The sequence below is a fragment of the Setaria viridis genome, chromosome 8 (genome assembly GCF_005286985.2).
Source record: "Setaria viridis chromosome 8, Setaria_viridis_v4.0, whole genome shotgun sequence".
Classification (NCBI taxonomy): domain Eukaryota; kingdom Viridiplantae; phylum Streptophyta; class Magnoliopsida; order Poales; family Poaceae; genus Setaria; species Setaria viridis.
Window position 1 is genome coordinate 38440028 of NC_048270.2, and position 138073 is coordinate 38578100.

General features: G+C 47.3%; 13 protein-coding genes, 1 long non-coding RNA gene, 1 other non-coding gene and 1 pseudogene across 27 annotated transcripts in view; 6 read left to right on the forward strand and 10 right to left on the reverse strand.

Moving 5' to 3' along the window:
* Positions 1 to 17186: 17186 nt before the first annotated feature.
* LOC140220312 (receptor-like serine/threonine-protein kinase SD1-6) lies at positions 17187 to 18436 on the reverse strand. The gene is made up of 3 exons (XM_072290334.1): positions 18402 to 18436; positions 18086 to 18230; positions 17187 to 17683 (listed from the first exon to the last, which is right to left on the reverse strand). The coding sequence occupies exons 1-3, from the start codon at positions 18434 to 18436 to the stop codon at positions 17468 to 17470; spliced, it is 396 nt and encodes a 131-aa protein (XP_072146435.1). The 3' UTR covers positions 17187 to 17467.
* A 1332-nt stretch (positions 18437 to 19768) lies between these two features.
* LOC117867094 (cysteine-rich receptor-like protein kinase 44) lies at positions 19769 to 26233 on the reverse strand. 4 transcript variants are annotated; one of them, XM_072295601.1, is made up of 9 exons: positions 24891 to 26000; positions 24323 to 24794; positions 23911 to 23963; positions 23435 to 23502; positions 21950 to 22053; positions 21134 to 21365; positions 20812 to 21025; positions 20557 to 20701; positions 19769 to 20162 (listed from the first exon to the last, which is right to left on the reverse strand). In XM_072295601.1, exons 2-9 carry the CDS (start codon positions 24752 to 24754, stop codon positions 19947 to 19949), a joined length of 1464 nt encoding a protein of 487 aa, XP_072151702.1. In that variant the 5' UTR covers positions 24755 to 24794; positions 24891 to 26000; the 3' UTR covers positions 19769 to 19946. The 4 variants fall into 4 exon arrangements, with proteins under 4 accessions (XP_072151702.1, XP_034607324.1, XP_072151701.1 ...); XM_034751433.2 differs by having other exon boundaries at positions 24323 to 24789; positions 24891 to 25995; XM_072295600.1 differs by having other exon boundaries at positions 24323 to 24760; positions 24891 to 25993.
* Positions 26234 to 27727: 1494 nt separating this feature from the next.
* On the reverse strand, positions 27728 to 30229 carry LOC117867095 (formate dehydrogenase 2, mitochondrial). 2 transcript variants are annotated; one of them, XM_034751435.2, is made up of 6 exons: positions 29487 to 30229; positions 29216 to 29393; positions 28583 to 29123; positions 28372 to 28496; positions 28150 to 28262; positions 27728 to 28082 (listed from the first exon to the last, which is right to left on the reverse strand). In XM_034751435.2, the coding sequence occupies exons 1-6, from the start codon at positions 29580 to 29582 to the stop codon at positions 27969 to 27971; spliced, it is 1167 nt and encodes a 388-aa protein (XP_034607326.1). In that variant the 5' UTR covers positions 29583 to 30229; the 3' UTR covers positions 27728 to 27968. The 2 variants fall into 2 exon arrangements, with proteins under 2 accessions (XP_034607326.1, XP_034607327.1); XM_034751436.2 differs by having other exon boundaries at positions 29216 to 29390; positions 29487 to 29741.
* A 2196-nt stretch (positions 30230 to 32425) lies between these two features.
* LOC117834639 (protein MIZU-KUSSEI 1-like) lies at positions 32426 to 33659 on the forward strand (annotated as a pseudogene).
* Positions 33660 to 34102: 443 nt separating this feature from the next.
* Positions 34103 to 39025, reverse strand: LOC117867092 (cysteine-rich receptor-like protein kinase 44). 3 transcript variants are annotated; one of them, XM_034751426.2, is made up of 9 exons: positions 38807 to 39025; positions 38238 to 38697; positions 37357 to 37409; positions 36257 to 36339; positions 36024 to 36121; positions 35183 to 35456; positions 34800 to 35061; positions 34549 to 34684; positions 34103 to 34465 (listed from the first exon to the last, which is right to left on the reverse strand). In XM_034751426.2, exons 2-9 carry the CDS (start codon positions 38661 to 38663, stop codon positions 34184 to 34186), a joined length of 1614 nt encoding a protein of 537 aa, XP_034607317.1. In that variant the 5' UTR covers positions 38664 to 38697; positions 38807 to 39025; the 3' UTR covers positions 34103 to 34183. The 3 variants fall into 3 exon arrangements, with proteins under 3 accessions (XP_034607317.1, XP_034607316.1, XP_034607319.1); XM_034751425.2 differs by having other exon boundaries at positions 38238 to 38706; positions 38807 to 39024; XM_034751428.2 differs by having other exon boundaries at positions 37378 to 37409; positions 38238 to 38706; positions 38807 to 39022.
* A 2951-nt stretch (positions 39026 to 41976) lies between these two features.
* On the reverse strand, positions 41977 to 48858 carry LOC117834640 (kinesin-like protein KIN-14P). Its single transcript, XM_072295581.1, has 18 exons — positions 48653 to 48858; positions 47420 to 47586; positions 47193 to 47336; positions 46752 to 47003; positions 46599 to 46670; positions 46449 to 46517; positions 45907 to 46047; positions 45744 to 45825; positions 45557 to 45652; positions 45278 to 45454; positions 45083 to 45189; positions 44823 to 44998; positions 44517 to 44678; positions 44175 to 44428; positions 43924 to 44087; positions 43679 to 43825; positions 42928 to 43337; positions 41977 to 42845 (listed from the first exon to the last, which is right to left on the reverse strand). Exons 1-18 carry the CDS (start codon positions 48819 to 48821, stop codon positions 42716 to 42718), a joined length of 2919 nt encoding a protein of 972 aa, XP_072151682.1. The 5' UTR covers positions 48822 to 48858; the 3' UTR covers positions 41977 to 42715.
* Positions 48859 to 54901: 6043 nt separating this feature from the next.
* On the forward strand, positions 54902 to 56869 carry LOC117833888 (uncharacterized). Its single transcript, XR_004635584.2, has 2 exons — positions 54902 to 55049; positions 55135 to 56869. It is a non-coding gene; the product is annotated as an uncharacterized lncRNA (long non-coding RNA).
* Positions 56870 to 62838: 5969 nt separating this feature from the next.
* Positions 62839 to 63618, reverse strand: LOC117866602 (dirigent protein 21). Its single transcript, XM_034750849.2, has one exon. The coding sequence runs from the start codon at positions 63540 to 63542 to the stop codon at positions 63057 to 63059; it is 486 nt and encodes a 161-aa protein (XP_034606740.1). The 5' UTR covers positions 63543 to 63618; the 3' UTR covers positions 62839 to 63056.
* Positions 63619 to 71665: 8047 nt separating this feature from the next.
* LOC140220060 (protein NUCLEAR FUSION DEFECTIVE 4-like) lies at positions 71666 to 73827 on the forward strand. Its single transcript, XM_072295725.1, has one exon. The coding sequence runs from the start codon at positions 71824 to 71826 to the stop codon at positions 73663 to 73665; it is 1842 nt and encodes a 613-aa protein (XP_072151826.1). The 5' UTR covers positions 71666 to 71823; the 3' UTR covers positions 73666 to 73827.
* A 131-nt stretch (positions 73828 to 73958) lies between these two features.
* LOC140220092 (uncharacterized) lies at positions 73959 to 77867 on the forward strand. The gene has a single exon (XM_072295724.1). It carries the CDS (start codon positions 75540 to 75542, stop codon positions 77688 to 77690), a length of 2151 nt encoding a protein of 716 aa, XP_072151825.1. The 5' UTR covers positions 73959 to 75539; the 3' UTR covers positions 77691 to 77867.
* Positions 77868 to 78021: 154 nt separating this feature from the next.
* LOC117866281 (uncharacterized) lies at positions 78022 to 79690 on the forward strand. Its single transcript, XR_011899030.1, has 4 exons — positions 78022 to 78251; positions 78339 to 78556; positions 78647 to 79239; positions 79320 to 79690. It is a non-coding gene; the product is annotated as an uncharacterized protein (transcript).
* Positions 79691 to 79933: 243 nt separating this feature from the next.
* LOC117866280 (stachyose synthase) lies at positions 79934 to 83340 on the reverse strand. Of its 2 annotated transcripts, XM_034750449.2 has the most exons (3): positions 83019 to 83340; positions 80832 to 82947; positions 79934 to 80674 (listed from the first exon to the last, which is right to left on the reverse strand). In XM_034750449.2, the coding sequence occupies exons 1-3, from the start codon at positions 83195 to 83197 to the stop codon at positions 80102 to 80104; spliced, it is 2868 nt and encodes a 955-aa protein (XP_034606340.1). In that variant the 5' UTR covers positions 83198 to 83340; the 3' UTR covers positions 79934 to 80101. The 2 variants fall into 2 exon arrangements, with proteins under 2 accessions (XP_034606340.1, XP_034606341.1); XM_034750450.2 differs by having other exon boundaries at positions 80832 to 83340.
* A 5074-nt stretch (positions 83341 to 88414) lies between these two features.
* On the forward strand, positions 88415 to 93553 carry LOC117833528 (cysteine-rich receptor-like protein kinase 10). 4 transcript variants are annotated; one of them, XM_034713073.2, is made up of 10 exons: positions 88415 to 88925; positions 89214 to 89380; positions 89732 to 90337; positions 90961 to 91013; positions 91476 to 91528; positions 91677 to 91774; positions 92402 to 92465; positions 92556 to 92796; positions 92901 to 93060; positions 93167 to 93553. In XM_034713073.2, exons 3-10 carry the CDS (start codon positions 89921 to 89923, stop codon positions 93404 to 93406), a joined length of 1326 nt encoding a protein of 441 aa, XP_034568964.1. In that variant the 5' UTR covers positions 88415 to 88925; positions 89214 to 89380; positions 89732 to 89920; the 3' UTR covers positions 93407 to 93553. The 4 variants fall into 4 exon arrangements, with proteins under 4 accessions (XP_034568964.1, XP_034568961.1, XP_034568959.1 ...); XM_034713070.2 differs by having other exon boundaries at positions 88417 to 88925; positions 89202 to 89380; positions 92237 to 92465; XM_034713068.2 differs by having other exon boundaries at positions 88417 to 88925; positions 92237 to 92465.
* A 2871-nt stretch (positions 93554 to 96424) lies between these two features.
* Positions 96425 to 119414, reverse strand: LOC117833607 (disease resistance protein RPP13). 2 transcript variants are annotated; one of them, XM_034713171.2, is made up of 4 exons: positions 118383 to 119391; positions 99957 to 102059; positions 98349 to 98440; positions 96425 to 97098 (listed from the first exon to the last, which is right to left on the reverse strand). In XM_034713171.2, exons 1-4 carry the CDS (start codon positions 119207 to 119209, stop codon positions 97079 to 97081), a joined length of 3042 nt encoding a protein of 1013 aa, XP_034569062.1. In that variant the 5' UTR covers positions 119210 to 119391; the 3' UTR covers positions 96425 to 97078. The 2 variants fall into 2 exon arrangements, with proteins under 2 accessions (XP_034569062.1, XP_034569063.1); XM_034713172.2 differs by lacking the exons at positions 96425 to 97098; positions 98349 to 98440; positions 99957 to 102059 and adding an exon at positions 107710 to 109209 and having other exon boundaries at positions 118383 to 119414.
* Positions 119415 to 126250: 6836 nt separating this feature from the next.
* On the reverse strand, positions 126251 to 132246 carry LOC117833608 (disease resistance protein RPP13). Of its 2 annotated transcripts, XM_034713174.2 has the most exons (4): positions 131219 to 132246; positions 128219 to 129046; positions 126962 to 128131; positions 126251 to 126872 (listed from the first exon to the last, which is right to left on the reverse strand). In XM_034713174.2, the coding sequence occupies exons 1-4, from the start codon at positions 132040 to 132042 to the stop codon at positions 126845 to 126847; spliced, it is 2850 nt and encodes a 949-aa protein (XP_034569065.1). In that variant the 5' UTR covers positions 132043 to 132246; the 3' UTR covers positions 126251 to 126844. The 2 variants fall into 2 exon arrangements, with proteins under 2 accessions (XP_034569065.1, XP_034569064.1); XM_034713173.2 differs by having other exon boundaries at positions 126962 to 129046; positions 131219 to 132245.
* Positions 132247 to 138018: 5772 nt separating this feature from the next.
* Positions 138019 to 138073, reverse strand: part of LOC117866853 (transcription factor MYB93) — a 1367-nt gene continuing 1312 nt past the window's right edge. The window contains exon 3 of the mRNA XM_034751142.2: positions 138019 to 138073. This exon is cut by the window's right edge and continues 369 nt beyond it. The gene's annotated coding sequence lies outside the window, so the exon portion shown is untranslated.

Sequence of the window (138073 nt, forward strand, 5' to 3'; positions counted from 1 at the left end):
CGCGATCTCGACCACTTCCGCAAACCGTTCATGACCCATCGACCTGCGGCACGCGGCAACGAGGGCATTGGTGCCGTGTACGTCCATACCCGAACTGCAGGCATGGGGAATGGCGCCGGAGCCACCAGCGGCGGCTTCGACGGCGGAGCAGAGCGGAGATGGGGAACCGGCAGCCGAGGAACGAACTGACGATTTCATTTGACTAAAGAAAAGACCCACGACCTCTAAAATATTTAATTAATTAAATTAGATTGCGATTTTTATTTGAAGAACCGCTCGGTTGGGTCTTGACCAGCGTGGTGGGCTGGCGACTGGGTTCTAACGAAGCGGAAGCCGGGTACGGAATAAAGTTATTCCGTACCCAGGGTATTATATAGCATTGCTACATATAGTATGTATATATATATATATATATAGGGATATGTTTATCTATAGCTAGCTACAGAATAACTAATTCTATAGCCGGACCATCCGACCCAGCACCCACCGCTTCGGAGCTCCGGTTCCCGCACGGCTCGCCTTCCCGCGTTCGTCTTGATGCGAGGATTTCGGATCTACAAACCTTTTCACGAGTTGCCTCTCCTAACTCCGTAGATCTGAAGTAAAAGATCGGTCTTCGTTAAACTCCGGCGAGCTTTTCTAGTGAAACTGTGGACTTCCGGCAAAAACCGACACCGCCATGGAGTTCCTCTCTTCGAGCTCTACGCCGTGCTGCGGTGGATTGCGTGAATCCGATGTCGGCTCCGTCGTCTTCCCCAACTCCGGCGAGCTTTTCCAACACCATTGTTCATCTCTGGCCGAAGGTGAGCACACCATCTTGTTCGTCTCGTCGATATCGTTCCATTTTGCCGTTCATGCGCAAGATCGGACCGGCTTTCCCATCTTCCTCTCTCTTTCTCCTGTTTCTGTGCAACAGTAACCGTGGCCATGGCTTCTGTTCGCTTGCACGCCGCCTGTGCGCCCTCACCGGCCGTGCCCTTCGCCCCTAGCCCGGCCACCGCCGCCTGCACCACCCACCCGAGCCCCCGCTGCACCGGAGCCCCGGCAGGCCGCCGGCCAGAAGCTGTGCCATGCCCTTGGCGTCGACCATCAGTTTTGCGTCAAGGCCCCCAAAGATCCTTTAATTAGTTCGCTTCTTCCTTTGTGTCTTGGAAACTCTTCAAATAACCCCTGAACTTTTCAGTTCCTTGCAATCTGATCCAAGCCATCCTCTTTTGCAGATCTAACCCCAAAGATCCATCTATTTGCAGTGACTATTCTCTGAGTCTTGGTAATCTTCTCAGCTAACCCTCCAAGTCTATAGATATTTACATCTAGGTCCTTTTAATCTTGTTCACCTTGTAGAACCCACGTTTTAGCTCCGTTTAACCTCGTTCAAGTTGCGTTAGGTTCATGACCACATAAGTTACACGTTAGTGGTTGTTGGCGCTAGAAATCGGTCAACCGAATCCCAGCGACCGACACACGACCCGGGAGAATCTGCTTAGCTCCTGTTCGGGTGAATGCCCTGGTGCGGTTCGCGCGGCGTGCCAGCCAATCTGACCTGTTGATTGGCAAGGAAGAACACGTGTCAAATTCAATAACTACGATCGGCTAAGTTTCCGATCGAGAGAGCTTATCGGCAAATCGGCCGATTTACTGTGATGATGAAATCGGTTATAAGACAACACGATCCCTGTAGCTTTGTAGACAGAAAAATACTAAAGTAATCGGTACAAAGCGCGTAATAACAGTACTAGGAAAAGATCTAATCGGCAACGAATGGATCTAACAACAGAAAGTAATGAAAGCCGATACTACCGATTCCTAGCGAGATAACTGGTGATAAAAACTAGGAAAAACAGGTAAAAACCTATGAATCTAGTTGATATCGATAACTGATGAATAAGTCTAAACGAAACAACAGCGATGCGCCGGAAGTTAAAGCTTAGATATTACTCGATAAACGGAACTTACAGAATCGGCCGGAGATCAAGATGATGCAGCCCTGCCAACCCGCACGAACTCGTGAGAAGGAAAAGTGACGGCGAAGTCGCCTGCTCGAAAGTAAGTACGAAGAATAAAGTAACTTGTTGTATTGATTGATTGTTGTATTTACAGATTTACAAAGGTAGCTATTTATAGCCCCGTACAGATAACTTCCTAACCGACTAGAATTCTATCTCTTATTCAAACAGAAAACAAATATCTACAAGCACAGTTCGTATTAGGTTAGATACCCCACGCTTCGTGGGCTGACCTCCACCTTATCCTTCCATCCTTTTCCAAGCCCATACAGGCCCAATTAGTCCATCCTCCTGATCGGCCGATTTCTCATCGGCAAAGGATTACCGATTGGGAATCTGGCGTATTCTCCCTGAAGCGAAGCAAAAGCTGCCAGCCGATTCCTCACTATAGCACCATTTGACCGATTCCTAACTGCACTTCCTCGATTTCCTTTCCCCTTGGCGCCGATTCTACTGATGACGAAATCCGGCGTCAACACATGCCCCCCAGTTTCGGAGTAAAACACAGTCTTTTACTTCGAAATTCTTTATAACCTCCCCTCCGAAACGGCCGCAGTGAAAATATCCTTCCGTTTCGCAGTCTCCCGGCTGATCATTGCAATTTTTGAAACGGGCGCCCACGACAGCCACTACCCCGAAAAACTTGACGCGACGGCGCGGTGAAAATTCCATTTTTACCCTTTCTTCAGGCATCCTATAAATAACATTTTACCGCAGCTCATCTTCAAGCTCACGTCTCTTTTTCCAACGCGCGCACCTCCTTCTTTCTTCAATCTTGCCATCGAAGTCTTCCAGTTCCAGCTCTTGTCACTTCTTCCCCTTCCCTTCAATGGCGACTCCTTCCGGCAGCTCTCCTGCACGCGATACCCCAGAGGTAGCACCTCCGGTAACGGTGGCGACAACCGTCACTCCATCCACAGATGAAGGAGCTTCATCAGAGATCCCAATGGCGATCCCCATTGCGACTCCATCATCCGCATCTGTATTGGCGACCACACCGATTACTCAGAATTTTATACCGGAGGTAAATACCGAATCTTTCCTCTATCGGTAACGTATTTATCTTAGATCTACTCCTTATATTCTTATGCCCCCTTTCCTTTTTTAGGCGGTTAGACATAGAATTACTATTCATCTCACGGGTAGTCCTGGCCTTGTTTGCCTTGGTCCCATGGGAGACCCAGATCCAGCAGACCTCATAAACTTGGAAACTGACCGGATACCTTTCAAACGATCTGATATGAACTTAGATCAATGGGCCAGCACTTTTAGATCTTGGCCGAATGAAACCCCAGGTTGGAGGGAATGGTACCAACGGGTGGCCGCGTCAAGGAGCGTCTCGTGGGATGAGCTCAAAATCGGCCAATGTATCAACCTTTCCCTGTCGCAAATGGAGAAAAACGAACCGCTAGTGATGGCGGCTTCCTATTTTTGGTCTGACGCACTTAATGCGTTCCTATTTGGACACGGTCCTATGACCCCCACTCTGGCCGATGTGGTCCTCTTGACCGGCCTGGACATATCCTCCCCTGACACACCTTTCCAACTTCTGACCGTACCGTCGCATCGGCTAGACACAAGAGGAATCGGCGGCTGGAAGGGCTTTATCAATAGTAACAAGAAGACCGGTACTGTTGATAACAGGGAACACACCGCTTTCCTGATGATGTGGCTAGAAAAACACCTTTTCTGTGGAAGAGCCGCCGGCCCAACAACCAACACCCAATCTTTAGCTGAAGCACTGTCTAAGGGAAACCATATTCCTCTTGGAAAACATCTTCTGGGAGCCGTGTACCATATGCTCCATCAAATCGGCACAAAACTTTCCAAGGGAGAACCAATCGGCAACCCAGGTGGACCTTGGTGGTTCGTCAATCTATGGTTGAACCTTTATATGAACAGAATCACCCGGCAACCAGTGGACCATATGACGTTTCCCAATATCGAATCGGCGGAGGACCCTACCGAGCGTCGCCGATGCATGTCTTATGGTGAAGCAGCATCAGCTTTTCCAGGTTGTGCGTATTCCACTACAAAGGTAGCCGAGTACTTTCGGTGCTTTTACAATGGATTTAATGAGGACGCAACTATCTGGTTTCCATACCAGCGAGACATTCCAGTCTTCGAGCTCCCCTCCTGCTTCGATTCAACTTCTGGCCGGTTTGATGAAGATCTCTACGAAGGGTTGATCAAACCAGGGCTCCTACCGGCCAATTTCTTCTCAGGGAAGGATGCCCCTACATACGAATTCTACAACCCTTCCGCTGCAGCACGACAATTCGGCATGGGTCAGTTGCCGATTCAGGTGTACTTTGCTGGCAAAATCAAGTTTAGAGATGAGCTCACATCTGGCCTGGATTACGGTCGGTTGCGAGACCGAATTCCAGACTCCAGTACAATTAACTTGAACGACTGGCTGGTAGCTCCATTTGCTGTCCAGCCGTTCAAACTCTGGTGGGCCGATTGGAAGCAATTCCTCTTCTGCAACTCAGCATCGGCATACTGCAATCTTCTGGACCCGACCAACATTGACCCAAACACCGAGGTACTTTACATAGCCGATTTTTATTCCCTTTTATTCCTCTTAACATGATCGAGTACTAACGATTTTATTATTTTAGGCCGAGAATCGGACCCCTCCAACACACAGCCGCAGCGGACGACTAATAGAGAGTCATCCATACACTACTTATCCCCTTATCGGCTATAACGCCCCGTCTGTTGACGTGATTACTGGCCGATCGAAACAAGTTCATAAAAGGACCACTAAGAAGACCAGTCGCCGAGTCCGGGCTCGTACGGGATCGGCGGATCCTCCTGTGCGCGTATCGGCAGAAACTTCGGCCGCACCACCTTCTCAGGTCACTCAAGGTGCCGATACTCAAACCATGACGCAAGCTGGGGCGGCCGCCGCATCGTTGTTGTTGGAGGCCATACAGGTAAAACTGAGTTGCGCTGCCTCCGATTATTATTTTGATATTAACTTTTCTTTAACCTTAAACTGCACAGAGCATCCCTACAGAAGTGCCACAATCGGCAGCAGCCCCTCCAGCTATTGACGCGCCCCCATTTCCTTCCGTTAAGGTATAGAACTTTTCGTACCGATTTCCTTTGGGCATTCACGTAACGTATTTATTCAAACTTTTGATACAGGCCATCGGCACATCAATCGCTCCTCGATCGCCGATTTCTTTTCAGGGGGCTGGTCCAAACACTGCGCCGATTATCGTGGAGTCCTCTTCATCTGATGAACCCATGGCGCAGGCCCCCGAGCAAGGCATGGCGGCTTCTCAAGTGCAACATGAGGAGATTCGCTTCAAAATGGTAATTTTCTGTTTCGGCTTCTATCTTAGCCGATTTGCTCTTACTTACAGCTGGTTTATTTCTTTTCTTTATTATCTTCAGGAACAGGATACCCCCGACAACAGCCTCTTTTCTTTTGCGGTCGCCCTCTCTGACGACGAAGAAGTTGCTTCTCGCCAAGTCGCCTTGAGTTCCGTTCCTGACGACGTCCGAGCCAAACTTTCCAGCATCCGATCCCTCCTTCAAGGGGACATCGGCCGATTAGTAGAAGACGCTTCACCGATTCGGCAGCTCTTCAATGACGTCAGCGGACGAGTACCAGAAGAGGCGGAGGAGGCCCTGGCGCCGGCGGCCTTCATCGAGTCTATGAGGATCCCGGTCTTCAGAGCCCTTCGTCACATGGCCGATCGCGCCAAGCTGACCAAGGCTCGCGAAGAGGAAGACGCTTTCAAGCGTCAGGCTCAAGAGGCGAATCGGCGTATCCATGTTCTAGAAGATTCCCGCCCGGCGATCATAGGTGAGATAGACCGTCTCAAGCGTCGGAGGGCGGAGCTTGCCAAGGAAATGGAGCAAGTGACCAAGGCAATCAGTGCCGAAGAAAACAAACTCCAAGAGCTACCCTCTGTTATTGCCGATTTAACACGGGAGAGGCAACGCTTTGCTCACGAGGCACTGAGACTCCATCGCAGCGCATCGGAGGTTCCTGGATCGGCGGAAGAAGACCAACGGGTTCTTGACTCTGCCGATCAGATCCGGCGTCGGGCCATCACGGCTATCGATACCCTTCTGGGTAATCTGTAAAACACTGACCGTTTTGTACGAATCATTTACTATCTTCTTTGACCGCCCCTCGCGACGCCCTTTCTATTTATTGCCTTCTTATTACCGATGGGACGTAGCTTTACCAGATTTCCACGCATTCTTTTATAAATACCAACCTCGACGCTTACTCCTGGTAGCACCAATCTTGGCTCTCGGTTTAACTTCTCTGCCCCTTCTCATCGGCGCAATTTCTTTGCCATGGCCTCGTCGTCTTCTTCTTCCTCTGTTAACCAGGTGAAGTCTTTGACCTCTACCTTCCTTTCTTTTTTAGACCCTAAGGAAGAGAATATCCCCCCTCATTCCTTCTTTGTTTCAGCCTCAATGTCTTAGTCCCGAGCTCGTGCGCGCCATTGAGTGCATTCATTCCGAAGATCCATTAACGTCGGAGGACAAGATGCTGATCGTGGCTCACCGAGAGGAGCTCCAGGACCACATTACCACGGAGGCTCGCGTAGTCTTGGATTCCGTGGTGAGTGAAAGTAACCGTCAATCTCCACCCGTCAGGAGCCATCGTCGTGGCGATCTTGAAGACGACATCGCCACGGCGGCCCGAACGATCCTGGACTTCGTGGAGAGGAACGGCAGCCGGCGACCTCCCATCGACAGGAGTCATCCATTCCCTCGGCAAGTCGTTCTTGAAGACGCGGGAGCGGGGACTTCGCGCCCTCCCGTAGATCTCCCCCGTCAAGTCGAAGCGGAGATTTCAATGAAGGCCATAGAAGAAGAATACCTCCGACTCATGATAGAGTTAGGTTGGGCTGAGAGGGAGCGTAAGAAAAAGAATAATTAGTTGCTGTATTTTTGTTCTAAGGGCGACTAAACATTTTGTCGGCCATGTGACCCATCGCCCGTACCGAATGAATGTAATCGGCCGTTCCGGTCGACTTTATGTGCGTCTCAAAACCGAATCGTATCGGTCATGTATGATCGTGTTGATTCCTTAGGCACCGACCCATATACTTGGGTAATATCTTTTTAAGTACCTCCCATTCAGAGCTCTAGTGAATTCTTCTCCTTCTATTGTTTCCAAGATATAGGCATTCCCTGGAGCGCATTTGCCGACTTTATACGGCCCTTCCCAGGTAGGAGACCATTTGCCGAATTTAGGATCTTTCGACCCGATCGGTAGTACCAACTTCCATACCAAATCTCCGGGGGAGAACTGCTTGACTTTGACCTTTTTATCGTACCACCTGGCCACTTTCTTTTTATTCTCTTCGATACTTATCAGAGCCCTTAGTCGTTGGCCGGCCAAATCATCAAGTTCTTCCTTCATCAGAGATGAGTAGTCATTGGCTGACAACTGGTCCTGAAGTAAAATGCGCCTTGATCCTGCCCTTGACTCCCATGGAAGTACTGCATCGTGACCGTATACCAACTGATAGGGAGATAACTTAGTAGCTCCATGACAGGCCATTCTGTACGCCCACAGGGCTTCGGTCAAACATAGGTGCCACTTCTTCGGGTATTCTTCAATCTTCCTTTTGATCAACTTGATTATTCCTTTGTTGGAAGATTCTGCTTGACCATTGGCTTGAGCGTAATACGGAGAAGAGTTTAACAATTTGATGCCCATATCGGTCGTAAATTCCTCAAATTCCCCCGACGTGAACATTGTTCCTTGATCGGTTGTTATAGTTTGAGGGATACCGAATCGGTAGACGATATGATTCCTTACGAAATCGGCCATGATAGCCGAAGTCACAGTCCTTAGTGGGATTGCCTCCACCCATTTGGTGAAGTAATCAGTAGCAACCAAAATAAACTTGTGCCCTTTGCTCGATGGTGGATAAATTTGGCCGATAAGGTCTATTCCCCATCCTCTGAACGGCCATGGTTTGATGATGGGATTCATGGCCGACGCGGGTGCACGCTGGACATTTCCAAACTTTTGACACTCCTGACAACCCTTATAATATTTGAAACAATCTTCGAGGATCGTAGGCCAATAGTACCCGTTGTTTCGGATCATCCATTTCATCTTATGTGCTGATTGGTGAGCTCCGCATACCCCTTCATGGATTTCTCCCATTAGAGTCTTGGCTTCTTCTGTCCCAAGGCATTTAAGAAGAACACCGTCGATCGTTCGGTAGAATAGATCATCTTCGAGCAATACGTACTTGGTAGCGTGAAAGCGCACTCGTCGCTCCACCTTTTTAGATGGATCCTTCAGGTAATCGGCAATTTCTTTACGCCAATCGTCAGCTGCAAGCTCTAAGGCCATGGCGCCCGGAATCGGCCGATACCCAGATGCGTGTTGAGCGAGTCTGTTTGCTTCCTCGTTGCGGTCTCTTGGGACGTGCTCGATTGTTGCCGATCTGAATTCTTTCAAAAGCTGTAAGCAATCTTCGTGATGAATTCGTAATATGTCATCTTTGCACTCAGCCCTTCCGGTTAGTTGATCCACAATTAGCATCGAATCTCCGAAGACCTCAACAGAATCGGCCTTGACTTCCCTCAATAATCGTAAGCCTTTTAATACGGCTCTGTACTCCGCTTGATTGTTTGTGGCGGCGGTTTCTATCGGCAGAGAAAAATCATATCTTGCCCCCCGAGGCGATATGAGAACGATGCCGATTCCTGATCCGACTTCGCATGATGACCCATCAAAAAATAACTGCCAAGGCGCTAGTTCCACGAAGGCGATCTCCGGTCCACAGTGCTGGGCGACGAAATCGGCCATGACTTGACCCTTGACGGCTTTTGCCGATTCATACCGTAGGTCAAACTCTGATAAAGCTAAGATCCATTTACCGATTTGTCCTTTCAATATCGGCAGCGACAGCATGTACTTCACTACATCATCTTTGCATACAACTATACATTCTGCCGACAGTAGATAGTGCCTGAGTTTGGTGCATGAGAAGTAAAGACACAAACACAAACGCTCCACTGGAGGATATCTTATTTCGGCATCCAGGAGTCTTCTACTAACGTAATAAATTACCCGCTCTTTGCCTTCAAACTCTTGGACTAGAGCCGACCCAATAGCTTTTTCATCGGCTGATAAATATAGTTTAAACGGCTTACCCGTTTGAGGGGGAACCAGGACTGGGGGTGAGACCAAGTATCGCTTGATGTCTTCTAACGCCTTGCGCTGTTCTTCTCCCCATATAAATTCCTGGTCTGGCTTCAACTTCAGAAGTGGTGTGAACGCCTGAATCCGTCCAGATAGATTAGATATAAACCTTCTGATGAAGTTTACCTTGCCGATTAGAGACTGTAGCTCAGTTTTGTTCTGTGGAGCGACGACTTTGTTGATGGCCGCTATGGTCTTCTGATTGACCTCTATACCCCGTTCATGCACCATGAATCCTAAGAACTGTCCGGCGGAGACGCCGAAAGCGCATTTGTTGGGATTCATCTTAAGACCATGCTTTTTGGTACACTCTAGCACCCTTCGCAAATCGGCTAGGTGTTCCTCGTGGCTTTTGGACTTGACCACAACGTCATCGATGTAGATCTCCACCAGGAGGCCAATGAGTTTGTGAAAAATGTAATTCATGGCTCTCTGATATGTAGCACCAGCATTCTTCAAGCCGAAAGTCATCACCACCCACTCGAATAGACCAAGATGGCCTGGACATCTGAAAGCCGTTTTGGGTATGTCCTCTTCGGCCATAAGTATTTGATTGTATCCGGCATTTCCATCCATGAAGCTAATAATTTTGTGTCCCGCGGCAGCGTCGATCAATACATCGGCCGTAGGCATGGGGTAACCATCCATCGGTGTGGCCTGATTAAGATTCCTGAAATCGACGCAAACGCGTAGCTTCCCATTTTTCTTGTACACCGGCACGATATTAGAAATCCACTCGGCATAACGACATTGCCGAATAAATTTTGCCTCAATTAGCCGAGTTATTTCAGCTTTTATGTCTGGTAAAATTTTAGGATTGCACCGCCGTGCGGGTTGTTGGTACGGCCGATACCCTGGCTTTATGGGTAGCCGATGTTCAACAATAGATCGATCTAATCCGGGCATCTCGTGATACTCCCAAGCAAAACAATCCTTGAATTCTCTTAATAAATTTGTCAATTTACACTTATACTCTGGATCTAAATTTGCACTAATAAAAGTCGGCCTTGGTTTGGTCCCGTCACCTAAGTCTATCATCTCTAATGAATCGGCCGACGTGAATCCGTGTCCCAGCTTCCCGTCCTCTCGGGCGAACTGATCCATCTATTGCGCTTCTTCGGAGCCGACTGCTCGGATCGGCTGTAGGCCAAAATCGGTGACCTTCAGGAAATCGGTTTCCCACACCCTACCTGATATGCATCTGACGGTTTCGCAGCTCCATTGCTGTGCGTCGGCTGCTGCGATGCTGTACGCGGAGTCGACTTTGACCACCTCGATGTTATCGCCGACCCATTGTACAAGGCATTGATGCATAGTTGACGGGATGCAGCAGTTTGCGTGTATCCAGTCTCGGCCAAGAAGCATATTATAGGACCCTTTGCCATTAATGATGAAAAACGTGGTAGGAAGGGTCTTACTGCCGATGGTGAGGTCGACGCAGAGGGCACCGCGAGCGTTTGACACCTTGCCTTCGAAGTCCTTGAGCATCATGTCCGTCCTGGTTAGGTCGTCGTCGCTCTTTCCCAACTTTCGGAGTACGGCATACGGCATGATGTTGACGGCAGCTCCCCCGTCGACCATCAATCTAGTGAGGGGGCGACCGTCAGCATGCCCTTTAAGGAACAACGCCTTCATATGTTGTCGTTCGTCATCTTCGGGCTTTTCGAACGTGGCCATCATTGGTTCTAAAGCCAACCGTGTTGTTTGTTCCTCTATCGCCGACACGTCCTGTTGATCGGCAGGGGTCATAAACTCCATCGGCAATATGAAAACCATACCGATTTCGGCTGCCGATTCATCACCCGCCGATTCATTGTTGCCCTTGTCGTTTCTTTTGGGGCGCCACACCTGAGGCCTCCCTTCCTTCTTGTCCATCGCGCTCTCTTCTTCTTGTTGTTCCCATTGGCGGAGGCGTTGGATTCTCCGTTTTTGTGATTTGGTTAAACCGTCGGGGCACCATCTGGGGTTTATTGGCCTCCCTTCTTTCCCAGCGCGTTCCCATTCTGGCTCTCGTCCTAATGGGTTCTCATCCGTTACCCGAGCATCGGCCATGTCTTCGAGCCGGCTGTGAATGCTGGCTTTGCTATTTGACTGATCATGACGATCGGCCCTGCCCCCCTGCCTATTATGGCTTCTTCCTTTTGACCGATCATATTGGTCACTTCTGCCCCCCAGCCGATCACGCATGGGAGGGCGCTGCTCATCTGGGTTGCGCCAATTCCTGCTGATCGGTTCTGGCCTTCTGTCTCTAGAGCGAGACCTGGTGAACGGCCGATTGCCTCGATAGGGACCGTTGCACTCCGGGCAAGTATCGGCCGATGGTAGCCTGAGGTTATTTTCCCAACAATGTACGAAGAATGGGCATCTCCAGTGCTCCTCGTGCCGACGCATCGCTTCCTCTCGGGACCTTGAATGCTCATGTTGGCGTTGGTACTTTTGGAGCAGGAACTGGGAAGTAATGCGTGGCCCTTCTGACTCACCATCATCGTCCTCCATTCGTCGCTTTCCCTTGATGTCTTCAGACGTGATTTGATTTCTGGGATCGACAGCGCCACTCTTTTTGGCCGACTCGGACGTCAGCACTTTTGTTTGGAGAGAATTCTTTCCCGTGTCAGCCATGTTGGTAGGAAAAGGGTGCTGGTCGATTTTCATTGGTTTGGCCGGTTTTGCCGGCACTTCAAATTTGAGTCTGCCCTGCTCAATGGCCGACTGTATTTGTTGTCTGAAGATTTTGCACTCGTTGGTATCATGTGATGTGGCATTGTGCCACTTGCAATACTTCATCTTCTTCAATTGTTCGGCAGAGGGTATTGTATGGTAAGGCGAAAGTTTAATCTGCCCTTCCTGGAGTAGAAGATCGAAGATTTTGTCAGCTTTAGTTGTATCGAAACCAAATGTTTCCGGCTCCTTCTTGCCGAACGGGCATGATATCGGCTTCTTTCCCTTAATCCACTCTGCAAGTCCGATTTTGGCATCTTCCTCACCTTCTAATTCTTCCAGGAATGCCACTTTCTTCTGGAAATTCCTTCTTGGATCGAATGGACGCACCTCCTGCCCGGACAATCGGTGGACAATCTGGCTCAGGCTCTCGAACTCTTGTGAAGCATATTTTTCTTTAATGTGTGGCAGCAGGCCTTGGAAAGCTATATCGGCCAACTGGGCATCGGTTAGAGCCAGGGAGTAGCATTTGTTCCTGATTTCCCGAAACCTCTGTATATACGAGGGTATCGGTTCATCACTTCTCTGCCGGAGACTAGTCAAATCAGACAGCTTCATTTCGTGGACCCCAGCATAGAAGTACTTGTGGAACTGCCTTTCTAGATCGGCCCATGTGATAATTGAGTTTGGTGGCAAAGTTGTGAACCATTGGAAGGCCGATCCAGACAAGGATGACGAGAACAATCGTACCCGCAGGGCATCTTGCGTAGCTGCCTCCCCGTATTGGATGATGAATCTATTCACATGTTCTACGGTAGAGGTGTCATCCATCCCCGAAAATTTGGTAAAATCAGGAACTTTGTACCGATGGGGAAACGGCAACAAGTCATATGTAGATGGGTATGGTGTTCTGTAGGTATAAGTTTGCACCTTCGGCTTCAGGCCGAATTGTTCTTGCATTACCTCCGCGATTTGCGCCGACCAATCTGGTTGTTGCTGGGGAATAGTTGGCGGCGGGATCGGCACATGCTGATAAATCGGAGGTTGAATAAAAGGAGGTTGATGAAAAGGCGGTATCTGAGTATAAGCCGGTGGTGTAGTAAAGGACGGCTGCTTGTATGAACCACTTGTTTCATCATATAGCATGAGCTCTGACGTTTTGTTGACCTCCGGAGCGATAGGCTGGTATGGTGGTATGATCGGCCGAGTGGCCGTTTGGGAGGGTGTCTGGAACGGAGGATTTCCTTGACTGACCGATTGATTCAAACCGGCCGTGTTTAAAGGCGCCCCCCAGGGTAAAGGGATGACTGGAGGGAGTGGTGCAGATGACGGTTGGATAGAGCCATATCCCAAAGGAGTTGATGACGTAGAAGCACTGGATCCTCCGACAGAGGATTGGATCGGCTGTGAAGCCTGATAAGCCTGATTTGGTGGAATCGGCTGAAAATACGTCGGTCCCCTGTACCCTTGTGGTATACCTCCGGCGAAGGAGTTGACAACAGCATTGTGCACCATGTTTGAAAGTACCGGGGATTGGTTGATGAAGGCGTGATGAAGAGATTGTTGAATCATATCGGACATTTTATCCGAATCTTCAGAAATTGTGATCTGGCGGGGAGTAGGGAAAGGAGACTTTTTAACAGTTTCCCCGCTCCTGGAACGACTGAAGGATTTCAAGCAAGTTTTACGGACTTGCTCCAAATACTGATTCAGATCTTCTTTTTGGTCGTCCTTTAGATCTGCTTCCGTCACTTCGATGACGTTATCTTCGGAGACTTCAGCAGCTTTCGACATGACAGCGGTTGTATTGGTCCCACCGGGCGTGCCAAAAGTGTGTTGGCGCTAGAAATCGGTCAACCGAATCCCAGTGACCGACACACGACCCGGGAGAATCTGCTTAGCTCCTGTTCGGGTGAATGCCCTGGTGCGGTTCGCGCGGCGTGCCAGCCAATCTGACCTGTTGATTGGCAAGGAAGAACACGTGTCAAATTCAATAACTACGATCGGCTAAGTTTCCGATCGAGAGAGCTTATCGGCAAATCGGCCGATTTACTGTGATGATGAAATCGGTTATAAGACAACACGATCCCTGTAGCTTTGTAGACAGAAAAATACTAAAGTAATCGGTACAAAGCGCGTAATAACAGTACTAGGAAAAGATCTAATCGGCAACGAATGGATCTAACAACAGAAAGTAATGAAAGCCGATACTACCGATTCCTAGCGAGATAACTGGTGATAAAAACTAGGAAAAACAGGTAAAAACCTATGAATCTAGTTGATATCGATAACTGATGAATAAGTCTAAACGAAACAACAGCGATGCGCCGGAAGTTAAAGCTTAGATATTACTCGATAAACGGAACTTACAGAATCGGCCGGAGATCAAGATGATGCAGCCCTGCCAACCCGCACGAACTCGTGAGAAGGAAAAGTGACGGCGAAGTCGCCTGCTCGAAAGTAAGTACGAAGAATAAAGTAACTTGTTGTATTGATTGATTGTTGTATTTACAGATTTACAAAGGTAGCTATTTATAGTCCCGTACAGATAACTTCCTAACCGACTAGAATTCTATCTCTTATTCAAACAGAAAACAAATATCTACAAGCACAGTTCGTATTAGGTTAGATACCCCACGCTTCGTGGGCTGACCTCCACCTTATCCTTCCATCCTTTTCCAAGCCCATACAGGCCCAATTAGTCCATCCTCCTGATCGGCCGATTTCTCATCGGCAAAGGATTACCGATTGGGAATCTGGCGTATTCTCCCTGAAGCGAAGCAAAAGCTGCCAGCCGATTCCTCACTATAGCACCATTTGACCGATTCCTAACTGCACTTCCTCGATTTCCTTTCCCCTTGGCGCCGATTCTACTGATGACGAAATCCGGCGTCAACAGTGGTATGTTTTCCTTCACACATGTTCTTTTTGAAAATAAATTTAATATTAAATTGATTAATGTATGATAACCGAGTTCTTTTCTATATAAAATATGTTTAGTGTTATACACTGTTTTTCATGATAAGTGCTAATTTGATTAATGCCTACTTCATACCCTCTTCTAAATAAAAGCTAATTAAGTTATATATTGGTTTTTCATAAACTAAAGTTAATTTGGTTAATGCCTATCTAAATAATTCTTCCAATTAAAAGCCACTAAGAGTTATACCTCGGTTTTTCATAAATTAAATTCAATTTGATTAATGTTTATTCAATTTGTTTTCTAAATAAAATCTATACATGTTATATCTCGAGTTTTCATAATTAAATCTTAATTTGGCCAATATGAATATAAATGTGTTTTTAAATTATAATTTGGTTAGTTCAACCCGAATCATAAAGCTATGCGCTTACCTTATTTTTAAATTAAATGTTTAAATTGCATAAATTATACTTAAATATTTTAATAAAATTGGACTAAGCTTTACACCGTCTTTCTTATGAAAATATGAGTGTGACTTGATTAATTCCAACTAAAGGCATTTCTCTGAAATATATTTACAATACTTTTCTCAACTAAAATAAATAAAGCTTGTAGCTCTCATCTTTCTTTTATAATTTAAAATTATCGATAGCTTTATCTTTTCAACCATAGTTCCATTTTAAGCGTTCCTTACGTTCGTGTGACCTTAGATCGAGCCTTGTTGTTTAGTACGCTCTTTTCAAGCTTTCCTTTTGTTTTGGTGTATTGTTCTTAGTTATACTTGTTTGTTGCTTGCATGTTTGGGCCAATGTTTGCTCCGAGTAGAAGGATCGTTGATCGGAAGTTTGAAGAGTAAGAGCTTCAAGAGAGCAAGAGTCGAAAAGCAGTAAGAGTAACTTTCTGTTGGAGAAAGGCAAGTGTCCCTAACCATCCTTCTACCTATGCTTTGTTAATAATATCATGATTATGTTATCGGAACATGGAGAACCACGTAGGAAAATAGTGCTACCACAAGACTAAATGGCTCTGATCTTGGCTGAATAATTAGAAACTCTAGTATGGGGTAATCTTACCGAAAGGGCAAGAGGGGATGCGTTGATAGGGTATAGCACTCGCTCTCTTGGGAAGTGGGCTTTGCTAAGACATTGTACCCACTAGGGGACTGTTATGCTCTGCTTCGACCTGAAACATTAGCGGGTTACCACTTACTAGCGAATCTTTGTAAAGGCCTCGTAGCGTCCCTATGCAATCACACCTCGGAAGTGTGGTATGGTGCCTAGCTAGCACCGCATGGTTGGGTCCAAAGTTCTTTGAACTTTTACGCGACTTGTGGGTAAAGATGTGCAACCTCTGCAGATTGTAAAACTGATCGATCAGTCGTGCTCACGGTCAAGAGCGGCCTGGACCCTCACATGATTAATTAAACTTAAAGATGGACTTAAATCATAAATTTTGGTTATTTCTTGTGGCCTTACTGAGTACCTACCATAAGTGTACTCACCCTTGCTTAATGCTGCTCAGAAGAAGGTGTGTGAAGTATTCTGAAGATGATGCTAAGTTCTAGGCGTACGCAACCCCCAGTCGATTGCCTGTGAAGTTTGGAGCCTCCGTTTCCAGTATTTAAGCTGTGTATCTCTGATGGTTTCGTAAGTTTTTATTTGTATCTTTTTACGTGATACTGTTGCTGTTATTCACTTATGATGTCACTATATGTATGAAACTTGATCCTGGCATACATATAGGTAGCACTTGGTTTTGTCCTTAAAACCGGGTGTGACAACGTCCCTAGCTTCTATCTCCACAGAGCCTCGCCCTCTGGCCCAGCGACACGCTCGTGCGGCTGGTTTGCTGTGAGAGCTGGACGCCGGTGCTGGGCGCGGCGCGGCGCCATGTCTGCCATATTGGCGTGGCGCGGCGCGCGCACAAGTTTGTGCAATTTTTAATTTTCAGAGAAACAGTATGTGTGGATGTGAGCAAATATCCTTGGAAACTTGCCGCAGTCTGATTCAAATTCGTGGAAGAAAGAAATGACAAAGGTATGTTCTGTTTCAAGTTTCAGAGAAGTAGCATATGTTCTTATGAACAGACATCCTGGATTCCAAGATTACGATTCAGCGTACATTATACAGCGATGGCCATAAATACAACAAAGAACTGTACACGCTTGGAGAAAACGTATATGTGAAATCAATCGTTGCAGTAGCCTCCGCTACAACAAATTTTGTCTGAACCACGTTTCCTCTACCTTTTTCAACATCTCATGGTTCAGTTCTTGATCTCTGTTAATTCAACTGAAGGCCAGGCGCTCTTAAGACCCAAGAAGCAAAGAACTAGAAAGGCTAACAGGAACAGTAGACTGTCAAAGGAATGCAAAATAATTGACTGAATAATCCTGTGTGTGCAATTGTATATATGTTCAGAGAAGCAGCATGTGTCTTTGTGAACAAAAGAAAGCAATCAGGATACACTCAATCAGTACATTATACTGCACACAACGAAAATGCAACAGGACAAAAGAAGATTCAAAATTGTATCCATCCTAGTTACAAGCAGATTGATAGGATCGATAGCAGATCGAGTTCAGAAGTAATCTCTCAGCCGTATTCTCACCAACACACCGAATGATTGGATAGAGTTATAGACAAATGATGAACGGTGGATGCAGAGCCATACAAGCTAGGCAGTCCATTTGATGTACGCTGGTTTCTTTGGTGTCGGCAGTTCTTTCTCGCCATTGAGCATCAGAAGAACATCTGCCATGGTGGGCCGGTCTGCCGACTCATGCTGAGCGCACAGCAGGCCTATCTGTATGCACCTTTTTATCTCCACTAGCTGAGGCTCGGCAAACAGTGCCGGATCAAACTTCCGTCGACCTTCGAGAGCCTTCCAAGCCTGACAGTATTCCACATCAGGAAAAAAACAAGCATAATATAAGCACGGTTTCTCTCGATCGAGGGACAACATATCCGTGTTAATAATCCATAGATGTACCTCTAAAGTGTACACAAAATTCCACTAAAAATCATGGATAGATGGTGCATGCTAACATCTAAAGTTACGCAAAAATTGAACTTTAATTGGAAAGAATATACAAGAAGAAATAACTTTCTAGTGGAATTCTGCACAAGTTTTATTCCAACCTTTAATCTTGCATGACAGTAGATGATCTATATTAGCTATTTTTAGTGGAATTTTGCATGCACTCCCCATCGATCATGTTTGTGGAATTTTTTTTACACAGGCTCACCGAGGAACAATAACAGATCCATGTTCGTGGTGCGTGTCAGCACGTACCCATCGGTGTAGATGGAATTCTCTTGGTTGGTTATGTCGTCTTCGGATTCCACTTACAGTCTCAAGGAGGGTGACGCCAAAACCGTACACATCGTTCATCATTGACACAACACCGTCTGTCAGATATTCTGGAGCTATATATTGACTGAACAGTTAAAAATCAAAATTTACATCAGCAAAAGATAATAAATGAGGAAAAGAAGGAATTAACTAAACCTCCATGCAATGGAGATACCTAAGGGCTCCTTTGGGAACTCAGAATCCCGAGGGGATCCCGCTATTTTCCCTGGGTCGGAAGCCCACGTGGGCAACTCACCACCGGCCGAATCGCCTCCTCATTTGGGAGCCCATCGGACGGGGAGGCCAGACCACATCCGCGACTTTTCCCCGGGGCGAGCCGTCCTCACCTGTAGATTCCTCCTAGCATTTGCGCATTGTGCACATCTAGCAGCGTGGCCACACCATTTACTCGTTTTCGAAAAGACTAAATCATGAGTACTACAAGAAGCCCAGTGCAGTGGACGAAAGACGTGTTTTGATGCCTGATAGGGATGGTCAATATTATCATGCTTACTTGGGTCAAGTCTTCTCCAAGGCCTTTAATTGTTTGTGGGGACGGAGATGTGGCAAGTGGAGCTACAACTAGTAGCCGCCATCATCAATGGCATTGCGATCTTTTTAGCCCATTTTGATGTAATATTTCAGTAATAATATCTTCCGAACATATTTTTCAAGATATATACTCCTGTCAGCTATGGCATGAGCCTTGGTGTCCCTAATGGGGTATAGAAATTTAGTAAGAGAAAGGTTTTGTTAAAATATTATATTAAATGGGATATAATAGAATAGAATCAACTTCCTTCCACATCCATGGCGTCATGTGCTCTGTGAGTCTGTGTTACCTTGGTACAGCTCGCGAGCCAAAACGAGCTGGCTCGAGCTTTTAACGAGTCGAGCCGGCTCGTTATCTAAGCGAGCTGGAGCGAGCCGCATCCACCTCGTGTGGCTAGAAGAGTCCAGCACGAATGTATACAAACATAGCATGGGTACCTTGCGAAAAATCGAACAAAAAGTCCTGGAACTTTTGTAAAATGTATTCCATTTTACTAGTTAGCTGGAAGATCAGTGACAAATCCTCGATTAGACCCATCTGTGCCATCCAGGCTCGATCTGACAGCCCAGGGGTCCTCCTGCCGCGGCTTATGGGCGTGATCCTATGTGTGCAATTGTATATATGTTCAGAGAAGCAGCATGTGTCTTTGTGAACAAAAGAAAGCAACCAGGATACACTCAATCAGTACATTATGAGCATGATTGGTTGCAGTTCAAGGAGAGGTCCAGAATGGTGACGAGATTCAGACTCATCATGTCCAGCACAGAAACGTACATGCAGACTTGATTGGGTTGCGTATAGCCTGAGCCAGGATGGAGAGAGTTGTTGATTGGTTGGCTTCATGAAAGGCTGCTTTGTGTGGCTGCAAGTGGAGCCTATTGTCCTGCTTGTATCATCTCATCCTGGCTGGTGAGGGAAGGCCAAATTTTGCGTACAATGCTGGCCGGAATGGAAGGGGGAATCCAAACGAGGCCATGCAGCAAAAATATGCAGCTCTAGCAACCAATCAAAGCTAACCTGCACCGTGCGGACCGGGATGGTGCGAGCTGGGCTACCAATCACCCCCTATATGCACAAAACGAAAGCAAGAAGATTCAAAATTGTATCCATCCTAGTTACAAGCAGACTGATTGGATCGATAGCAGATCGAGTTCAGAAGTAATCTCTCAGCCGTATTCTCACCAACGCATCGAATGATTGGATAGAGTTATAGATGAATGATGCACGGTGGATGCAGAGCCATACAAGCTAGGCAGTCCATTTGATGTACGCTGGTTTCTCTGGTGTCGGCAGTTCTTTCTCGCCATTGAGCATCAGAAGAACATCTTCCATGGTGGGGCGGTCTGCCGACTCATGCTGAGCGCACAGCAGGCCTATCTGTATGCACCTTTTTATCTCCACTAGCTGAGGCTCGGCAAACAGTGCCGGATCAAACTTCCGTCGACCTTCGTGAGCCTTCCAAGCCTGACAGTATTCCACATCAGGAAAAAAAAGCATAATATAAGCACGATTTCTCTCGAGGGACAACATATCCGTGTTAATAATCCATAAATGTAAGTGCACACAAAATTCCACTAAAAATCATGGATAGATGGTGCATGCTAACATCTAATTTTACGCAAAAATTGAACTTGAATTGGAAACAATATAATATACAAGAAGAAATAACTTTCTAGTGGAATTCTGCACAAGTTTTCTTCCAACCTTAAATCTTGCATGACAGTAGATGATCTATATTAGCTATTTTTAGTGGAATTTAACATGCACTCCCCATCGATCATGTTTGTGGAATTTTTTTTACACAGGCTCACCGAGGAACAATAACAGATCCATGTTCATGGTGCGTGTCAGCACGTACCCATCGGTGTAGATGGAATTCTCTTGGTTGGTTATGTCGTCTTCGGATTCCACTTACAGTCTCGAGGAGGGTGACGCCAAACCCGTACACATCGTTCATCATTGACACAACACCGTCCGTAAGATATTCTGGAGCTATATATTGACTGAACAGTTAAAAATCAAAATTTACATCAGCAAAAGATAATAAATGAGAAAAAGAAGGAATTAACTAAACCTCCATGCAATGGAGATACCTAAAGGAATGAGATCTTACAATGTGCCTGCTGTGATGATCTCGCCCTTCAATTGATTACCATTCAATACTTTCGCTACTTCAAAATCAGTAATCTTAGGATTCATATGGGAATCCAAGACGATGTTTGTTGGTTTCAGGTCCAAATGGACAACACATTGCTCATGTAGGTACCTTACGCCCTGAGCTATGCCCTCAATTATCCGGATGAGGGAGGACCAATCAAGTCGGGGCTCTGCATAGTGTCACAATGAAGCAACAACTATGTATCAATCAGTTAGTTGAACCACACAAATAGTTAATTAAGAGATTAAAAGCTGTCGATATTTCAATGGAAACATGCCTTTGCAATGAATAATCTCGTGCAAGGTTCCCATTGGAACATATTCCTCGACCCAGATATATTCTCTGTCCTTAACAGCTCCATTCTCGTGGGAGTATCCCAGAACTTGCACTACATTCTTGTGCTGAAGCTTTGAAGCAAGAAGAAGTTGCTCGTAGGTGTGCGCCCAACCCAAGCGAGGTGCCCAACGGAATTTCTTGATGGCAATCACACTCTGGTCATCTAATACACCCTGGTACATGATGGATTCATGTTACTATAGCTAGTCTTTACTAAAATATGCAGGAATGGCACATCTTTATACAAAGAAGAAATTAAAATTTCTAATAATAATGACCTATACAATGTAACATGAATCTTTCATGACGCCTGAAACCAAGAAGATTAAACGAATCTACTTATACAGCCCTGCCGATTTGGCGCTTGACCAATCCAACCCTTGTCTAAAATGCTGAATTCATCTTTCTGGAATTCAAATTTGCTAGTGTGGAAGTCAGAGTATAATCAAAAAGCAGTTTGTTGTCCATAGGATAGATGTATCGCTGACGGTTTTTGTTAAAAAAATCACTTTTGATAATGGAGTTACCATAAAAAAACAATTTGTGATAAGTGGAGTTATCATATTAAAACGACGTATTACTAAGATGGTCCTAGTAGCCATTGGACATGCATTAGCACTTACATTAATTTGTACCCTGCCTACCGTACCAAGGATCAAATTCTAGGTTTGGCGTTACGTGTGTCTCATCCCTTTCTAGGAGATTCCAATATTGCAATACAAACTGAATAATCCAAAACAAAAGGCATATGAAGTACCTTGTAGACAGTAGCTATGCCACCTCGGCCGATGATATTGCTGTCTGAAAATCCATTGGTAGCGGCCTTCAACTCAGACAACCCAAACTCTCTTAAGGTTATTGCTGTGGAAACAACACATATATACCAAGTTTAGAATTTAGATTATGCAAACCTGAATGAACAGTGTATGCAGTCACAATATTTATCTTTTAGGAAAAATGGAAAATTCATATATAATATCTATTTTTTGATCGGGTGTTCTGCAGTTGGGTCTGCATAGTCAATAGCCAAACTACTACACCATGGCATGCGTTCCGAGTTGTTTGTGCCTATCAACCCAGTCGTCATAACAATAATGCTGGGAGCATCACTTGATGTAGATAGGTTATGTTACTTTGGTCGTACTACAAAAAAGGCTTTGGATTTAATTAGTAGCATGATCTAGTGGATGCACATAAATGAGGGGGAGACGTAATGCATCAACTGAAGCCTAAGGAATCCAGGTCTTAAAAAGTTTTTGAACTTTGAACTGGACGATTGCTCCACAGGACAAATTACAAAAATGGTGCATGACTTCATTTTTCAGAGCACCAGGAAGTCTAGTGGGTTCGGCAGAATATTTGGTAGGCATCCAATGATGTCTTCTGAGGGGAGCGACAGCATTGAACCATATAAAATGTGACTGTGCGATGGGCGCTGCTGGACCATACAATGCTGCACGTGGACTGTCTAGTGGTGTCTTTTTCTTCTTGCTCCATCTCGCTCTGCTTCTGAGCTTCTCCATTCCAACTCTGTGGCAATCAACAACCAAGATAGGCTTCCAGCATTCTCCCACCTTGCAATATAATGAAGGTCATGGTGGAAGCGTGGAGAGCCCATATCTTGGAACTTAGTGGTGGTGGCCAAGGAGTTCGGATTCGGTTGCAACGCGTACGGTGTCCATGGAGCTCAGCTTGATGTTGGCCTGAGAACTGGGGCGATGGCATCCATGGAGCCCACAACGATGGATTTTGAAAACTGCAGGGATGTCTTGTCTAGGCTCCTGGAGATCAATGTTGTGCTCCTGGAGATCACGTAAGTGGCTTAAATCTTGTCTAGGCTAGAGAAATCTTTTGGTCATGGTTGTAGCTGTCTGGTGTGAACGGAATAACGGATACGTTGTTTTTATGGTTGATCGATGCAGTCCAAGGGAAGAATTATTATTGTCATGATCTAATGATAAGATTATGTCATGGGACAAGGGAGGTAGGATTGGTAGCTACTTGAGAATTGAGACGGTGTCAAGTTCGGATGAACAATTGGAAGCTTTTGTGGGAAAAAATACTCCAACCATTTCGAATTATAGGTCGTTTTGACTTTTCTAGATTCATAGGTGTTTGTATGTATCTAGACATACACTATATTTAGATGCATACAAACACCTATAAACCTGCTAGAAAAGCCAAAACAACATATAATTTGGGACGGAGGGAGTAATTAACAAAATAAAGAATCCAATCTTACCTGCTAAGGGAGGAAGCAGGGCCTCAGATCCTCCTGGTACGCTATTTTCCTCACCGTTCTGTTCAGATCTGCCATTGCCGGCGTTATTCAACAAAAGCAACTTCCTCTTATGTTGGAGAAAAAACATAAAAAACCAGAGAGATATCTGAAATAATGCTCATTAACTTTGACATCATTTGAAAAAGCACTAGTAAGATGAAGTGCACAGCCCCTATCTTTTTAATTATATTTCATCAAGTTGCTAATGTATGTGGATATTTACATACAAGGTTTTAAACAGCTTAAATGAATTCGATGATGCAACTGCTATGTGCAGCGACATAATTTGTTAGTTTATTGAATTGTACAGTTAATTTTCAATTTACTCTGGATGGTAGTCGCAAATTTGATAAGACGTCCAATATACTTTATTTGCCTATCTTAGATCACACAGTGCCACGGCAAAGAGGGATACATTTGCATAATGGATATCTGACCTAATATCCTCAGATGAATGATTGTCATGGGATATCTCCATCAGACCACTTTCCTGAAAAAGCATGACGATTCACATCTTTATTTTAAATAATAAAACTGTGTGTATCCCTCGATGAATATATCCAACACAAATTATCCTATTAGGCAGTACTCCTATATATGTGCATTGGTGCAAATACTCTTCGTATGGCAGAATTATTCTAGGCCTTTTTTGTTATTCTCTGAACTAACCAAGAGGCAATTAAACTAGAAACTAATTTAGAAACATATGGGAGTAGGTTAGCATACTGTTCACAGCTCCATAAAATTTGAACCTGCAGGGTTAAAAACCTTGCTGATTCTTCGAAACTTGCTGAACGATGTTTCAGAAACTACTGATAGACCCTCTCTCCAAGCAATAATGCACCGTACCTCTGGTTGCCGTAGCGGATCAGGACGAATACCAGCATGAATGGTGAACAACATAATGGTGGTATTGGTGTTGATGGCGAAGGACGCCAGCATCACTTTGTTCAGGATGTCATCCTTCACTTCGCGCAGCTGCTTGGACAGGTCCCCGGCCGTGATGAAGCGGCGGATGGTGCTTCGTCTCTCCTGGCAGGACGTGACGAGCTCGAGGCCGCGTTCGAGCGTCTCCTCAAGATCCTCCAGGGGGCCACTCATGGCCGGGTTGTTGTTTAGCATCCCCGTCTGCTGCAACTGCGACAGGATGTCGCTGAACCTGAGCACCCGCTTCCTGATCTCTAGGCAAACCTCCTTGTTCTTGCGAACCGTGTCCACTGCCTGCTTGATCTTGAGCCCGATCTTGACGATCTTCTCAACGCTGGCCACCGGATCAGCCATCGATCTCTGCAATTACGTGGAATACACACGCGAGACTGAACTGAACTCAAGATCACATTATGGTCGATCGGTAAAGCTCTCTCAACCTGTCCGTGCAAGCAGCAGTCAAATGAATTGATCGATTCTTCGTTCTCACCTCTGCTAGCTTCCTGCACCCAGCAATCGAGATAGCTGTCGGTCTTGTGTTAGCCGGCTGCGGCAACTCCGCTCTACTCTGCTCCGAGCATGAGTTACACTCACTACCAATCACTACTCATTTCCCCCAGAAACTACTGTCCAATTGCAACACAAAGACAGAATACTCGTGCTCTGGCCACTATACTCTGGGTTTGCCATGTTGCTTCCTGGGCCTGGTGAGGTGATAGGCACGGCGATGGCGATGGCGATGGCGATGGCGATGCAGGGAAAAGGAATGCAAGTTCTACTCGTCAACAGGGAAGGAAAACCGTGTCGACTACTCGGGGTCAAGTCAACAGGGCCCAATTTTTTTCCGTTTTGCTGGTTAGCAGTGTCTACAGTCTAGTATCCTGTATGCCTCGACTATGGGGGTTTTGGCAGGGCTCCTGGCTCTCACAGCGACTTCTAGCGGAGTCTTACCTAAGCCTTCTTTGGTACGGCTTATTTTGGATTTGGCTTCATCTATTTCATGCAAATCGAGATACTGTAGCGTGAAGCTGTTTTGTAAGCCGGGACTAAAATGAACTAGAAGCCTTTTTGACTTCACTAGCTTTGGCTTCACCAGTGAAACTGTTTTGGGATGAGCCGTGTGCTAAAGAGGCTAATGCCCCACCGAGAAAACGGCTTCAGTGCCGAAGCCATCCCGGAACCGGTCTCAAGAATGAACTAGCGACACGGAGGAAAAAAAAAAGTAGCTCCCTCCGGCTCCTTCCTCTCCCCACAGGCACAAGAACGAAATTGCCCCGGCAATTCAGTAACTATTACAGATAAAATGTCACCGGCCTCCTCTCTCTCACCGTCGGCGTGGCTGCAAGCAGCCGGACGACCACCGGCGGCTGACCTGTAGGCGTTCCCCCGCCCCATTCCAGCCCCTATCGGCGTCAGCGGCAGCCGCGCATCCCGGCGGCCTGGCCTCGCCTTGCTGTAGCGGGTTCCTCGCGGCTCGCGCGGCTTGGGCAGCGGTGGCAGGGCAGCAGCGCCGAGGCGGGGTTGCAGCAGCACATGGTGAGGGAGGGGCACGGCTGGGGACAGAGCATGGCATGGAAAGATAAGAAGCAAGGACGGCGTGGAAAGTGAACAGACGGCGTGGAAAGTGAAGGAAGGGAAGGGAAAAATAAAAAATAAAGAAAAAATAAAGGACGGCTGGACTCTCTGGGCTGGGCTTGTGCTCGCCAACAGTCCAGGTGGCGCGCGGCAGCGTTGGTGAAGCGGGCTTTGCTGCAGAAGCTCGCAACATGTCAGGCAGGGATCGCACCACCGCCGGCGACGCCGAAGTGAGCAAGGCGCCGGTCGAGAGCCACCGCGCCGCGGCCACCGGCCAGCTGCCGCGCGCGCCTGGCGAGGCAGAGGCTGCTGGGATGCTCCGGATCTGTGCCGCCCAGGCTCGAGCGGACGGCTGGTGGGCGCCCAGGGGGTGGACGGTAAATTAAATACCGTCCACCCATTGGGTCCCGCCGGCGCGGCGCTGTCCCGATCTCCCGGCCCTTTCATCGAGAGCACCTCGGAGTCTCGCCTTCTTGCACCTGCTCCTCCTCGTGTGGTGCGATAGCCGGAGGCGAAGAGGCCGACGACCGCGACGGGGTGCTGGGCGTGGCGGGACGGCAACGGCATGCTCGCCGCCGACCTTTGCGCATGCGCGTGGAGACGCAATCGCAGAGCGAAGATTCACCGAGCGAAGAAGAATCGCAGAGCTCACCGGTGCCAGACTGTCATCAGGTTGAATCTGAATCTGAACACCTTGCATGGCATCTTAGTAGCCATATTGTTCTGAAAGTTGTATATATGCCATGTCATGTCCAATTATAGACATCCAAATCTTCACCATGAACTTGTCTGCACTGCTGTTGGAGCCCAGGCAGCCACAGTGAGGAGACCTCTTGCATACTCTCGTGCAGACCCAGCTGCTCCAAACTGTCCAACTTCTCAATACACAGCATGGAGAGCCCACCACACGCAGCTCTCTTGCTTGCGGTAGATTCGACACCCTCTCCAGGCTTTCACAAAACGCAAGTTGAAGATCAGCTGTACGAGTTTGATGCTTCAGTCAATGGTGCACTTGTTATCAAGGGTGTGTATGTCTTGAATTTTGCTTATATCTCAATACACTGAAAGGGTATATTCGCGTCTCGGTTGGGAAACCCGAGCACACTGATGCACAAATGAAGGGCCTGAATGCACGTACTTCAATTGTGAGCTTTTGCACACCATCACATTAATGTAAACAATGGAGTACTTAACGGATATATATCCGTCAGGTTGGATGCAGTCTATAAGAGGAGATTGCTGTCAAGCCCAAACAGACAAGGGTCAAGTGGGGTTCACTATCTTTTTGTTTGTTTGAGAAGTTGAAGTCTGGGTTTTTTTATTCAGCGACGGAACAACTATTCACAAGATCATTGCGTTCAGAACAAGTGTTGCAGTTTTTTTGAAGAAACAGGAGGGGGTCCCCTACTGAATTTATTAAAGAGTTAAACAACAAAAGGGTTCAAATACAAAACAAGGCCGAAAGATCAAAAAAATAGAAAAAACAGGAACCAAAACCAAAAGAAAAAAAAGAAAGGACTGGGAACAAGGTTTACAGGGAATCTACCCAATCTAACATAAGAGACTGGGTTTGGGTCTTGGCCCTATGGAGAGCTACCAGGCGAAATTCCGACAAGTGTTGCAGTTACAGGGAATACAACAAGTGTTGCAGTTGAATTCCTGGTGGGTGGTTTGTGATGTTGAGTTGCTTGTTTGGTTGTTGATGAGAGAACTGAAAATTCTGTAGCCTGTAGGTAAATAAAGGCCAACATATATAGCAATGCTGTTGTCTTAGTACTTTGTATCAAAGGTCATTGGACATTGCAAGCTTCAACCAAATAAAGGAAGGAAAGTTGGAAAATGGAACGAGTTTTCATCCATAACCGCCATGACGGCAATGTCATTTTACGTGACTTTTATTTGTGGTGATCGATCGACATATGTATAGTCTCGCAGAGGAGGCTGCGGCAGCAGCTGGCTTCGCACAATGCAGCTGCATCATCTTCATGTATGCTCACTGGTACTGGCCCGCGAGCTTGCCTTCCTTGACGATGTAATTCTGCACCGGGAAATCCTGGCCCTTGAAGTACCTCTCTAGCATGTCCTTCACCCCCGCCGCATACCTCAGCTGCACCAAATCATGGCATAAACATCTTCGTCGTCCTAGTCCTATGTAGTAGCTAGTGTTTACTGACCTGGCCATCAATGGTGGTGCCGGAGATGTGAGGGGTCATGGCGTTGTTCGGCATGTAGCGCCACGGGTGGTCCTTGGGCGCAGGCTGAGGGTGCCACACATCGCCGCCGTATCCTGATCATCAGACATACAAGAGTTTGAGACGTACGGATCAGTCTGGTGAGGATGCCACGGTGCTAATCAGCTGAAAATGAGCAGTAAATAAACAACAGCTAGTACATACCAGCGATGTGCCCGGTGGCGCAAGCGTCCGCCACGGCCTGCGTGTCCATGATCGCGCCTCGGGCGTTGTTCACGATGATCACGCCTTTCTTCATCCTCGCGATCCTCTCCTTGTCGAACATGCCTCTGGCCAAAGGAAGCAACAAGCGGTTAATGCATGAGAACCAAGCAGATGGCAGCAGTGCTCATATAATGAGAACCAAGCAGATGACCTTGTTTTCTCGGTGAGCGGCATGTTGAGCACGACGACGTCGCACTTGGGCAGCATGGCGTCGAGCTCCGCCTCGAACTGGGCGCCGGTCTCCGCCTCCAGCGCCGGGTCGATCCGGAGCCTGTCGTGGTAGAGCAGCCTGCAGTTGAACGGCCTGAGGCGCTGCAGCAGCAGGCGCCCGATCCGGCCGGCGCCGACGGTGCCCACCGTCTTCCCCTCCAGGTCGTGCGCGCGGTGCGCGACGCCGGCCACGTCCCACTCCCCGCTGATGGCCTGGTGGTGGCCCGGCAGGAAGTTGCGCACGAGGACGAGGACGCGCATGAGCTGGTCCTCGGCCACCGACACCGTGTTGCTGCCGGTGACCTCGGCGACGGTGAGCCCCGCGGCGGCGGCCGCCGGCAGGTCGACGTGGTCGGAGCCGATCCCCGCCGTGAGGAGCAGCTCCAGGTTCTTGGTGCGCGCGATGCGGTCCGCGGTCACGTACGCCGGGTGGAACGGCGTGGTGATGAGCACGTGCGCGTCCGCGATGTGCTTCTCCAGCTCTGCAGGCGCGACAGCGAGTTAGCACTGCTAGCACTACTGCTACTCAGTAGTGACGTGTGTGCACGAGCACAACACTGCACGCTTATATTACCGCAGTTGGGGCCGTCCTTGTCGTCGGTGACGATGTACTGGTGGCCCTGCGACTCTAGCCAGCCGCGGATGCCGAGGGCGTGCTCGGCGCAGCCGACGAAGTTGGGGTTCCGGTCGGCGTACTCGCCGCCCTTGTAGAACACGCCCACGATCTTCTTGCTGCTGCCGGCTGACGCCTGCTAGCGGTACGGGAAACAGAACGACGACACACAGGTAAGCGGTACGGGAAATAGATCATGGTAAAATGGAGTAACAAATTAAACGTGGCGCACATGAAGGCTCCTCGCAGCGGGCGCATTGCGCGGGACGTGCGGTCGTCCCATGGCGAACCGTGTCGCCTGCTGCGCCGCCCTCCTGATCATGGACATGGAGGTGCTGAAACGACTAGAGCTCGAGCTCAACTGGTGTACTCTGGATCGGTGGTGTTGCACTGAGATACTGCAGCGAGCGAGTGCGTGTGCGTGGAACAAAGCTTTGAACCGGCTGGCATTTTATAGCGCAGGAGACGTGCAGTGGCGAACCTTCTTAACCACGCAGCCGGGCAGGTGCATCTGGGCGGGAACAGTCAAGTCGATGAGGCTGCGCAAAGAGCACTCGGGTGGGAGCGGGGAAGGTGAACCTTGCGTTGTCCAACCTAGATTGGGTGGGTGCACGGGAGGTCGTTCTCACCTCTCGTGCCGGTGTCGCGTCTCTGTGCTATGGACCGAGCCGCTTGCTCGATGGCTTGTCCGAGCTCGACGGCGCAGCCGGCGCTTACTATTTCGTTTCCCACCTTTATCTCACTTCAGTATTTTTGAAAAGCTCACGATTCCTGGAAAACGCTCCAAAGGTTCGTGGAAATTTGCCTCTAGGGATAACTCACTGTAGGATACAGTATCTTTGCCGAGTGCCAGAGGTACTCGGCAAAAAAAACACTCGGCAAAGGTTTTGCCGAGTGTAACACTCGGCAAACAGCACACGGCGTATATTTTAATGGCAAACAGCTGTTTGTCGAGTGTCAATCATTGGGCACTCGGTAAAGTCTTTTGCCAAGCGTCAGTAAACACTCGGCAACAATAAACTCTCGGCAAAAAAAAGTTAACAGGATGGCACGGTGACGGTGCTTTTACCGAGTGCACGACGGAAAAACACTCGGCAAAGTTTAGAAACTTTGCCGAGTGTCAAGGCGAAAACACTCGGCAAAGGAGCGCGCAACAGCCAGATTTTAATGGTTACTTTGCCGAGTGTGAGTGAAAATACACTCGGCAAAAAAGGTTCGCAGAGTAACAGAAACTGGCCTCTTTGCCGAGTGTTCCGTTTTGACACTAGGCAAAGCCTAAAGTGACCAATATAGTCTTTTTTTTATGGTTCAAGGATGTATAACGGACCCCCACTCAAACAAAACATCACAGGCATAATCACGATAAGTATCACAGGCATGATTGACAATAAGCCACAAGTAAGTCACAAATCACACGTCACAAGCCACAAGTAAGTCACAAATCACACATCACAAGCCACAAGTAAGGCACAAATGCAAATGCAAGTCATAAGTAAGGCACAAATGCAAATGTATGTCAAAAGACACAACTAAGTCACAAGTAATCACTGCGGAGGCCCTCCCAACCACTGCGACAAATCCGGGTCTTGAGGCTGAGTATTTGATGACGCCGATTGATTCTGCACAAAGCAAAAGAGATTGCATGTGTGAGACAAGATTGATATTTCTATGTGATGCACTTAATATCTAAGGTTCCTAAATAAAAACTAATGTGGCCAAAAACTATTTTGAGCAAACATATCACCTTAAGCTAACATTTTAAGCTAACATATCATTTTGAGCTAACATATCATTTTGGCTAACATTTTGAGCTAACATATCATTTGAGCTTGAGCTAACATATCATTTTGTGCTAACATCTAAAATTCTCTGAGTCAAAGTATTCAATTTGCAGTATAAGGTGTCAAGTGACTCACAGGAGTAGTTGTGGATGGTTGAGGTGGAGGGAATAGCATCGGTGACGGTGGCAAAGGTTGACCCATACTCGATGCAAAACCCTGCATGTATTGGAACATCTAGTCCATCCTCATCCGATTTTCTTCCTCCATCACATCCTCGCCTCCATCTCCTCCCGTTACTTCGTTTTTGCTTCCACCCAGGCCTACAATATTTCATCCCCATATTACAACATTAGGAGGATCTTCTGTAAGTACTCGTAGTTTAGTCACTACAGTACATGTGAATGTTATAATGAGAATTGATCTGCATAGGGATCGATATCTCGCTTGAACGGATCCGAAAAGATTTCCCCTACTGGCCGATCCATTCTCTCCTCGATCGGATTCCCTGCCTCCCAGTGGCCGCCGGGGCGTGGCAGACGTCTGTGGGCGGCTGGTCGGCCCGGGTCCAGCCTGCAGGTCTTTTCATCGTCTAATCATCTCAGCACGTTCAACGCAGGCAACACACGGTTTCCTGCGATCACAGTTCACCTCTCGCGGTGCGCCGTAGCCGCTGTACCAATCCCGATCGAGCATGGTGCTGCTACGGGTAGTGTTCTTGAGTGATTCATGGAAAAAACTGAAACCTGATAAACATATAACATCACGACAAGCCGGCATTATTGGAATAGGAGTGGCAGACACAGGCTGCGACGCCCCGTGAGTTGACGCGGATAATGAGCTGGCGACACGGCGCTGACCCCAATGGAGCGGCAAGTGGCGGAGCAGAGCGCAGGAGCAGACGCGCAGTAGCAGTCCGTGAGCAGAGCACCTGCTTGAGGGCATGAAATTAAACCCTGATCTGGCAGGCGTTCGCACGCCATAAACCCGGCGCCGCTAAAGCGGCTCCCTCCCCGGCATGATGGCCAATGGCCAATGCCGATCGATCACGCATTTCCATCCGGCTTCGGGCGGCCGGGCCGATCTGGTGCTGCCTCCCTCGTCTGGCGAGGTGATCACAGCTTTGATGGTACATTAAACTTTGAGCTTGCTCCTTGGAATTAACCTTGGAATGATCGAATAACATAGTATCTCATTCTGATTTGTTCGCGCGTTAGCTTTAGGGTCTGTTTGGATGCGCCGTCATAAACTTGAGGACATGTCACATCGGATGTTTAGATACTAATTATAAGTATTAAATATAATCTAATTATAAAAGTAATTACACAGATGGAGTCTAATTTGCGAGACAAATCTATTAAGCCTAATTAGTCCATGATTTAACAATGTGGTGCTACAGTAACCATTTGCTAATGATGGATTAATTAGGCTTAATAGATTTGTCTCGCGAATTAGTATAGGGGTTCTGCAGTTAGTTTTATAATTAGCTCATATTTAATCCTTCTAATTAGCGTCCGAACATCTGATATGATCTCTCCTAAAGTTTAATACCTTTCTCAAACACCCCCCAGCTCTCAGGCTGTGTCAGGCACTACCAACCAACCAACAGTAGCGCTGAGTTCGATGCCACCACTGCCACTCCAGTAGTCCAGTGGAGTGGTACAAACGTCAACCATGACCCAGACACAGCGACACGCCCGGCCCGTGCGCGCAGCGGCCGTGCCCCATGCCCTCTCCCACCTGCCGCCGCCGCACGTATACCCGCTTCACTCTTCACATTCACCCAGCCACACACGCCCGTGCACGCGTACGCCGCACAGCATCCGCCCGGTCGGTGCGCCGTGCGCCCCTGCCCTCGCGCATCCGCCCGCGCACGTCCCTCTCGATCGTCGTCGTCGAGGAAGCGCGCTGGCGCGGCTGCGGGCGGCGTTCCTGGCGGTGATCACGCACAGGCGCCGCCGCCGGCAGCTGGGGTCGTGCGTGACAGGCACCATCTTCGGTCGGCGGCGCAGGCGCACGTCGCGCTGCAGACGGACCCGCGCTCCGCGCCCGTGCTGCTGGTGGACTCCACCGGCGCGCTCGTCATCAGGCTGGGAGATGTCCTCGGGCCTCGTGCACCTCACGCTCGAGTGCGAGAAGACGCAGCTCGCCGCCGGTACGTACACTGTGTCACACCGTACCGACTAACGTGGCACATAAACACAAAACATGCACGGCGCCAAATGATTTGACTCCACTTCTGCTTCTGCACCGGGAAGGGTTTATCAATGACACGCCCAAAAAATGCATGCAGGGGAGAAGCAGCGAGGCCAAGTGCGGGTTCGCGGTGCGCCGGGAGTGCGGCGCGGACGAGTGGAGGGTGCTCGGCGCGGTCGATCCGGTGTCCGTGGGCGCCGGCGTGCTCCCTAGCCGGCGCCGCGGTGGGCGACCTGATGTACATGCGGGGAAGGTTCGAGCGCGTGGTTGGGCTCCAGGAACTCGGAGGCGTTCTACATGATGAACCCTGACGGCAGCGGCGGCCCTGATATCGGTCGGCTGTGCTTCGAATAAGCCGCAGCCGGCTTTTTTTACTGTTTGAACAGTAGAGAAGTAAAAAAAAAGAACCGGCTGCGGTTTATTTCTGCAAAGTTCTAAGGGGGCTTCTGCAAATAACAAGTTTGTGCAATTTGTATTTTTAGTGATGCAGTATGTGTGGATGCGAACAGAATACCCTGAAAAATTGCCACGTTCTGATTCAAATTCGTGGGAGAGAGACTTGACAGCAGTATATGTGTATATATGTAGTTGATAACCAATGACCTTAATATGGGCAGTATATATGTAGTTTACAATGGGACGCCCAGGTATGTGATTGGGAATTGACTTAGAAATCTAGCATGGTAAAACTGCTTGGATTTCACGCAGAGTTGCATCAGCACCGAAGATTGGCACTTGGACAGGTTTGTCCACAGCCCAGAGGACTTGATCGTCGGGTGGTTGTAGGGGACCTTGCTCACTCGCCTTCCCGAACAACCTCTTGAGTACATCCATTACTAGGATGAACAACATTGGCGACAGAGGGTCGCCTTGGTAGAAAGGATCAGGGCAATTCAGCCTCATTAATTTTTATATGTCTACCAGATGCTATACAAGCTAGGTTTTAAGTTAATGCTCATCTGGGGCTCAACGATACATCTGACAAGGCAGACGGTGAATAAGGGATCCAATCAGACCATTCTGTCTCCATGTAGTCTGGTTTCTTTGGTGTCGGTAACTCTTTCAGACCACATAGCATCTGAACAACATCTTCCATGTTGGGGCGGTTTGCTGGATCTTCCTGAGCGCACAGCAGCCCTACCTCCACGCACCTCTTGATCTCCATTAGCTGAGACTCATCAAACAGCGCCGGATCAAATAACTCCTCAATCCCTCCACTTTCCCAAGCCCTCCAAGCCTGACAAATAAGATAAAAGCATTATCTATGCACATGAAAGGATCATCAATTGTATTCTGGGAGTTAAATCTGAAAGTACTTACCCATTCATCGAAAGGCTCAGGTGGTTTAAACCTGCGGATGCTACCAACAATCTGAACGAGGGTGATGCCAAAAGCGTAAACATCGTTCTTCTTTGACACAATACCTTCTGCAAGATATTCTGGAGCTACATATCCCCTGAATAGTTAAGTAAAAATGAAATGACTGATCAGGAGAGACGAAGAATGAAGAAAAACATGTGTGCTAGTCATGTAGGCATGTCAGTGAAATTAATTATGGAATAAAGTCTTACATGGTCCCTCTAAAATTCGTATAGGTGTCATCACTCCAACCATTGCGTAAAATAATATCCGACACATTTTCACGGGTGATCTGATTGTCATTCAACACTTCAGATATTCCAAAATCAATAATCTTAGGATTCATGTCAGAATCCAAGAGGACATTGCTTGGTTTCATGTCCATGTGGATAATGCCTTGTTCATGTAGGCAATGCATGCCCTGGGCTATACCTTCAATTATCCGGAAAAGAGAGGACCAATGAAATTGAGGCTCTGCAAAATATAAATCATGTCACATAGAAACTATTGCTTAATTATATACAGCAAATTAAGTTAATTCAGATGAAACTTTGCCAAGAGTTAAACAATGATAAATATTTCAGTGGAAACATGCCATCGATAATCTCGTCCAAGCTTCCATTCGGCATGTATTCTTCCACCCAAAAATATTCATTTTTTATGACTCTATGTTCTTTCCGTTTAAAAAACCACACCCCCGATGAAAAAGTTTGGACTTCTTCATGGGCGACGTATCCCAAAATTTTCACTATATTTTTGTTCTGAAGCTTTGAAACAAGCAGATGAATATCATAAGAGCGCGCCCAGCTCAAGTCAGGTGACTCCAAAAATGTCTTGATGGACACCTCATTTCCATCATTTAAGACACCCTGAAAATCATAAAACATAAAGTTAGATAATGAGTTCATGTTTCTAAAATAAAACAAGAACTATAGTCGTCCTGTCTGAGAATATATATATATATATATATATATGTATGTATATATATATGTATATATATATATATATATATAGACACAGAGGTCTGTGGTGCTATCCAACGATGACCAAGAGTGCTACGCAAATTCAACATGATCTCTACAGGTTGACAATGTACTGGACTAGCCACACAAGATATACATGACAAACAGCTATATCGCACCAACATGATGTATCATGTCAACAATAAGGGGTGGGCAATTAGTTCATACAGTTATTAACTTATTAAGGTTCATTTTTTTAAAAAAAAGTGGTATTTAGTGGAAGTATTATAGTTTGGTTTTTTTGTTATTCTTTTTAACCGAAATTATACATCTCAATAAAACCTGCTTTTTGAGAAAATTCATTGATATAAATGGGATTTTGTCATGTCATTTTATTTTATGGCTGTATTAAAAAATATTATAGTTTGGTTATATCAATGATCATATGAATAATCCAAAATAAAATAAGCACACCTTGTAGACAGTAGAATGACCACCGCGTCCAATGATGTTGTCGTAAGCAAAGTTGTTTGTAGCGGCCCTCAACTCAGATAACTCGTACTCTCTGAAGGCTGATAGTAGGCAAATAAATGTATTCAAATGTGAACTGTAGCCATAATATTCAATTGTCTGATGGAGAAAAGTGGTAAATACTGATAGATTTGAACAGAAGATGTGATGGACACTGATAATGACATGAAACTTACGTGGTAATAAGGGCACTCTGCTTCCTGCTAGTACGTTGTTCCTCCCACCATTCAATTCAGATGTGCCATGTCCATCAAAAACTCTAAAAGTAGAGGGATATTGTAAGGCTTCCATGTAAGTAATCAATCGAAATGAATAAAAGCTAGTAGAGCTGCAATTCAGAAATCTCTAGCCATTTAATTGCCTAGAGTTGTGGTTTAGTACTCAAAGCTCAATGACGTAAAAGCTCAGTTGAAGAACAAAAACTGATTCCCGTTACATAGAGTTGGATTCTTTCCAACCACCAACATGGACAAATAAGCACTAGTAGAGAATTGGACTTTAGTAAAAAAAAAATAAATCCCGAGCTCCCACGAGACCGCAAGTCACAAGTCACAAGTCACGCGATTTTTCGCGCGCGTGGTTCATTGGATTCGAACCCACAACCTCCAGCCTCGCGCGTAGCTTCCTTGCCATCCCACCTACACACCACATCTGAGTATGTAGGGGATGCTATCCTTTTGTATTAACTCGTGGGGGACCCTTTTATCCCGGTTGGAAACACCAACCGGGATAAAAGACCCCCTTTTATCCCGGTTGGTATTACAAACCGGGATAAAAGGGTTCGAGGATTTAATCCTCTTCCAGTCACCTCGTTGGGGACCCTTTTATCCCGGTTTGAAACACTAATCAGGATAAATGACCCCCTTTTATCCCGGTTGGTATTACAAACCGGGATAAAAGGGGGGTCTTTTATCTCGGTTGGTGTTTCAAACCGGGATAAAAGGCCTCTCAGAGTCTTTTTTTCCCACTAGCCTTTGCAACCGGGATAAAAGGTCCCGGTTGGTGAGCCCCCCACCAGTGATCGAGTTTTAGTCCCGGTTGGTGAACCTTTTGTCCCGGGCCAACTTTAAACCGGGACAAAAGGGGGCGCATGGAAAGCCAATTCTCTACTAGTGAAGCTACAGGTGACAATTTCTTAGTCGATGAATTGTAAAATAAAATTTTCAACTGGCACTGGACAATACTTACAATTTTAAAAGTTCCGGTATAATTCTGTATCTCATCAGATTATAGTGCCATAAACAAGATGGACAGAATGGCACCGTATATATCTGACCTGGCATAGTTAGTTGAATACCTGTTATGTGATGCCTCCGTCACTCCTGTAACCTGAAATAGGAAAAGATTCACTTTTTTATCCTAGTGAAGCTTGTATAAAAAAATATTTACTTTTTCTACATGGCACAATGTTCATGCTGGGGAAAGGTGCAACAACCACAAGACAATATGGGTTCATGCATGTCGACTCTCGTCATGGGAATGTAGCAAACAGTATCGGAGAACAAAGAATGAAAAAGGTGATTTGGATATGCTAAGAACTAACAAGATGTTTCTAATCGAATTCAAACTTAAATTATAATTATTACTTTTGGTAGTATATATTGAACCATCCACCTAGATATTTTACTAAAATATAAGGATAATTCATCATTGTAGAAAAAACTCACAAACAAAATGTACATTGCTAATAAAAAATAATAAATATATTCCTACTAAAAATGTATAAACCTTTATATTGGTTTAGTTTTTACCCCAAAATATTTTTTATGTGTAAGGTATTCCCTTTTCTCGTGAATTCACGTTTTAAAAAGATACGCCACAAAACATTATGATATCTTAATTTACAATGACATGACTAAACACGACTATTTGCATCCATTTATTTTAAAATAAAAATACCTAAAAAAGTTATAAAAAGCTAGCTACCCGTGCTATTTGCGCAAGTCATCTTGCTACTTCTATTCTTAAGAATAGAAAGGAGTCAAAGAAAACTCCTACAACCTTTATTCGGGCAAAAAATAGTTATAAAGAGGTTCGCCCAGGACTTGCGACCAAAATTAAAATTGAATCAGGGTCATATGCAATTACACCTGCTTGCATGGTAAGAGGGAGAAATGCATCGGATCGGACTATCTATACTAATGATGTAATTATTACCTCTTGCTGCCGGAGCAGAGGATGGCCACCAGCCTGGATAGTGAGCAACAAAATGGTGGTGTGGGCATTGATAGCGAAGGACGCCAGCATCACTTTGTTCAGGATGTCATCCTTCACCCGGCGCAGCTGCTTGGACAGCTCCCCTGCTGAGATGAGGCGGCGGACGGTGCTCCTCTCCTGGCAGGCCATGACGAGCTCGAGGGCGTGCTGGAGGCTCTCCTCCAGATCCTCCAGCGCGCCGCTCAGCGCCGGGCTATCATTCATCAAACCTGTTTGCTGCAGCTGCGACAGGATGGCGCTGAATCTGAGCACCCGCTTCCTGATCTCGCGGCACTCCTCCTCGTTGTGACGAACCGTGTCCACCGCCTCCTTGATCGCCAGCCCAAGCTTGATGATCTTCTCCACGCCGGCCACCGGATCAGCCATCTAAGCCCCTCCTGTCAGGACAAGGGGTACAAATCTGCAAGAACTTTGAATACACACAACTGAACTCAAGATCAAACTGAGATGAAGAAACTTTCTTGTCAAGTACAGCAATAGAGTCAGTGAAATCGATTGATTCTTCTCACCAATAGATTCCCCCCGTCTGGCATGTACCAGGCTATCGATCGCCGAGCATGACTACTCAATCACTCCCCAATTCCGAGTTGGTCGGATTGTTAGCTGGGTGAGAAGAAAGACCTGCAGACTCATGGCGAGGTCTTCGCAAGGAAACCAAACGCAAATGGATGGGCCCGTTTTCGATCATGTCCACAGGGAAGGAAGACGCGTTGGGGTGTCAATTCAAACCGTGTGGAAATGTCGGGCCCGATTCTTGTTTTTGGTCCATTTTATATTATCATGTGGCTAGCAGAGTCTAAGGGGGCGTTTGGATCGTGACTAAAATTTATGTCACATCGAATATTCGGAGGTTAATTATGAGAACTAAATATGAGCTAATTATAAAAGTAATTACACAGATGAGACTAATTCACGAGACGAATCTATTAAGTCTAATTAATTCATCATTAGCACATGTTTACTGTAGCATCACATTGTCAAATTATGGACTAATTAGACTTAATAGATTCGTCTCGCAAATTAGTCTCCATCTGTGCAATTAGTTTTGTAGTTAGTCTATGTTTAATACTCCTAATTAGTATCTAAACATTCGATGTAACAGGAATTTTAGGAGGTGCTAAAGAAACAAATACCCCCTAACACGAATGCATATACAAACACAGCATGGAAAGCAACTTGACAAGACCTTGTGAGGAATGAAATGATATGTTGTGGAACTTCTACAAAAAAATATCTTCCATTTTGGTTGTATATTTATATAAAGAAACCATGGGCTCAACTCTTTTTCCACAAATATGATCCTTCTGCACGGTGGCATCATCACTAATGCCCATCTAATATTTTCATGATTCATAAAGTCAATGTTTTTAGAGATCGACAGCTCAACGTTGTTAATAGTATATTAATTATGGATAAAAAACTTCATAATGTTAATATATAACCCTTTCCATTTTATGTACTATGTTTTGATAAATATTGCAAGTGAAATTATGATATCGGAGACCATATCGATTTCTTAATGTATATATATTATTTCCTATCAGATGATGCAGAAGGGAGGTTTTAATTGCATCTAGATAGGACAACAATAGAGGGTGTGTTTGGTTGCATGCACCACATGATACATACATGGATGATCCTGGATGGGATGATTCAACCAATTTATTTGTATCATATGGTTCACACTAATTAGTAAAAATGTACTAAGTGGGATGGTCTCATCCTGTATGAGTTGGTACAATTCACCAACCAAACATCATTTCATACATGAATCAAATGATACAACCAACCACACCCAGAGTGTGTGTTTGTCTCCAGGATACTATTAATTATTTTGCATTGGCTGCAGGACACCATGAATTTGTGGTTTTATTACCTACAGGACACTAGGAGGGGAAAATGGCCATGGCCAATTGGCCTTGATGCCAGCTAGTTCACAGCTCAAGAAACATGTTATAACTCTGCCCTGAAATTCTTTAGAATGACGCAATGCTATATCTCCCAAGTATGTCATTTTACACTTTTTACAGTGTTGGAGCTCGACAGGTTTGGGTAGATCTGATCAGACCTGTCTCCCAACCGGTGCAAATTTAGGATCAACACACAGAAATTTGTAACTGAAGAAAAATAGGACATAATGGTCTTTTGGCCCTCCTAGTGTCCTACACACAGAACAATGATTTCATAGTGATAAGCAGGATCAGGTGTCTCCTGTTGCCAAAATCCTTGCTCTCCAAGATCCAACAGCTGAACCATGGAATCGAGCCAAAATGATAGGTGAAAATACATTTTTTTAAGGACCAATGGGGCGGAGCACGCCCACCTCAACATTCATTCAAAGGCACAGGCAGAGTCAGAAAGGAGGGGGGAAGGAGAGCGATAGCGCACGCTGTAGTACACAAAGTTCAGAGCACCATGACTCGAGCGGAGAAGTGTCGAGGCGGCCTGGGCGATGCTGATAGGTGAAAGTACATGGTTGCCACCTAAATCACCACAGCACAGGTGTTTAAAGTCAGAACAGAATCCTGCAATCTTCAGGTGTTTTGGCCGGGCTCTGCTCCGCCCCGCGCCTCCTCCGGTGGAAACACTGCGGACACCGATCCCCTGCCTCTTCCCTCGCAGCGACAGGCAGCCATGGCGGCTTGATGTTGTTGGTCCGTACTCCGTAGTAAGCACGGCAGCGGACGACCAGCGGCCGATTTGCCCGAACAGGCATGAGAAGGAGCGAGACATGAGACAGAGAGCCGAGTAAAAGATGAGATGCCCAGTTGAAACATGTCAGGCAGGGATCGCACCACCGCCGGCCGCCGGCGACGCCGAAGTGAGCAAGGCGCCGGTCGAGAGCCACCGCGGCCACCAGCCAGCTGCCGCGCGCGCCTGGCGAGGCAGAGGCTGCTCGGATGCTCCCGATCTGTGCCGCCCAGGCTCGATCGGACGGCTGGTGGGCGCCCAGGGGGTGGACGGTAAATGAAATACCGTCCGCCCTCTGGGTCCCGCCGGCGCGGCGCTGTCCCTCGGAGCACCTCATCGAGAGCACCTCCCGGCCCCTTCATCGAGAGCACCTCGGAGCCTCGCCTTCTTGCACCTGCTCCTCCTGGTGTGGCACGATGCACCTCCTCTTTCTTCCTTTGACCGCCATTGCTGCAGAATGCTGAGTGCCGAGTAAAAGATGAGATGCACAGTTGAAAAGATGTAGGATTTCATTCATTTCAACACAGATGATCAATAATCACCATGTTATTTTCACCCTCAGCAACACCTGCTTCAGGTATCAATCCCAATCGCATAGGCGTACAAGCCAAAAATACGGTACTCAAGTCATGTCGGGCTTTGCTCTGCTTTGTCTGTTCAGTTGCTAAAAAGGGCTGATGTGCCATCATCCATCAGCTTCATATACACATCAGTCAGCTCTGCATTTGCCAGGTTACCAAAGTAGAAGATGGGAAATTGATGCTGCACCTGTCCATATTTTTTCATGTCTCTGTTGATTGGCTGAAAGAAACGTGAGACAGAATTATAACTTGCAGGCTCTGACAGATCCTGAATTGAACCCAGCATATTTCGGCCGGAGGATCTCTTGATCTCAGTATATTGACAGATCACGAGCAGCGCTCAATTTACTCGGCCATGGCGACGATTCACCGAGCGAAGAAGAATCGCAGACCTCACTGGTGCCAGACTGTAGTCAGGTTGAATCTGAATCTGAACACCTTGCATCTTAGTAGCCATATTCTTGTGAAAGTTGTATGCCATCTCATGTCCAATTATAGACATCCAAATCTTCACCATGAACTTGTCTGCACTGCTGTTGGAGCCCAGGCAACCACAGTGAGGAGACCTCTTCCATACTCTCGTCCAGACCCAGCAGCTGCAGGTTGTCCAACTTCTCAATACACGTCAAGCATGGAGAACCCCCCACAAGCAGCTCTCTTGCTTGCGGTAGATTCGACACCCTCTCCACGCTTCCACAATCCACAATTAAAAGTAAATCAGAGAGGAACATAAGGTCCTCCACAATCTAGCCATATTGTTTGTGGTTGTATAAATAAAAACTAAAAGAAATAAAGCAGGTAAACAACAGAACTACAAACACCTGATCACAGGGCATGTCATAACTCATGAGTACATCATAACAAAATTTAATGAACTTTGATAGGTATACGCATTGGAAAAAGAACATTTCCTTTTGCTGATCACCTCTTCCATTCCTCAAGGCTTTTCTGGCCTCTGTCTGTACTACAACAAAATGAATGAATGATTTACAGTGCACTACTACATAGCTGAAGATCCAGCAACCTTTCAAGAGGGCTGAAATATTCATCTGACCAATATCAATCCATCATTAAGTAGGACCAATTTGTTTATCTATCCCTGACGGTCAAGTTGGTCACAACAAAATCAGTTTTCACCTGGATTGATTACTTCTTGGCGCTCACTTTACCATTGGAAGTTCTCCTTCCTTCGACTCCACTCTTCTTGATTAGCATTGGAGAGGCTCCGTTCAACTTTTTCTGTAGTGGTGATGTCTTTTTTGCAGGATTTACACCTCTGAAGTAATTAAGAAGAACGCAAATCAGAAATGTTAGTTAATTTATAGGACAGTCCAACGATATTAATTAACTGAGCTTACCTAATGTCTGAACTTTTCGCACCCTTCGGTTGGGCCTTCCTTGCAGCTGAGATGCCACCATTGGCGAAACCTGAACCTTTTGGGGCGCTAGATGGTCGCAGGCAGTCTTGTTCTGATGAGCAAGTAGTTGCAACCTCAAAATCATCGGAATCCTCGGTTGCGACAGACCCAGACCAACTCCATTGTTGTTCAGGGCTGCTTCTTTGGTAGAAGGATAGATCTTGTGAACCATCAGGTCCCAACTCTGGCAGGGAATTGCTGCTCCCAAACTGTGAGTGGTCAGCCCAATCTCCCGATGCCGATTCCTTCTGTACACCATTGCAAGTATCAAGCCATGAAGATGGATTGTCCTCTAGGATGATGTTTGATAGTTCAAAAAATTGCCCTTTTCTGCCTTTGAAGTACCATTTCTTTGGGGTTTTTTTTCGAATTACAAGTGGAGTAAATTAGATTGATTCAACTGTATAATTTCTTTGGTGTCGTTTACATTACTTAGCTCATGCACCAAAACATATCTCGAAACTTACCTTTCTACATTTCAGTGCACTTTTCATGTATATATCTAACTTTACATGCTAACAGGGTGTGTGAATAGACAAAGATATTTACGAATGAATACACCAAACTTCATAAGAGAAATTCCGTTAATTGAATGGAAACCAATGATGCAGAATTATGTATATGGTTTATATTAAAAATTCTGGCAAAGAAAAAAATTATGATGAATTTTGGCTCAGATAAAAATGAATACCTCTGGAGTTCCATCTTCTGTTGGGTGCCTTGATGCAGGTGATGCATTACCCATTCTCATTCTATATATGTCTGGACTCGATTGAGTGCTTCTTATGCTCTCGTGGTCTCCATCTTTCCGAGCCAATGCTGCCTTGAGGCAAGCAATCTGCAAAGTGAAGAAATGAGAGCCACAATTGCACAGAAGATATCGATTGCTAGCCTAGCGAACTCAAGAAAGCCATAAAGTGGAGTTCATACACAAACCTGCTCTTTGAGCTCTCTGACTTCTCCTCCTTCCTTGTTTGACTTGGCTGCACCAAGCTCAACAGTAGCAACTCGCTCAGCAAACTTCAAAGTACTTATGGACTCGCTAACAGCATCTGGTTCTGGAGCTATGTGAATAAACATCAGCGTTTTCGCTTGTCCTCCTGAACATGGAAACAAAATACTTACTGCGCATACTTTCGAGCAGACAATGCAAGTTGCAAACCAAGGATATGGAGCTTTAGAGTTACCAAGAGAGTCTTGTAAAAGTTGAGTAAGTTTGCTATTTCGGTAAGGAACATGTGTATTTTTCTGGGCTAGGGACGCAATCACATCGCCCAGTGCAGCCAGTGACTTATTTATGTGTTGTGCCTCCTTGAGTCTATCTCCAACGACTTCAGATTTATCAACTCTTTCGCTGCCAGCTAAATCCACAAGATGCATGCAACCTCTTAGGACTGTTCCAGACGTTAAATCTCGTCCTTGAACATGAACAGTCAGACAACTGCAGTTGGTTTACTCAACCATGAGCAAAAAACACTAGTTCAACATCATGCTTGGAATAGAAGGTACTATTGAAAAAGAAAACTTACCTATGGGAGCGACTACTTCGGTCATTCATGGCAGTTGAGCAAACTGCACGATTCTTTTGGCCAAGATTCATTAAATCTATTACATCAGCGGTTGATGTAACTGGAACTACATTTGCATCTGGAACTGCAAGTCCTTTTTGAGAACTATTTCGAATTTCCAATGTTTCTTAGTGTTAAGGAGGTGCAATATATCATCGAATAGATATTCAATATATACAGAATAATAATTAAGATATTCAACATATACCGAATAGTAATTAAGATAGGTAAGAACAAGATTAATATAAGCTCAGTAGAAAAGGATATTTTTTGTTTCCACCATTCTGAAGGAGATCTCTCACTTGCTCATTGTAGATCTCAATCATCTGTACAGCAATTTCATAACAAATTGTATCCTTCCTCTGCTCCTGGATACTGAAGAGATCATTTAGTGCTCTGTAGTTGACACCGAGCCCTTCTTCCGTCAAAACTTTGGGACCACTCTACACCATCCACAAAACAATGTTTTCATATTGAAAAAAAATATCAGTACTCATGTAAAAAGTAACAATTGACAGGTCAAGTACCATTGTAAAGGTCTTCCCTGACCCAGTTTGACCATATGCAAAGATACAAACATTGAAGCCATCAAGAACAGAACGGACCAAAGGTTGCATGTCTGTAAAGACCTCCTCTGCACTAGTTGAAAGACTATGTGTCACTTAAGTACAAAAGGTCCGATTTCAAACAAATAATTCAGTGGACCAAGTTGTGACTTTAACCTTGTGTGGCCAAGGGCCCAAAGACCCTGTTGAAAGTAAAAGACTTCCGTGCATCTTTTCCATATTTTGATGGTACCATAACTGTGATGGTTCTATCTTCTATTCCAGCAACACTGCTTGAGGCACTTACTTTTCCAGGATGGAAAGGTCTCACTCGGCAATAAACTCTGATATTTCCTGGTGACAGAAAAAATAGTTTTTTTGCATGCTATATTTAATCATGAATGAGTATATAGTCCTCATGTTTTCAGTTCATAATACTATGAAGAGAAATTATACCTCTAAGGTCCTGTATTTGGTTGTACAGCTTACGGTTCTCCTCAAGAACCTTATGGTACCCAGAAGCCGCATGAGAAACAATACGTAAATGATCACCTAATACAACAAAAAATGATGATAAACACCAAAAGTTTGGAAGAAGAAAAGTTCAAGATTGCAGATGTCCAAAGTTTAGCACTCAATATACCAAGCTTCGTAAGGTCTTCAGTGTACAGCAATTTGAACTGCTCTATCCCAGACTTAATAGTGGAAATGTTACTTTTCAAATCCTACAGTAAGTCTCAGTCATAGAACGATTGTGGAAATGCATGCGAGAAAAATCACTGAAGAACACTAAGCAATAAAATTACCTGGATCTGCTTCTGTTCTTGCTCAAAATTTCTTACTGGCCTTGGAATAAATTTACCTACATTATCATCACTTAGAGGTGGAGGTACTACTGTGTTGACATCTTCCTTCACGGTCAAAGAATCCCAGTCATCTTCATCCATCTCGGTATTGTCAGTGGCCTAATGATAAATATTAGTGCATTGACCCATTTTAGGCAGATTGAACAAATTTAATAACTTTGACATGTCTAGATGAACAGCTAGACATTTCACTGCAGCAAATTAAGAACATACAATTATTGCTGTATTTACAGAAGGTGGATACCTTCTCCAGATCATTGGTGGAAGTAGACTCCATTTGTGGACAGTCCGTTCTTGATAACGACTTACTGCTATTGGTGGCCAATGGAGAATCTGTTCTCGATAATGACTTACTGTCATTGGTGTCTGTAGTGTCTTTCACCTGTTCAGAGTCGCTATTAGTTCAACCATGTATACTGTTGGTTTAGTTGTAGCTAATAGCATATCAGAAATTGTGAAGCTGGTAGCAAAAGTGAATATACCAATTCATTCTGGCTTGCAATACGACGCTCAAATTCATTAATAACTCTGCTCAAGAGTGATTCTACAACCTGCGAATTACCAGATTCGGTATTAACATTTATTCTCCCAACCACATCGCATAAATAGATAGCTACGCACAGTAGGCTCACCGATGGAATTTCTTCTGGTTTCTTATCTGAGAGAACCGTTTGAACAAGAATCCGGATGGAATCTGGAGTAGTCTACATCAAAGAAGATGAGTATCACCACAAATTAAAGAGAGTTAGCTAATGTGAAAGAAGAACTAGATGATGTATTCTTACTGTTTCAGTTGGTTCTAGAGAAAAATCAAGGCCTATTTGCTCCAGTGATATGCCATCCCGGAGTAATTCAGCTGAGTGACTCCTCATCATCGTCTTCATAAAAGGTTCATTATTCTTCCGAATGGCGTACTTTGCAGACAAAGGCTTTACAATGCCACCATATTTGAATGGAGATTGTTTTCCCACTTGCTTAGCATCACAAAATGACTTCAGAGCAAGAACACAGTCTACAACCCGAACACCTTGTCCACCCTGAGGTTGATGGCAGATGAAAAAATCAATTCAATGTATGTAGCTAGCATAAAGAACATTTAGCTACTTGATTTAAGCAGCAGCATTCCTTACAAATCAGGAGATAATCCACGAAATAGTACCAAAATTGTGATGTTACAAGAACTGGTCTGTCGTTGTAAAAACAAGTAAATCAAACAATATTGTCACCTTTTCCAGGTCTGATGCTTCAAATGTTGGAAGACCTAAATCTTGTAGGCCAATGACAAAATTTCTCACATTCTCAAAGTATTGATATGCACAGAGAGCTGCACCATCTGCAGGGACTGTAGAATCCGATGGTACCTCCACAACCTAAAAAATTCCATACTTAGCATACAAAATAACAAAGTAGAAAATGCAGCATTATACAGATCTGGAGGAGACAAAAATGCTACCTTGGGCACTGCACCAGGTTGAATCTTATTGAGTGCGTTGCAGAGAATAATGCCATTTCTCAGGCCAAGCCGGAATTCCTCCTCAGAAGGCTCTTCTGCTAGGTCCTTTGCACACACTACCCCAACTATCCTTCGCAACCAGTTGGCTGCTTCATACCTTCTTATTGCTGCATTTCTCGAATAAAAAGAAGCGCCAATTCAGATGATCTGATTATGCTAAGTTTCTAACAACCAAATTATAAGTGTTTACATCACAAGACAGTTATATGCTAGACAAAAATAGACCAAAACATATGATATCTTTGTTGAAAGAAGTACTATATCAATAAAGTGTAAACCTTTGATATAAGCCCAATGACAGTATGTAAAGAACTCAGTTTTAGATTGACATTGTTTAGAACCTAAGTGGATCAAATAGTGGACAAGCAGTAACCATACTTTTAAATAAACAGATGCAGATATTCAACGTACACAGGTTCATAAGACCATTTATTTTTCATGACAACCACGATCGAAGAACATAAAAAATAGCCACCTATAAAACTACAATTAGGTCCTGTTTGCCATTGCCCTTTTTTATATATTCAGGAGTGCCAAAGAATAAAGACACCTAGCCAAGAACTGGGAATCATTGCAGCTAACTCTAGACTGATGAATGCCTAAGAGGGAGCAATCGTAGAGCAAACAGCTAGTTATAAAAATGATTTCAGCATTTCTGTTAGAAAATGTATTGCAGGAAGTGTCTGGCAGGTGCACGGTTTCAAATAGTATACTGAGAACCTAATACTGATCAAACCAAAACGTAATTCCTCTCTATATTTCGTCATGTTTATTGTGCCAAGTCAGATTAGATTAAGAAGCATGCAGCTAAAAGAGCTAAATGTGTGATAAAGTTCAAACGGATGAAGAATTCAATCTAGCATCAATGAGACTAAAGAAAAATTTAAGCAATCTAAGTGCTGGATTGCAGCATTCATAACTGATAAATTAGAAATTTTCTAATTTTTTCAGTGTTCAATCAGAAATCATAATAATTTCCAATTAATCTGCCATTCGAGAGCAAAGGGGATAATTCCTTGGAAAATATTAACTTTTTTCGATAAAGCGGCAAATATTGAAGACACAACAAAATCGAGCAAATTCCATCCTAACATGTACACATCGCCTCGCTCAAAATGAACACTTGCCATTAAAAATGCATTTTTTTTCGACCAAGAAACTAAACCAACTCACCGGCTTCCTCCGCCTTGCGCCAGGCAATGTCGATGTTCCTCCAGGACCCCACCGTTTCCCCTCCTCCTACTCCACCTGCGCCGCCGCCGCATCCTCCACCGTGAAGCCGCATCACGTCCTCCACGACGGCCGCGGCCACCGCCTCCTCCTGCTCCTGCGCCGTCGCCATTGGAGCCCCGGACCCGGCGACCCGACCGCCGCTGGGACGCCCGGGAGGAGGCGCGATCGCCGGGAGGCCGGACGGGGAAGCCGGTGGAGAGGAGGAGCTCTTCCTGGAGCTCGCTTCCTTATTCTTGCGGACGGAACAATGGTGGTGGTGGCGCTCGCGGCGCGGAGAGAGGGCGGGTTGGCGTTTTTGAGGTGGGGGGTGGGGAAGGGAGTGGAAATGGGAGGACGTTAAGGGGGTGGAGTGCATATATTCCTTGGAGAAATTAGGGAGACTAAAAATGGGAAAAAAAATTTGGGCTATTTTTGCCTAGATTCTTGGGAGAACCGTGGTTGTGTTGTCACGCGTTATTTTGATTTTTGACAACTTGTTTTCCTTGCTTTTGAATAGGAAAATGAAGCGTGATTCATATCCGTTACCCTTTTGAGGTGTTATGTGTTCTGGCTCTTGCATGGTGACTTCAAAGTGCAAATCTACAAGCATAACAGGTTATATGGTGCTTTTTTTTTTCTTGATGACATGAGCTTCTGTACCTTATTTTTATTTTTATTTTTGCCAAGTGCATTTTTCTCAAACTATGAAAAATCATAACGGTAATATACACCATGTTTAGTTGCCAAATCATTTCCAGTAGTGTACAGCTAGTTTTTGACAGATTTTCAAGGAGGGCCACTTTTGGTGTATAGGGGTGCTAGGAGTTTAGCTCACTTGAAGGTAATTGCCAGTAGGATGCTCACTGATGGTTTGGTCGTGTTTGTTGTCCAGGAACGATGGTAAAACTCTAGCTGAGCGGACCATGTGTGTGTTTGCATGCTTTGGGTGTCGATTGTTTGGGTTTTCCTTCTTAACACAATGGTAAGCAACTCTCCTATGTATCCAAGTAAAAAAAAGCATTTGCAGTATCAACAGAATGTGTGAATACAAAAGATTAGTTGAAAAAGTGCATTGAAACGTACTCGAAAAAGTGAAAAAGGTTTTATATATATCTCGAAAACTACCTTTCGCTAGGAAATCTGCAGATATTATTGATTGCGTGTTTGTAGAGTTGGAGGAAGGGTGTGGGGGGTTTTCATTTGCCTTCAAGGTGTTGCAGCAAGTTGTGACCAAACAAATTATTTCAATAGTAATGTAATTAGTGTGATACATTTATAGCTCGACTAGTAATTAGATACAACTGTAGTGTCACTGGAATTGGATGTAGGAGTACGTAGAGATATAGAGTGTAATGACAATGAAATTTCTGCAAATGTAAAAAATGGATGTCCAATAAAAGTGGTATCAAAACGGTCAGATTTGACCAATTTGACAAAACTGAAGCCATCCAGTGCTGAAATAAGTGTGAAGGTGTATTTTCTAACGGTTGGTCCAATCATAACACTAAAATTGGTCCCTTGTGCTTTCTAAGTACTTAAGCAATGGTTGGGACGGTACCCATATATATGATCGTACACCACACGTCTCACTAATGTAGTTATTTCAATTAGTGGTAAGCAATGCGTTCATCGACGACGAACAACACACATGTCTAGCTCCCCATGGATATTACCCCATGTCTCGCTAACTTAGAGTCTTAGAGGGACGAAAGAAAAATGAAAATGAATATAATAGGAATAACAAACAATCAATGAAATGGAAAAGAAAAGACAATAAAAAAGAAAAAAATGGAATCAAGAAAAGAAATGTAAAAAGTGAAAGGAAAAGAAGAATGAAAATAAGAAAAAAGAGAAAGGATGGAAACAGTATAATAAAACGTAAGAAAAAAGAAAAATCAAATTAATGACGAGTAAAACTTAGTTTCTGACGAGTAAAATTAATGCAAATGCCATTGGTGCGCTACTGCCTAGGCCTATGCGCCTCAAAATATTTGGATGCCATGGAGATCGTAAATATTTCGTTTCTGACGTCGCTTTTGCACAAGGAAAAACTTAGTTCCGGAGGTGCTATTGCATTGCTTTCTCCGAATATTTTTTGTACCTTCTTACATGATGACGACATCCTCAACTTGTAAACACGTACGTACGTCATCTCTCTCCCTTTCGACGCTATATATGTTGCCAAACTTCTCCTCACTAGTAGTAACCACGTTCTTACTTAGCTTCTTACAACGTACCAATGGAGCCCAATTCACCAAGGAAGAATCTCTCTGCAGCCGCCGCCGCCGTCCTCTTACTCGTCATCCTGACCGCCGGTACGGCACACGCACAAGCTCGATTACTCTTTTCGCTGGTTAACCGGCGAGACGCTCTTGCATATGCATATAAGTTCATGTCTGGATCCATGCAGAGTCATCGGAAGGTTTCTGGGATGGTTGCAACGAGCACCTGAGCGGCGATTATAAAGGGGCGTGCTGGCCATTCATTAAGGATGACGAATGCGGCAGAATATGCATGAACGAAAACAGCGACAACATTGCCGGCACCTGTCATACCTTTCAGTGCTTTTGCTGGACCAAATGCGACTCTAAGGTTGTTGCTCCTGCTAGCACTCCAATCCGGCCATGATACAATGATCCCTGCCTGACGTTCCTTAAAATTAAAGAACAATAATGATCTGATCCTTCCCTGCCCTCATATAAGGCTAATCCCAATGAAGAGTTTCATTTTGATGTTTTCAAGATAGCCACATAAGCAACATGAAAATGAAATTGTGTTTGAAACTACCTCTACAATGCAAAATTTCATGATGTAGTTTCATATTCACTACATGCAAGACACAAACTGTGTTGGTAACTGTACATACATGGTTTCATCTAGATGAAACCCCTCTTACCTCTCTCCTCATTAACTCACTACCACATCTAATTAATGTGCATGAAACATCTATGAAACCTGCACTGGGATTAGTCTAATAGTATATAATATTGTAGGCATGTATGGTGTTATCTACCGGTAGCGTACTTGTGTTGTGACAAATAAAATTGTTGTTGTGGACTTAAGGATCGAAATAAATTTGTATTTTCTCGAGCACATATATGTACCAGCAAAAGTAAAAATCTACTCTTGCATCCGTAAATGCATGATGTGGATTTGGACGATGAAAACTTAAAAGGCCAAATATAACGTTTAAAACCATGAATAAATAAAACCATGGGACAGCAGTACAGCATCTATATGGCTTGAGCCATTGACGTGACACAAAATAACCATAAAACGGCGTCAACAGCAATGTATTAAAGTAACTATCACTAGCGGGAGAAACCACCTTTAATTTCGTGGATGGCGTTAAAACCAGCCGAACTTTGGGCTGGTACTACTTTAGTACAGGGTCTCTAGCACAGTGCCCCTCATATAGATGGCCATAGCCCGTGGCACGTGAGTTGGCCCACGGCACGGGATTTTAGCCCGGTCCAGGGCACGCCCCGATACGATCTTTGATGGGCCGGGCTGCTAGGCTTGGGCCGCTATGTCAGCTCGTGGGCTGACCTAGTCTGGCACGATTAACGGCCGGCCCGCCAAAGCACGATGGAAGCACGTTTAGTTGTAATTTGTATATGTGATTATATGTGTATTACCTCTGAATATATATGTATAAATATTTGTATGTACAATACCTCTAAATTTTTGCCTTCGAAAATTTAATTAGACGAATGATTTTTTTTAGCTAAGCCGGGCTAGAATGGCCACGATGGGCCTTCATGGGCCCGACGGGCCACTAGGCTGGCTCGACACGGCTAATAGCCCTTAGTGCCGGGCTTGGGCCGCTGCTTCGACCCGAGGGCTGGCCCGGCAAAGCACGGTTATTATGTAGGCCGAACCGTGCTGGGCTGGACCGCTTGTTTGGCCATTTATACCCGCGCAAGCCATTTAGTACTGGGTGAAATCCCACCCAGTACTAAATGGCATCACCAGGACTGGGGCCAATGGCTAGATTCCTTGGATGCACGTTAGTATCGGCTGGTGGTTACAACCGGTACTAAATAGATTTAGTTAGTAACGGTTGAAGGGACCAGCCTGTACTAATTGTGTTCAGACCATGTAGTATAGTTGGTGGCTACAACCGGTACTAAATGGTGGCATTTAGTACCGGGATCGTGCCAGGAACTGGTACTAATGTTCATCCTATATATCAGGCTTCTTCTTCCTCCCCGAGCCCGAGCCAGCACATTTGATGAAGAGCTCGGAGCTTCTTTCTTCCATGGTGACCTAGGCAAGGTGCTACCCATTTTTTCCATGATTTGTGCGAATTTCACTTCATCCTCTCTTCTTTCATGGTTTTTTTGCTAGTTTTTGTGCTCTAGAATTAGATGAATTTGTAAAAGTTTGTAAGGAGGGAGAATGAAGAGACATTTTATTTATAAATCCATTTGAGATATATAGAATCGATGAGTTGAATTTGAGATAAACTTTATTGGACAGCTTGTATGTGGAAAATAGAGTAAATTTTTTCAATTATTTCCAAGTGCCATGTCTATCATTATTGTAACATCCCTGCTTTTTTTAGAGCATTTAAAAATATGAACCTTTTAAATTTTTTCTTCAAATTAAATACAATCTCCTTTTTCCCAAATATTCAAAACACTTTTTACAAATAAATTCTGCATAAAATACTAGCATATGTGATGCATTTGATTGCCTTAGAAATCTACTCTAAATCCTTTCTTTCAACCCTAGAAATATTCCTTCAATGATACTTCTTTTTCCAAAACAATAGGAATCAAATATTAATCCCAATCAAACCCTATGTCAAACTCCCTTTGAATGTTATTCAAATATAATATTCAAATCCTTGATTCTATCACCTAACCCCTGAAGATCCTAGGAATAGTATTTCCATAAAATTCCTTTCCCAAAACTTCTGGACTTAATATTCAAACTCTAGTTAAATCTCTAGGAAATTACTATTCATTAGGTATATTCAAACACTTTCAAACCTAAAACCCTTCCAAAAGTTCCCTTTTATGGCCAACCCAAACCCGCACCTTGAACTTTATTCAAATTTGAAATATATTTCAAATCCATCTTTAAACTAATGAAAAATCAAACTAAAATCTCAACGGGCCGCCAACCTTCCGTTCCACGCATTCCTTCTTTCAGCCCGGCCCACCTTCCGCTCCTCGCGCGCGCCCACGCAATACGGGCCACATGCTGGCCCAGGTCGCGTCGGCCCTCCTCCCCGATCGGATGGATGGATGCGTGCAGCTGGCAGTGTAGTATCGGCCAGTACCATGTCTGATAACGTGTGAGTTTACACGCTGCAGGAGGAGATTAACAGAAGGGGCGGTTGCTATTTTAGCCTTGTTTAGTTAGCAAATTTGGGAGGTGCCAAATTACTGTTACAGCACTGTAGCACACTGTAGCGTTTCGTTTGTATTTGTGAATTATTATCCAAATATTGACTAATTAGGCTTAAAAGATTCGTCTCGCAAGGTACAACAAAACTGTGCAATTATTTTTTAATTTCGTCTACATTTAGTACTCCATGCATGTACCGCAAATTTGATGTGATGGGAATCTTCTTTTTGCATAGTGTCAAAGTTGGGAGTTGGGAGTGAAGTAAACAAGGGGTTAGCAAGTTAGGGATGTGAAAGGAGGATTCTCTAGTTTAGGCTCCGACAGGAACGATACTAATTAAAAGTATTAAATATAGGTTAATTACAAAAGCAATTGCATAAATGAAGGTTAATTCGTGAAATGAATCTATTAAGCCTAATTAGATCATGATTTGATCATGTGATGCTACAGTAAATATGTGCTAATCATGGAGTAATTAGGCTTAATAAATTCGTCTCGTAAATTAGGTTCAGCTTATGCAATTAGTTTTATAATTAATCCTTCTAATTCATATCAAACATCTGATGTGATTCAAACGACTAAAAAAATTAGTTCATGAATCAAACACGGTTAGTTTCTTGGGAAATCCCTCTCCAAATAGATTTTCCGTTAAACCAAAGGCAGCACTCCATGTCAAAAGAAAACGTTGAAACTTCTAGTGCCAAAACAACCACACGGAACGCTCCCTCTGCGGCCACTTGTCCTTATCTCCCTAGTCCCTATCGCGAGGCTCCTCCTTGCTACACATGTAAAGCTTTACATGTATATACAATTATACATGCACATCAAAGGCGTACTTGTGGCATCGGCAAGGACAGGTGAGGAGGTATTGCACTAGAACTTACTGTCATGACCGCCTATAGGTGAGGGAGAAAAACCGGAAGACTAGGGTTCTGCTGGAAGCAGATCAGGATCAGAGAGGCATCGGCGAGACGAGCACCATGAGGTTCTGCCGTGAATGGTAAGCCGATAATGATTCCATAATCACTTTGCGCAACAGGATGGTGATTCGATAGCAAAGCTCTGATCAGATTTTGGATGGGCAGCAACAACATCCTGTATCCGAAGGAAGACAGGCGGAACAGGGTCCTTTACTGTGCTTGCAGGAGCTGTGACGACCATCAGATACCTTCTTCATATGCACTTTTCCTTCATCGATCATATTACCCAAAAGATTTGAAATTTATTTCCGCAAACAATTCTGGTGTAGCTACAGAGCAACCGAATTGAAAGGCATGCAGTCGCCTGTTCTTAATTGTTCTTTTAGCTACAGAGCTAAAACAAAAGATTTCCCCCCCTTTTAGCTTTCTTATTATTACTCAGATGCGCGTGCTGGTGCCTGAAACTGCACTCTGCAGGAGGTGGCGGACAGCAGCTGCGTGTACCGGAACGTGGTGGACCACGCCGCCGGCGAGTTCACGCAGGTGCTCTTCGAGGACGTCGCCTCCGACCCCACCCTGCCGCGCACCAGGTCCGTCCTGCTAATGGAGCGGGTGGAAACGGGGATTTCAGGGAGGGGTCTGGGATGGGGCTTACTGGGATGGGTATGAATGGGTTGTAGTTGCTTGCGGGGCTGGGCTGGACGGGGCGGGTTTACTGCAAAGGTGGGTTAGGCACGGGTTAGATTAGTTTTTTTTCGGAGGAAAGCCGCATCTCTTTGCTCACGCAGCAAGACGGCCTGCCGCCGCCGCTGGCACCAGGCACTACCGCCGCCGCCGAACCCAGCCACTACCGTTGCCACCTCTCCCGCAAAAAAGGTTAGCCCCTCCACCGTCTCCTTCTCCGCATCATCCTCATGATGGGAGTGAACAAACACACCTGGGTTTGGTGGCTGAAGATGACATCGGCGATGGCCTGCCCGCCGGCCTAGTCAGGGTACCCCACCCAGAGGATGGCGGCGATCCTGGGGTCGTTCTGCGTGAAGGCGATGTTGATGGGGCCTCCTGACATGAGCACGAGGACGACGGGGCTCTTGGATGCCTTGGCCACGGTGGAGATGAGCTCCGCCTGCCGGCCGGGGAGGAGTAGGGTCGACCAGTCCAGCCCCTCGGCCTCCACCTTCCGGTCGCGCCCGGCGACAACGATGGTCGCGTCGGCGCGTCGCGTGGTGTCGACGGTGGTGGCGATGGGCTGCCGGCTCCCCGCGCACGCTACGTCGGTGCACCCGGCCGCGTGCACCGCCTGCCGCACGTACCCCGCCACGCCCTCCAGCGGCGTGGTGTACTGCACGGCTTGCCGGCGTAGTTCCCGATCATCGCCACCGTGGCCTCAGCGTGTGGTCCCACGACGGTGACGACCCGGTGCGCGGCGGCAAGACGCCGTCCCTGTGCTTGCTCCCCCACCGGTCGTTCCTGAGGAGCACGACGCCCTGGCGCACCGGCTCGAGCGCGAGGTCCTGGTGCGCCGGCGTGCACACGTCCTTGGGCCCGAGGTGCCCGAACGGGCCCGCGCTGGGGTCACCGTCGAACAGCCCAACCTCATCTGCACGACGACGATGTTGGCCTGCAGCCTGCTAAATGGGGCGGGGTGGGTTTGTAATTGACTCCCATAAATTTCGGGGTGGGGTGGATAAGGGGCGGGTAGCAGGCCCATTAGCATGCCTTCTTCCAGGTCAGGGCCACGGCCACCGTCACAGTTCACAACCCAAGATATCTCTTCACTTTTCACACTATCATAGATTAGACTTGACGATAACCGCCGCCTTCATCCGGGCTGCCGGCCTGATTTTTTTTATTTTCTAATACCTTTTAGTACATGATAAAAACCATGTCAGGCAGAGTATCTCATGTTCATGACCGATGCAGTACGCACAACACATGCGGCATTTTCTCTTTTTTTTTTTGTTTTTGCTGATGCACAACATAGGCAGTTGCACAACCGGTTGTGACGAGGGTCTCATCGTAGTCAGTTCACAAACCGACGGTGATGAGGAGGATCAACACCACCGCTGAATTACTGCCGTCCCCGAAAACCGTCTGTGTTGACCCCGTTAGAACCAGCTGTGACGAGGGTTTGTGTAGTAGTGTAGCCTCCATGAGATTTTTGACAATACTACTACAGTCACCCACCAACCTAAATTTCTAAATGAGTAGGTCGCTTGCAAGTGCTGATCCTTCCCTACACGCTAGTGCTTCCGCTGTATCGGCATCCGTTACCCCCTTCAAGACTACTGCTGACGCTCTAGGAAAAATTCCACCAGCATCCATGGCTACCCCAGCCATCGCTGCAGTGTTCGAGTTCTTTGACATGGTCGGATCAACATTAATTTTCACAAAACTAGATGGAGCAGGATCCACTTCAGAATCTGAACCTGACCCGGTTGTTATTCCATCTTTGGGATAGGCTTTAACATCTCCAAATCTGTAACCGTTCAATGAAATAGTGTGTTGATAACGGGATTTGGAATAGATTTTCATGAATTTCCTTCCAATGCGCATGCCAAATTGCCCATAGCCTCACGACCACCTAGGTTAGCTCATCATGGGACAAAATCCATGACCTCCTCCTCCAGCGTCTTGCTGCCTTCTTTGGCCGGATCCAAGCTGCAATCCCCCAACCTGCCCTGATTTCAAACATTGCCTCTCTTCCTCAGGGCAGCATCAATGTGACCAAAAAGGTAGCATTAGGCAATCAATGCTGCTACAGTTATTGACCCTCACCATTGTGGGAGCACACCACAAGTGCCATCCGGGAAAAACAAATGTTAAGCTTAAGGGCGCGTTTGGTAGGGCTCCAGCTCCGGCTCCGGTCACGGCTTCTGCTGGAGCCCTACCAAAGGGCAACGCACGAAATGGCTCTGCGAGTGAAGCACCCACGGAGCCGGAGTCCTTTTTGTACTGCCAGGGAGGAGCCAAAAATAGTGGCTCCTCCGGCTCCTCCTTGTTGTTGCCCACCGTTGCCCTCAGGGGAGGGTCCACAGGCAGACGGAGGCACCTCCGGGCAGGTGGGCGGCGGCCGACGGGAGAGCTCCGGCGGGCGGCGGCCGACGGCGACGGCAGGGGTGGAGACGGCGACGACGACTTTTGGGGCGGAGACGACCGGGAGGAGGCGGGGACGGAGACGGCGACGGCCGGGAGGAGGTGGGAGGCGGGGGAGGAGGTGGCCGGGGGATGGCCAACGGCGAGAGAGCTCCAGCGGGGGAGAGTGGATCGGCGGGGGAGAGCTCTGGCCGGTGTGGGAGGATAGGGAAGAGAAAGAAGAATGGGAGGCTGGCGTGGGAGGATAGGAAGGAGAGAAAGGAAATAGAAAAAGGAATGGGAGGAGAGAAAAGAAATAGGAAAAGGAAATAGGAAGAGAAAAGAAAGAAAATAAATAGGAAGAAAAGAAAAAAAAGAAAAGAAAAAATGAAAGGGTGTTATGGGTATTTCATCTTATCTAACCATTTTAAACTACACGGAAGAGCCGTTTTGCCAAACAATTTTCCAAAAGGAGGAGCCAGAGCCGAAGAAGCCACTCCACCAGCCAGAGCCGGAGCTGTTTTCGGAGGAACCGGAGCCATGCCAAACTGGCCCTAAGATGCGGCAACAAGATAATAAAATACAATACTACTGCTGTTTACACGAATAAAATATACATTTCAGTTTAACCGTTGCCCTCAAGTCGTTGCTCCCGCAATCAAGCCGTTGCTCTGCTCTGCTTACTGTTCCTCTGCCCAGGTAGCCGTTGGCTTCAGCTGCTTCACCTACAAAATAGAAGCAAGGTCAGTGAACAACACAACTCACAGTTCATTTGACCAAAAATGGACCACTTCAATAGAAATTTCGCCAACATGCCAAATCAAAGTTCCTCGAGCCAAGGAGCAGAGAGTGATAGCCCCCAAATCTCCCCTCGTTCAATTTCCCACAAATTTCTCCCAATACTTACACCAAATTATCTACAGAACTTCCATCCATTTGGTCCTCCGAGCAACTACCAGCCATATGGCCACCCACCTCCAACCTGTTGGAATTATGTGCCTAATGTACTGTTCTAATTTTATTTGGAGGAAAAACACATACATAAAAAATAATGCAAGCATATAACATACGTAAACATCCAACATACTGACTGGAACAAGATTGCGCAAGGAAATTACTCAATGATCCCGCGCAGAACGTAGTCGAACGTATTGAAGCAAATGTTGCAGAATCACCAAGCGGTCACGTGAGGACGCTGCCCAAAAACCTGATTGCCACCCCGTGTCGGAGATCCCGCTTTCCTTCAAGTCCGGTGCCCGTCGAATTCAAAGGGCGACAAGGCGTAGCAGCAAGATGTGCAGCGTAGTGAGTGGGGAGGCGAGCGTGTGACAATGTACCTATCAGCCAGGATGTCTCTTGGTGTTACAGGCCTTCATAGTGCATCAATACCCCTCATCAAGCAAACTCATCAGGAGTAGAAACTACCCATTTGAATGACAGAAACTGCTGCCATCAAATAGTAGAAACTGATGCACCTTATTGCTGTTTAAAACAGCAGTTTCAATCTCATTGTAGTGCCATTAGGCTCAGCATAAAAAAATAGAAACTGCACAAGTAATAGCTTGTTGTACACACAAGTCACAAGTCACGCGATTTTTCACGTGAAAATGCACGTGAGCTGTACGTGCGTGTAGCAACAGTCTCCTCTTTCATTTGCACCTATTTTGCATAGCGAGGAGACTCACATATTTAAGCAAGGCAATCTCTCTATGGAACTAAAAGTTGTGCATGCTTTGGAATTTTTAGATTGGACCACACATGAACCTAAATCCAACACAATATTTCAAGGTGCACACAACCATGGAAATTGGATGCAACCTATTCCAGGTTGCTGTCGTTCGCCGCAAATCCAACAACCGGAGGAGATGGGGGACTATGCGAGGAGGATGCTGCAGAGGCCTTGTTGCCCCGGGGCTGCATGGTAGAGGATCGCTGGGTCGGAGGGCGGGGCGATGCTGCAAGGACAGGGAGAGACCAGTTTGGTTGCCGTCGCCGCATCGGGTGCGGGATCGGGGTGGACTAGGTGACGTGACGGTGGCAGCAGTAGGTGCGGATGGGAATATCCCCCATCGTGGTTTGCAAGGAAATAACAACCGAGATATGATTTGGCCAAAACATTCTAACTATAACAGATATTGTCGCATTTTGTTACTACAAAATATACCTAAACAATCCTAGCCATAACAAGAACGTCTCGATTGTCAATTACATCGTCAAACACTGACCTCATCATTCTTTGCTTTCTTCTCCAAGCACTTGCATCAAACATGAATTTTCGTATCTCATGCGGAAAACATACCCCCTTATAACTTGGCCACAAGATAATGATTATATTTAACGGCTTAGATTTTTTTACTGTACATGATAACTTGTACTCCAAAGTATCCTTTTAGCCTTCAAATTTGATCACAAAAAGTGGTCTTTTAGCTTGTAGTGAACCTCATGTGATTAAAGCAACACTACGTTTACCGAGTGCCCAATAGAATACACTCGGCAATTGAAAAAATACTCAGCATATCTACCGTTTCTGGTAGTACAACACTCACAACAATTAAAATAAGCATGGAGAAGCGCGTCGAGCCAATCAAATAATTAGTTGATGCTATTTTTCTGGTGCATTTATTCAGGATCCAGAATACCAAATAAAGAGCAGAGGAGGTGGCTCTTTTGATGTTTGCTCTACTGCTATATACACTTCCCCCAATCACAAATAACTGACGGTTTAAGGTTTGGAGTCTAATATTTCAACTTCCCCTTCTTCTTGCCGCGGTGGCCGTCCTTGCCCCACTGTTGATGGGGCTCAGCTCACGCCCGCGCCACAGCACTAACAGCAGCCATCCGGCGCTCCTCCTCTACTTCCTCTTGGGGGTATCCGCGGTGTACATCGCACTTATGCCCTACGTCCTGTCCTTCTTGACCTCCTACCTGTCTTCCTTGAAAAACGAACATGACTGGACCTACTTCGTGCTTATAATGTTTTCTATAGTCCTCATCCAGTTCCTCAGGGCCAAGGCTGATGTGTGGCAGCTCTGGCCGTGGCTGCCATCACCTCGCCTGTGGCGGACGACGACATCGACGGCCTAAAGATCCGGCCATCCATGGTGAGCCTCGCCTACCCCTTCTGGGTGGCGGCGCTTGTCATCTACAGCATATATACTTCTCTACGTGAAAACGGCCACCAGCCGCGTCTACGTCATCGAGCAGTACGCCATTGTAATTGCGCCCCTCTGGTTCCTTGACGCCTGCAGGATGGTGCTCAGGTTCGTCGTATTCCAGAGCGCGGCCGGTTCCTTTGCTCTCGGCCGCAATGTGCAGCTCGTCAGCGGCCACATGGCGGATCTCCAGCAAACTGGCTGCTTCGGAGCTGAGTGGCAGCTCCCAGCGGCAGTGCCCTGTCTCATAGTCACGGGAGAAAGGAACCGGGACGTGGAAGAAAGCCCAACGGGATAGCGTGTCAAGCCTTCCGCTCTGGAAGATGAACGCAAGACGCTGATCACACTGGACCGAGTCTGGTCTGAGAGTGGCCATCTGCTGACCCCGGAGCTCAAGGATCTCTGCCTCTCCTTTGCCCTCTTCAAGTGCCTGCGTAGGAGGTTTGCGAGGCACCAGCTCGCCGAGGGGGGCTCTAGCTGGCGTTCCGTTTCGTCGTTGGCGACTGGATGCTCGGCCAGGAAGGCGACCACGAGAGAATCTTCCGGGTGATCGCCGACGAGCTTTCATTCGCAAGCGATTTCTACTACTCCTCGCTCCGATCCCCGTGGCTTCTCTGGGCACCCTGCCCGCGGCTCTCCATTTCTTCTTGTCCTTGCTGATCTCAAGCCTGATTATACGCCTAACACAGGTACCGTTTCCTAGGAAAGACCAAAAGAGAAGCAGAGACCGAAAGGCCAAGAGAAGCAGAGACCGGGCCGGCCGGCGGTGGCGAAGACGCTGTGTGGGAGCTAGCTCCTTGCGGAGTTCTGTGTAGGACTTTAAAATTTGTCTGCTTCGTTTGTTTCACCGCTGCTACTGTGGGCACTATCTAAAGTATTAATCCATCCTGCTCCTGCTAATTACAATTACCATCTACAGCAGACAATTTAAAGTGGTTATGAAATTTCTTCAAACTAACTTCTGAAGTAATACAAATAATTTCACACGATGTGCATGAAAACAAAATTAATTTTACCACACCATTTACATGAAAAGAAAAGGAAGCACACAGTTGCAAAGCGTTATCACTTTCATGAGAGCAATTCCCCCTATAATAAAGCAGGACCGTAGCCCGTAGGGTCTTTTGTCTAAAACTTGATAAAAAAAATGAAGAATGACGGAGCAGCTATAATAAGTTCAGCTCGAGGCCGATATTGGAACGACAAACATTACTCATAACTCATAAGAGTTTAGGAGAGTATTATTTTTCATATTCGGGAAAACAAATGTAATTATTCAGTAATTACACGCACCAACAAGTTAACCACAAGTAATTAAAGAATGATAGCCAGCAATTCAATTATGCTTCAGGTAAAACATAGGCACCAACAAGTTCAGCGCAAGTAAAGAAATGATAGCCAGCGATTCACTTATCCTTCAATAAAACCATAGGATATCAAAGTTGTTCAGACTACTGTACCAAACGAACGGCGGCCAAATTAAATGAATAATGATTCAATGCCAAAGGAAACAACTACGCATTAACAATCTATTTACCTAGAGTGTGTTTGGTTGCATGCACCAAATTGTTTGTACCATATAATCTAATTAGTAGAATAATATAGTAAGTGGGATGATCTCATCCTGAATGAGTTGGTACAATTCACCCAACCAAACAAAATGATCATTATTATTTTGAATCATTTCATACATAAATCAATTTAAATGATACAACCAACCACCTTATTATTTTGAATCATTTCATACATAAATCAATCCAAATGGTACAACCAACCAAATACACCTTACACCTGACACGCCTAGGCAATTTCACCATCGTCCAAGCAGGATCACAGCATTGCTTTGCCTAGCAGTCTTGATCAAGGATTGACGAAGATCTCGAGGTCCAGAATCTCAGGGGTGATCGTCTTCCACAGCACGTAGCCACGCGCCATCCTGAACTGCCCCGTGCCGCCGACCACCGAGAGCTCCCGCAGCGGCGTGCCGATGTCGTCGCGCCCCAGGACCGTAAGCGAGCTGCCGGCGTATGGCCCCGACGTGAGCACCACATTCATGTTCACCAAGAGCTCCAGGTTGGCCACCGACGCCACCATGTAATAGCCCTGCGCGCGGCCCACGGTGGCCGACGATTGCGATGTGCCCTCGGTCAGCTTGTCGTCGATGACCACCGTGTTGCCGAAGTAGCCACGCGGGCCGTTGACCACCCGCACAGCCGTCGGTGACGGCCCGCCCGTCACGTCGTGCATGTAAAAGTGCAGGTGTGCCGACGTCGCAGCCGCCACCGCCGGGCCGGCGGCGAGGACTGCGGCCAGCAACATGATGGAGAAGAGCTTGCAGCAAGCCATGAGGGGAGGCTGGGACAGAGTTGCGGTGCGCTAGCCAGGCAGTGTGTACGCATATAAAGATAGCAGAAGCAACAGCAGCGGGTCGGAGAGAATGAGTGGATGAAAAAAAAAAGGAACAAAATGGCACATCTGTGCCAGTGTGACTATAGTTGGCCATTTAGCCCGCGGCCCGTGGGTCGGCCTACACCACGGGTGAGGCCTGGGCTGCTGCCTCAGCTCGTGGGTCGGCCCAGGCACGGCACAACTAGCAGCCAGCCCACCAAGGCACGATGGAGGCATGTTTAGACACGCTTAGGCACGATTAAGCACATCTAATTGTAATTTGTATATGTATTGTACGTGCGTTACCTCAGAATATATGTGTTTATATGTACAATAGGCACGATGGGCCACCGGGTCAGCTCGGCACGGCTACCAGCCTTTAGTGCCGGGCCTTAGCCGCTACGTTGGCCCGTCGGCCAGTCCAGCCCGGCACGATAAACATACGGGCCTAACCAGGCTGGGTCTAAACAGGCCGGGCCAAACCGGGCCCGGGTCAGCCCGTTTGGCCATATATGAGTGTGACAGTGTATGTCCACCGACCGACCGTGGAAGCAGGTGGATGTGGATCCAGCCATACATGTTTTTCCATTGAATATTTGAACGACTTGCAGCGATAAAACCGGATCTATCCAGCTTGCAATTGTAAAGCTACCTAGACAAGCAAATAAAACAGCAGATTTGGACGTATATGCATGGATGCTGCGTGGTCCCGATCTTCATCCAGATCGTCGGTGCATATACAGCTAGATTTGGAGGGTTGAGCAGTGACAGATTTGTAGTGACGCACGACATCCTGGCAAGATCGACGACTGGTTGATAGATCTAGGTAGTACCAAAGCAGACAATACAAGGGTGACGTGCTACGTGCCTGAACTTGTAACTTCTTCAAACTAGCAGGAGCCGTTGGATATCAATCTAACGGTAAGACCTAATAAATAGCATATCCTGCGCTTTTGACATCTCTTCCCTCACTACGGGGAACAGTAAGTTTGCCGAGTGCCCCACTCGGCGAAGCCCAAAAACGGCACACAACACTCGACATGGGTTTTAACAGCACAAAGCTGTTTGCCGCGTGTCAATTATACGGCACTCAGCAAAGCCTTTTGCCGAGTGTCAATAAGCACTCAGCAAACTTAAACCCTCAGCAAAAAAAGGTTAACGGCCTGGCACGGAGATGGCGCTTTTGCCGAGTGTCAGACAGTTAAACACTCGACAAAGTTTAATAACTTTGCCGAGTGTCAAGAAGAAAACACTTGGCAAAGTTATTAAACTTTGCCGAGTGTCAAACCCAAGACACTCGGCAAAGAAGCACCAACGTCTAGATTTTTATGGCCACTTTGCCAAGTGTTAATGCCAATACACTCGGCAAAGTTAAAACACTCGGCAAACAAGGTCTAGAACAACATAATTTGGCCTCTTTGCCGAGCGTTAATGCTAAAACACTCGGCAAAGCCCCCCTTTGCCGAGTGTTATACTCGGCCAAGTGACCAAACCCACCCTATTTTAATTGTTTTGTTATGTATAAAGGACCCCTCTCAAACAAACATCACAACATACAAATAAGCATCACAGGTATATATTAAGCATCACAGGCACACAAATAACATTCACAACACACAAATAAGCATCACCATCACAAGATCCGTTCACAACCACAAGTAGATGCTTAAGACAAGTAATCCACAAGTATATATTCTAGTTTAACCACAAGACACAAGCCGTTGAAACAAGTCACTGAGGAGGCCGCGATGGCCACTGCGTCCAACCTGGGTCCGATGGTTGATTCGATCCCACCGATTGATTCTACACAAAGTTAAAGAGATTACATAAGTTACTTTTCTATTGTGTGTTCTGCAAGATATATACCATGATGTATCTAGTTTTTAGTTTGTTTCTAGTTTCAAGTTTCTAGTGTCTAGTTTAATTCTAGTTTCTAGTGTCCGGAATATTTCTAGTTTCTAGTTTAATTCTACATTGAATGTGCAAAAACTATAAACGGTGATTATAAGGTTGACAATTAGGTGACTCACAGGAGTAGTTGTAGAAGGTGGGGGTAAAGAGAATAGGTTCGGTAACATAGGTGGCGGAGCTTGACCCATCCTCTCAAAAACACTCTGCATATACAAAAACATCTGCTCCGTCCTCTATCATGCTGCCTGCTGATCTGCCTCCCATTCTGCCACGATCCTCACCTCTAGGTCCTCCTGTTGCTTCCTTTCTTGTTCTACCTGGGCCTACAATTTTTCATCCCTATGTTACAATGCAAAGCAAAACGTATGTACAAATCAACGAATGATGAATAAAATAGAAATAACCTGTAGAGCCTCCAACTGAAACTGTGCTGAGGTCGGCCGTGGGCGTATCGCCGAGCTTGAGCTCGTGCTCCTTGCTCGGATCTGGAAGAGAGTGGGAGTAGAGGCCGTGTCGATTATGCTATCACCAATCCAATACCGGCCATGCTTCTTGACTTCTCCCACCTCATCACGATTTCTCCATCAAGATCCTGGGAGCTCGGATCGAACTCTGACCCATTAATCTCCCTTGTCATCGATGTGTACTCGGTGATGCGGCTGTGGATGTTGGGATCGCTGTATGCCTCGGCGGATCCTCCATGTTGAAATCGATGTTGGCCGTCGCCTTACCTTTTTGGATAGAGCCCATGTCTTGAAATTGGTGCAAGGCTGGCCATCATGTGACGACGACTACGACAAAAATGCAAAATGATTAGAACTTGTGCAGAATTGAGCGTTAGAATAAAGAAATGAATTCGCGTACCCAATTTTCCCTGTGTTCGTCGAGGCTCAGGCTGCCTTGATGGTGTGATGCTGTGGCATCAGCAAACACCACTCCCAGCAAGCAAGGTGGTGCTCCAACCACTTGGACTGCAACCACACGTCCACCATTTTTTCCCAACACTGGGTCTGCTAGGCGCACCACCACGGAGGTACCTACGTCATCAAGTATATGACATATAAAAAAAATGAAATTAAGCGTAATTAATCTCAAAAAAATAAGTATCAACATTTTATATTTACCTTCAAGAATTCTTCTCGGGTCAGGTTCATTGTTCTTGCCTCTTCTTTTGTAACCTTCACCATCTATATTGAGCATAGTAGTCGATGATGGCCTGGACACGCGCCTTGTAGTGCATGTCCTTCACGAGCTTATTGGCAGCTTCTTCAGAGACGGAGGCCGCCTTGGCCTTGAATCCCTCCTGGCATCTGTAGAAGTCCTGCATATAGAATCGATGTATATAGCTATTATTTAAAATGATATGTGTAGTGAAGGTGATGTATTGAGTAATGTAGTGCGAGGAATACTTACCCACATCTCGGCCTTCACACGGAATGCCTTATTTTCGAATCTCCTGTTGTCACAATCAGCGACGTTGGGGGCGGGGACGTAGTGGTCCCACGTGTACGCTGGCTCCTGCTGTCCGGTGAACTCCACCAAGCTAGGGAAGTGTAGTCTGCACAAAAGGCTAAGGATACCGTTGACCTTGCGGTTGTGATCACCCCCACTAAGCTTAATCCAACCCCTGCACAAGTGATTATTATAAATTATTAGTTTCCATTGTAATTTTCAACATATCAAACGAAAAATTATTGAGAACATCTAAAGTTACTTACCATCTCCCAGTGGCTTGAATCAGTGAGCATCTATGAACAGGTATCGTTCACCTCGGGAGGGATGAAGGACCTCGCAACCAGATCTTGGACTGGGAACCCCCAGCCTCCTCCCCCTCCTGCTCCTACTCCTCCTGTACCTCCTCCTCGTCACCACAAGCATGCGCGGAAGGTAACTCTTCCTTAGATGACGAGGAAGCTACAGGCGACGGGGGCCTCGCCCCTTTACCCTTCCCTCGACCACTACGTCCACCCTAAACCTCTGCCACCTCCGTTCCCTCAACCCCTGCCTCGAACCCAGCTTCGATCCCTGCCCTACCCCTGCATCCACCTCTCCCTTGACCTCTCCCTGAAGATGAGCCTAAAGCTACAACTTTGATTTTTTTGTAAAACATCGAGACCTTCCTTGTACTGCCCACCATTATTCAATCACCTGCAATTAAAAAGAGTAAACCAATCAACATAGATGAACAAAAAATACTTAGAAAGATATGCAAAACAATGTAAACATTCTTCAAACATAACATGGTATGACAAATAATAATTAAATTAGTACAGATCATACATGTATTAGAAATAATCATCATGATCGGGATTAGCTGGATCATAAGTCTCATCATCACTATCACGCGTGTCGATATAATCATGTCTGTGCTCCGAAGGAGGAATGGCATCATCATTGTCATTGCCTAATTGTAATTACTGGAGTAATTCTAAGTCCTTCACATTTTGAACCTCGTCTCCAGCGTCCTCGTCAGCAACCCTTTCATTGTCTACTTCCATTCCGATCGCTTCGGTTAAGTCTACCTCAAAACTCCCTTCGGGACCATCCTCTTGGAAGAACTCTCCGTCATATGTGTTGGGATCTATGTTGTAATCTTCATTGTTTGGTACATGTAGTTTACCATGTGGCGATACTTTGTACACAACATCCCAACCATTAAGATGGTCATCGGTTTGGCACGGATATAACAGATAATAAACTTGTGTGGCCTGTTGAGCTACAATATAGACATCATCTCCTGTTAAGATGGATGATTGTCGAATTTCGACTAGCTCAAGATTAGGGACCTATCTCACGACTGATGGATCAAACCAATTGCATTTGAATATGACTGATGGAATACACTCAGCAAACAAAAAACACTCGACATATCTACAGTTTCCGATAGTGACTACGCCAAAAAAACAATTTTTACTGGTGGGCCAAATGGTTATGTGCTGGCGAGTATTGCACCTGGCAGCAACTTTGAGCCAGCACAAATGGCTCTCTGTGCTGGCGGGTGGTTATGTCACCCGGCATCACATTTGATTTTGCGAAAATAAAAAAAAGAGGCTCCCGCCGCCCGCCGGCCTCCTGCTGCACCAGCCGACATCGCTCGTCTTGCCCTCGCCGGCGTCGCTCCTCGCGCCGTGCCCATCTTCCACGCGGGGAGCACGGCGGCTCAGCTACGCTCCGCTCAGCTACAGCGACGCGGCCACTGCCGGTCGCCGGGGACTCCTGTCGCGGCCGCCAGCAGCACCGGGATGAGCGGCATGTCGTCGGTGCTCATGGCCTCCTCCACGCTAACCGGCTGCCCACCTGCACGCCGCTGGGCGGCTGCCACCGGGACTCTGGGAACGCGGCCTCCTGTAGTGCACCACCGCGGCCGTAGTGCAGCGGGTCCGTGTACACCACCGGGTCAGCCGTATTCGAAGTCCTCCTCGCGGCCGTAGTTGGCGTACACGGCCTCCGCGGAGATGAACCCGGACGCCGCGTACGCGTAGAACATCCGCGGTGAGCCTAAGCGAGAGCAAATTCATGCTGCAGCGCCCCTACGACATGCCGAGCGCACCCGCGCACCCGTCGCCGGCCACCCGCGCTGCCCTCGCACGCCCGCCCGCGCCCGGGAGAGTTAGCACCAGGAGGGAGGGAAAGTTGAGAAAGATCGGAGAGAGAGAGGAAGAGTTAGCACAGGGAGGAGGGAAGGAGATAAAGGTGGGAGCGAGAGAGGAGCTAGAGTGGATCCGGGGAGAGAAATTCGGCCAATGGGAGAGCTCCATTTTGGAAATACTGATTGATCGTGGTGGAACGTATGTGGGCATGCATGCACAGTGGGACATGCATGCACACAGTGCATGTGCATGGTGCTGCGCTCGCTTTTGTGCAGGAGCTGGGCACTGTGTTGGTGGGTCACATAAGCGCCCACCAGCACAAATTCATCCACATGTACCGGCGGATGCTTGTGTCACCCGCCAGCACAGGCAGGCGTTACCCCGCCAGCAGAAGAACCATCCGCTAGCATGGTAATTTCTCTGTGTCAGCAAAAATTATTTTTGGCATAGTGCTTCAACACTGATTGCGGCCTATGAATCTATGGATGTTGCAGCCTCACTTCCGAGTATACCCGCTGCCCACGTTGTAAGAAATGCAGCCTTGATCGAGATTTCTCATCCTTCTAATGAAATAAATCATAATAATAATAAATAAATGGAGGATAAAGTAGTTAAGCTTTACAATACTTTTGATAAGTGATATCTTCACAAAATTAAGGAAAAAAATACGTGCATTACCTCCCTAAGCTTCCTTTGTCACCATGGAAAAGGAGACCGAGCTCTCTATCAATGAGTGGCTCGGACGATCAGAGACACCATCCTTGTCCTGTTTCCATGAGACCGAGCTCTCGATCTACCAGTGTCTCTTCTCCCAGTAACGGAAGGCCAGATCAGAGACACCATCCTTGTCCTATTTCCATGCCACACTACTGGAAACAGGGAGTGCCCATGACACTTGGCGAAATCCCAAAAATATTTGGCAAAGGCTTTGCCGAGTGTAACACTCGGCAAACATCACACGGCATCATTTTGTCGGCAAACGTTTCTTTGCCGAGTATTTTTTGTCAGGCACTCGACAAAGACTTTGCCGAGTGCTAAACTGGCTCTCGGCAAAAAAAAAGGTACGGGACATGGAGAAGACGATGACGACGGCTATGCTGAGTGCCTAATGGCAAAAACACTCGGCAAAGCATGCCTCTTTGCCAAGTGCCAGAGGGGAAAAACAATCGGAAAAGCGTGCCTCTTTGCCGAGTACCAAGTAATTCAGCAAAATCGACTCTGACTCCAACCTATCACATAGGGGGCGGTGGTGCCGGGAGGCCATGCGCCGAAGGCGGGGCACCAGGCGCCGGGGGTCGTGCGCTAGGGGCCAGGAGGCCGGCCTTCGGGGGTGGGAGGACAAGTGCTTGGGGTTGGGAGGCCAGCTGCCGGGGGTGGGAGGGTGGGCGCCGAGGGGCAAATGCCGGCAGCAGCGAGGGAGGCCGGCGGCGTGGCGTGTGTGTGAGAGAGAGTTTGGGTGCGTGCGTGTGTGGAAGTGAGGGAGTGGTTTTACTGGTGATGACGTATGTTTGCCGAGTATTCTAGATCTGGTGCTCGGTAAAGCCGGGTATGCCGAGTGTCGGATCGTAACACTCGGCAAACCTCGTTTCTTTTTCATTTTCCTTCCTTCTTTTCCTTCTTTTCCGTAACATGTTTTTCTAAATTTGATTCGATGTACTTTAAAAATACCTTGTCAAATCAACAATATATGTTTGATTTTTCTACTAATATTATTCTATTATTTTATGCAGTTATAGCTCAAATTCTATTTATATCAATTAAAATTCTGTAATTGCACTTAATAAATTAAAATTGTCAAACGGTTTAAAAAATTACCAAAATTTCACATGAAATAATCTATGTTCTCTATTACCTATACAAAATGTTTTGAAGTCAAACTCCAATTCGACCATCACTTTGACTCCAAATCTTACCGAATCCTTCTCAATGCTATGATTCTTCTTCGTAGATGCTTCGATTTGTAAACTTCGTACGTGATAAATTATGCGAAACCTTCTCAATTTTTCACCACAGCCTCCACGTATGATATCATCACATCATGACAAATCTCATGATTTTCAGACTTCGTTTGCTTATTTTAGAATTTAAAAACCATTCGGCTATAAGTTCGTGATTTCTGAACAAGATGTTCGAAATTTCTTTTCATTTCCTGAGTAAGTTCAAATTTGACTTATACCAAAAAAATTCCTTGAAATGCAATAAATTAATTAAATATAGCAAACAGATACATAAATATACCAAATTTGTACATGGAGTACTACATGCTGTATGTGAAGAGTAGAAAAAGTTTCAAGATCAAAATTGTTTATTTGCCGAGTGTCGAGGGAAAACACTCGACAAACTTATCACTTCGTCGAGTGATGAGAGTATGATATACTCGTGAAAGGAGTAAAAAAGAACATATATTGTTAATACACTCGCCGGCTGCAGGAGCCGGCGAATCCTACGTTACGATGACCCAATATTTTCTTAATTCTCTGTCTTTGTTTACTCGTGTCAGGAAGTGGCTGCAGGCCCATGGATATAAACTAGAGGCACCTTGGAAGGAGATGGACGTGACAGCTTCCTAACCACATTTTTAACATTATTTCAACACTTCATGATCGCAGACTAACTCAAATGTTTGCTTGGAATGAAGCAGCCATGTCTGTTCCTCAAGGCTACTGCAAGTGATCACTGAGTGAGTAGTGACAGTCTGCAAAATCTGCATTGCACGCATACACTGAGCAAATAGCGCCATGGTGTTCGCGTTCGCCGCCGGTAATGGCGTGGCGGCGGAGGTGCTGACGGCGCGGTTTGCCCGGCAGGTCCTGTGGGGGCGTTGGTTCACGCTGTTTGCGTGCCTGCTGATCCTGTCGGCGTCGGGCGCGACGTACGCCTTCGGCATCTACTCCCGTGCGATCCGGATGTCGCTGGGCTACGACCAGCGCGCCGTCGCCACGCTCGCCTTCTTCAAGGACCTCGGCAGCAACGTCGGCGTCCCCGCGGGGCTCCTCAACGAGGTGGCCCAACCGTGGGCCGTGCTCGCCGTCGGCGCCGCCATGAACCTGGCGGGCTACCTCATGGTCTACCTCTCCCTCGCCGGCCGCGTCGCGCGGCCCCCCGTCTGGCTTATGTGCGCCTACGTCTGCGCCGGCGCTAACTCGCAGGCGTTCGCCGGCACGGGGGCGCTCGTTACCTGCGTCCGGAACTTCCCGGAGACACGCGGCGCCGTGCTCGGCCTGCTCAAGGGCTACGTGGGGCTCAGCAGCGCCATCCTCGCGCAGGTCTACCTCGCCCTATACGGCGGCGGCGACGCCAGGTCGCTCGTCCTGCTCATCGCCTGGCTCCCCGCTGCCGTCTCCGTCGTGTTCCTCGGCACCGTCCGCGTCCTGCCTCCGCGCCGGCCGAGGCAGAAGGGCGGTGGCGGAGGAGGCGACGGCGTGTTCCTCTGCTTGCTCTACATCTCCATCGCGCTCGCGGCGTACATCCTCATCATGATCGTCGTGCAGAGGCAGGCCACTTTCTCGCGCGACGCCTACGCCGCGTCGGCCGCCGGGCTCCTCCTCCTCCTCTTCCTCCCCTTCGCCGTCGTCGTCAGGCAGGAGTACCGTATCAAGAAGGAGCTCGAGGAGTCCCTACGAGCGGCGCCCACGACGGTGGTGACCGTCATTGATAAACCAGCCGCCTTGCCAGTGCCAGAGATGCCGGCGAGCACAACCGACACACCGCCATCGTCTTCCTGCCGCCGCTCCTTCCTGAGGCACACGTTCACCCCGCCGGCGCACGGCGAGGACTACTCCATCCTGAAGGCGCTGGTGAGCGTGGACATGCTGATCTTATTCGTGGCCATCGCCTGCGGCGCCGGCGGCACACTGACAGCGATCGACAACATGGGTCAGATCGGGCAGTCGCTGGGGTACCCTCCCAAGAGCGTCGACGCCTTCGTCTCCCTCATCAGCGTCTGGAACTACGCCGGCCGCGTCGCCGCCGGGTACGCCTCCGAGGCGCTCCTCTCCCGGTACCGGTTCCCGCGGCCGCTCGCGCTCACGGCGGTGCTCGTCGCCTCCTGCGCCGGCCACCTCCTCATCGCCGCCGGCGCGCCACGGGGCACGCTCTACGTGGCGTCGGTGCTCATCGGCTTCTGCTTCGGCGCGCAGTGGCCACTGCTTTACGCCGTCATCTCCGAGCTGTTCGGGCTCAAGCGCTACCCGACGCTCTACAACCTCGGCGCCGTCGCGAGCCCTGTCGGCGCCTACGTGCTTAACGTGCGCGTCGCCGGGAGGCTATACGACGCCGAGGCGGCGAGGCAGCACGGCGGGGCGCTGCCCGGCGGCGGTGGGGACAAGACGTGCGTCGGCGTGGAGTGCTTCAGGAGGTCGTTCCTGATCATCACGGCCGCCACGGCAGCCGGCGCCATCGTGTCGCTGGTGCTTGTGTGGAGGACGAGGGAGTTTTACAGGGGCGACATTTATGCCAAGTTCAGGGATAATGCGGCTGTAGGCGAGGAGTCACTGGGTGGTGGTGGCGTGGCGGCGGAGCAGCGTCCTGGTCGAGGAGGTGCTGGAGGTAGTGTCAACGGAGAGCAACGAGATGGCTAGCTAGGTGCCTGAGTTGATTTGGTCAAAATTCAGTACCATGCTCCGCCAAATCCAGTTGACTTGGGCAAGGAGGTAAGTTTGGTTTTATCGAGGTTGGCACACAGCTCATTTTTATAATGAACTTGTACGAGTTTTAAAGCAATAAAATAGGGTAAAAATAAACTGGCTAATTAGACCCATAATATTTTCGACGCAACCACACTTGCACCACAGCTTCCTTCTCTATCACACACACTTCTTCTATCACACCTATCTTCTCTCTCAAACACACGCTCATGGTCAGCACTTGCGTGCTCCTCCACCTCCCATCGCCGACATATTTTCTCGCCAGAACATTTCATGCACTCCAACACCTTGAGGTGCTCTAATACTCCACTATGAAAAAACACAACAAATAGTGTGTGAAAAATTCAGCAAAAATATGGATGAATAGAGGATGCAACGATCTATGTACATGCAAAGTTTGAGGATAAACAAAACTTTGTGCAAGGAGAAACAAAAAGGAGAAAATTCGTATGTAATCTGGTTGGGTGCACTGTTCATCTTGATCCGCAACCTGCATCTATTCATACACCGATTTCTCATTTTTATTTCTCTGTGCACAAAATTTTGTTCATCCTCAAACTTTACATGAACATAGATTGTCACATCCACTATTCATCCATATTTTTCGCTGAGTTTTTTCGCACTATTTGTTGTGTTTTTTATGGAGTACGGGAGCACCTCAAAAAATACTGATTATGAGTCCATGTCTCTACCTTCAATACTGATCCTTTATTCTCTCTCTCCCTTTATTCTTTCCTTGAGCTGTGCCTTGTCTCGCTGTTAGCAGTTGCTAATAGTGCACTGCTTTTAGTAAAGGGGAAAAAAAATACTGATTATGAGTCTATGTCTCTACCTTCAATACTAATCCTTTATTCTCTCTCTCCCTTTGTTCTTTCCTTGAGCTGTGCCTTGTCTCGCTGTTAGCAGTTGTCTCTACCTTCAAAAACTAATAGTGCACTGCTTTTAGTAAAGGGGAAAAATACTGATTCTGAGTCATGTCTCTACCTTCAATACTAATCCTTTATTCTCTCTCCCCCTTTTTTTTTCTTTCCTTGAGCTGTGCCTTGTCTCGCTGCGGACCACTGTTTTGGTTTCGAATTTTTCTTGGAGGGCACTGCAATTCGATTATGTTTATTAAAGCAATCCATGCAGCGTTTGAGGTTTTGGACAAAAGATTCTAATTATTGAGTTCAAATTTACACAAAATTTAAGTGGACATATTTAGAACTAATCCCTATTTGGATAAATCCAATATTAATTTGGAGCCAATTTTTCGTTTTAGGAATGGAAATCAAGCAATTCAAAACTAGGACCAAAATCTATTTGGTTGGTTTGTTTGACCACCTATGAGCACTACCCAAAGTGTTAGTCTATCCTACTCCTGCTAACTAGAAAAGCCACATAGAGTACACAACTGCGACCCGTAGCAGAAAAGGCCATTACACAATTTCTTCAAATTAAATTACTAAAATTTATTTCATCTGAAATAGTAAGAACTTCACACGATACAAAAACAAAACTAATTTTTTCCACACCATTTATATCAAAAGGGACTGTCTATATGTCACACGGGTGAAACAGAGGCTTCCCTAACTCAAAAGTATAATGTCCTCCATGCCGTAAAGAAGAAATGGTATATGTCCTCCATGTAAAAGGAAAGGTATACTATTCCTTCCTTCCTTGAGAATAATGTGGTTCTTCAGCGAATGGAACCTCTTTGCGTCCTTTGTTCTTTCCTTGTGGTATGCATCCTATAAGAACCGTTGCTGCACACGACGAGTTGCTAGTTCCTACCCGAGTAGCCTCACCATCATCGTCATCATCTTGTAATGGATTCTTCACTAATGAAGGCCTTCCTTCTTCTCGCCGCGGTCACCGTCCACGCCCCGCTGTTGATGGGGCTCAGCTCGCGGCGGCGCGGCAGCGGCCATCCGGTGCTCCGCTTCTTCCTCTGGGGTGTGTCCGCCGCGCACACCCCACTGATGTCCTATGTCCTCTGGTTCTTGACCTCGTCCCTTTCCTCCATGAAAGAAAGTGACGACCAAGACGAGGGGGGGCTGGGGACCGAGATCTTCATCATGTATATAATGCTTTCGGTTGTCCTCATCCAGTTCCTCAAGGCCAAGACTGACATGGCAGCTCTGGCCGTGGCCGCGGTCACCTCGCCCGTGGCCGGCGACGACATCGATAGCCTAAAGATCCGGCCATCCATGGAGGGCGTCATCAACGGGGTCTGGGTGGCAGGGCTCGTCATCTACAGCATCTTCCTCCACGCAAAGGGAGCCATCATCGGCACAGACTATGGATACATGATCATGCTAATTGTGCCACTATGGGCTCTTGGTGGTTGCAGGATGTTGCTCAGGTTCGCCGCCTACCGCACGGCGACGAGCTCCTTCGCTCTTGGACGCAGTGTGCAGCTCATCAGTGGCTACATGGCGTACCTCCAGCAAACCGGCTGCTTCGAAGCTGAAGGGCAGGTCCCCCGTCTGATCGTGACGGGAGAAAGGAACCGGGACGTGGAAGAAAGCCCAACAGGGCACCGTGTCAAGCTTTCTGTTCTGGATGATAAGCGTAGTAGGCTGGTCACACTGGACCGAGTGTGGTTAGAGAGAGACCTGAGGCCGGAGCTCAAGGACCTCTGCCTCTCCTTCGCTCTCTTCAAGTGCCTGCGCCGGCGGTTCGCCGGGCACCGCCTCGCCGAGGCCGGCTCTACCTGGGCGTACCATTTCTTCAGCGGCGGGCTGCTGGGCCGGCAGGACGACCACGAAAGGATTTTCCGGGTCATCGCCGGCGAGCTCTCATTCGCAAGGGATTTCTACTACTCCCCTCTCCCCATGGCCTCTTTGGGCACTGTCTTCGCGGCTCTCCACTTCTTTCTGTCCTTGCTGGTCTCCGCTTACCTTGTCTTCCTGCCTCTCCTGCTGATACTCTTGGGTTTGTTCCCAATCTTTGGACTGCTTGCCCTTGTTGTTGCTGCGGCCATAGTGGTCACCGAGATCTCAGAGATGGCCGCCGGCGTGCGCTCTAAGTGGACCAAGATAAGCATCATCAGCCACTACATGAGCTGCCGGAACCGTTGCGTCCGGAGAATCTTCTCCTGTCTGCTAAGACGCAATAAGTCCCCAAAGTATTGGAAGGATGAGATTGGGCAGGCCGAACTGCTAAAGCCAAGCCATTTCTGCGACCAGCCATGGGCTCGCCTCTTCAAAAACCTCTTCATCCGAAGGAAAACCCGTCACAAGCCCGTGATCAAGGTTCCTCCAGAGGTGAAGGCCGCCGTCCTCGCCTCCTTCAGGAGCTGCGGTGGCCGGCTGAGCGGCGGCACCGCCACGCTGCGGCGCCGGTGCATTGACGTTACCTGGGCGAGCCAAGGCGATGAGATCACAACGACCACCGACGTTCTCCTAGTGTGGCACATCGCCACGAGCTTCTTTGAGATCAGGTGGTCTGCTTCTTCTTCCTCCACACGCACAGCCAGCATGGTGGTCGCCCAAAGCTTGTCGCGCTACTGTGCATACCTGGTCGCAGAAGCTCCAGACCTGCTGCCAGACGACTCCGCTTGGACAAAGCGCCGCTACGAGGCGGTGAAGAAGGGCATAGAGGAGGCGTCCAAGTCTAGCAATGCTGTGCCAGAGTCAGGTGTGTATGGACACCTGATAGTTTCCTTCAGTGCTGAGAGTTGCCACGATGTCCTGAACAAAGGCTCGAGGCTGGGAAAGCAGCTGGTGGAGGAGGCCGAAAGGCAGAGATCAGGAGAAGGAGATGCAGAAGATGGAGCTGGTCATGAAGAAGACACGGTGTGGGAGCTCCTTGCAGAGTTCTGGTCGGAGATGGTGCTCTACCTTGCACCGTCCGACAACGTCAAGGTTCACATCGAGGCCTTGCAGCGCGGCGGCGAGCTCATGACGCTACTGTGGGCGCTGCTGGTGCACGCTGGCATCACCGGTAGGCCAGCTCGCTGCGTCCCTGAGCCTTGATAAACACGTGTATAGTATGTGCACTGCTATAATCTAGTCACCATTAAATATAGGCCTTGTTTAGTTGGCCAAATTGGGAGGTGCCAAATTACTGTGCTGGCACTGTAGCACACTGTAGCGTTTCGTTTGTATTTGTGAAATATTGTCCAAACATTGACTAATTAGGCTCAAAAGATTCATCTCGCAAAGTACAACAAAACTGTGCAATTAGTTTTTAATTTCATCTACATTTAGTACTCCATGCATGTACTGCAAGTTTGATGTGATGGGAAATCTTCTTTTTGCATAGTGCCAAAGTTGGGAGTTGGGGGTGAAGTAAACAAGGGCATAGTGTGTTGGTTTTCCTCCTTAATTAGCTAAGTTTTTTGTTTTATGCTTCAGCTCCACACTATTTTAATTTTTAAATTAGTTTGAATGCAAACTAATAATTGACTATCTATCTTAGCAATTGTCTGCGCTTGATTTTAAAAATATAGTGAGAAGCTTTTTCCTCCTGAGAGACGCCCCGAGGCGACCGATACCTCCTTCGATACGCCCGCTGATTCGACCCAATGGGTCCAAGTAAGTAACTTTAGATGTTATCACTAATTTTTCATTTGATATGTTCAAAATTACAACAGAAACTAATAATTTATCTTAATCACTTAGGCAGGGGTTGGAGGAAGGTTGGTGGGGGTGATCACGCACGCCATGTGAACGGCATCCTTGTTCTTTTGATTAGGCAAATGTTCCCTGGCCTGGTGCAGTTCGGCGGCACTATCGAGCCGGCCTACACGTGGGCCCACTACACCGCCATCCCCAGCGCCCTTGATCGAGATGGTAGGGTATTCGCCAACATGACGCAGCGTGTCAAGGCCGAGCTTTGGGTAAGTCTTTTCTCGCACTACATTGCTCAATACATCACATTGATTGGACATTCGTGAAATAATGACCGGATACATCGCATCTATATGCAGGACTTCTTTAGATGCGAGGAGGGATACGAGGCTAAAGCGGATGATGTGGCTGACAAAGCCGCCAAGAAACTCGTCAACAACATGCGGTACGAGGCGCGCGTCCAAGCCGTTGTCCAATACCACGCAGATATCCTTAGAGTGAGGGTCCCTAAAAGTGAGGCAAGAACCATGAAGCTAACCCTGGAACAATACATGCGGGTAAAAGTGAGGCACATGGTGGCGAGCCTTGCTCCCAGTTCAAGGCATATGCTTTGGCCCACAAGGGCAAGGCAACGACCGACATCGCCTACAACCCGAAGGACCCGCCCTCGGCGTACAGCAACGCGACTGTCCACAGCCGCCTCGATGGATACACATCGATGGCAAGGAAGGTCCATGGCCCAAAGTACCATCCGAGTGCCCATGACCTTGATGGAGAAGTGGTCATGAGGGCGGGAGGAGGCAAGAAGCATGGCCGGTTCTAGATTGGTGACGACACAATCGATACGGCCAGTACTCCCACTCTCTCCCAGCTTTGAGCATGGAGCATGAGTTCCAGCCCAGCGATATGCCCATGGCTGAACTCTACACGGTTCCAGATGGAGGCACTCTAGGTTATTTCCATTTTATTCATCGTTCATTGATTTTTACATACTTTTGTATTGCATTGTAACATTGGGATGAAATATTGTAGGCCTAGCTGGAAGAGGAAAGGAGGCTACGGGAGGAGCTAGCGGCAACGATGGAGGCAGAGCGGTAGAGGATGGATGCTGAGCGTCTCCAGATGTTTGAAATGGTGCGGGAGTGTTTACACTGCAATTGGTCAAACTCCGCCACCGATGCCAGTCCCTCCTCCTCAACCTGCTCCAAATACTGTTTCTGGCACTGTGAGTCACTTCACAACCTTATAATCACTAGCTAGTACTCTATTAGTAGTCTTGATAAAATGGGTTCTAGTTGTATTTGAGTTGAGTGATGACTAAGGTCCACACTACACTTGCTTCTGGCTTGATAAACAGAAACTAAATATGATTTTTATAAAGATGAAATAATATTTTCCAAATATATTTTGTAGTGGTTTTCCTGTTAAACAATTTTCAATATTCCTAGACCATTTCTTTCTTTCATAGTTTGTAACAAATTTAAATTTTGTAAGGGTATTTTTTATATGAATCTGGAACAACATTTTTAGTAATGGTTTGTCATGGACTTCTTACTGTCGCATGGACCCATGAGCCTAAAAGAGGTGACACAAACTATAAAATCCTGGTGGAGCATATAGTTGCAACTCATGGTAGAACCAAGCCATTACAAAATTTCAACTTAAAAATCATTTCATATGAAACAATACAAATTTCACACAATACAAAAAACACAAATTAATTTGGTCATACAAAGTATATATGAAAAAGGCAAAGAACTACAGAATTACAGGCAGTGTTGGTTGCAGGCGTGGAACAGCACAACGTTCTCGTCCTAGTAGCAGAAGATCACATCAGAGACACCATCTTTCTCCTGCTTCCACGTCACATCAACCATCAGCATCCCGCCATTTCCCCATTCAAATTCAGCCTCACAGCCATCCACCAAGCTCCTCCTTGGCTTCACATCAGAATGTACCAGCAGCCTCCCCGCCCCCTTCACCTTCATTCTCACCTCACCACCACTGCCATACTCCACATCGACGATGGCGCCGCCACAGTTCAGTAAGTTAACCAGCCCAATGGGCGCAAACCGCACTTTGGTGGCACCGCCGATGGTCGTGACCGGAGCAAATGTGAAGAGCTCAAAGGATGATGGCTGGAGGGTGAACTGGATGGGCTCTGAATGTGGCGTCATCAGTAGAAGTTCTTCGGTTTGGCATCGGTAGACTGCATACGATGAGGCGTTGGCCATGGAAGATGTGTCTTCCCTCTGGGTCCACTCAACGTCCGCAGGCCGGACTTCGCCGGAGACTGGCTTGTAGCAGTGCGAGTAGCCTCGGACACGGTGCTCCGCCGGATCCCAACCTGCGCCCTGGCAATTGAAGGCCCCAATGACCCCTCCAAACTGCAAAATTGGACAGGTTCAGGTTCAGACTTAAGATAGAACTACTTGTCAGGAACATTAATTCAAGAACTTAAGTTCCAAATCTGCAAATATCTTGAACTAATATGTTGCCAATGCAAAAGAGCAAAAACAAACTGCAAGAAACTGAGCCGCTGACCTTGTTCAGGTTCCAAATCTTGAGGACAGTTTGTTGATCGAAGAGTGGATTCTTGAAAAGGCAGTCTCTTGTCGGGAGAGCATAGTGCAGGCACCTGGGCACGGTGCCATCAGGGAAGACGAGCCTCCTTAGCAGCTCGAAGTCATGGCCGCCGAGGGAGTCGCTGACGTACACAGGGCCACCGCAGATGGCCCGTGACGCGGCGTGGAAGGCGGCGCAGGCGTGATCGGACTGGAACATGTCCCAGTCCGGGCGGATGAACTGGCCCATCCACAAGCTGTTGTAGGCGCAGTTCACCATGTGAGCTCCCTGCAGCCAGTAGACGCCCATGGGATCGCCATTGGGGTCCTCGAACCAGAAGTCGTCGCCGGCGCGGCCCATGGGAACCTGCCGCGTCCCGAGGAAGAAGAAGTCGTTGCACTGCTGCATGCTGGCGATGATGCCCGTGCCATTGAAGTTCTTGGCGATGGACTTGGAGAGGCCGTCGTAGTAGGCCTTGGCGAGCTCGACGCGCCCGCCGTGGTCCTCGCAGACGTACTCGAGGGTGTGCACGACGTCGACCTTGACGCCGGTGACGCCGGCGCCTGCGAGGTAGGAGTGCATGGACTCGTAGAGGTCACCAGCATGGTCGGGGCGCACGAGCCCGATCCCGCCCTCGACGATGCGGTCCACGGCGAGGTCGTCCATGGTGCCCGCCAGCCCCGGCGACGGCCGTGCCTTGACGACGCGCGCGTCCAGCGCCGTCGCGCCGGGTCGCACCCCGCCCCACCCGCCGCACAGCGCCTGCCACACGTACACATCGTCCAGCGCCGGGAACCGCCGCCGCATGTCCTTGAGGAACGCCTTTAGCCCCACCTCGCCGCCGTCGCCGGCGCCGGCAGCGCCGTCGTCGTCGCAGAGCTTCGAGAGAACGGCGTCCCGCTTCGCTAGCAGCTGGTCGAGCTCGCACCGGAGCTCCGCGATCTTGGAGTCGAAGCTCGACAAGTCGGCGGCGGCGCCACCGGCCTGCGCCGCCTTCTTCTTCGCCTTCCCGGCGTTCTCGATCTCAGCGGCCTTGCGCACGACGGCCTTGGGCATGCTCCTGTCGTAGAAGAGCTCCGGCGGGCGGCGTATCAGGGCGCCCTCCCTGTACGCGCGGAAGCGCGCGCACTCGTCGAAGCGGTAGAGGCGCGCGGTCATTTGGTCGCCGCCAAGCACGAGCCCCGGCGCGTCCTTGTGCGGCGGGTCCTCGTCGCGGTTTACGCTCTGCCATCCGTCGTCGATGATGAGGAAACGCGGCGGTAGGCCTGCGCCGGCGAGCTCCGACACGCCCTGCCACACGCCCGCCGGGTCGACGGTGAGGTAGAAGGCGTCCCACGTGCACCACCCGAACCGGTCCGCCATCGCCGGCAACGCCTTCTCCTGTATCAACCTGAACGTGCCGAGGTGCACCCTGGCGGCAAGGTAGGCTTCCTGCATGAGCTTGTAAGGGTCGTCGCCGGCGTGCACGTAGGCGATGCGGCGGAAGTCGGTGCCAGTCACGGCGGTAGACCCACTCTCGGCGCAGATGACGACGCCGTCGTCGTCGTCGTCGTCACCGGGGAAGATGGCGGACCGGAAGCTGCCCTGCACGAGCGGGAGCACGAGGACGTACCCGGCGCCGGCGTCGGCGAGCTCGGGCACCTCGAGGAGCACCCACTGCGTCTCCATCTGCAGGTCCCGGCCGCGGCGCCCCGCCCACGCCGTACTCCACCACGTCTTGAACCGGAACACGCTCAGGAACCTCCTCGGGCCCGGCAGACACCCCACGCGGCACGGCGCGCGGTCGGTGGCCGCCGGTGCCGTGAAGCCCAGGAACGCGCCGCGGCGGGCGTTCGCCGCGGCCTGCCTGACCAGCTCCGGCGGCGCGTCCGACGAATTGGGGTCGAAGGCCTCGGCGAACGGGGTGAGCGTGACGTTCCCCGGCACGCCCGTGAGGAGCGCGGCCTCCTGCTTGCCGCCACCGACTGTGAGCTCGCCGTCCTTCAGCGAGAAGAGGCACGGCGCGGACGACGCCGGGCCGGGCTTGGCCGCCACGGCGGCGACCTTGGGCGTGGGCTTCGGCTCGTTATTAGGCGGCGCCATTGGCAATAGAAGACTGTAATGTGTTCAGAGAAGAAGATTCAGGCTATGCCAAGAAGAAGGTAGTAGGCTGATGTGCTAGCTGACCAAGCTCCTGGAGGTGTCCGAGCCGATGAGGACAAGGTGAGCAAGCGTGCTCCATGGCGATATATAGGCACGGGACGCCGGAGGAAGAAGACGCCAGCAGCCTCCCTTTTAGGAAGGATCTGGAGCGTGATGACGTCGCGACAGGTGACAGGAGCTTCTGTTGTAGAGCACTTTTGCATTGCTTTTGCGTCTCTGGAAGAGAAGACGGCTCGCAACGGAATGGAATGTGACTGTACTATTTGATTGCACGAACGATTCAGCAGAAAAGTTTTTCAGATCAGGGAGAGGTTGAGACGGGCAAATGAGAGCTCGATGTGTGTTCGTCACCGTGTCGAGCTCATCAGGATGGACGGAGCAGCGTGGTCGGCGGCGGCGTCGGCGTGGACGGAAAGCGGCATGTCCTGTCAGCTGCTTCTCCCGTGTCCCTGCAGCATTGGTTGCAGATCTGTCTCGTTGCGAAGATGGCGACGAAGAGAAATGCTGTGTACGTGTGGACAAATCTGATGATGGAAACCTAGTAATTCTCGTCGTCCACAAGATTTCTGAATCCTCATCTTCGGACATCGGGTAAAATTTGAATTTCGCTGTGCTTTTGGTTCGCCGGATTCGTAGGCAACTCTGTTCTGAATTGACACCGGGATTTCGTTCTGATGCATGATGATGCATCTAGAGCCATCCTCTAGGGCGAAATATTCGAGCTGAAATAATGCATTTCATTTGCTGATGCTTGACCTGTCACAGGCATCTAGAACCTACAGTCCTGCACAGCATGGGCCCTCTACTCACAATGCGAGTGTGCACTGGCGTGTCATCCCTGGAACACATTTCGTGGACCCCCATTTCCATCTATCTTTCAACATTTTCTTGCCAACTTTTTGTCTCTGAACATTGACCTTGAGCAGTATTTGTTGCCGAATCACAGTGGAACCATGCACCATCTTGCTGCTGCGGATTCAGTGAGGGCCCAGGAATGCTGATCCAATAGTCGTGTGCGTCATTTTTATTTTTTAAGTGATCATGCTCATTTTCATTGTAACAAAGTTCTTTTCTACAAACGGACAAGTAGGAGATCGATCTACTACTACCTATTATATTGAAAAGGGCATTGTAACAAAGTATATTTTTGAACAAGTAGGAGATATATGATTCATGTATCTATTATGTTTAGGAAGAGTAGTTAAGCCTAGATGGCCATTGTAACGGTACTAATCTCTGCGTTACAAAAATGTAAGACGTTTTAACTTTTTTCCTAAGTGAAATTTAGAACTCTAATTTTAACGAAGTTTATATAAAGAGCATATTAACAACTACAAAGCTATGACTAGCATCGTTCCATTCCTGGTAAGGGGATGAAAACTCGAGAACCAACTAGATATCTTTTTCATAAAGAGCAAATCCAAGCTACCACTGCACTACTCGAGTTCTCATTTCGCAATGAAAAAGCCCTTTTAGAAGAAATTTAGAAAAAAAAAGTTCACCAGGGTATTTAATTAAGTGAACTTTGTAGTTGTGGTATGAAACAGCATAAACCAATAAAAACTTTCACCCAGTGCATCTACATCCATCTTACAGAGCTGAAGAATAATGGCTCTGAACCTCCACCATGAAATATTTAAATCCCAAATAATTTGGGATTTGCAGCTGCTCCTTTAGTAGTGAGTTGATCCTGTCATCATCAGGAGGAGGATCTAGAACGTACATGCACGCAGCATCAGCATGGGGCCTCTAAACTCTGCAATGTGCACTGCCGTCTCCTGCCTGCATACACACACCATCATGGACCCCAACTCACCTACAATTGCAACTTTTTTAGCCAACCTTTGCTGCTGAATTTCGTGATCCGTTTTCTGAAGGTAGGCCAGGCCATGGGTAGCAACTAACATTTGGGCTGCCTGAATTTTAAAAAAATTGATCGGTTGGTTGGTTGGTTACTGAACCACAGGGGAACCGCGCAGCATTTTAATGGTAGGATAATGCAGGAGGTCGAAGGAGCTGGAGCTGACAGTGACCACCCATTTGGCTCCCAGCTTCAGAAAATGCCAGTCCCTGAGACAAGCGGTTGCTCTGATTGGTGCAGAGATTTCACAAGTAACAAACAACTCTATGATTTGCATTCCCACAAAAGAGTGTAGTCTCAACAACATAATTACTCTATGAAAAGGTGAGATTAAGGGTGCAGTTTCTTAGTGCAGCTCGATCATATTCCTGAAGGCTCCAGACTTGTCTGCAAACTGCAAACCATGTTGCAGATAGTCTTGGCCATTATGTTCTACGTCAAACATCAAGCGAAAGACATTGAAGAAAAAGTGTGTTCTCGAAAGAACGTACATGGCGTGATTTGAAGTTAAATTTCTTTTAAGTGGGGCCATGCATCCACTGAGTACGAACTTAGGAGAAGGCTTAATGAACGCACTACCTGGATAGTAGCTTTGCTAATAAAGAAAGGCACTAAGTACTAACTGATCCCAGTTCTTGCGAGCTCGTTGGTATCCTCTTTTTGCAACTTTAATTTACTTTAGTGATGATCACTTTTATTTACAATTTTACAGTGGGAGGCAGACTCCAGATCCGACATACAATAGACTCTTCTAAAGTTCGAAAGCTTTATTCCATGCTTTCGAACCGGGTTTTTTCAGAAGAACCCCGTCGAAAACCCGCAAAAATTGTAAGTTTGTTTAGTAAGAGCTAAATCTTTTGTAATTCATGTTAGGTGCATCTTATCATATACTATTACTAATTTGAGTGGTGGCATATAAGGGACTTTCTTTGGTTTTATTTGTAGTCATGTGATAAAATTATTTGCACTCGATGGTATATGAGTGCGTATGCACGTTCTCCACTTGTACTAATAATTGAAGTAAAACGCATACTTGAGATTGAGAATGGAGACATCAAATCGTAAATACTTATGCAAAAGAAAAAAATAAAAATAAAAATTATACCTGAACTCATGGGCCGCGCCGACTGGACGCTGGTCTGTATCTCGGCTGACCATCAAGTGTCTTGCTGGGCTGGCAGGTCTGTTCTTCTTCCCGCCTACTCTCTTAAATTCGTTATAGGCCTGCTGGGCTGACAAGATCAATGGGCACGGATCAATGTGCCCGGCCCATTAGGTTTTTCTGAAACTCAAGTGCTAAATAAAAGCCCTATAGGTGCTACTGTGCTACCACTCATAATATGCACCTCTAAAAATGTACTTAAATTTCCAACAAAAATACGAATGGATTGAACTCGCAATCATCTAAATTTGAGCTTGCACGAAAATTTCTATGAGGGAAAAAAACAAATCAGCATATGAATAGTTGTGTGTTCTGTTTTTCATATTCCCACTTGCATTTTTATTTAGCCCTAATCCACAGGTTTTGATGGATTTACCGGGATTTCAAGATTTCGTAATGAAAGGAAGCACTACTCAAATTTAGATGATTTTTTGTTCATCCAACAAGCTTTTGCTTCCCAGACCGGAGAATATGATAGCACAAAAAATGAACTGGCCATCATCTTTTCAGGATGACAAAAACACATAACTTAAGTTCAATTTTACTTCTTTCTATCTTCTTGCAGGTTGTTGTTTGAGTTAGTCGCTTTGTAGGATGCTTGACGAGAGCATACGTACTCTGATCGTCTAATCGTAATAACAAAAAAGAAATATTCGTGACTATTTCACAATATTCTTTTTTTTCTGTACGAACAGGCACGAGAATGTGCCTTTTCACAATATTCTAAATCTTTAGAACATTGAGCCACTGTATATATGTATAGGCAAATCTACCATGGTGGTGACTTTTTGGAATATGCGCAGAAACAATCTACATAGCTTGAATAACAGCGGCAGTAATACATACTGCACATTGCGGTGCCGATGTTCACAAATGAGAGGCCGTGCCGATGTTCACAAATGAGAGGTTGTACAGCGCGTTACTTCAAGTATCCAAGCACTTCGTTGAAAAAGAAAGAGCAAAGTCATGAAACATTCTATACGCTGTCTTCATTTCCTTAAGGTAGGCTTTCTCTGTTGGCTGGCTTCTTATCATTCTTGCACACACGAACGTCTTTATTATACTATATAGTGTGTATATATATCCTCTTCGTTTTCTGAATCTTAGTGGTGCCTGTGGTGATGAAAACATTCACCGTAGGTTTCGCATCGCCATCACGTATTGTCTCCTTTGGCTTTCCCTTCACGTTGTGGTGGATCTCCTTCACCTTCTTATCATTCGCTGCACCACTACCATTTCTGTGCTTGTTGTCATACTTCAGATGCTTGTTGTCATACTTGGTATCACTCTTGTGCTCCTTCGTCAGATGCTTGCTGCCATACTTGGTATCACTCTTGTGGTCCTTCGTCAGATGCTTGTCACTGCTGGTACCGACCTGCTTGTTCGGCCTAGCGGCGGACCTTGCAGGACAAAGTTGGGGTTAGGTTGGAGCAGAAAACCTAGCTGGTAACGAAGCAAGCGACATAACAAAAAGCATAAACCATGCACCAACCAAAATTTAGAAAAGAGTAAATTTTATAAAACTATATATGATATGGCTCTAGGAGCTGTGTATTCACTGGTCGTACATCAGGATATCGATAAGCAAGGTCTATAAGGTGAAACTCTGACCAGCAATTTCTATGAAAAATATGATATTTTAACTGAAAGCAATAAAAGTAATAAAATGTTATGAAAAGATAGTCTTTCACCATGAATAGTGTAACAACAACAACCTTGTATTTTCAGTCCACGTGATTTTCATCAGTAGATGCCTGCTATTCGGCATCCTGAGCTAGCCATGATCAGTGGATAGCAAGCGGAGGAAGAGGAGGATGAGAAATGAAGCAAAGTATGTACCTGCCGCCGGTGTCTTTGTAACCGCCGGCACAGTCTGATTTCGAATATTGCAGCTATTAATATGCACTATCCGTCCTGCAGTCACGGACAGATTTCCAATATTGCAGCTATTAAGCGCTATCGTTAAGCTCTATTAGCCCCGTCAAGTTCATACTTTCGGTACCTTCGGCTCGCATCCCTGTAGTGTACCATGGCGTGATGACAATTGGACGAGTTTATCCATGGCAGTGGTGGAGGGAGGTGCCAGAGCTAGGGGAGGCGGTGGCAGCGGGGGAGTTGGCCGGAGTTGGAGACTCGGGCAGGGGCTGGGCGGAGGCGCTGGGACTAGCGCCGGAGCCGGGGGAGACTGGAGACATCAAATCGTAAATACGTGTGCAAAAAAAAAAGACAGGAAGAAAATTCGGTGAATCTTCATGGGCCGCGCCCGCCGACTGGAATGTGGGCTGACCAAGTGTCTGTCTGGGCTGGCAGGCCTCTTTTCCTTCCCCGCCCTCTCTCTTAAATTCGCTATAGGCCTGCTGGGCTGACCGGGTCAATGGGCACGGATCAATCTGCCGTCTTGCCGCCCGCCGACGCCCTCGCTCGCCGCACTGGAGCCACACATTCCACGAACCACGGAAAGGCGGCGGCGGAGCGGAGGTGCCGGCCAGTGGGGCTCTCCTCGGAATCGCCCGTCCTCTCGTCCGCGGAGCGAAGGCGCCGGCGTCGGCACGGCGCCGGCAGGATAGAGTGGGACTTGCTTGTCGCAATGCCTCGCCCAGTCAGGCGTTGACCTCTCACGCGGTGGTCCTCGTCGGAAACGGACAAGAGGGGCGAGCTTTTGTCGGGAGCTTCTGAACAATCTGGGATGGCGTTCGCCCGTTTCTGCGACGGGTGCAATACAAGGTCTTATCCAAATGTTTTTGTACTGCGTATATGCAGGCAAGGGCAAGGTGTTCGTGGAAATGTCACGCAGCACTGGTTCAGAAAGCCAATGTCACGAAGCAAGGACCATGGGCTAAAAGCTTCCGGTTCATGCAGAATCAGCTAGAGCTCCATCCAATATTCATGCGGAATCTCTCTCGTTAAGGTAAGAATCACGAATATGATGCAGTATCCCACTCTGATTCTGATCCCTTTTTCTTAGACCACTCTGATTCTGATCCCTTGTTTGTCATCGTTTAGTTTCTAATAACTACCAAAATGTCACCATCATAGTTGCAACTTGCAACAGTCTTAACCGCAGCGACTTCCAAGAGTGTATTATTAGCTGCTATCCCTTCCTTGTGTCTATGACAGGTGTATGTACACTTTCAGCCTTCATGGTTTGTTCCAGATGCAAACCAAATTCTCTCTCATCCTGCAGTTTTTTTGGTAGGTTCCGGTGGTTCGTGGCGGCGGTGGTGTTCATTTGCATGCGTGCAAGCAAGCGAATGTGTTCATGGAAATGACCCGATCCCTTGGTTTAGAATGGAAATATCGCGCAGCAAGGATCACGCTACAAAGGCTTCCTGTGCATGCAATCGGTGAGGCTCCATCCAACATGTAAGAGGCTCAAAGACACAGCCTTTCAACTGTCAAACATCTGCATTGCATTTCCCCCTTGCTTGTAAGAAAATCAGGTACACCATCACTTTTGATTAGTCAAAAAATAAAAGCGTACACTATCACTTTCAAGTGCAGTATCAGTCTCACTCCCACAATTAATATATATGTATATATATATATATATCCATGGTTTATATTAGTTCCAAAAAGGTCAACATCATAGACTTGGAAGTCTTCCGTATCTATGTAACTGTATTACTCCTTGTGAACAACTGCTACGCGTGTATGAGCGCTCCCCCTTGGCCATGACTAGTTTGTCTGTCAACATTGCTTCTCCGTCTTTTACAGGACTAGTCTGCCATCAGATGATGGGTGTTACAATCTACCTTGCTCTCTATGAGCTTGTTTCATCCGCTTAGCATGCTGAAGATAGCTTGTTTCACAAAGAGTGCTCTTGTTCTACTTGGGTGAAGGATCTGTAACAAAGCAGTCTGGTGTGGCCATAGTCCTGGAAGCAAGCAGCCCAGCAGACAGAAGATGGACATCACGAAGCTTGCAGGGGTTGATGCAATCAAGCTTGTCGTCATGATTGTGCAGGCATCTCAGACTGTTCGCCATAACAAGAAGACCTGCCAGCAGCTTGTTCAGCATGTGCAAATAATTGGTGACCTGCTGAAAAAGTTGCAGGCTTCAGAGATGATGCAACAACCAGAGATCAGGAACGGATTGAGTGAGCTCAAGCAGATCCTACGTGAAGCGTACATGCTTGTCACGTCCTGCCAAAACAACAACTATGTGTACCACCTTTTCATGGCTGCGAAGCAGGCAGATCAGTTCCGAGTTCTGCAGAATAGATTGAACTCTTGTCTCCAAGTTTTCCCACTCATCAGCCACATCGACACCACAGATCGCCTGGACCAAATTCTTGAAATCATACGGCCTCAGCATTCGCAGGTATGGTAATTGGTAGGCTATGAAGTATTTTTTTTTATAATTGGATCAATCATCATTAGTGACTGAAATAGACTGATTAGTTTGTTCCATGAAGGTTTTGTGTGTTGTGTCCACAACAAGGATGAAGCATCTTAAATTGCCATGAGTTAATAAAAAAGAAGCATCGTATACATGCCATGCGCTAGCATGGAGACAATAAAAGCTTCTTTAGGCCGTTCTTCGCCCAAACTATGCTTGAGAAATAATTGAAACTTGAATACCATGTATCTGATTGGCTCCATCCTTACTCTTCATCCCTAAAGAAAAAAACCTGATAGTCTTTATCATTCCTCTTCATCTCCTTTCATGCATACACACTTCTAGGAAACCAATGCACAACTCTGAGATATAAGAAAAGAGAGAATATGCGAAACAAAGTGCATGTGGGAGAATACAAATTTGTATAAAATGGCGTGAAATCACATTATTTACATGGTAATTAATTCTTTCTCATATATGTAAGCTTCCAATGATGCATCGTGCAATACTCTACAAGAACTTGACTTATCCATGTCAAAACTATTTACTTTGAGAAACATCTTTCCAGTTTATTAGTAACCAGACATCTATTTTTGTTATTTCAGGCTGTAAAAGAGGTGCCAAGACTGTTTACAGGTTGCTCATCCTGTGACACCAGGTTAGATAAGTGCAACACATTTAACTCTTACATATATCATACATCGATCGTATGAATGGAAAGTGCATTAATATAAATACATCAGTAAGCAGAGGCAGTGCAAAGGTACATAAACTACAAAAAATGAGTCAAAGTGGATTGTCCCGCACTAGCACTTCCACGTGATAATTCCACTAAAGGAGATCCAATTACCGGAATTGCTTCAGGTACACCTGTCACAATTTTGAATGCCCATTAACCAATTTGATCCCAAGGCAAAGAATGACCTTCCTTTTTCTGCATATTTCTATAAAAATGATGGAAGACTGGCTCACAACAAGATTTCTTGAATTCAGTTTCGAATTTTATTAATCAGCTTTCTACTTCAAGGAGATATTTTGGTGAATAGACCATGCAAACAATATAAAATTCCCAACTTTTTCCTAAATCAAAAGATTATTTTTTTCCTTACTTCAATGACAGGACTGAAGTATATGGTGAAGTTAAAAAGCGCCCTCTCCAATTGAATTGTGCTGGTATGTCCTGTTAAATAGTAATACAATTGTCAGCAACCAGAGCAGTATTTTGAAGGAAACAATAGTAGGGTTTAGGAGTGCCAAATATATTGATCTCGTTGGTCTCCAAAAAAAGGATTGACCTCGATATCTTTTCATTTCATAACAGAGCCACTCAAGTTCAGTTTAACCCAGTTGGTTGATGCTACAAACAAATTCTCCGATCAGAATCAAATTGGACAAGGTAGCTTTGGTTGTGTTTACAAGGTATTTCATCCCCCTCACCACCCCCAAGAAGATGACGCCATATATTGACCAAAGGTTGTCTAGAATATGTAATCTAAATTTATATAAATAGCATTAGTGTTTTTAAGAAGATTTTCTTTCATCTGCATGTTTTACAAGAGTGGTATATAAAAATCTAACAACACGGACTTTGAAAAGTAAAAAAAAAACCTTTAATCAATGGATATGCTTCCTCGCAAAGTTTGGCTTGACTTTGATACACCTTTCCCTCTGCTTTTCATGTGCTTTATGTAATCTTATATTCCATTTTATGCCGTGCCAATTAACAAGAAGATTGAGAAGTCTAGCTATCAAATAGCACTGTAATACTGGAAGATTAAAAACTCCATTGTCATGTTACTCATATAATCGAACTCTTTATTAGTACCCAAATTAGTTTGTTCAAATAAATTGATCTTCATTTGAATATTTGTTTGCATTCAGGGTCAACTGCATGATGGACTTGTGGTTGCTGTCAAAAGATGTTTTCATTTACCTTCTTCACCTAATCAACTGGATGTCCAAGATTTGGAGTTTCAAAATGAGATTTACTTTCTTACGAAGCTTCAGCATATCAATATAGTTAAGCTTCTTGGCAACTGTATGCAGGAAAGTCAGAGGATCTTGGTCTATGAGTATATGGCGAATGGAAGCCTCGATAACTTTATATCTGGCACGTGCTCACTATTTATTACTTCACCTCAGGTTTAGACAATATTTATGTTCTTATTTAGTTAGCCTATTAATTTTAGCATTCCTGCAGGTACTGGAACAGGAAGGTTGTTTCTGGACTGGCCTGCACGCTCTCGGATAATGAAAGGGGTAGCTGAGGGATTGCTTTACCTTCATAAGCATTGTGGACTGCATGTTATACATGGAGATTTAAAGCCAAGCAACATTCTCTTGGACTTGAACTTGCATCCCAAGATTTCTGATTTTGGCTTGGCGAGAACATATAGTCCAGGTGTAGAGGAAGAGTTTGCCGACCGCATAGTAGGATCAATGTAAGATAAGATCCTATCAGATTGATATCATGGTTGTGACACCACAGCAGGCTCTTTCTTCTTTCTAATTGCTTGAGCGCTTACATTTTGTTTGCATGTTTTAGTGGTTTCACCGCTCCAGAATGTAGGGAAAGACGTATTTTCTCAATCAAATCAGATGTGTATGGCTTCGGAGCATTGCTTCTCGAGATAGTAAGTGGACGCAGATGCTTTTCACTTGCAAGTGGAGAATCTGGAGATGATCATGGATTTCTGAATAGGAAGGTGAGTAGCACTTTCAAAACTGTCTCCATCTTTCGTAATAGACATCCAGTATGGACCTTTTAGTTAAACAATCTATGATGTTTTTTTCTTTGTTTTCTTCCCTCAGGCCTGGCGTTTATGGAGAGCAGGAAGATTGATCAAGCTTTTCCATTCACCCCTAGGCAATGAATCTGAGAGGACAGAGATACTAAGATGCATCCAGATAGCACTGCTGTGCGTCGAAGAGGACCCTGCAAACCGGCCTACCATGCAGGAGGTTGCTCTGATGCTCAGCTGCCACGATGTTGCACTGCCTATGCCTCAGCGACCAGCTTACCTAACGGTTGGAAAGGCGCGCGCCCACTAATAGGCAGACATCTGATGGGATAAATTCGCAAGTTTTTCAGTTTACCGAAGTGTATGCATAGCTTTGTTTCATGCTTATGAACATTTTGAAGACCCATGGAAATCCTCAAATTCTTTGTTCAATGAGAGATAAAGATTCAATCGATTACTTTAAGGTATCTTATTTAGGTGCAACCTTCGATCTGGAACAGACATCTCATATGGGATAATTTTGCAAGTTTTTCACGCGTTTGCCAAATAGATTATGGAAATGCTTAAATGTTTTATCTCAGCGCATACTAAAAGAGATAATTAGTGTACAAATGGATATCACATCCATTACACATTCAACGCTGAAGAACAAGAAGCAATATGAGAGACTAAAATTGAAGGCACTTAGCGAAAAAACTGAAGGATTGTGCAACAGAGTATGAAGCCAAAATGTAAAGCACCTTACGAAGAAGTACAACGTTATATATTGCAGAGACAGCAAACATCCTGGAGTTTGGACGCTAAGGAGCAAATCTTATATTACAGAGATAGCAATTCAACATTTCAGTATATGAATCATCTGCGGCCAAGTTATCACAAATAGACTTACAGGCTGAATTTGCCTTCCCTGCCTTTGAAGTGGATAAATCTGCTTGTACTTTCTTTGAAGCGAACGAATCTGTCTTTCTGAACAAAGGACGGTTTGTAGCGGCAGCAACTCTTTTATCATCACTCGAACTGTTTATCACCATTCCATTCGAGCTGCCATGAACTTTCACTCTTTGTCACCTCCATGTGTCGCCCCAGCCTTGTATTGCATAAGCCAATGAAGCCAGAAAATCTTCGCCGCAGTTATACTCCACAGTAAGACCATCTCCAGCAGATTCCTCGTATCCCGTTGCCAAACGTTGCCAAAATAGTTTCTCTCTCCCCTCCAATAGTTACTTTTGAGTTTTCGTTGATCACCGCTGCAGTACCAAAAATCAATCTCCAATACATCCCTAGCACGTGGGGTCCACAAGTCAGAGATTTTTTTAAATTTTTTCCCTCCGTCGCTCCTCCCCTTGTCTGCTCAATCCGCTGCCCCTTCCTTCCATCGGTGGCGGGCTCCCTCCCGACGGCGGCGCGCCCTCCCGACGATTGCGCGACCTCGCCTCACCACCACCTTTCTTCCTTCTCTTCCTTCGATCCTTCTGGCCGGACACGGGCGCGACGGTGTCGCCCGGCCAGATCTGCGCGGGCGGCGGCGGCGGCGGCGCCATGGCCACGGAGCACGCCGCCGCGCAGAAGGTCGAGGCCACTAAGGCTGCGGCTGCTGCGGCCGGGAACTGCTACGGGGAGTCGTCGGAGGCCGACCCCATGCCCCAGCCTCTGCCGTCGGTGCTCGAGCTCCTCCACTCGTGCCGCGGCGCCCCCGCGCCCGCGGCCGCCGAGCTGCCCGAGGATGACGACAACAGCAAGGCCGCACGTGAGGCTGTTCGGCGTCTCCATCGGGCGGAACGGGTGCGCGACGTGAGGCTGTTCGGCGTCTCCAACAACATAAGTTTCAGAAACAGAACCAACAACAGCAGAGTTACGCAGAATCGTAAATTAAACAAGAACCATGGAGAAGTCATCCGTGGAAATGCTCGGAAGTGACCAGCGTCGGCCAAGCTATAGCATTTTTGCCATGGACCGCCGAATCTGTTCCTGTCCAGAGGAGGTTCCTTCGCATGCGGTCAAGTTCTTTGATCACCCAGGGTGGCAGCTTATCTGACATGATCAGATCTGGGCATGCATGGTGGAGAGTGTCGACTTCACAAGGGTGAGACGACAACTCTTGTCCATCAATGGGCCCTGCCAAGTTGGTAATTTCGCGGCAACCTTCTCGATCAACGGTCGGTACTACGATTTCGGCAGAGCTTTGGTGGATAGAGCTTTGGCGATCACACTATACCCAATATATCTCATGGCGTCTATAGTGTGCTTAAGGACGCTGGAGTTAAGCATCTCCAATGTGAACCAAAATGTGCACCTCAAAAGCTAGAGAAGCCACCAGAATGAATACTCTTAGGGCAAACAGATAGAAAATGTTTGACCTTGCATATAGGAAAAAAACAAAAGGTGGATGGGGTGGGTGAAGGGGGGGAGGGGGCTGAAATCCACGACCGTAGCCATCAAGGACAGACACAAGAGAGCCAGCAGCCTCTTATTACACTGTCACACTGACTCAAACACAAAAGAGAGTTTGATACCAACAAAATCCAATGGTAGGGTTATCCAAACAATAGAAATAGAGTCGAAGATAATGCTGCCCAGAAACAGAGTCCATCCAGGCGACTCTTGAAACAATATTACGATTGACTGCCTACAGATTATGTCACTGAAGCAGCCACAAAACGAACATATGTAGCAACTGAAAGAAGGAACACTACGGGAAACAAGAAAATTGCCGAGTGTATTTTTTTTACCGAGTGTTTTTTTTCGAGCACTCGGCAAACAAGCTCTTCGCCGAGTGCCAAGCCAAAAATACGAGTGTCAAAAAAAACACTCGGCAAATCGGGGCTTTGCCGAGTGTCAAATAAAAAACACTCGGCAAAGCCCCCTCTTTGCCGAGTGTCAAAAAAAACACTCGGCAAACAGGGGGGTTTGCCAAGTGTTTTTTTTTGACACTAGGCAAAAAAATAATTTTTTTCCTCTTTTCACCATGAAATTTTTTCTACTCCCCACATACAACATGTGGTACTCCATGTTAAAATTTGGTATATTTTTGGATTTATTTGCTATATTTATTTAATTAATTGCATTTCAAGGGAATTTTTTGTATAAGTCAAATTTGAACTGCAAGTGATTCAAATTATGGAAGAAAATGAGTAGAAAAATGATATTCATGTTTTTCGGCCCAATTTGAGACCTGACCCATGAAATGACAAGAAATTTCGAACATCTTGTTCAGGAAACACGACCACGAACGTGTGATAGTGGTATTTTTAAATTATAAAAAAAATAAGCAAAGTCTGAAAATTATGAGATTTGTCATGATGTGATGATATCATAGGTGGAGGCTGTGGAAAAAAATTGAGAATGTTTTGCACATTTCATCACGTACGATGTTTACAAACCGAAGTATTTCCGAAGAAAAATAGTAACGTTGAGAAGGATTGCATAAGATTTGGAGTCAAAATGACGGTCGAGTTTTGATTTGACTACAAGACTTTTTTACAGTCAATAGAGAATATATATTATTTCATGTAAATTTTTGACAATTTTTTGAAACTGTTGGATATTTTTTAATTTTTTTTAAAATAGCTTTGCCGAGTGTCCTAGGGTAGACACTCGGCAAAGAACCCTTCACCGAGTGTCACCCCTAGGACACTCGACGACTTAAGTGCCCGGCCGCCCAAGGACTTAAGTGCCCGGCCCTCTCACTACTCCCCCCGTCACTCCCACCCATCACTACTCCCTCCTCTCTCCCTCCCGCCGTCGCCCGGCGCCCCCGGCCCCGCCGCCCGGCGCCCCCCGCCCCGCCGCAAAACGAACATATGTAGCTGGAATCCAAACTGAAGCGATTCAATAGCTATCTTCCAATGGCGTCCTCCTCGTCCTCCTCTTGATCTTTTTTTTGAGTAAAATCCTCCTCTTGATCTAATCTTTGTTGAGTGACATCTTCATTGCCCATAGATAAAACCTCATCGTCATCGTTCTCCTCCTCGTCTTCTTCTTCTTATTTCTTCTTTGTCACACCTAATTTTAAGGACAAACCGAGTGCTTTCAATACATATGCACCAGGATCAAGTTCTACACATGTATGACATAAGTGAATAACAAAGACTGTGCTAAATCGAATAGAGGGAGTATTAAATATTATTACATGACCGAAAGTCTCAATAAAACACAAGCCTAAATTATTACGTAGCGGACTCCGAAAACGACAACGTCACCACAGGCAGCTGACTGAAGAACCGTACACCTAGAACTCCTCAAAGTCGTCAAAGTACTCCACCGGATTATCTTGGTCTTAACAGCGGTTTTTCAAGGGTGAGTACACTTATGGTTGGTACTCAACAAGTTGTGGGGAATAGTGTAGTGTAAGGCCAATCAAGGTATGGCTAAGGTTTAATCAACATCAACTTTTAATTAAGTTGATCAATTTTTATTAGCAATTAACTAAGTACAAGTTCATACCATCCAAAATTAAACAAGAGCATAAAGTAAACAACATATGCATAAAATGACAACAATTTAAGTCCATTTTTCGATAGTATTATCATGTGAGGGTCCAAGCCGCTCTTAACCGTGAGCACGGCTGATCGATCAGTTTTACACTCTGCAGAGGTTGCACATCTTCACCCACAAGTCGCGTAAAAAGTTCAAAAGAACTTTGGACCCAACCATGCGGTGTTTGCAATGCACCATACCACACTTTCGAGGTGTGATTGCATAGGTACGCAACAAGACCTTTACAAAGATTCGCTAATAAGTGGTAACCCGCTAAGATTTCCGGATTAGTAGCAGAGCATAACAGTCCCCTAGTGGATACAGTGTCTTAGCAAAGCCCACGTCCCAAGAGAGTGAGTGCTATACCCCATCTGCCGCCACCCCTCTTGCCCTTTCGGTAAGATTACCCCAGACTAGTGTTTCTAATTATTCAGCCAAGACCAGAGCCATTTAGTCTTGTGGTAGCACTATTTTCCTGAGTGGTTCTCCATGTTCCGATTAAAGACTTGTGATCTTGTATTAATGAAAGGTATAACAAAAGTAAAGCAAGATTAAACATTGGGTTCAGTTAAACCACCATATACCAAGTAAGCACTAAGCATGAGCTACCCAACATAAAAGTAAACCCGGTTGGTCAAGGCAAAGGTAATTTGAACCTAGGCGAACCTTAATTAGGACCCATCAATTTAATCTTAACATGTGCATAGCATAATTGTTGAGTACGAGAAAGTAAAGGTGTATAGGACTGAAAAGTAGTGATCAAGGACACGACTTGCCTTCTTGGCCTTGCTCTTGCTGTTCGTACTCCTTGACGACTTGAAGGCTTAAAGGTGTATAGGATCGAAAAACCCGTCGAAATCTTGCACGTCTACACGCATCACACGAGCACATACAAGCAAACAAGGGCAAAAAGTAAGAAAATAGTACACCAATCACAATTAAACAGAAAAAACAAGCTTGAAAGATTAATCTATGCTTTAAAATGAACACGTGGATATAAAGAACGCGAAAAACGGAGTTAAGATGCAAAAGATATGATTAAAACAAGATCCAGGGGCTTTTTTGCGAGAAAAATAAAACTTTAGGGTCAAACTGCGAAAAACCGAGGACTTATATGTAATTACGTGTATAAACCGAAGGTTTAACGTGCAAAAACTCCAAAATGGATGGCGGGTTGATTTTAGAGAAACTCAGGGTCCAAACTGAAAGAAAATAGGACCAAAACACAAATACTTTTGAACTAGATTGGACTGCGAGTTGATTTGCGGAAAAGGTAAGGGCTTAAGTGCAAAAGCGACACGGCGCGGCGCGATTGACCGGTATGCGATCCGGTTGACTCGCTGCGGGCCGTCGGATCTGGATCCGACGGTTGCGCTCATCGGTGGTAGCGCGGCGGAGGCGGAAAAGGCGGCAGGCGGTGGCGAGCGGTGGCGGGGTCGCCGGAGTTGGCCGAAAAGGTGCTCTAGGGCTCGGTTTCGTGCGCGGATTGCACGGAAAGAAATCGGGGGACACGGCGAACTCATTTGAGCCCTCGGGGTGAGCCAAAAGGCGGCGGGGCTCACCTTATGGCGGCAGGCTTGCGGAGCTTGGGTGGCGGCGCTAGAGCTCGCGGCTAGGGTTTCGGGTGTTGGTGCGGGGTGCTCGAGGTCGGGGGTGTGGTGGCTTAAATAGGGGCGGATGGCGGCGGGATAAGGGTAGGTGGCGGATTCCGCGCGGGGAACTCGCGCGGCGGTTGCGGGAGGCGGGCGGAGTCTGGCGCGGTCGAGGGAAGAGTCCCGGCCGGATACGGCCGGAGGACGGGGATGACGGGTGGGCCCCACCCGTCAGATCAGCGGAAGGGAGCGGGCCGGTGCTGCTTCGCGGGCCGCGGAGGAAGGAGAGGTGGGCCGAGCAGGGAGGGAAGCTGGGCCGGCGGAAAAAGAAATGGAGCGACCGGTAGAGCTGCTGGCGTTGGGCCGCGAGGGAAGGTAGAGCTGGGGCGGGAAGAAAAGGAGAAGGATGCAGCCCTAGAGAAGAAAGAAAAAGAAAAAGAAAAAAAGAAAAAGGAAAGGTTTTGAAAATTAGACATTAAATTTGAATTTCAAATTTGATTCAAACACAATCAATCAAAACAAATGCACCAGCATGCAATGCACAAATAACTCCTATGATGAATTAATTTAATTTAGAGAAAAATAAAATTAAATGCCTAGAAATTTAAATGACATCCTAATCGAGCAAATTTTAGTGAATTTAAATTCTTTAAAAATTTGGGTGTTACATTCTTCTTTGGTTAAATCATCACTGTCTGATTCGCTGGAATTCAAAATTTAGTTAGAACATATCATGAGATCAATTGAAGATTAGATGGAAATTACGAGGAGTCCATGTGAGCAGGTACGCACCTGTTCACCAAAAGCCGTCCACGTTTAATTTCGAGTGTGGGCCGGTTGGGATGGGCTTGGATTGTGCGCCTCACTGCAGCCTCCACTTTGCGATGGGCTTGAATTGTGCGCCTCACTGCAGCCTCCACATTCTCGGCCACATCACAAGGCAAATCCCAATCGTTGAAAACTACTGTTAGTTTCTGAAGCGAAGGGAGGCACTCCAAGCCCAGATTGTCAAAGCTACCATTCTTGCAGTCGTTGATGCGAAAGCAGAGCACTTCCAGGTTTGGCATAAGGGCCCCTGCTACTCTGCAGTTGTCCGGTTTCTTTTTAAAACCCAATCTAGAAGACACCGTGATTGTGAATGAAACACTCGAGTCCTCCTCGTTGACCACAAACTGGATCGTTGACAAAGGGAACGAGCAGGATCTCAACTTCTGGAAGTAGCCATGAGCGGCAGTACCAGTTATCGTTGCCGTGCTGCTACATCTCGGGGACAGCGTGAGCTTGAGGTAATGGAGCTCTGGCAACTCTCCCAAGATTTTCAGACCCTGGTCACCCATCTCATGGACAGTCAGGGTCAAGTGGGAGAGGTTGGGGTGACGCGTTGGATCAATGCATGGCGGCAATTCAGGGACCATGCCCAGAACCAAATGGCAGAGTCCTCGCGGGAGCGGGAGCAGGAGCTGCCATTTGTTCCATTTGTTCTCCTCCCGTCCTCCTTCTCCATCTTCAACAGTTACACTCTCACCGAACAGCTGCAGACGTTGCAGCTTGTGGAGATTTCCTAGTGAATTCACGAAGTCCGATTGCATTCTCTTGTCCTTGACTTGGCCAGTATAAGTCCCGAGTGCCCTGAGTTCGTGTAGGTTGCCCAGATCTTTCACGAACTGGCCGATTGACTTGTCATCGCCCCTCGTGCTAGGAAGTATGTGCAACTCCTGCAGGGACGTCAGGTTCTTGATTCCCCCACACGGCAGGCTATGATTCCCAGCACGTAGGCATACCAATTGTGTTAGCATGCCCACGCTCGATGGTAATAATTCCGTTGCAAATAACCTGTCGTCCTCCAAATACAACACCCGAAGAAACTTGAAAGCTGCTTCTTTCGGAAGCTCCAAACCATCTAACTTGATTGTCCCGAGGTACCTCAAATGAAGTAAATCTCCAATAATATCCTCATAGAAGGGAAAACCATAAAAGCCCTCCAAATATAGCACACGTAAGAGTTTAAAGCTCCGAAGCTGGACCCTTGGAACGCAATAGCCCGTAAAAGCAAACAGAGACCTTGCTCGTGCTGTGTCCGTATGATTGTTCAGAGGAGAATCATTGTGGAGAGCTAACCTACGTGCATTGCTTCCTAACAATGTGTCTTCAGTACTGTTGTCGAATACCATGGCAAACTTTGCTTCACGGGACAAGGAACGGATGAGATCAAGAATCATATCATGGATACGGCATCCATTTATGATTCTGGTTTCTTCATCCTCCACTGGCTGGATCAAACTTCTGTTAACTAGGTTGTTGAAGTATCCCTCCCCAATCTCATACAAGCTGATTCCTGGTTTCTCATTGACAAAACCTTCAGCTACCCACATCCATATCAAAGCATCCTTTTTAATCAAATAATCTTCTGGAAATAAGCTTAGATACAGTAAGCAAGTCTTCAGGTGAGAAGGGAGATCATAGTAGCTAAGAGACACTATCCACAGAGTATCATCTACTTGCTCTTTATCTTTATCACGAAAACCAATAGAGTTGCACACCTCATACCATTCTTGCATTGATTTTCCTACCAGTAAGCTAGCCATTGTGATGATAGCTAAGGGTACACCACCACATTTCTTCAGAATTTTATGAGCTACTTCGGATACCTTCTTGCGTTGATTATCAGGACATTTACCTTCACCACCAAATATCCTTGCATAAAATAACTCTTTTGAGTTATCATCCGAAAGTGGTTGTAGCTTGTATTTGTATACCTCATCACCAGTGGCAACTTCTGAATTACGAGTGGTTATTATTATTCCGCTTCCTTTATTATTCTGAGTACTCAAAACATCATCTATGATTCTCTTCTTAGATTGTTTCTCCCATACGTCATCAATGACAATTAGGTACCTACCCACATGACAATAGTGCAATAAGAGCTGGCAGAGTCAGTACAAGTATCCAAGACATCTATCTATATAACAAGAACCGTGAATGAATATAGAGAACAAATAGAAAACTAGTCGTCATGTTATAACACTAATGAAACTAATGATTCTGAATCTTTACTGACTGGTTGGCAATCAGCTGCAAGTGACTGCCTCCAACGGTGAAGTCAACTTATTGATAGCTATAAGATTGACCATTTCACCATAATGGATAATATATTCATTGAACTAATATAGCACATTCTTCAAAACTATAGAGATGTTAAATACATATTGCATATGTAAGGAAATGCACTATAGACTACTCCCTCCGTCCTGCAAAGGGTCTCCTTTTAGACTCTAAAATTTATCCAACAAAGAGTGTTCTTTTACCTCCTAGTAAACATCATCTAATTAAAACAACACTCACACCAATAAAGAAAAATATATGGAGAAGCGTGTAGAGCCAATCAAATGATCAATTGATGTTTTTTCTCTAGTTCCAATGGACATGCGTTTATTTAGGATACGGGAAACTAAACGGATAGCACGAGTTTCAATTACAATTAGTATTAGTTATTAGGGGCAACATAGACATTTGTCATCACTACTAATGTGTCTGAAATTTTCTAAACGGACACACTTGGCCACACAGAGGGAGTACCTATTAACTAGTAGCTAGTTTTCTCTCTGTTCATTTGTTCATTGTGCCAAGCATATAGAACGAGTCTGATGTTGGCACATATAGCTAGCTGAGTTGTCAATAATGGAGACACCTTATAATATAGGAGTAAGATAGTTAAGGGCTCATAATTAGTGACTAAGAAACTACTCCCTCTGTATATAATGGATTTTGAGTTTATCTTAAGTCAAAGTATCGTGAGTTTGATCAAAGTTTATAAATAAAAAATTTAATATCCAATGTACCAAAGAAGTAAACTATGAAAATACATTTCGTAAACGATCTATTGATGCTCATTTGATATCATATATATTATTTGTCGCTGTCAAGATCAGCGGATCAAGACTTAGACTAGTAAATTTCTTTTATGCGCGTGAGCCTCAGATGGTTGCACGGGAGACACGGATTAGACTGGTTCGGGCAAAGGAAGCCCTACGTCCAGTATCGAGGATGCTCGTGTTACCCGTGCGGGGGTTCTGTAGTAGGGGGTTACAGATTGGCGAGAGAGGGACTGGTCCCAAGTCTCTTCGGTTTTTGTGCTCTTAGGAAGAGTGGTGGTGTACTATGGTGTACGGGAGAAGGAGCTGATTCCCTCCATCCCCTCCCCCCGGCTCTGGGTTCCTCCTTTTATATCGCAAGGGGACGGCCGGAGTTACAATTGGGATCGGGTAGAAAGGCCCGTAAAGAGTAAAGAGTAAGATGGTAAAAAGTAAGGCAGGAAGGAGGGGAGAGATCCCAGGCGCCCTGATATCCTGCCGACCCTGAACGCGTGCCGCCGTGCATGCCGGAGGGGGAGGTCGCCGGATGCCAAGTGTTGTTATTCCCCGTAGGTAGCTATTTCGATGTTCGTAGGTACCAGGTTAGATCATGATGAGGCGGCTTCGTTGTTACCCCGGCGTCCGTTAGGGAGAACGGTGGATACCGCTGCTCCGGCGATGGCTGCTGAGAGGGAGGGCGTCATGTCCGCACTGTTGGGTGCGCGGGACTCGAGGGTGTGCGGGACCCGAGGACAGGCCTCTCTCTCCTTTGCTCCGGTCGGCGCAGGTCATGAGTGCTCCGTGGCGAATGAGAATCGGCCGCCGGCACTGTAGCCTGCACAGGACGGTCATGCACGGGTACTTGCGCCAGGTTGCGTGAGGGGCTCGGTCGCCCTGCCCTCTGCCAACTCTGTGGTGCATTTATGGCGAGGCCGACGGGGGGACCCACAGGATTTGTCTTGTCTATGCGGACCGCATCCGAGGGTGTTCCCGGGCTTGTGGGCCCTGGTGCGCCCGACCCCTCCGCTTAGGGTCGGGCGAGGCGGAGAACTCCGCGGCATGGGGTCGGGTGCTCCCGACCCTGGGATCGCAGTCGGGCGAGGCGGAGATTTTGCGGAGGGGGGTCGGGCGCTCCCGATCCTGGCGCCGGGGTCAGGCGTGGCGGAGATTTGATCATGCTTTGGTGGGCCTGGGCCTTCATGTTTGCTTCTTTAAGCAGTCTGTTAGGGGGTCATTAATATTTCCCCCCAACAGTAGCCCCCGAGCCTGTGGTGGAGCAGGAGTGCTCCTCCGGAGGCTCCTTTCGCTTTTCGCCGCCGGTTTCTGTATAATGGCGCGCTTGTTCTATCTCCGCCGTGCTCGAGAGAACCTGCCAGTTTGTGACCACACGCATGGTAGTTGTTTGCGAGGCTAGCCCCCGAGCTCCTGCTCGTTGCAGGAAACCGATCGGGAGGCCAGGTCGACTTTTTTGATCGTTGCCCCTCAAGCGTCCGTTCGCTAGGACGGAGGGGTTGAGCCGGGCCACGTTATCCGAGTTGGACGAACCGTGGTGCTCGTTTGAGCTGCAAACGGGTAAGTTCGAGTGGAGTCCCGGTCCCCGTTCGGGGGGGTCCGGCTCGGGCCAAGCTGGTGGCGTACTCCAATTTCCCGTCGGTCAGTTCATATAGTTCTCGGATCCGTTCGACCGGATCTGAGGGCTCGTTGCCTTTCCCCGTGGAAAAACCATGGACTTTACACTGAGCGGGACTCGAACGTGAGGTTGGGGCGCCCTTGGCGTTCGCTCGCCTGGGTGTTGGCCGCTAGCGGGCCCGTCCCTTCTCACCCCTTGCTCGGGGATGTCCTGAGGAAGCTGTCGAACCCGTGTTGGGCCAGCTTTCGAACCCCTGGACCGTATTGGGCCGTAGGGGCGTTTTCAGCCCCGTATCCCTTTCTTACCTCCCTGCGGGCCTTGGACCGGAGCGGTTGGCATGCCTGGGCCGATCGTGGGGAGCGTCGTGGGCGCGATACCCGGGGAGTGGAGTTATGGTAGCGTCGTCCCGCGAATCGAGGAAGATAGGATGTTTTTCGCGGCCGATCGTGCGCGCGGTTTACGAAAAGGAAACGGGCGCGGCGGGGGCGTACCTGGCGCCGCATTTATGGCGGCCGTGGCGTCGGTTTGGCTTCCCCGGTACCTTTCCTATAAAAGCAGGAGTACGCCGCGCCTGTTCCTCTCCTTTCGCGCTCGAGCCTCCTTGCCTTCCTCCTAGTTCACTTGCGCTTGCCTCGCTCGCCTTGTTCCCGTCGCCTCAAGCCGCGTGCTTTCGTCTCTGCCTCCGTCGATCCACTCCCTTTCTTGGCGATGGCTTCCTGGGGAGTCTCCCACTTCACTTCCAACCGCGCCGAGGGCCTGGTGCGGAAGGGGCTCCTTTGCGAGAAGACGGCGGCGGACGAGTGGCTGCTGCCGGGGCCGGAGCAGGTTCCGTCGCCTCCCGCCGGCTACGTCGTCTCCTTCGCCCACTTCCACGAGCGGGGATTCGCCTCCCCTCCAAGCCGCTTCTTCCGCGGGCTTCTTTACTACTACGGGCTCGAGCTCCAGCACCTCAACCCCAATGGGATCCAGCACATCGCGGCATTCGTCGCGCTGTGTGAGGGATTCCTGGGGATTGAGCCCCACTTCGAGCTGTGAAAGTATTTCTTCACGGTGAGCCTGTATCAGAAGGCGGGGAAGGCCGGGAGCCAGCAGCGGTCGCCTCCGGTGCCGATTGGGTGCGCCGGGATTCATCTCCGTCATACTCGCTCCAAGGAGTACATGACGGTGAAGACCTCGGTGTCCCACAAGGGGTGGCATAATCAGTGGTTCTACGTGAAGAACTACCCGAACTCCCCCCTGCCGGCGTTCACCGGCTGCACCATCGATGCGGCGCCCGACGTATGGGCGTACGGGCCGGTGGAGAAGGAGAAGAGGAAGATCTCCGACCTGTTGCAGGCCATTGGGCAGCTGAAGTGGGAGGGGCTCACCGGCGCCGGGGTCATCGGCGCGTACCACGCCCGGCGGGTGGCGCCGCTGATGCTCCGAGTGCGGCCGCTTGGCATCATGTCCCCCGACATGCCGACCGAGGGCACCGTCCTGGCGACAGGCGCGCTCGCTGCCTCCGAGATCCGGCAACGACTCCGGGAGGCGCTGGAGGACAAGGACGTCGACTACCCGATCCCCGGGCATCCGCCGATGCGCCCGAAGCCGGGCTTCGTAGACCTGGTAAGATGTTTGGGTCACCGCTTCTCCCTCCTGATGTTCCGTTGTTTTGTTGTTCTGATGCGGATCCTCCTTCACGTTTTGCAGGGCATGCTGACCCAGGTTGCGGACTCCCTCCTGCCGGTGCCGGAGGGTGCCGAGCGGAGGGCTCGCAATCGTCTCCGGGCCGAGGAACAGAAGCGCCGTAAGGACAAGGAGACGGAGAAGCGGTGGAAGAAGGCCGCCAAGGAGCTCCTACGGCGGCGGAGAGGGGCGGTCGTGTCTGACGATGACGACGACGACGAGGAAGAAGAAGAAGAAGAAGAAGAAGAAGAAGAAGAAGAAGAAGAGGAAGAGGAGGATGAGGAAGAGCTGTTTGCCCCCCGTTCGAGGGCTTTGGTGATTCGTGACGCACCCCCGCAGACGACTGTAGGGGGTGCAGCGGCGGGAGCGTCCTCCCGGGATCCGGCTCCCCAGGGTCCTGGGGCTGTGCCCCAGGGGCCAGCGCAGCCCGTGCTCCAGGAGCCGGCGCGGACCGCCCCTCAGGGGTCGGCTCAGCGCACGTCTCAGGAGCTAGTGCGGACTGCTCCTCAGGGGGCGGCGCAGGGCCTACCCCAGGAAGGGGCGCGGGGCGCCCCCTTGGGGTCGTCCCAGGGCGTCCCCCAGGAACGGGTGCGGGCCGCTCCCCTGGGGTCGGCTCGAGGCGCCGCCCTGGTGTCGACACGGAGCGCCCCTCAGGGGCCTTCAGAGTCCGCCCCTGCCGCCGCCTTGGGTCCGGCGCGGGGCGCTCCCCAGGAGTCCGCTCGGGGGGCTCCTTGGGGATCCGTGGGGACCGCCTCCGCCGCCGCGCCTGTTGGCGGAGGGCAACGGGGCGGCGACAAGCGGCCACTGCCAGACGCCCCGGGGTCGGCGTCCGGCTCCGAGTCGAAGCGCGCGCGTCGCCCCTGCGCTTCGAGGGCGTAAGTTAACTCTTCCTATGTGTCATCCTTCTTTTCTTTTTCCGTTCGTTTCTGCTGACGCCCGACCGTCGACGCGCAGTACTTCTCCCCCGCGGCGTCAGCCTGCGGCTGGCGCCCAAGAAGGCGCTGCTGACATCATCCTCCTCCGGGGGGCGGGCCGCAGCCCCGCCGGTGGCGATTGGCGGGGTTCCTGGTGTGGCCACAGGTCCCCCCGCGGGGGTGGCTGCTGCGGAGTCGGTTGGCGGGACGGCGGCGGAGACAGCCGCAGGAGGGAGAGCGGACTCCACTCCGTCTGCGGCTCCACCGATCGCCCCTCCGGCTCAGGTCATGATCCCCCCTTGCCCTCAGGCCGGGGAGGTGATCGACCTTGACGCCGACGAGGCGGAGGAGGCGGAGACGACGGAGGGCAGGGTGGATGCCCCCGCTGCCATGGCGGGGTCGGAGGCAGAGGGGGCACTTGCTCCCGAGGACGCGGCGGCGGCGAAGGCAGCGGCGCCGGAGGCCGGGGTCTCCGTCCCGGTCGCTCCCGCGGGGGTGACTCTGGCGGCCGAGACGGAGGTGCCCACAGGGGTGCCGTTAGCGGCTGCGGTGGTGACGGGTGCGCAGGCGCCGGAGTCGTCGGCGGATCCAGGGGTTTCTGGCGTCGTGATGTCGTCATCGACGGTGATGTCAGAGTCGACCCTTGTTCCGCCCTCGGCTTCCTCTGTCCCTGGGGCGTGGAGAGGGCCCGTCCTCCGCTGGACATCCCGCGACGACCCGCCGAGGTGCCGCTACGCACTGGATGATGCCGCCGAGTGGCATAGGTGGCAGGCGGTGCATGGCGGCGGCGCCCAGGTTCAGGCGGCTCTGACCTCGGCGTTGGGAGTTTTGGCCAACACCGTGGTCCCTGGCAGCCAGGTATGTTGTTCCTGCCGCTCGGCGATGAGTCCCTTCTCTTTGCTTTTTTGCTTTAACGGCATGCCGCTTTGCAGGCTCTCCAAGAGGGCAGCCGGGAGAAGTCTGACTTCCTCCAGCGGCAGCGGAACCTCTGGGAGCACTATAACACCGAGAGGGAGCGCTCCAGGAATCTGACCCTGCAGCTTGGCGCCGCCCAGGGGGCCGTTCGCGACCTGGAGGGGCGTGAGCAGGTGGCGCTAGAGGGGGCGCGGCGTGCCGAGGCCAAGCTCCAGGCCGTCGCGGAGAAGGCCCGCCTCGACCTTGAGGAGTTCCAGGCCGCCATGGACAGGGCCCGCCGCGATGCAGAGGGGCTAAAAGCCGCTGCTGCTGAGCGGGCCCGCCGAGACGCCGAGGAGCTGGCGCGGCTGAGGGGGGAGAGTGCGGCCCTCCGCGCGGGGCACGAGCAACTCCGTTTGCAGGTGCAGGGGCTCCAGTCCGCCTTGTCCCGCAGCGTCGACAGGGAGCGCGAGCTGAAGGCCGAGGCCGACGGTGAGGCTCTTTCTGCTCCCGCGTTTTTATGTCGTTGGTGTTTTGCTTCTTCTGACTTGGTGGGATTTCTCGAGTGGCTCCTGCAGGTGACCTCGCCAGATTGCGGACTCTGCTCGACGAGGAGCGTGGTGAGCATGGCACCCTGCGGGATGCGGTTCGCGTCATCTGCGAGGACTTCGGCGTTGCTCCGGAGGAGGGGTCGAGCTCGCTGCCGGCTCATGTCCTCGAGGTGCGCCGTCGTCGTCGCGAGATCACCGTGGACGCGCTTCGCCTTGGCGTGCGGCGCGCCTTCGGGGTCTTCGGCTCTCACTATGCCGACATTAATTTTGTCGGGATGAGTGAGGGGTACTGCGCCGGCTACACCGACGCCGAGCTGGATGAGATCGACGCCGCGGTGACCGCGCTGGCGGAGGCCCTCGCGAAGCTCCTGGAGGATGAAGCCGTCCCCCCTGCCGATCCTGAGGCCGCTCCTGCCGACCCTGAGGCCGCCGCCGTCGCCGACCCTGAAGCCGCCGCCGTCGCCGACCCTGAAACCGCCGCTCTTGTTGACCCCGAGACCACTGCTCCAGCCGACCCTCCTGTCAATTAACTGTGCCGGGCTTGCGCCCGAAAAAAGTTTGTACTTAAGTCAGTCGTTTTGAACTCGTTTGTGCTGGCCATACGGGCCTGTTCTTATGACTTTTTATTTTGCGCTAAGGAAACCGTTTCCCTTTGTTATTCCTTTGGTCTTTGAAAGCTTTAGGATGTGTTGCCGGGTGCGTCAGTAAGTTTTTGATGAGCGAAGGTACCGTAGCCGCTGGGGCGTAGGCTTTTTCGCAGTCCGATCGCAACTTGGCTGAGCACCGTTCGCGCATCCTTATCTTTTTGCATCCAAAGGTTTTCGAAAGGGAGTGTTCGGTTTTTGAAAAAAGAAAAAACGTTTTCTTTTTAGCGGTGCCCAGCGGCTGGGGTCGGGACCCCTGATAGCCCCCGAGGGGTGTGCGATCCTGGAGCCAGGCCAGGGTCGGATACCCCTGAGTTTAAAAGAAAAGGCCTTCTTTTTTCGTGGAAGATCAAAACTGGTAGCCCCCGAGGGGTATGCGACCCTTGAGCGAGGCCAGGGTCGGATACCCCTGAGCTTAAACGAAAGGGTCTGAGCCAAAGTGGCTCAGGGTTTCTTTTTTCGCAGAAGAACAAAACTGGTAGCCCCCGAGGGGTATGCGACCCTTGAGCGAGGCCAGGGTCGGATACCCCTGAGCTTAAACGAAAGGGTCTGAGCCAAAGTGGCTCAGGGTTTCTTTTTTCGCAGAAGAACAAAACTGGTAGCCCCCGAGGGGTATGCGACCCTGGAGTGAGGCCAGGGTCAGATACCCCTGAGCTTAACCGAAAGAACGGAAAAGATGGCAAGACCATGCATAACTTGAAAATGAGAGCTAGGGGTAGAAGCGCCTTAGCTGTTCTATGTTCCAGGCGTTGCTGAAGATTTGCCCGTCGGGAGTTGCCAGTTTGTAGGTGCCTGGCCGCAGCACTTGTGCGACGATGAACGGGCCTTCCCATGGGGGAGTCAACTTGTGCCGACCCCTGTTGTCTTGGACGAGGCGGAGCACTAGATCTCCGACGTTGAAGGCGCGGCCTTGTATTCTGCGGCTGTGGTAACGCCGTAGGGCCTGCTAGTACTTAGCTGAGTGTAGCAGGGCTACATCTCGCGCCTCGTCGAGTTGGTCTTGTGCGTCCTCGAGTGACGTCTGGTTTCCCTGTTCGTCGTATGCTTTGACCCTCGGTGACCCATACTCCAAGTCGGTGGGCAAGATGGCCTCTGACCCGTAGACCATGAAGAATGGGGTGAACCCTGTCGCCCGGCTGGGGGTCGTCCTCAGGCTCCAGAGGACTGCTGGGAGCTCCGCAACCCATCGTCCGCCGAATTTTTTGAGGCGGTCGAAGATCCGTGGCTTGAGACCCTGAAGTATCATGCCATTGGCTCGCTCGACTTGCCCGTTCGTGCGGGGGTGCGCAACTGCCGCCCAATCCACTCGAATGTGGTGGTCGTCGCAGAACTGGAGGAATCTCTTTCCGGTGAACTGCGTACCGTTGTCGGTTATGATGGAGTTCGGGATCCCGAAGCGGTGGATGATGTCGGTGAAGAACTGTACCGCCTGCTTGGACCTGATTTGCGCCACTGGCCTTGCTTCGATCCATTTGGAAAACTTGTCGACAGCGACAAGTAGATGGGTGAAGCCCCCGGGCGCCCTTTTGAAGGGTCCGACGAGATCCAGCCCCCAGACCGCGAACGGCCACGTGATGGGGATGGTTTGTAACGCCTGCGCGGGCAGGTGGGTTTGGCGGGCAAAGAACTGGCATCCCTCGCAAGTGCGGACCACCTGTGTAGCATCCGCGACCGCGGTCGGCCAGTAGAAACCTTGTCGGAAGGCATTGCCCACAAGCGTCCTTGGCGCAGCGTGGTGACCACAAGCCCCAGCGTGGATGTCCTGGATCAGCGCCTTTCCCTATTCGATCGGGATGCAGCGCTGGAGGATCCCAGTGTGACTTCGCTTGTAAAGCTCCTGGTCGATGATGGTGAAGGTTTTCGCACGGCGCGTGATCCTGCGGGCTTCGGTCTTGTCGGTCGGGAGCGCGTCGCGGATAAGGTAGTCGAGGTACGGGGCTCTCCAATCGGTCGAGGGGTCGGCCCCCGCCGCGGGGCCCGCCTCGATTTCCATAACCGCGGGGTCGGAAGGCTTGGCTTCCGGGGCCGGGTCGGGTGGGGCAGCGTTGGTTCCCTTGGGATCGGTGCTCGGGTCCAGGACAGGTGGCGTGCTGCCGACCTTCCCTGGCTCGGATCCCACCCCCAAAGCTGGGCATGCCCCGCCGACCTCTGCTGGCTCCGGGTAACGGATCGAAGGCTTCAGCTGGTCGCTAACGAAGACGCCGTCGGGGACGGGCATCCGGCCGGACGCCGCCTTTGCGAGCTCGTCGGCGGCTTCATTGAAGCGCCTTGCGACGTGGTTGAGCTCCAACCCGTCGAACTTGTCCTCGAGCTTACGTACCTCGTTGCAGTAGGCGGCCATTTTAGGGTCATGGCAGCTCCATTCTTTCATGACTTGTTCGACGACCAACTGGGAATCGCCTCGGACGTCTAGTCGACAAATGCCCAGCTCGATGGCGATGCGGAGCCCGTTGAGCAGGGCTTCATACTCAGCGACATTGTTGGATGCAGGAAAATGGAGGCGGATCATGTACCTGATGCGTACGCCCAACGGAGAGACGAAGACGAGGCCTGCTCCGGCGCGGGCCCTCATCAGCGACCCGTCGAAGTACATCATCCAGTACTCCTGCTCCTCTGTTGCCGTTGGTGCTTGTACCTCTGTCCACTCGGCCACGAAATCGGCAAGTACCTGGGACTTAATGGCGGTGCGGGGGACGTAGGTGATACCCTGATCCATAAGCTCAAGCGCCCACTTCGCGATCCTTCCTGTTGCATTTGGGTTCCGGATTACTTCACCAAGCGGGAATGAAGAGACGACCGTTACCGGATGGGAGGTGAAGTAGTGACGCAGCTTCCTCTTCGTGATGAGGATGGCGTAGACGAGCTTCTGGATCTGCGGGTATCGTGACTTGGACTCGAACAATACTTCGCTGATGAAGTACACCGGGCGTTGCACCTTAAGAGCGTGTCCCTCCTCCTCCCGCTCCACTACCAGGGCCGCGCTGACCACCTGGGTGGTCGCCGCGACGTAGAGTAGAAGGGTCTCGCCGTCGGCCGGCGGAACTAGAATTGGGGCTTTTGTCAGGAGATCCTTGAGCCTCTCAAGTGCTTCCTGCGCCTCGCTGGTCCACTCAAAGCGGTCGGATTTTTTCAGGAGCCGATAGAGAGGAAGTCCTCGCTCGCCGAGGCGCGAGATGAAGCGGCTAAGGGATGCTAAGCATCCCATGACGCGCTGCACTCCCTTCATGTTCCGGATCGGCCCTATGTCGTTGATGGCCGCTATCTTCTCCGGGTTCGCCTCGATGCCGCGCACGGAGACGATGAAGCCTAGCAGCATGCCCCTTGGGACACCAAACACGCATTTCTCAGGGTTAAGCTTGATACGCTTATCCCTTAGCCTTTCGAAGGCTAGCTCCAGGTCGGGAACGAGCTGATCGCCCTTCCTGGATTTGACTACGATGTCGTCGACGTAGGCCTCAACGGTCTGCCCGATGAGATCTCCGAAGCACTTAAGCATACATCGCTGGAAGGTAGCCCCCGCGTTTTTGAGGCCGAACGGCATCTTAACGTAGCAGTAGGGGCCAAAGGGGGTGATGAAGGAGGTAGCGAGCTGGTCGGCCTCTTTCATCGTGATCTGGTGATAGCCGGAGTACGCATCAAGGAAGCTGAGTGTTTCGCACCCAGCGGTTGAGTCGACTATTTGATCTATGCGTGGCAAAGGGAACGGATCCTTTGGACACGCTTTGTTGAGGCTGGTATAATCGACACACATCCTCCATTTCCCGTTCTTTTTTGGTACAAGAACAGGATTGGCCAACCACTCGGGGTGGTGTACTTCCTTGATGAACCCGGCCGCCAGGAGCTTCTGGAGCTCTTCACCAATGGCCCTGCGCCTTTCTTCGTCGAAACGGCGCAAGCCTTGCTTCACTGGTTTAGAGCCGGCCCTGATGTTCAAGGAATGCTCGGCGACTTCTCTCGGGATGCCTGGCATATCCGAGGGCTTCCACGCAAAGATGTCGCTGTTCGCGCGGAGGAAGTCGACGAGCGCGCTTTCCTATTTGGGGGATAGGGCTGCGCTGATCCGCACGACCCCGCCACCGGAACTGCCGGGGTCGAGAGGGACTTCCTTGATGCCTTCAGTGGGCTCAAAGGAGGTACCTGACTGCTTGGCGTCGGGCTGGTCCTCGATCGTCTCCTCAAGCTGGGCTACCATGTCGCCCGAGACGGTGATGGCCGCGGCGTACTCGGAGCACTCGACGTCGCACTCGTATGCCTTCTGGAAGGTTGTGCCGACGGTGATGACCCCATTAGGCCCTGGCAGCTTGAGCTTGAGGTAGGTGTAGTTGGGGATTGCCATGAACTTCGCGTAGCATGGCCGTCCCAAGATGGCGTGGTAGGTTCCGCGAAACCCTACCACCTCGAAGGTGAGGACCTCCTTCCTATAGTTAGAAGGGGTCCCGAACGTGACGGGCAGGTCGATCTGCCCGAGAGGCGTTGCCTGCTTTCCTGGCACAACGCCATGGAAGGGAGCCTTGCTAGGACGGAGACGGGAGCGATCGATTCCCATGGCGTCGAGGGTCTCGGCGTAGAGGAGGTTGAGGCCGCTGCCCCCATCCATGAGTACCTTGGTGAGGCGTGTCGTGCCGACGATGGGATCGACGACGAGAGGGTAACGCCCCGGATGCCGGACGCGTCCCGGGTGGTCGGACCTATCAAAGGTGATGGCCGGTCCGGACCAATCGAGGAAAGCCGGGGTCGCAGGCTCGGCCGCGTAGATCTCCCGGCGCTCTAGCTTTTGCTGGCGCCTGGTGTCGTATGCTGCGGAGCCTCCGAAGATCATGAAGCAGCCGTCAACTTTAGGAAAGCCGTCTTCCTTTTCCTCGTCACCCTTCCTTTCCTCGTCGGGTTTCCGCTTCCGGTCACCTTTCGCCGGGTTGCCCACAAAGAACCTCTTCATGAGGTTACAATCTTTGTAGGCGTGCTTGACGGGGAACTCGTGGTTCGGGCACGGCCCCTCAAGCAGCTTGTCGAAGAAGCCAGGAGCGCCGTCGGGGGGCGGTTGCTCCCGCTTGCGCTCGGCTGCGGCTACGAGTGGAGCCTCGCGTCGCTGCTTGCCCTTCTTCTTCTGCTGCTGGCGGTTGGAGGTGCCTTCGTCGGCGTCCTCCTCCCGCTTCGCCTTGCCTTTGGAACGATCAAAGATCGCTCCGACAGCCTCTTCACCAGAAGCGTAGCTAGTGGCGATGTTGAGGAGCTCTTCCATGGTTCGCGTGCCTCGGCACCCTAGCTCGTGGACGAGGGGTCGGCAAGAGGTCCCTGCTAGGAAGGCCCCTATAACGTCGGCGTCGGCGACGTTGGAGAGCTCGGTGCGCTTTCTGGAGAAGCGCCGAATGTAATCCCGAAGGGACTCGTCCGCCCCCTGGCGGCAGCTCCGAAGATCCCAGGAGTTGCCAGGGCGTGTGTACGTCCCTTGGAAGTTTCCTACGAAAACCTCCTTCAGGTCGTTCCAGTTGCGAATGCGTCCTGAAGGGATATGTTCTAGCCAGGCTCTCGTAGAGTCTGCCAGAAACAGGGGTAAGTTGCGGATGATGAACAGGTCATCGTCCGCCCCGCCGGCTTGACACGCAAGCCGGTAATCGCTGAGCCATACTCCAGGGTTGGTCTCCCTCGAGTATTTGGCCACGCTCGTGGGCTGCCTGAAGCGCGGCGGAAAGGGCGCATTTAGGATGCGCGTGGAGAAGGCCCGAGGTCCGGCCGCTCCGGGGCTCGGACTGCGGTCCTCCCCGCTGTCGTAGCGCCCGCCGCGATGGACGTGGTAGCCACGATCCGCCCCGTCCCCCCTGTCCGCGCGGGAGCGTCTCCGCGTGTTCAGCGTGTCGCGGGCGTCGCGGACGAGGCCGACGCGCTGGTGGACGGATCGGGCCTCGCCTATCGCGGGTGGCGGTGCTCGTTGGGCGGTTGCAGCCGGATTCACCTCCGGAGGGGGTTGATGAACAGATTCCCCCCACCGTTCCGGGGGCGCGCCCTGCGTCGCCCGACTGGCGTTCTGGCCGCGTCGTCGAGACGCTGAACTTTCCGCCTGCTGGACGGCGGCGCACTCGAGCAGGTTACGCATCTCTTGGCGCGCCCGTCGCTCCTCGGGCGTTGCTGGCTCGGGGAGCTGTCGGAGTAACACCGCCGCGGCGGCGACGTTCTGGCTAGCGCGGGCAAAGAGCGGCGGGCGTTCTCCATCCGCACAGATGCGTTCCTGGACGTCGCGCGCCCGTTGCCACGCTCCCCCCTCGTGATGGGGGTGCTCTACTCCCTGGCGAGCGCCCACGTGCGCTTCCAGTTGCTGGGAGCATTCTGGGGCCCTGGGTAAGGCTCCCGTTGTAGCTGCGGCGTCCGAGGGGGGAGCCCGTTGCCTCCCCTCGGCACCATCGCCATTGGACCCCTCGGAGTGCGCATCAGCCATGAAGCACTCGCGCGAGGGCCGGGGATTCTCGTTACTAGAGCCAGTGTCGGAGATTGTCCTTGCCACGCCCACGAGCTCGTTGCTCGTAGGTGACGTGGCGAGGGACCGCGCTAGGAGGCGACCGTGAGCCCCCGTGGCGTTGCGTAGCCCGAAGAGCCATCCTTCTGGTGAGGCCCTTCCGGCTGGCGTCCGGCCGCTCGTCGCCGTCTTGGCTGTGGTGCCGAGGGCAGCGGGATGAGCGGGCAGGACGTGGACAGGGATCAGCTCGATCCCTTTCCCGGTGGCCAGGAAGTCCAGGCTGCCGAAACGGATTAGGGAGCCTGGAGCAAAGCTGCTATCGCGATTGGCCATCTGAGACTTGGAGATGTACGCGCAAAGGTCCCCTACCTGGCGCGCCAACTGTCGTTGTCAAGATCAGCGGATCAAGACTTAGACTAGTAAATTTCTTTTATGCGCGTGAGCCTCAGATGGTTGCACGGGAGACACGGATTAGACTGGTTCGGGCAAAGGAAGCCCTACGTCCAGTATCGAGGATGCTCGTGTTACCCGTGCGGGGGTTCTGTAGTAGGGGGTTATAGATTGGCGAGAGAGGGACTGGTCCCAAGTCTCTTCGGTTTTTGTGCTCTTAGGAAGAGTGGTGGTCTACTATGGTGTACGGGAGAAGGAGCTGATTCCCTCCATCCCCTCCCCCCGGCTCTGGGTTCCTCCTTTTATATCACAAGGGGACGGCTGGAGTTACAATTGGGATCGGGTAGAAAGGCCCGTAAAGAGTAAAGAGTAAGATGGTAAAAAGTAAGGCAGGAAGGAGGGGAGAGATCCCAGGCGCCCTGATATCCTGCCGACCCTGAACGCGTGCCGCCGTGCATGCCGGAGGGGGAGGTCGCCGGATGCCAAGTGTTGTTATTCCCCGTAGGTAGCTACTTCGATGTTCGTAGGTACCAGGTTAGATCATGATGAGGCGGCTTCGTCGTTACCCCGGCGTCCGTTAGGGAGAACGGTGGATACCGCTGCTCCGGCGATGGCTGCTGAGAGGGAGGGCGTCACGTCCGCACTGTTGGGTGCGCGGGACTCGAGGGTGTGCGGGACCCAAGGACAGGCCTCTCTCTCCTTTGCTCCGGTCGGCGCAGGTCATGAGTGCTCCGTGGCGAATGAGAACTGGCCGCCGGCACTGTAGCCTGCACAAGACGGTCATGCACGGGTACTTGCGCCAGGTTGCGTGAGGGGCTCGGTCGCCCTGCCCTCTGCCAACTCTGTGGTGCATTTATGGCGAGGCCGACGGGGGGACCCACAGGATTTGTCTTGTCTATGCGGACCGCATCCGAGGGGGTTCCCGGGCTTGTGGGCCCCGGTGCGCCCGACCCCTTTGCTTAGGGTCGGGCGAGGCGGAGAACTCCGCGGCGTGGGGTCGGGTGCTCCCGACCCTGGGATCGCAGTCGGGCGAGGCGGAGATTTTGCGGAGGGGGGTCGGGCGCTCCCGATCCTGGTGCCGGGGTCAGGCGTGGCGGAGATTTGATCATGCTTTGGTGGGCCTGGGCCTTCATGTTTGCTTCTTTAAGCAGTCTGTTAGGGGGTCATTAATATTTCCCCCCAACATTATTGTTATTTTATATAAACTTAGTCAAAAATAGGATTGTTTGACTTAGAACAAACTCAAAGTCACTTATATTTCATTATTGAGGGAGCATCATGTTAGCTCAATTAAGAAAAAGGAAAAATATAAACTTACACTAAAAGTATAAAGTCACATATCTGGACTAATCTATAATAGTACACTTCAAAGTGCATCTCTAATGTTCTTTTATTTCATACAGACATGCAAACCGGAATTTTGTGCGTATATGAGTTCAATTCATAAGAAAGCGGATAAATAAACTTGGAACAGTAGGGTACTATCTTGCTATTACTCACGAGATATGCTATTAAAAATAAGATACATTCTAAAAATTCTTATGAAAACTAGAACATCCAACTATCAGTGGGTAGAATCTAATCATCAGAGCCAGATCTACTATATTTTCTAAAAAATTACCACATCTATCATTATGAAAATAGTCCAAACCCTCTATATCTATATCTAAATTATCCACCTTTTGCATCATGAAAAATAACAAAAAGTAACTCTATTTTCATCCAAATTAGTTATCTAGTTCTCTAAATTTGTATTTTAATTACCCACATCTGCTATTACTAAAAATAATCACTAAATCCAAATCTAAATTTCTTAAATATACCATTATGAATAAATATCCCAAAGTACACTAATATATAATTCTAAAAATATTGTTATTATTAATATAAAAATACTAACTTAATGTGTATACATGCATGATACAACATGTAGACCAACTGCACATCTATGGAAGAAGCAATGAAAATACCAATTTTCATGATGAATACATTGCTCGGACTAAGGGTGCAATTACTAACTATGAATATGGATGAAAAAATATACAAAGTAGTTACTAACTAAAATCTATCATAAATGAATAAAGATAAAAATATACAAAGCCGTGCGAAAGTATAGGTTGACGGACTAGCATATGCTAGAATTATTTTTAAAAAAAAACATATACTAGAATTACGACTACTTGTAGCACTAACAGCTAGCGTAGAGTTTGGGTGGCTACGGGAGTCTGTACCTCTTGTCTCGTAGGAAGTCTAGGAGTTGGCGGATGAGCAAATCTGCACCTTTTTGTGTAGAGTGAATGTCCCCAGAGTTATGTTTGTCAAGATCGTAGAGAATATCCTTAAAAACTTTCACCAAGTCCGGATTCCGGCCAACGGAAACAAAAGCCCCACACTCATAGTTTTGTTTAAGCTGGTCATATGTTGCCTTGGCAAGAGTGGTCTTGCCAAGTCCTCCAAATCCAAGAACAAAGACAACCCTTGTCTTCATGTCATCGTGGGATAACATCTGTATGACTGCTTCCTTGGACTCATCGATGCCAATGAGCATGGACGCGCTGGTGCTGTAAACCGGCGCGATGCGCGGATCAATACACGAGGATGGTGTGGCAGGACTAGCCACCCAATCGTCGATCTTGTACCTCTGACGCCGCTCGGCGATCTCTTTGAGCTTCTTTTTGACCTCCTCGATCGCGTTGGCAATGTCATGGAGAGCTACGGTCTTGCTAAACAAGGTGCCGATCTTCTCCTTCAGCCGCTTGAGCTTGTTCTTGTTCTTGTTGACGGGCTCGGGATCCTTGGCGTGGATGAGGAAGGTGTCGACGACGTCCTCCATGTCGTAGGATGCCTCCCTGACCTCGCAGGCCCAGATCTTGACCTGCTTGTTGAGCTGGTCCGGGGGCACCTTGTCGATCTCTTGGAGGAAGGCGTGTGCGCTCTCGAGCTCCCTTGTGAGAGACTGGATCCGCTGCTTCACGCCCGCCTGCAGCTTGTACTCCGCCGCGAGGAGCTCGGCCAGCTTGGAGATGATGCTGCCGATGGCCCCCGTCACGAGATCCATGCTCGCGCGAGGAGCTCCCAATGGAAGCTCGAGTAATGTTGGGTTTGGCGGAGGGCTCTCAGGAACAACAATGGTTGATGTCCGTGTGTGAGGAGAGGAGAGTAGACAACCATGTTCCGTGAGTCAAGTCTAGCGGGCCAAGCTGCCATTACTTCCGTGTCCATCCATCACGTGCTAGTGAAGGTGACGGAAAGATTCTGCTATTTAAATTGCTCTGAAGAAAAACGAGCCCCCAGAAACTTCTTCGTAATTCACAGTTTGAATTTGCGTACACCACCCCCACGCACGCACTGACGCATTACAGTCACACGCACATCACACACATCTCGTTTGCACTGTCACGACGCTTATTTCCATCTTGTACTTCTTGCTGCATATATTTTACGAGTACTGCCGCCTGAAGTAGTTTTTGAAGGGGGAAACCATTTATTACTTTGATATTTACAGCTTGTGGTGTACAAGTAGGTGGGACCTGGATCTATCATTTTTCTTCGGGTCGCTACTCTACGCAAAGAAGCTAGAAGTTGTGAGTGTGTGTATTATGGTCCTTTCGAAGATAATGATCTACATGATGTGGTACTTTTGGAAGCAACGAAACCAAACCTACACCTAGGATTGGCCTTAGGACGTGACGTGCTAGCCTGTCCGTCACGGCAAGGGCGCAGAAACACGAAGGCACCGTTGGCCGTATCTGCTTGGAGAGATGCTAGTACTGTTGATCCCTCTCTTGCCCACCGAGCAACCGTGTCGGCACAGCTCGCACGCCAGCGTACCGTGTGTCTTTGTCGACCCGAGCATGGAGTCATCGCCACTTCGCCAGGGCATGGCCACATGACCACATCTGTCGCCGGAAGGCAGCAAGGGACACGATGGAGGATGGATTATTGCCAGTTGCAAGCATTAAGTCATGCAAGAGACCAAAGGGTCACACCACCATCGTAGCCTCTGCATGGCTTCAACTTTGTTACACACACTCACGCACATACATTTCCACAGTTACTTCTGCTGGTCAAGAAATGCGCAAAGCTTTAAACTTTTGTTACACGATTCTATCAATACAATCCAGCTTGACCGACATATTGGACCCCCAAGTGTAATGCTATTAAGGCAAAACTACCTTCCACATGAGGCTTTACATCTTTGATTTCAGCACGTACTTGAAAATAATGAGTGTACAAGCATGGATATCACATCCATTAGACAAATATACAACGACGACCATAAGAAAGAACTCAAAGGAGCCTCGGACACAGTTAGACACTGATCTCAAATCTTACTATTACTAATTGAAGGTATCATTTGAAGCTTCCACATGAAGCCACCTATTAATATAATCCTAGGTGGACACTTTAGAAAAAGATATAAATCCTAGAAATTCTCTTAAAAGGGAAAAATATCTGGGCATTAACTCGGTAGGCTCAAATCACAAAAGTTATTGGATCTATTATATTTTTTAAAAAATTACCTATCTATACCATTATGAAAATAGCCTAAAGTAACTTCCTAAATTTATACATACAAAATTATACACAGAGGTACACAAATTTATGGATTTAAATGTCTATTTCTTACACTGTGGTGTATGATACATCACCATTTATAAATATATAGAGGAAGTGACCAGAATATAGATTTTTATGTTAAAATATAGCTCAAACTTAGCGTCCATTAAATAAATTCAAGCGCATATGTGCATCGCAAAGTGAAAAAAATAAAGATTATAAATATGGATGAAAATATAATAAACTAATTACTAACTAAAGTCTATCATAATCAATTGAAGATAGTAATTTATATCTATATAAGTATTGTGTTAGCAAATTTAATAAATGAGAGAGCTCAAGGTAGTAACTTTGATTGTTAGCAATGTTCTCTTATTTTTTAATTGGAGACTGCACATTAATCTTCACAAGGTGCAATAGGAAAAAAGATAAACATTATAAATTCTTATAAAAATAAAACATTTGGGCATCAATCATGTAGACTATAATAATCATTGCAATTGGTGTATTATATTTTTTAATAAAATATCCACCACTTTTATTATAAAAATATTTTGAATAAAACCCCTAAACTGATATATAAATTACCCACCTTTACATTATAAACAATAATTTAAAGTAACAATATTATCTTCATCTAAATTATTCATAAATGTTATTATAATAAATAACTTAAAATGCCCTTCTGAATTTGTATCTAAATTATGCACGTATGTCATTATTCAAAATAACCTATATATATAAGGAAACATTTAAATCTTAATCTAACTATTTGCATGTTAATTATATAGAAATGTCCAAAAGTAAACAAAAATATGATTCTAAATAAGCTATTTCTATCATTGTTAATATAGAAATACTAAGTTAAGGTATATATACATAACGTGTGTCACCATGTGTAGACCATTTATAAATGTATTGAAGGAAGCGATGAAAAAAACTAATTTTCATGCTAAACACAATGTATGGAGGTGCATTGTAAAGTGAAAAGGTATGAGTGTAGATAAAAAAGTGTATAGGGTAATTACTAAATAAAGTCAATCACAACAGGAGTATCATGTTAGAATATTAAATAAATGAGAGAGTAGTAGATAAATAATTTTTTTATTAGCTAGAGGATCTAATTTTTAAATGAAACAATATGTCAGAAGGCTTATCAAAAACATTGAAGATGCTAAAGATGGGAAGTTGAAGGTGGATAGAGAGAACGATGAGCTCACATTGGCCCTTGGGAATCCAGAACACCCAGGTTATGGGTTTGTTCCGTAGAAGTTCGCTTTCCGTAGGGACATCGCTTCATACAGAAGCCTTAAACGAAGAAAGCAACAACAAGAGGAGAGCTGGCGGCGCATGTTAGAAGTCAAAGTGCATTCACAAGAAGTAAGAATGCAAGAAGAAATTAAGCGTCGAGTGGCTCTGGCAGTTATTGAGATGGCCCAATGTGGAGCACTGCCGGATCCCAACGTTGTCAGCCCTTCTCAACACCAAAGCAGCTATGCTTCCACAGGGGTCCCCGGTGAGCACATGCCAAGATTACCCCATGGACAACCAACGGTACCCTATGGATGACATCACTCAGCGCACCTCATGTGAGCTGCATAGACCATTCAACAACATCACTGTTAAGGTATACATATATATAATTTATGCAATCTTCTCAATTGATCCACACCTTGGGAGTTTAATAACTTCTTTATTTCTCCTATATATGTACAGGTGGTGTACAGGAGTGCTTTACGAATCCTGCCAGGGCAGACAAGCCATGACTTGGAGATTCCACTTGGCTACTCCAGCGTTGGCCTAGAGCAGATTGTTGATAGTCCATATGAAGACCTAGAGCTCGACATCCCTAGAGGTGACGGGGAAAGGACACTAGGATATGCACTTCACAGGATCATTATATGGCGCAAACACTACATCATCATCCCCAGCAAGATGGAATCATTGCTCCCCGTAGATCCCCCGCAGCGGCCATCTCCTCAAAACTCACGATCGACATCTCTAGCAAATCCACCTCGGACCGTCATCACCATCGGGACCGTCGCATCCTGCTCGATCACCATCTCCATCTCCATCGAATCCTGGTGGTGCGAGCGACAACGAACACAACACCCCTCCCTGATCACCGTCGTCGGGACTAAGACCCGCAGCGAGCAAGTAACCTCCAGCAAGTCTGAAGAAGCCGTGACCACCGCCTTCCAAGCTAAGGCATCCAAAGAAAACAAGAACGTATGAACCCATTCAGAAACTATCAGCTGATATGACTACTGAGGAATTACAGGAGCTATCCCAAGCAACGGTGAAGGAGTTCTTCAAAAAATCCGCTAAACAAAGAAAAACAAAGGAGATGGAGCCAAAGCTAGTAGGTCTAGCAAAATTAAAATTTTTTATTGGAATGTCAAAAGAACCAAAGAGGACTGTACTATCGAATTAAGAGCGTTTGTTAGTTAAGTCTGATGAGAAGAAACAATGGCGAGGAACATCATCTTCCAATCGTACTATCCCCCAGCTTAGGGATCTACCAGATAAAGACGCTCAAACTATACAAGCAATGCCCTTAGAACAATGAATCAGAGTCATTGGATTTATGCAAGATACAGGTATGTCTTTTGCTAATGTTCCAGAGCCAATTGTACCTAAATGACCCTTTGAGGTAGGCAAGCCTCTAGTAAGGCCTAAATTGGTACGGAATCTCTCCACAAAGATGTAAGAATTCCATGAATGGTACATGGAGTAGTCTGCTAACGATAGGTTCATGTTCGCTCTTCGAGTTAAACCAATTGATTTTTTTGGTGAAGGTGAGAAACTCCTATGGATGGAATTCAAGGTTATATATGAAGTGTACCATCAAGATGTCCTTGATGTCTCTCTCATCAGCGCCTGGGTTCTGTAAGTGTCTGTTTATTAATATGTAAATTTTAGCTTAGATCATTATTTTTTATGTGTGCGTCGCTCTACTAACTTTGTCTTCCATTTTATGTAGGATGCTAATTCAGAGGTGCCGCAGAAAATCATACTTCAATATTAGTTTCATGGATCCATCGCTCGTTAACCAAGCTCAGATACGGGATCAGCTAAAAAAAATTAGAGGCAGTATACAATTTCTTGGACAAACAAAATTACAAGGAATACATACTATTGCTGTACAACTTTAAGTAAGTGCAGGTACCGTCTATTTTTGTTTCTTTTTCCTTACCTAATTAATGTTAGTTATCTTTAATATGAACATTTATGTATGCAGTTTCCATTGGATTCTCATAATAATTATGATTGATAAAAGCCACATTGTTGTTGTGTTCGATTCATTGAGGAAACCACCAGCGGAGTATCAAGATATTCAAGACATGCTAAACTCATAATAATTCAGGACTTTTATCTCTATGTAAAAGTTTGTTTCCTAAATTTTCACCTAACATTCTATCATTCATTATTTTAATCCGCGGTGCATGGAAACAATTCCTCAAGACTCACCATGGTCCATTCAAAGAAAAACTTACATTCAATACAAAGTTCCCGATACGTATGAAGTTTGCACATTTCATACATTTTATAATACGAATATTTCATAACTTGTTTTTTCCCACTAAAGTGCTTGTGATGGGAACAAGGCAATAATTTATGTGGATAGAGCACATGAACAATTTGTGCATCACAAGGTGTTGTCATTGCATGATATAAATGTACATAAAATAAAACTATTAATAATTAATTATATTCTCATTCCTTATATTTAATTATTCGTGTAACATTCACATATTTCCAAATTATATATGTTTAATATTCAACAAAAACTCATGGAGAAGGAGAGGATTTTCGCAATATGTGAAGGTCTCAGAGAATTCCGGGTGGACGAGGTGATAAATCCCGCGGGAGAATTTTATTACGACAAACGTTCAGTAGCCGCACTGAGCAACACCATGGCGGGAGGATCCTAGGAATGAAGAGGATAAATTATTGTATATATAGTATATGTATAAATACTAATATACTAAGAATTGTGTATATATATTACTGTCATGAAATATATATGCTACTTGCATACAATATTAATATGGAAAAGAATTTTTTAAAAAAAATTTAAGTACTCAAGGGGTACGTGCATGCGCCATGCACGCATGCACGTATGCACGTAGCTCCTTTAGTCCCGGTTGGTTTGCGTGGCGGTCGGGACTAAAGGGGTCTTTAGTCCCGGGCGAATGACCTAGGACTAAAGAACCCCCATTCGTCTTGAAAATTTAGTCCCATTGGATTTTTGGGATCTATGGCCCTATCCAACCGGAACTAAAGCCGTATTTTCCACCAGTGATATTTACCATATGCTGTCCATCGCCATCGAAGGGCGTCTTCCCGGCCTTCCTGCAGCTGCTCATCAGAGGCATTGAAGAAGGCTTTCACCTCTGGCTCGACATGGATTTGCAATGCGGACCACAACCTATCACTGCCAGTCCTCTGTAGCCACAGCCTGCGCGTCCGAAGAGCAAATCCGGCGAGCTTGAAGTCAATCACCCCCAGTCCGCAAAAGTTTGTCGGACGGCAAACAGTTGGCCAAGCTATAACATTTTTGCCATGGACGGCGAATCTGTTCCAGTCCAGAGGAAGTTCCTTCGGATGCGGTCAAGTTCTTTGATCACCCAGGGTGGCAGCTTATCTGACATGATCACATAGATGGGCATGGTGGAGAGCGTCGACTTCACAAGGGTGAGACGCCCACTCTTGTTCATCAACGGGCCCTGCCAAGTTGGTAATTTCACGGCAACCTTCTCGATCAACGGTCGGTACTACGATTTCGGCAGAGCTTTGGTGGATAGAGCTTTGGCGATCACACTATACCCAATATATCTCATGGCGTCTATAGTGTGCTTAAGGATGTTGGAGTTAATTAAGCATCTCCAATGTGAACCAAAATGTGCACCTCAAAAGCTAGAGAAGCCACCAGAATGAATGCTCTTAGGGAAAAAAGATAGAAAAGGATTATGCGGTTAAATCGATTCAAACTATGATGTTGTTCAGAAACAATTCAACCAAATAGAGTCCAAAATGAATATAAAATATTGAATATGCATCTTTAAATTCTAAGTTATGTTCGGAGAAATGTTGGATGAATTGTATTAATTGTTTTATGCGCACAGAATACACAAAAATCATAAATTTATGCAAAAGTGAACTAGTTGTAAAGGTTTAGAAGAAAGAATAAATGAATGAAAGAAAAAGCTTACCTGGACTCATGGAGTCATGGACAGCTCCCAGCCTCCCACTGCCACTGGACGCTGGGCTTCCTGGGCTGACTGATTTCACATTTCCGCCCAACAATGTTGCATATGTTGCTATGCTACTCTAATTAACATGTAGATTTTCCCCATATTTGTCATAATTTATGAAATATAAATTAAATAAATAAATATAACAACTATATTCATGGAGGTAATAGGTCTTCTTATCCATTCGAATTTACTAAATAGATGGTCTACAGTCATGCTTAGAATACTATAGCATTGCTCATGGGTCAAAAACAGAACCAAACAAGGATGAGTTCACAGTATTTAAAGAACCTTACAACACGAACAACTTGGCATTAAAAAAAGTGTTTACAATGATCTACTTACGAAGGACAAGGTAATTATATAACGTACTGACAAATGTTTGACCTTGCATATAGGAAAAAAAGAAAAGGTGGATGGGGTGGGTGAAGGGGGGAGGGGGACTGAAATCCACGACCTCAGCCATCAAGGACAGACACAAGAGAGACATCAGCCTCTTATTACACTCTCACACTAACTCAGACACAAAAGGGAGTTTGATACCAACAGAATCCAATGGTAGGGTTATCCAAACAATAGAAATAGAGTCGAAGATAATGCTACGGAGAAACGGAGTCCATCCAGGCGAATCTTGAAATAGTATTGAACAGCGATTGACTGCCTATAGATTATGTCACTGAAGCAGCCACAAAACGAACATATGTAGCAACTGAAAGAAGGAAGAAGAACTCGAAGCAGCAGCTAAAGAAAACACGTAGGTGCATGCAGGGTGGTTTGGTGGAATCGAACTGAAGCGATTCAATAGCTATCTTCCAATGGTGTCGCCTCCTCATCCTCCTCTTGATCTTGTTCTTCTTCTTCTTCTTCCTCTTGATTCAATAACTATCATCATTGTCTGATTCGCTGGAATTCCAAATTTAGTTAGAACTGATTATGAGATCAACAGAAGATTAGATGGAAATTACGAGGAGTCCATGTGAGCAGGTACGCACCTAGAATTGTAGCAATAATCATAGCGGTCAATTTCGAGTGTGGGCCGGTTGGGATGGGCTTGGATTGTGTGCCTCAGTGCAGCCTCCACTCTGCCGGTCAGATTATTGGCCACATCATCAGGCAGCCCCCAACCGGTGAGAAGAACTACTGTTAGTTTCTGAAGCGAAGGGAGGCACTCCAAGCCCAGATTGCAGTCGGTTAATTCTTCCACGTCGTTGCGAAAGCTGAGCACTTCCAGGTTTGGCATAAGGGCACCTGCTACTCTGCAGTTGTCCTGTTTCTTTTTAAAACGAAATTGTGAATGATGAAACACTCGAGTCGAGATTGTGAATGAAACACTCGAGTCCTCGTTGACCACAAACTGGACCGTTGAAAAAGGCAACTCGCAGGATCTCAACTTCTGAAAGTAGCCATGAGCGGCAGTACCAGTTATCGTTGCCTTGCTGCGGCATCTCGTGGACAGCGTGAGCTTGAGGTAATGGAGCTCTGGCAACTCTCCCAAGATTTTCAGACCCTGGTCACCCATCTCATCGACAGTCAGGGTCAAGTGGGAGAGGTTGGGGAGACGCGTTGGATCAATGCATGGCGGCAATTCAGGGACCGTGTCCAGAACCAAATGGCAGAGTCCTCGCGGGAGCGGGAGCGGGAGCTGCCATTTGTTCTCCCGTGCTCCTTCTCCATCTTCAATAGTTACACTCGCACCGAACAGTTGCAGACGTTGCAGGTTGTGGAGATTTCCTAGTGAATTCACGAAGTCCGATTGCATTCTCTTGTCCTTGAAATGGCCAGTAAAAATCCTGAGCGCCCTGAGTTCACGTAGGTTGCCCAGATCTTTCACAAACTGGCCGATTGACTTTTCATCGCCCCACGTGCCAGGACGTATGTGCAACTCCTGCAGGGACGTCAGGTTCTTGATTTCCTCACCCGGCAGGCTATAATCCACAGCACGTAGGCATACCAATTGTGTTAGCATGCCCACGCTCGATGGTAATAATTCCCTTGGATGCTCACTTGCACTTAGGATGTTGTCATCCAAATACAACACCCGAAGAAACTTGAAAGCTGCTTCTTTCGGAAGCTCCAAATCCTCATAGGAGGACCGGCTTGTCCCGAGGTACCTCAAATGAAGTAAATCTCCAATATGCTCATAGAAGGGTAAACGATGAAAGCTGCCATCCAAATATAGCACGCGTAAGAGTTTAAAGCTCCGAAACTGGACCATTGGAACAGAATGGCGCATAAAAGCAAAGAAAGACCTTGCTCGTGCTGTGTCCGTATGATTGTTCAGAGGAGCATCATTGTGGAGAGCTAACCTACGTGCATTGCTTCCTAACAATGTGTCTTCAGTACGGTTGTCGAATACCATGGCAAAGTTTGCTTCACGGGACAAGGAACGGATGAGATCAAGAATCATATCATGGATACGGCATCCATTTATGATTCTGGTTTCTTCATCCTCCACTGGCTGGATCAAACTTCTGTTAACTAGGTTGTTGAAGTATCCCTCCCCAATCTCATACAAGCCGATTCCTGGTTTCTCATTGACAAAACCTTCAGCTACCCACATCCATATCAAAGCATCCTTTTTAATCAAATAATCTTCTGGAAATAAGCTTAGATACAGTAAGCAAGTCTTCAGGTGAGAAGGGAGATCATAGTAGCTAAGAGACAGTATCCACAGAGTATCATCTACTTGCTCTTTATCTTTATCACGAAAACCAATAGAGTTGCACACCTCAAACCATTCTTGCATTGATTTTCCCACCAGTAAGCTAGCCATTGTGATGATAGCTAAAGGTACACCACCACATTTTTTCAGAATTTTATCAACTACTTCAGATACCTTCGGTCGTTGATTATCAGGACATTTATCTTCAGGGATCCTTGCATAAAATAACTCTTTTGAGTTATCATCCGAAAGCGGTTGTAGCTTGTATTTGTATACCTCATCACCAGTGGCAACTTCTGAATTACGAGTGGTTATTATTATTCTGCTTCCTTTATTATTCTGAGTACTCAAAACCTGATCTATGATTCTCTTCTTAGATTGTGTCTCCCATACGTCGTCAATGACAATTAGGTACCTACCCACATGACAATAGTCAGTAAAAGTATCCAAGACATCTATCTATATAACAAAGAACCGTGAATGAATATATAGAACAAATAGAAAACTACTCGTCATGTTATAACACTAATGAAACTAATGATTCTGAATCTTTGCTGACTGGTTGGCAATCAGCTGCAAGTGAGTGTCTCCAACGGTGAAGTCAACTTGATAGACCATTTCACCAACTACCTATAGCACATTCTTCAAAACTAATGTGGGTCCACACATAATAGAGATGTTAAATACATATTGCATATGTAAGGAAATGCACTATAGACTCTAAAATTTATCCCACAAAGAGTGTCCTTTTACCTCCTAGTAAATATCATCTAATTAAAACAACATTCACACCAATAAAGAAAAACATATGGAGAAGCACGTAGAGCGAATCAAATGATCAAATGATGTTATTTCTCTGGTTCCAATGCACATGCATTTATTTAGGATCTAGAAAACTAAACGGACAGCATGAGTTTCAATCACAATTAGTATTAGTTATTAGGGGCAACATAGATATTTTCTCATCACTACTAATGTGTCTGAAATTTTCTAAATGGACACTCATTGCCGGACAGAGGGAGTACCTATTAACTAGTAGCTAGTTTTCTCTGTTCATTTGTTCATTGTGCCATGCATATAGAACGAGTCTATGTTGGCACTTATAGCTAGCTGAGTTGTCAAAAATGGAGACACCTTATAATGTAGGAGTAAGATAGTTGAGGGCTCATAATTAGTGATTAAGAAACTACTCCCTCTGTATAGAAATATAATGGATTTTGAGTTTATCTTAAGTCAAACTATCATGAGTTTGACCAACTTTATAAATAAAAATTTAATATCTAATGTATCAAAGAAGTAAACTATGAAAATACATTTCATAAACAATCTATTGATACTCATTTGATATCATAAATATTATTGTTATTTCTTATAAACTTAGTGAAACATAGGATTGTTTGACTTATAACAAACTCAAAGTCACTTATATTTCATTATGGAGGGAGTATCATGTTAGCTCAATTAAGAAAAAGGAAAAATATAAACTTACACTAAAAGTATAAAGTCACATATCTAGACTAATCTATAATAGTACACTTCAAAGTGCATCTCTAATGTTCTTTTATTTCATACCGACATGCAAACCAGGAATTTTGTGCGTATATGAGTTCAATTCATAAGAAAGCGGATAAATAAACTTTGAACAGTAGGGTACTATCTTGCTATTACTCATGAGATGTGCTATTAAAATAAGATCAATTCTAAAATTCTTATGAAAATTAGAACATCCAACTATCAATGCAGTAGAATCTAATCATTAGAGCCAGATCTACTATATTTTCTAAAAAAATTACCACATCTACCATTATGAAAATAGTCCAAAGTAATCCCTCTATATCTATATCTAAATTATCCACCTTTGCCACCATGAAATATAACAAAAATTAACTCTCTTTTTTCATCCAAATTAGTTATCTAATTATCTAAATTTGTATTTTAATTACCCACATCTTCTATTACTAAAAATAATCACTAAATCCAAATCAAAATTTCTTACATATACCATTATGAATAAATATCCCAAAGTACACCAATATATAATTCTAAAAATATTGTTATTATTAATATAAAAATACTAACTTAATGTGTATACATGCATGATGCAACATGTAGACCACGTGCTCATATATGGAAGAAGCAATGAAATTACCAATTTTCATGATACATATATTGCTCGGACTAAGGGTGCAATTACTAACTATGAATATGGATGAAAAAATATGCAAAGTAGTTACTAACTAAAATCTATCATAAATGAATAAAGATAAGTACTCCCTCCGTTCCAAATTGTAGATCGTTTTGGGTTTTTTAGGGGCATAGTTTTTACTATGCATCTAGATAGTGTATGTCTAGATGCATAATAATATCTATGAACCTAGAAAAGTCAAAATGACCTAAAATTTAAAATGGAGGATGTATCTATACGAGAGAATAGTAAATATGTTTAATCATTAGTTATGGACTCTAATTCATTTGTCAATTTCTACATGTTGTTCCGCTCACAATTATTAGCAGTGCGAAAGTATAGGTTGACGGACTAACAGCTAGCTAGCTAGCGTAGAGTTTGGGTGGCTACGGGAGTATGTACCTCTTGTCTCGTAGGAAGTCTAGGAGTTCGCGGATGAGCAAATCTGCACCTTTTTGTGTAGAGTGAATGTCCCTAAAAACTTTGTCAAGATCATAGAGAATGTCCTTAAAAACTTTCACCAAGTCCGGATTCCGGCCAACGGAAACAAAAGCCCCACACTCATAGTTTTGTTTAAGCTGGTCATATGTTGCCTTGGCAAGAGTGGTCTTGCCAAGTCCTCCAAATCCAAGAACAGAGACAACCCTTGTCTTCATGTCATCGTGGGACAACATCCTTATGACTGCTTCCTTGGACTCATCGATGCCAATGAGCATGGACGCGCTGGTACTGTAAAGCGGCGCGATGCGCGGATCAATACACGAGGACGGTGTGGCAGGACTAGCCACGCAATCGTTGATCTTGTACCTCTGACGCCGCTCGGCGATCTCTTTGAGCTTCTTGTTGACCTCCTCGATCGCGTTGGCAATGTCATGGCGAGCCATGGTCTTGCTAAACAAGGTATCGATCTTCTCCTTCAGCCGCTTGAGCATGTTCTTGTTCTTGTTGACGGGCTTGGGATCCTTGGCGTGGATGAGGAAGGTGTCGAGGACGTCCTCCATGTCGTAGGATGCTTCCCTGACCTCGCAGGCCCAGATCTTGACCTGCTTGTTGAGCTGGTCCGGGGGCACCTTGTCGATCTCTTGGAGGAAGGCGTGTGCGCTCTCGAGCTCCCTTGTGAGAGACTGGATCCGCTGCTTCACGCCCGCCTGCAGCTTGTACTCCGCCGCGAGGAGCTCGGCCAGCTTGGAGATGATGCTGCCGATGGCCCCCGTCACGAGATCCATGCTCGCGCGAGGAGCTCCCACTGCAAGCTCAAGTAATGTTGGGTGTGGCGGAGGGCTCTCAGGAACAATGGTACGTTGATGTCGGTGTGTGAGGAGAGGTCAGGAGAGTACACACGTATAAACATCGGGAGCATCTCTCCTGTGACTGCATTTCCATACCATGTGAATTATTGGGTGTGACGAGGCGTCATCAATGGATATGGTGGACGGTTGGTGAGTGCCTGGCCAGGCAGCCTGGTAACGGAGTTCGAGGACGAGGACGTGAGTCAAGTCTAGCGGGCCAGCAGCCATTACTTCCTTGTCCATCCATCACGTGCTAGCTTAGTGAACGTGACGGAAAGATTCCGCTATTTAATTCGCTCTGAGGAAAAACGAGCCCCCAGAAACTTCTTGGTAATTCACAGTTTGAATTTGCGTACATCAGGATAGGTACACCACCCCACGCACTACAGTCACACGCACATCACACCCCTCTCGTTTGCACTGTCACGATGCTTATTTTCCATCTTGTACTTCTTGCTGCATATATTTTACGAGTACTGCCGCCTGAAGTAGCTTTTGAAAGGGGGAAAACCATTTACTTTGATATTTACAGCTTGTGGTGTACAAGTATCTTGGACCTGGATCTATTATTTTTCTTCGGGTCGCTACTCTACGCAAAGAAGATGCACTGCCACTAGAAGTTCTCAGTGTGTGTATTATGGTCCTTTCGAAGATTATGATCTACGTGACGTGCTATTGTATCGAACATGATCTCAATAAACTATAGTTTGTAATTTTAATTAAACTATAGTTTGTGATTTTAATGATTGAGTGCCAATATAGTCATTGGTACTAATGTTGTACACACATGTACAGGGAGCTTAACTTGTATCATGCTAGTTTCATGAATTCTGGATCCATCCTAATCTTCTTTTTACCTGGTATCTTTATTGGTACCATCACATGTGGATCATGGTTCATGAAGCTATCTCCCTAGGTTACTAATGTTTTCACTTAAGCATGTTTGCAAGGTCTTGTAGGCTCACAAATGGAAGATATTGCTCTTTTTTAATGACTTGATTCCAAAGGGGGAGAAATGTGAAATCAAAGTAAGAGCCGGTGCAAGAACCTTTGTGTGAATATTCATAGGGAGAGAAATACAAGAAAAAGGGAGAAGTGCACCAAGGGGGAGTCATATGAAGATGGACAAAAGGGGAGGTTGGATGATGGCAAGCATCCAAGCAGGTGTAAGTAGTTCAATTGATCAATTTTTGCAAAATTATGCTTGCTTTGATTGTGTTGTCATAAATCACAAAAACGGGGAGATTGTAGCGAAGATGGCCTCATTAAACCATAGTTTGTGATTTTAAAAACTAAGTACCAACATAGTCATTGGTACTAATGCTTTGTCTAGCATATACCTTGTAGGTTTTTTTAGGTCCCAAGAATGTAAACTAAATCATGGTAAGATCCAAATGATGGTATTCTAGACATCCAAATCATGATATTCGAGTATCCAAGCTATAGTATTTAAATGACCAAATCATAGTATTTAGGATTAGTCTATGGTTTTGAAGTATCAAATGATAGAGAAAATCCAGATTTCGAATATTGCAGCTATTAATATGCACTATTCGTCCTGTCACGGACAGATTTCCAATATTGCAACTACTAATTAAGCACTATTTGCCCTGTGACGATCAGATTTTTAATATTGCAGCTATTAAGCTCTATTGGCCCCGTCAAATTCATATTTTCAATATTGCAGCTATTAAACACTACTGGCCCCATCCTCTTCCTTTGGCTCCCATCCATGCCGTGATGACAACTGGACGAGTTTATCTATGGCAGTGGTGGAGGGAGGTGCCAGAGCTAGGGGAGGCGGTGGCAGCGGGGGAGGTTGGCCGGAGTTGGAGACAGGGGCTGGGACTAGCGGCGGCGGAGGCGCTGGGACTATCACCGGAGCCGAGGGAGGTGATGGGGGGCTTGGGAACTGGGCCGGCCTGCTCCTCGATTAGCGTCCTGATGAGGGAGCTGCCGAGAAGTTGGGATTGCAGCCATCGAAGGAGAGGGTGACATAAAGGTGAAGGTGACAGAAAGATTCCGCTATTTGCTCTGAAAAAACGAGCCCCAGAAACTTCTTCGTAATTCACAGTTTGAATCTGCGTACACCAAGCGCACTGACGCACACTACAGTCACACTCTCGTTTGCACTGTCACGACGCTTATTTTCCATCTTGTACGTGATTGCTCTCCATGATTACCTTTTTGACAGAAATGATAGAATCACATTAGTCCACACTTTCACATTCATGGGAAATTCATCTATTTTGTCACCGTCCATTTTTGCTGCATATATTTTGTCACAGTAATGCCGCCTGAAGTAGCTTTTGAAGGGGGGGGAGGAACCATTTACTTTGATATTTACAGCTTGTGGTGTACAGGTAGATGGGACCTGGATCTATCATTTTTCTTCGGGTCGCTACTCTACGCAAAAAAGATGCACTGCCACTAGAAGTTGTGACTGTGTGTATTATGGTCCTTTCGAAGATATAATGATCTTCATGATGTGGTACCGTTGGCCGTATCTGCTTGGAGAGATGCTAACTGTTGATCCCTCTCTTGCCCACCGAGCAACCGTGTCGACATGGCTCGCACGCCAGCGTAGCGTGTCTTTGTCGACCCGAGCATGGAGTGATCGCCACTTCGCCACGCATGGCCACATGACCACATCTGTCGCCGGAAGGCAGCAAGGGACACGATGGAGGATGGATTATTGCAAGTTGCAAGCATTAAGTCATGCTAGAGACCAAAGGGCCACACCACACCACTCTCACGCACACAGATTTCCAGTTACTTCTGCTGGTCATTCCAGTTACTTCTGCTGGTCAAGAAATGCGCAAAGCTTTAAACTTTGTTACACGATTCTATCAATACAATCCAGCTTGACCGACATATTGGACCCCCAAGTGTAATGCTATTAAGGCAAACCTACCTTCCACATGAGGCTTTACATCTTTGATTTCAGCACGTACTTGAAAATAATCAGTGTACAAGCATGGAAATCACATCCATTAGACAAATATACAACGACGACCATAAGAAAGAACTCAAAGGAGCCTCGGACACAGTCAAACACTGATCGCAAATCTTCCAAATGTTTTCTAAAAAATTACCCATCTATGCCATTATGAAAATAGCCTAAAGTAACTTCCTAAATTTATACATACAAAATTATACACAGAGGTACACCAATTTATGAATTTAAATGTCTATTTCTTACACTGTTGGTGTAGAAAATAATAATTAATGTGTATACATATGATATGTCACCATTTATAAATATATAGAGGAAGTGATCAGAATATAGATTTTCATGTTAAAATATAGCTCAAACTTAGCGTCCATTAATAAATTCAAGCGCATACGTGCATCGCAAAGTGAACAAAATAAAGATTATAAATATGGATGAAAATATAATAAAGTAATTACTAACTAAAGTCTATCACAATCGATTGAAGATAATAATTTATATCTATATAAGTATTGTGTTAGCAAATTTAACAAATAAGAGAGCTCAAGATAGTAACTTTGATTGTTAACTATGTTCTGTTATTTTTGTAATTGGAGACTGCACATTAATCTTCACAAGGTGCGATAGGAAAAAATATAAACACTATAAATTCATATAAAAATAAAACATCTGGGCATCAATCCTGTAGACTATAATAATCATTGCAATTGGTCTATTATATTTTTTAATAAAATATCCACCACTTTTATTATAAAAATATTTTAAATTAAACCCCTAAACTGATATATAAATTACCTACCTTTACATTATAAAAATTAATTTAAAGTAACCATATAATCTTCATCTAAATTATGCACGTATGTCATTATTAAAAACAACCTATATATATATAAGGAAACATTTAAATCTTAATCTAACTATTTGCATGTTAATTATATAGAAATGTCCAAAAGTAAACAAATATATGATTCTAAATAAGCTATTTCTATCATTGTTAATATAGAAATACTAAGGTAAGGTATATATACATAATGTGTGTCACCATGTAGACCATTTATAAATGTATGGAAGGAAGCGATGAAAAAAAACTAATTTTCATGCTAAACACAATGTATGGAGGTGCATTGTAAAGTGAAAAAGTATGAATGTAGATAAAAAAAGTGTATAGGGTAATTACTAACTAAAAGTCAATCACAACGGAAGTATCATGTTAGAATATTAAATAAATGAGAGAGTAGTAGATAAATAATTTTGGTTATTAGCTAAGGGATCTAATTTTTAAATGAAACAATACGTTGAAGATAAAACAATACGTTAGAAGGCCAAAAGGCTTATCAAAGACATTGAAGATGCTAAAGCTGGGAAGTTGAAGGTGGATAGAGAGAATGATGAGCTCACATTGACCCTCAGGAATCTAGAACACCCAGGACGTTGCCGAGGCTATGGGGTCGTTCTGTGGAAGTTCGCTTTCCGTAGGGACATTGACTCGTACAAAAGCCTCAAGCGAAGAAAGGAACAGCAACAGGAGAGCTGGCGGCGCATGTTAGAAGCCAAAGTGCATTCACAACAAGTAAGAATGCAGGAAGAAGTTATGTGTCGAGTGGCCCGGCAGTTACTGAGATGGCCCAATCTGCCGTCGGATCCAAACGTTGTCAGCTCTTCTCAACGCCGAAGCAGCTGTACTTCCACAGGGGTCCTCAGTGAGCACATGCCAAGATTACCCCATGGACAACCAATGGTACCCTGTGGATGACATCACTTAGCGCACCTCATGTGAACTGCATAGACCATTCAACAACTTAAGGTATACATATATATAATTATGTAATCTTCTCAATTGATCCACACCTCGGGAGTTTAATAACTTCTTTATTTTGCCTATATATGCACAGGTGGCGTACGGGAGTGCTTTACCAATCTTGCCAAGGCAGACAAGTCATGGATTGGAGATTCCACATGGCTACTCCAGCGTTGGCCTAGAGCAGATTGTTGATAATCAATATGAAGGCATAGAGCTCAACTTTCCGGGAGGTGACGGAGAAAGGACACTAGGAGATGCACTTCACGGGATCATTATATGGCGCAAATGCTACATCATCATCCCCAGCAAGATGGCATCATTGTTCCCCGTGCCCCACAGCGACCATCTCATCAAAACTCAAGATCGTCATCTCCTGCCCATCCACCTCGGACCGTCGACACCACTAGGGCCATCGCATCCTGCTCGATCACCATCTCCATCGCCATCGAATCCTAGTGGTGCGAGCGACGATGACCACAACACCCCTCCCCGATCACTATCACCAAGACTAAGACCTGCAGTGAGCAACTAACCTGCAGCACCTCTGAAGAAGCCGCGACCACCGCCTTCCAAGCTAAGGCAACCAAGGAAAACAAGGAAGTTTGAGACCATTCAGAAACTATCGGCTGATATGACTATTGAGGAATTGCGGAAGCTATCCCAAGCAATGGTGAAGGAGCTCTTCAAAAAATGCGGTAAACAAAGAAAAGCAAAGGAGATGGAGCCAAAGCCAGCAGGTCCAGCAAAATTAAAAATTTTTATTGGAATGTCAAAAGAACCAAAGAGGACTGTACTATCGAACTAAGAGTGTAATATAAATATTTTGCTGCTCGTGGCAACGCACGGGCACGATCCTAGTGAATATAAAAAAGCTAAAATGACCTATAATTTGGAACGGAGGAAGTACTGCTTAGACTGAAACTGATACACTACGTACTATCTTGATCGTATTCACTTTATTGTATATAGATTCAACATGTCTAAAAATGATATAATATTAAGTCATGTGTAGAACGAAGCACTATATATAGATAATAGACAACACCTAGTTTTTTATCAAACATTGTGACGGGCTAGATTTAGCTTCATCTCACAAGCAACACTAGTAGCAAATTAAAACACGCTGTCACGTCAACAGGTACACATATGAAGATAGTCACACTTGGGTGTGGAAAATGAAACTTCTTTTAGTATATGTCGTCATCACAAGCTAA

What these genes read in the sequence shown, in the direction of transcription:
- LOC117867094 (XM_072295601.1), bottom strand. Translation starts at nt 24,754, where the DNA reads ATGGCTGATCCGGTGGCCAGCGTTGAGAAGATCGTCAAGATCGGGCTC. An exon ending in CGAGATTATTCATTGCAAAG is followed by an intron (nt 21,026 to 21,133) that starts GCATGTTTCCAT and finishes GACACTATGCAG; the next exon opens with AGCCCCGACTTGATTGGTCC. An exon ending in AATTCCATCTACACCGATGG is followed by an intron (nt 20,163 to 20,556) that starts GTACGTGCTGAC and finishes GAATACTGTCAG; the next exon opens with GCTTGGAAGGCTCACGAAGG.
- LOC117867095 (XM_034751435.2), bottom strand. Translation starts at nt 29,582, where the DNA reads ATGTCCATGATCAGGAGGGCGGCGCAGCAGGCGACACGGTTCGCCATG. An exon ending in CCGCTGCGAGGAGCCTTCAT is followed by an intron (nt 29,394 to 29,486) that starts GTGCGCCACGTT and finishes CCGTACCGCTAG; the next exon opens with CAGGCGTCAGCCGGCAGCAG. An exon ending in CGCCACCGGGCACATCGCTG is followed by an intron (nt 28,263 to 28,371) that starts GTATGTACTAGC and finishes TCTGATGATCAG; the next exon opens with GATACGGCGGCGATGTGTGG.
- LOC140220060 (XM_072295725.1), top strand. Translation starts at nt 71,824, where the DNA reads ATGGTGTTCGCGTTCGCCGCCGGTAATGGCGTGGCGGCGGAGGTGCTG.
- LOC117834640 (XM_072295581.1), bottom strand. Translation starts at nt 48,821, where the DNA reads ATGGCGACGGCGCAGGAGCAGGAGGAGGCGGTGGCCGCGGCCGTCGTG. An exon ending in CTCTAGAACCAACTGAAACA is followed by an intron (nt 46,671 to 46,751) that starts GTAAGAATACAT and finishes TCTTTGATGTAG; the next exon opens with ACTACTCCAGATTCCATCCG. An exon ending in ACTTTTACAAGACTCTCTTG is followed by an intron (nt 44,088 to 44,174) that starts GTAACTCTAAAG and finishes TTCCATGTTCAG; the next exon opens with GAGGACAAGCGAAAACGCTG.
- LOC117833608 (XM_034713173.2), bottom strand. Translation starts at nt 132,042, where the DNA reads ATGGATCTCGTGACGGGGGCCATCGGCAGCATCATCTCCAAGCTGGCC. An exon ending in GACTTCCTACGAGACAAGAG is followed by an intron (nt 129,047 to 131,218) that starts GTACATACTCCC and finishes TCATGTGGGTAG; the next exon opens with GTACCTAATTGTCATTGACG. An exon ending in GATTATTGCTACAATTCTAG is followed by an intron (nt 126,873 to 126,961) that starts GTGCGTACCTGC and finishes TTGGAATTCCAG; the next exon opens with CGAATCAGACAATGATGATA.
- LOC117866602 (XM_034750849.2), bottom strand. Translation starts at nt 63,542, where the DNA reads ATGGCTTGCTGCAAGCTCTTCTCCATCATGTTGCTGGCCGCAGTCCTC.
- LOC117867092 (XM_034751426.2), bottom strand. Translation starts at nt 38,663, where the DNA reads ATGGCTGATCCGGTGGCCGGCGTGGAGAAGATCATCAAGCTTGGGCTG. An exon ending in GTCATTCTACTGTCTACAAG is followed by an intron (nt 35,457 to 36,023) that starts GTGTGCTTATTT and finishes TATGATTTTCAG; the next exon opens with GGTGTCTTAAATGATGGAAA. An exon ending in ACGAATTTTAGAGGGACCAT is followed by an intron (nt 34,685 to 34,799) that starts GTAAGACTTTAT and finishes TTAACTATTCAG; the next exon opens with GGGATATGTAGCTCCAGAAT.
- LOC140220312 (XM_072290334.1), bottom strand. Translation starts at nt 18,436, where the DNA reads ATGGGCTCCCAAATGAGGAGGCGATTCGGCCGGTG. An exon ending in AGGAGGCGATTCGGCCGGTG is followed by an intron (nt 18,231 to 18,401) that starts GTGAGTTGCCCA and finishes TTAACTGTTCAG; the next exon opens with TCAATATATAGCTCCAGAAT. An exon ending in AATTCCATCTACACCGATGG is followed by an intron (nt 17,684 to 18,085) that starts GTACGTGCTGAC and finishes GAATACTGTCAG; the next exon opens with GCTTGGAAGGCTCTCGAAGG.
- LOC140220092 (XM_072295724.1), top strand. Translation starts at nt 75,540, where the DNA reads ATGGATTCTTCACTAATGAAGGCCTTCCTTCTTCTCGCCGCGGTCACC.
- LOC117833607 (XM_034713171.2), bottom strand. Translation starts at nt 119,209, where the DNA reads ATGGATCTCGTGACGGGGGCCATCGGCAGCATCATCTCCAAGCTGGCC. An exon ending in GGACGGCTTTTGGTGAACAG is followed by an intron (nt 98,441 to 99,956) that starts GTGCGTACCTGC and finishes TGATGCGTGTAG; the next exon opens with ACGTGCAAGATTTCGACGGG. An exon ending in GCAAGAGCAAGGCCAAGAAG is followed by an intron (nt 97,099 to 98,348) that starts GCAAGTCGTGTC and finishes CCTTAAAATTAG; the next exon opens with GTGTGACAAAGAAGAAATAA.
- LOC117833528 (XM_034713070.2), top strand. Translation starts at nt 89,921, where the DNA reads ATGGACATCACGAAGCTTGCAGGGGTTGATGCAATCAAGCTTGTCGTC. An exon ending in GCTTTGGTTGTGTTTACAAG is followed by an intron (nt 91,775 to 92,236) that starts GTATTTCATCCC and finishes GTTTGCATTCAG; the next exon opens with GGTCAACTGCATGATGGACT. An exon ending in ATGGATTTCTGAATAGGAAG is followed by an intron (nt 93,061 to 93,166) that starts GTGAGTAGCACT and finishes TTCTTCCCTCAG; the next exon opens with GCCTGGCGTTTATGGAGAGC.
- LOC117866280 (XM_034750449.2), bottom strand. Translation starts at nt 83,197, where the DNA reads ATGCAAAAGTGCTCTACAACAGAAGCTCCTGTCACCTGTCGCGACGTC. An exon ending in CGGACACCTCCAGGAGCTTG is followed by an intron (nt 82,948 to 83,018) that starts GTCAGCTAGCAC and finishes AACACATTACAG; the next exon opens with TCTTCTATTGCCAATGGCGC. An exon ending in AGATTTGGAACCTGAACAAG is followed by an intron (nt 80,675 to 80,831) that starts GTCAGCGGCTCA and finishes CCAATTTTGCAG; the next exon opens with TTTGGAGGGGTCATTGGGGC.